We start from the raw sequence: 144,179 nt of genomic DNA, 5'->3' as shown, positions 1-144,179 counted from the left end.
AGACACCTCGGTGGGATCTAATACTAAGAGTCTGCCCTCCAAAGCAGCCGTTATCTCCAGGGGAACAGATCTCTGTAGTCTGGAGATCAGTCGTAATTCCAGAACTCAAGACCCCTGTCCCCCAAACTGGCAACTATATCAGGCACTATTAACCAGTTAAACAGGCCTGTTTACTAGGTAAGAGTGCTTCTCTTAAAAGAAAAAGGAAAAGTGCCAGTACTCATACAAAAGGTTATACTGATTTCCACACAATAATAATAACCTTCGATTTCTGTATCGCTCTTCTTGAAAACTTAATGCCCACTCAGAGTGGTTTACAAAGTATGTTATTATTATACTCATGGCAATTACCCTGTGAGATGGGTGGGGCTGAGAGAGCTCTGAGAGAGCTGGGATTGACCTGAGGTCACCCAGCTGGCTTCAAGCAGAGGACTGCGGATTCAAACCTGGTTCTCCAAATTAGTGTCCTGCCGCTCTTAACCACTACACCAAACTGGCTCTCTTCCTTCAGGGCTTTGGAGAGGTTCCCCCAAAGGTTCCAGTACTCATTACCGCTGAGTAACATCATAAAAAAACCCCTGCTAAGTTCATATGCCAAAGAAACACATTTCCATGCATAAAAGGAGGAGGTTGAGTATTTCACCATTACTGTAATAATATTAATAATAATAAAAACATTCAATTTATATACCGCCCTTCAGGATGACTTAACACCCACTCAGAGTGGTTTACAAAGTTTCTTTGTACACAACAAAATACCCTGTGTGGTGGATGGGGCTGAGAGAGCTAGAAGCTGTGACTGACCCAAGGTCACCCAGCTGGCTTCGAGGGGGGAGTGAGGAATCCAACCCGGTTCTCCCGATTAGAGTCCTGCGCTCTTAACCACTACACCAAACTGGCTCTCTAACTAGAGTTAGATGAGGCATACAACCTTAACCATAAGAAGTTAACAGTTTTTTTTATCTTCTAGGACCACTTAGAAACGGTAAAACAAAACAGTTGTCCTGTGCTACAGCACCTTAGTCTAACACTATTGATTCACTGCAAATTTATGCAATAGAACAGCAAAACTCTTATGTAGCATAAAGACAGACTGGAGGTGAATGTGAGGTGGCATGCCGTGTTATGGTGCACCAGTAAGAAAGTGGCTGAAATAGCAGGGAGGAGGTTTGCGTCTGTGATGGGGAGACCTCTGCCTTGAAGGGGGGGGGGGTTGGGGCTGGAGAAAGGTTGCCACTATAGAGAGGGCACCCTTGCAAGCCCAACTTTGTCTTCTCCAAAACTGGTACGTCAGAGAGTTCCACCGACACAGCCGGAACCCGTAAAAGTGGTTCTCTATCCCACGTCTCATCCACTGGTCCGAGGAGTGCTGGAGTGACAAACGGAATCTCGTAATGAGGAACTCTTTGGTTCTTCCCTAATACAAATCTTGATCAACACAAATGTCTCTCAGTCTTGGGGGGGGGGGGGGCTTGTTCTGAGACCAACTGGTTAAAGGTATGCTCTGAAACGTTTTGTATGCCTAGTATGAGGCAAGAATGTACAGATATGTACGGACAATACAACAGCCATGCATGAGTTAGACAGGGGAGGACAGCTTCCCTCTCTCGCTCTCACTAGCATGGGAGTGGGCTATGACCACAGTGGGACAGTCTCTCCGCCGTCCACATAGCAGGCAAGGATGATGTTCTGGCAGCTGCCCTGAGTCGGTCAGTAACACAGAATTACAAATGGTCTATACACAAGACGTCCCCCCCACCCAATCTCCCCCCACCCAATTTGAACATAGACCTCTTTGCCACATACCTCAACAAGAAGTGGGCACGATATTGCTTGAGGTCATGGAAAGAGAAGGCCTCTCACAGAGACGCTTTGTCAGATTTCTTGGTCAGGCACCTTCCTGTAGGCATTTCCTCCTCCGCCCCTTGTGACCCCCACACTCAGCAAGATGACGAGGGAAGGTTCCTCGGCAATCACAACAGCCCCTCACTGGCCGAGGCAGGCCTGCTTTGCCATTCTGTGTCAAACGGCACAAGGCAGACGCCACCATTTCCCCCTAACCCCAGACCTGCTTCAGGGCAGTGTGATTCTCCGCCACAACCTGATTACTCTGAAATTCACAGCCTGGTCCGTGTCTCCTCTGCATTAGTTTTTTACTCCCCAGTCCCAAAGGACCTGTTGGAAGCCAGGAAATCATATCTAGCCAAACAGGGAAGATTTTCTCTTGGGCATGAAGACCTGAACCCAACTCGTTGCCTTCGGTTCTACACTGTTTGGTCCAGTTCAAGGTCCAGGGTTTGGCTAATTCCTCCATTACGGCCCATTTCTGCCTATCGGTGGCAACATAAATGGGAAATCCCTCTTTGCCCTGTTGGAATGCAAGTCCTTCCTTAGAGGCCGAGCAAACTTACAAGACCCGGCAACTTGGTTTCTTCCCCAGTGGAGTCTCTCCTTGGTGCTCCTTTCAACCGTGCACAACCCCATCAAGCCCCTAGCTACCTGCCCCCTCAAATGCTGCCAGCTAAGACAGCTTTTCTGGTGGTCCACTCCTAACCTCAGCTAGGAGGGTGAGTGAAGTGCAAGCCCCTTGAGCCGACCCCCCCTTTCATTCAGATGTTCTCCGATAAGGTTGGCCTCCATCCAAGCCTCCTGTCATGTCTGCACCCCTACATCCATGCCATTGTTCTATATGTTCTAGGTGTGGAACCATTGCTAATGCTGTACTTTGATTTCACTTTGCAAATGCTAATCCATAACTTTCGTTTCTCCCTCTAGCAGCCTGAGAACGCAGCTGTCTCATCTTTTCTTTCTTTGAAGCTCACAGCAGTGACCTTGCACTGTCTGAAATGTTACAGTTTACTCTCATGCATTCCCAGGCTCTTCCCGTGCAAACCTTTGGTCTAGCTGGGAGGGGGGAAATGAGTGGGTATTTAGAGTTGTACTTTCCTCAAGTCTCTATTCCTATCGAGGAATCGTGTACTGCTGAGATGCTTTCTTGCCTCTGAGTAACTCTTTGGAAATACATATGGAAAAGATTGGATTTCTGAATAAAACCATTTAACCAAGAGTTTGGACTTCTTGTTGCAATGGCACAGGGACTTGACTTCCATATCCTGTCACCCATAGCCTGCCAAAGATCATCTCTGCTTTTCCCATGAACCAGGACATTGTCTCCCCTGTCGTCTTTCCGACATCTCAGGACGACACAGAGAGCCCTTGCACTCTTGGGAAGTTAAAGGTGCCTTGGGTGTCTATCTAGGCAGGAGTGCTCCTTTTTGGAATCTCATTGTGTCTTATAAAAGGAGCAAAAAGGGCCAGAAAGTCTCTGCACAGGATATTTCAAAATGGACTTGTTACAACCAGCGTTAGCAGATGCGCCCGTTCCATATAAGGGTTCGTTTCACTAGAGCTCAATCCGCCTCGGCAGCCTTCAAATCGGGCATCCCACTCGTCGATTTGTGCAAGGCGGCCACCTGGTCATTGCCGCCTTCATCCCTCAAACATGATGTCATTGTTGTGGACTGCAGAAGGGAGGCGGATGTTTGCAAGGCACTTCTGAAGACTCTTGTCCACCAAAGAGCTCCACACCCTCCTCCTGGGGAAGTTCGCTCGATCATCTCCCCTGTGGAACTGCACAGGAGACACGCTAGATGATGCAAACAGGCCTGCGCTGACCTGTCCTTGGGGTTCTTGGAGTGGTCTTCTGTGCAGGCACATACCCCTCCCTCCTGCCCTGCTGCACGCTCCTTTTTGTACCTTCCTTCTGCACCTGAGGCTTGCCCGGCCATTGATAGCCACTCCTCGGGGCAAAGCTCGTGGGAAGGCTAAGCGGGCAACTCGTGTTTCTAGGAGCTCTAGAAAGGCCGCGGCCGACCTGCGCCTACGCAGACCCCACCTGTGCCTGCACAGACCACGGGATGAACAGCAGTCAGAGGGAGGGCGACCCTGTTTTCAACAGGGCCTCTTTAAGCCCAGCAAGTGAGACTGTGTGAAAGACAGCAGGAAAAGAAGGCCTGTTTTTTGCAAATCGTTTCTGAAAGATAGAAAAGATTCCCCACCATATTCTGGGGGAGTGGGGAATTAACTTTCAGGGACAGAAACAACTTGAATAAATTCTGGGTGGTTATTCTAGTCAATCATTTTCTAGTCTCAAAACAAATTTACGAACAAAATTATGAATTTATTTATCTCAACAAACAGAATAACTAATATAAGAACCGCAATAATTAAAACACAACTCTAGTACTAATAATAATTATAATAATAATGGAACTAATAATCAATCATACTACAATAATAAAAATACAATAATACTACTAATATCAATAATAATAACTAATAATCAATAATAATACAATAATAATACTAACGAACATCAGATCTTATAAACAACAGGAACTTCCATACATTAATAACAATAATAACCCAACAATAATGTATTCAGCTCTGGACACTGGGCATCCCTGATGCTGCCGGGGCCCTGCTCTCCAGTCCGCTTGGTCTTGGTTTGGTGGGGAGCCTCTGTTGCTGGTCCTTCCTCCGCTGTTGATGGTGGCAGCCGGCCGGCCTGGGGGAGCTCCGTGGCCTGGACTGTGACTGCTGCAGGTGTGGCAGGATGGGACTGAGTGGGCGTCCCTGGTGACCCTGGCCTGGGTGCCGCCTCCAGTCAGCTTGCTCTCGTTGCTGGGGAGAGTCGCTGGACAGGCCTTGCTGGGGACAGGGGAGGACTTTATCTGGCACCCATACCTCCTCCTCCTCTTAGCTCTCCAGGCCCCCTCTTGTATTGCTGGGAAATACAAACTGGCCCCTCCTCCTGGGCCAAGTTCTTACTGGAAAAGGCAGATCTGCTGGTGAGCCTCAGTGAGGCCTCCCGTGGGCCACGAGTGGTGCGGCGGCACCTTGCACGAGACGAGCAAAGAGGTTGAGAAAGCAAAAACCCTTTGTGTATGGTATCTCAAGGTATCTGATCCTGGAGGGCTGGAAGCGGCTAGCCGGCTTCACCTGCTGGGTCAGAGCTGCTTCTGGCTCAGCTTCTGGCTGTAGGTCCCGGCATGCCTCTGCCTCCTTCTCCTGCGGGTCGGCTCCTGTTGAGAAGCTGACCTGCTGACACTACCGGATTGATGACTGGACCCCAGCCTGAACAACCCGACCGTGGAACCTCCCCTGGCCTTGCTATTCTGAGTCAATGGAAGAGACGCTGCCACCTGATACCAGAGCCCGGCAGCCAGTATGGATTGTGTGTGTCCACCACACACTTAGCAGCAGTATGGAAAAGGGCAGGTGCACTCCTGGCAGACCTGGCTGCCCAGAACCAGGCCCTCCATGGCCAGGCACACAACTGATGAATGCTGGGGCTCTGCCACAACAACCAGGGGATGTACTGCCCAGGGGGCTGCTTCTTCTGCTGCCACTCCTGCTGCCACCCGCCACCCCCCCGGGAAATGCCCAGTGAGACCCCCGGAGAAGTTGGAGGGGTGTCAGAAGTGTTTCCTGCATTCCTGGCACTTGCAAGCTGTGCATTGAGCTTCGGGAAAGGGATTTTCCTATTGATAAGACCAAGGCCGGCTTCATTCAGAGCCTCTTAAAGGGGAAGGCGGCCAAGTGGGCCACTCCGTGGCTTCTAGCTCACTCTCCATTGTGGACAAGCTTTCCAGACCTTCTTCAGCACATGGGTGCGGCCCCTGCTGACCCTCAGATGGCTGAGAGGGCTAATCATCTGCAACAGGGAAGAGGCTCAGTGGCAGACGAGACCACGGGATTCCAGCTCCCGGCCCAAGACTTGGGTGCAAGGAGGCCGCCCTGATTGACCAGTACCTGGAGGGGCTGGACAAAGTGGCTGGGGTGGACCGCCCCACAACTCTTGCTACTTTGATCCAGCTCCGCATGAGAATTGATGGGCGCCTGGAGGACGGGAGACAGGCCCGCCTCAGAACTCGCCCTAGACTTTGGGGGCAGACACTTCCCTCCGCCCCGCTACCAGCCTCAGCCGCCAGAGCGGATATGGAGGGGGCAGGAGAACTCATGCAGCTGGGGGCTGCTCCACCACGACTGTCAAGGGAGGAGGAGGAGGAGAGACACTCTTCCTTGAATCTGTGCCTGTGTTGCGGAGGGGCATCTCCCTATGCAAGCTGCTGCCCTGAGAATAAGAAGCTCCAGCAGTGAGCATTAAACTCCACGCCCCAAGTCAGCACGGGCCCTGCTACTTGGGGTGAGCGGCAGACTCCGGAGGGCCCCCGGGAAATGGCCCACAACACCTCCTGGTCCCAGTAAGGCTCCAGCTCCATGGGATAATGGCTCTGCTGGACGTGGGGGCATCACGCTCCTGTATCGGTGCCAATTTTGCCGAACAGCGCCAGGTCCCATTGCATTGCAAAGAGACTCCACGCAAGTCCAGGCCATCGATGGGCGGCTTCTGCCATCTGGCCCATCACATGCAGACGCCTACCCTTATGCATGTGCCTGCAGCATCGCCAGGAGCACACCTGCCTTGACATCACCTGCATGCCACGGTTCCCCCCAGGGTTAGGGATGTCTTGGCTGGAAATGCCAATAACTCAGCAATTGACTGGGGCAGGCAAAAGATGTCATCCAGTCCACCTGTGGAAACAGACTTCCTAAATCCAGAGGAAAACAATGAACCTCGACGGAATACAGAGAAGTGACTGGAAAACTGCTATGCATAAGAACAGTGACCTGACCTGACATTGCAGCAGCAGTGGGGACACTATGCCAGAAAAGCACATCACCGAGCAGGAAAGACTGGAACGCAGCCCAAAGACTTACAAGATACCTCAGAGGCACGGCACAGCTGAAGCGCCAGTCGCCAGGAAGCCACAATCCCAGGCTAGCGGGATACATGGATGCTGATCGGGCAGAAGACGCTACAGAGAGGAAGCCCGCCCGGGGGCAGGTGTTCTTCTACGGTGGAGGAGCAGCCAGCTGGGCTAGCAGGAAACAAGAACTTGTGGGGACATCATCTCCTGAAGCTGCATACATATCAGCAGTGAAAGCGTGCCCAGAAATCAAGCGGATGCTACAACTGAGCAAAGGTTTTGGAATAGATGGAGAAAACCCCATACAAAAAGATAATCAAGGATGCATCAAGCTTGCAAAGACTGATAGAATCACATCAAGAAATAAGCCCATAGACGTATGCAAATATATAAAATATCTCTTAGTTTCATAGAGTATCTGATGTACTTGGTAAGAATTTCCTCTCTTTACTAGATCAACTATTATTCCTTATACTGTAATAAGCATAACTTAGTATAATTACTACTCATTATTAACATAGACTTCTTGTGAGTTATAAATTTTTGTATATTTAATTGTTACTTATTACTTGCTTTGACTTTATGCATGTTTTAAAATTTTGTGTGCTTATTATTTAATAGTTTATAGTTGTGTTTTACAGTTTTAATAAAATTGTATTAAAAAAAAGAAAAGAAAAAGAAATAAGCCCATAGACATAACGTGTCAGATAGAAGGAACAAGAAGGTCTTCGTGAGTTACAGTATTGTCCTAGAGAAGAAATGACTGCAGATGACCTCTCCGTGTCAAAATAAAAAACTCAAAGTAACCGGAAACTCACTGGCACATGTGTACGGGCTGCTGTGCCCTTTAACAGGAGGTGAGTCAGCAGTTTTTTCTGACAGGTTCACACCTGATCATTTAGCTGGGTTGCAGCTAGATTGCATCAGCCTTGTGATGATTGGCTGACTCTTCCTCTCCCTATAGGCTGGTAGACGGTTAAAGGTCCAGCCACAGGTCTGCATTTGGCTGATCTGCTCAGCTTGGTGCCTGGTGCAAACCTTTGTCACTCTACACGAGAAAACTTGGATACTTGTGGACTTGACCTAAGGACTGGACTCTGGATTCGCTCTCTCATTCTGTCAGGCTGTGACTCTGCTAGATGCTGCAGTCTGCTGTTTGTATGCTGAGCACATTTTTGCACTTGTAAATATGGACTTGTAAATACACCATCTGCACTACTTCTTACAATGTCTTGGCTCCAGTGTTTTTTGTTGTTGGGCTAAGCGGGGCGCTTGAGAGCACTAATTACAGACAACTTTCCGTCACTCCAAGCCACTTGCCAAAGAGAATTTGAAAGCCTAAGTGAAAAGATGGATTTTGTGGACTTTATACACTAGACCTTGAGAAGGAGTGTTGGGCGTAGCAATGTCTGGAGTGCAAAGACGATGAGATGAAGACCCTACCCTAGAGGGCAGCATGGATTAGTCAGATAGGAATTCGAGGACAGCACCTCTCTTTTCTGTTACGGGTCACTTCCTTGTCTTGTCTGCAGATGGGCTTTATTGGGGGATAAAATCCTTCTTCTTCTCCGCAAGAAGAACTCTCTCTCCTAAGCAGCTAGAAAGCTCGGCGCTGTCTCGGTCTCTCCTCTCCACTATCAACCATGTAGTTCCTGAATCAACTCTTTCTCACTCTTTAAACAGTACTGCGTGGCTACTGCTGTATTTTTTAGCACTCAGTCGACAGAAATAAGTTGTGGGAAGCCTAGCAAATGTGGCGGAGTCTCCCGTGAACCTGTCCAGAGCCAGAAGTCCTGGGTCAGTGTGCAGATGCCAGCCCTGTGATGGCAGACACAAACACAGCCAATCGCAGTGAAGGGACAGCCCCCTGCCTAAGGAGGAAGGGCCCGTCTCTGCGAGAGTACCTGGCCAGAGAGAGGGGGGCTGGGTGCCAGACAATGGCCTTCACTCCCCGTACGAAAGGTGTTCCTCCCAGCGTTGTTGGGACCCTCTCTGGAGGCGGCCGATGTCCAGGGGGAGAGCCACACTCAGTCCACCTGCTTCAAGCAGTCACAGCAGAACAGCCAGGACAAAAATGTTTTTCTTTTTGGGAGCTCTGCAGGAAAAAGAAGGGAAGGATGATAACTACACAGTACAGAACCCTTCTTCTTCCCCCTTCAGTTCTCCCGGCAGGATCCCTTTGGTTCCAATGGGAACGAGAACATATTTTAAAACCAATGAAGAGGAAATGCTAATGGGAGATCCTCTTCTTTTAGCAATACGAATGGAGGAATGAGAGGTCTCACTGACACAAGAACTCTCAGCCTACCCTACCCTACATCGCAAGGTTGTTGTGAGGAATATGAAAGCGGTGGGTGGGAACCAAGCATTCTGCCATGAGCTCTTTGGGGGGAGTGCAGGATAAAAATAGAGAAAGAGGACATTAGATTACCATTTTCCATCTTCACAGGCATTGGCATTTCAGAACTAAGCTAGAAGTGACGAATTACTCTTGAATGGCAAGTGAGCAGACTCACATGTATTCCTCCCTGTTCACTTGTGCTCCACTTGCTCTCCACTCGATCACTAGGATTCAAGTGTAATTTGTCACTTCTAGCTTGGCCCTCACAGCCTCCTCAGGCCTCCAGTGAAGGAAGGTAAAGAAAGGAAAAAAGAAAAGACATGGAAAGAAAAAAGGAGGAAGAGAGGGAGGGAAGGAAAGAAAGAATGAAGCAAGGAAAGAAAGGGAAAAAAGAGAAAGGGAAGGAGGGAGGGAGGAAGGGAAAGTCCAGGGAAGAGGCAGAGGAAGCATGTGGCCCAGGAGGAGCTCCAGCCCGGGAGGCAGCCATGGGTCTTTGGGCGCCAGAGGCAGGGCCACCAGTCACGTGATCTTTATTCAGAGGTGCCGGATCTCAGATCGTGGGAGAGCCCTCTGAAAAAAGCCCTGCTTAAAAGATTCCACAGCCCTGCTTAAAAGATTCAGTTCAACTTTGGTAAAGAGGTACCAAAACAAACAGTATGGGATGCGTACAAAGCGGTGATCAGGGGTAACCTGATTATGCTAAACAGTAAAAAGAAAATTAGACAAGAGAAATTTCAAGAAATTCAAGAGAAAATAGCCAAGAAAGAACAAGAGTTAAAGAAAAGACCAGGAAAAAAGAAACTATACGGGAAATTAAAATTCTGCAAGAACAATTGAGTGGTTTTGCAAACAAGGAATTAGAATGGAATTTTAAAAAAATGCAGCAAAAATCCTTTGAAGGGGCTAACAAGCCAGGGAAATTTTTAGCCTGGCAATTGAAGAAAGAAAGAGAGAGAGAAATAATTGGCAGAATTTGGGAGGATGGGAAAGAAGTTATAGACCAACAAGGGATAAAAAGAGTTTTCTATAAGTACTATGCTAAACTATTGCAGAAAAAGTTGATTGACAAAGAAGATATTCTTATTTGGATAAGGTTAAGTTACCTAAGATTTCAGATTACATGAAGACAGTTTTGAACACTTCAATTACAGAGGAGGGAATTTTAAATTCTATATTGACTCAATGAAATTGGGCAAGGCTCCAGGCCCAGACGGGATTTCAGCTAAATTCTACAAAGTTTTGAAAAAAAGACTTGGTGCCGATTTTACAAGAAGATTTTACATGAAGAAAATGGAAATACCAAATTCATGGAACGAAGCTAATATTTCGTTGATTCCTAAGGAGGTACAAGATTTACCTGATGTTAAAAATTATAGACCCATTTCTCTCTTAAACAATGATTATCAAATTTTTGCAAGAGGCTTAGCTGAAAGACTGAAGATATTTTTAAGGGAATTTATTGAGGAAGAACAAGTAGGCTTTTTGCCTAGCAGACAAATAAAGGGCAACTTGAGAGTTGTAATTGATGTAATAGAATATTACGATAAACATCCTGAGAAAGAGGTGGGTTTTTTCTTTGCGGATGCAGAGAAAGCCTTTGACAACCTGCTGCTGATTTTATGTTTCTAATAATGGAAATAATGAATTTTGGGGAAGGATTTATAAAAGCTATGAAGGCAATATACCCAGACCAGCAAGCGGCATTGTGTGGGAACAATGACTCGACCGACAAATTTAAAGTCAGAAAAGTTACAAGGCAAAGATGTCCACTCTCCCCCTTGTTGTTTATTTTGGTTTTGGAAATTTTGCTAAGGCAGATAAGAGAAGATCAAAGTATCAAGGGTTTAAAACTTAAAGGTTTTTCCTATAAGTTTAGAGCATTTGCGGGTGATGTGATGTTTATTTTGGAAGATCCAGTTCAGACACTTCCGCTGTTGTTGAATAAGATTCAGGATTTTTGGAGATTTGGCAGGATTCTATATTAATAAATCAAAATCAAAAGTCTTACGTAAGAATATGACTAAAGTAAAGCAGGATGAGTTAATGAGACTTACTGAGTGTGAAGTGGTCAAAAAAACAAAATACTTGGGAATTGAGTTAACAATGAATTAACCTATACAACAATAATTATGCAAAATTGTGGGCACAATTCGAGAAAGATATGATAAAATGGAACAAATTGAACTTGTCTTTGATGGGTCGCATATCTGTGGTGAAAATGAATGTATTGGCAAGGGTCATGTTTTTATTACAAACAATCCCAATTGATAAAAAGGTGAAACAATTTGATAAATGAGAAAGGAAATTGTTAAACTTTGTTTGGGCGGGCAAGAAACCAAGGGTTAAGATGAAAGTACTGTGTGATGCAAAAGAAAGAGGTGGTTTGCAAATGCCAAATCTGAGACTATATCATGAAGCGGTTTGTTTGACATGGTTAAGAGATTGGGTAAACTTATCGAATCGTAAGTTGTTAACTCTGGAAGGCCAAAACAATATTTTTGGTTGGCATGCTTATTTATAGTATGATAAATATAAAATGGATGGTATGTTCTTACATCATGATATAAGAAAAATCTTTTTTCTGTATGGTTGAAGTATAAGAAATATTTGCAAGAAAGAAGCCCTTTATGGATTGTTCCTGCAGAAGTTATAAGACCCCATTCAGAATATCGAGGGAAAGAAGGGCGAACTTGCCAAGACTTGTTGTTCATGTATGGAGACACAGTGAAAAGGAAGGAAGAAGAGGACTTGGCTTTTACATGTGGAGGGCTACAATATCGACCAACCAAAGACTTATATGAGTCCGATAAAAAGAAATGTGGTTTTAGAAGGAAAAACTCAGAAATGGAAGAACTTTTATTAGGAGATGATACAAAGATGATTTCTCAGTTTTATAAACTATTACTGGAATGGTATACAGAAGATGAAGTGGTTAAGGTTCGAATGGTGAAATGGGCATTGCATTTTAATAAAGAGATTACAATGGAATCATGGGAGTTCTTATGGGAAAATGCTTTGAGAATATCTACGTGTACTAATTGGAAAGAGAATTGCTATCAAATGATGTATAGATGGTATCTAACGCCGAAAAAATTAGCGGATATGAATAATGTTATGTCAAATGCGTGCTGGAAATGTCAGGAACATGAAGGTTCCTTTTACCATATGTGGTGGACTTGCGATGAGGCACAATAATTTTCATCTTCTATTTCTGTTGAAATATTGAAAGTTTTGAAGTTTTGCAGAAAGATCCTGAAATGTTTTTGTTAGGACTTAATATGGAAACTGTAAATATGAGGGACAGAACATTATTATGGTATATGATTATAGCTGCAAGAGTGTTGTATGCGCAATATTGGAAGCAAGATAAGATACCAGAAGATGATGAATGTATACAAGAACGTTTGTATATGGTGGAAATGGATAAATTAACTAGAGAGTTAAAAGAACAAAGTTCAAATGATTTTTTGACGGACTGGAGAAAATTTAAAGATTATTTGGAAAAGAACTGGGATGTAAAAGACCAATTGTCTTAAAAAGAAATATTAAAAAAATAAAATAAAATAAAAAAGATCCCACAGACGAACACCTGGGAGACCCATCTTCAAATCCCCATTCAAGCATGAATCTCACATACTGATCAAGCACCAGTCGTTGCCTCTCAACCTACTCTACATCGCAAGGTTGTTGTGAGGAATGGGAAAGAGGTGGGAGGAATGGGAGGAAACCATACATTCTGCCTCGAGCTCCATGGAGGGAGGGCAGGAGAAAAATAGATAAAGAGAACATAAGCTTACCATTTTCGGCCTTCATGGATGAGCTCTCGCTGTTTTCACTGGAGGAGATGCAGGGCAGCGATCGTACTTCCTGAGAGAGAAAGGCCGTCTGTTAGCTGCAACAACTGATGCTCCAGCAAGCGGCTTTCTCTACAGGGAGGCCCTGAAGCCCCGTCTCTTCTGCTTTCACGGGCAGCTGCTTGCCAGAGTCCGGGAAGGGCCTTCCCCCACCCCGGGATCCTTCCATTCAATATTCCCCGATACAGAGCTGGTGGGCAACATGATTTCTGCTGACACTTCCCGGGAGCTCTCCACATTTGCTGGGGAAAGGGATGGAGTCAGTGCTTGGCAGGCCTTGTACTCCTTGCCAATTCCAAAAACACAACAGCCTTTGGGGACTTCAACAGAGGTTGCTGCCAGTGGCCAATCAGGGGGATGGGTCAGCATCTAGGGTGCCCCACACTCTTGGCCTTTCCACTGGACACCCATCTCCCTTGCCTGGCCTGTTCCTGGGTTGGGAAGCTTCACAGGACAGCTGCTATCTCCTGAGGGGCAGGGAGATCCAAGTGGATGATTCACTCCCTTGGCTAGCTTTTCTGCTCACCATCCAGGTTGGTATCACGTCTTGCCTGAAGATTGCCTCTTCCTCCTCCTCCTCCTCCTCCTCCTCCTCTTCTTCTTTCACTGACCCTGAGGTTTCAGAAGGCAAGTTCACATCAGTTGCTGCCCAGGCCACCCCTGCATTTGTGCTTCTCCTGCCTAGGAGGAAGATGGGCTGCAAGCTCCTCTGAAGCCCCACTACCTTGGAATAAGGCGGGACAGCAAACAGAGGGAGCTTCAGGTGACCCAAGACATTCTGGCAGCCCTGGCCATGCTCCTACATTCCCACCCAGACCAGCTCCTGTCTTGGGCATTCTCGTGGCAGCATCGCTTTGGTTCCATTGTGGAGCTATAATGTATCCCAGTAGTATGGAAGAGGCCACACTAAGGGGAGCTTCTCTTCTCTGCCACAGGGAGTGTCCTAACTCTGGGGACAGATGCTGGAGCCTCAGCATGGGGACGGGGACAGGGGGCTACACGGGACCGGAGTCCAATGACTCTTGCTTGGAAACAGGTGCTGAAAAGATTCAGTGCATGAGGCCCTGGGAGACCCAGCTCAAATTCCCACTCAGCCATGAATCTCACAGGGCGAGCAAGCACCATCGGTCTCATTCAGCCTACTCTACATCGCAAGGTTGTTGTGAGGAATGTGAAAGAGATGGGCTGGACCAAGCATTCTGCCGTCAGCTCCTTGGAGGGAGGGCAGGAGAAAAATAGAGAAGGAGAACATTCGGTTGCCATTTTCCGTCAGCTGGGGAGATGCCATACCTGCAGACGAGCTCTCCCAGATGCTGGAGGTGACGGACACCAGCTCCTGAGAGAGAAAGGCCCCCTGTTAGATGCAACGACTGATGCTCCAGGAAGCTGCTCTCTCTACAAGTTGGCTACTGTAGCTCCATCTAGCCTGCTTTCATGGGCAGCTGCTTGCCAGAGTCCGAGAAGGGCCTGCCCCTCCCCTGGGATCCTTCCATTCCATATTCCCCATATGGAGCTGGTGGGCTTCATGGTTCCTGCTGACACTTCCCGGGAGCTCTCCCCATTTGCTGGGGGGAGGGACGGGGTCAGTGCCTGGCAGGCCTTCTGCTGCTTGCCCATTCCCACCTCCGTTCTCAAGACACAAAAGCCTTTGGGGGCTTCTACAGAGGTTGCTGTCAGTGGCTACACAGGAGGATGGGTCAGCATCTAGGGTACCCCACGCTCTTGGCCTTTCCACTGGACACCCCTCTCCCTTGCCCGGACAGTTCCTGGGTTGGGAAACTTGGCAGGAGGGCTGCTATTTCCTGTGGAGCAGGGAGATCCAAGTGGATGATTTGCTCCCTTGGCTTGCCTTTCTGCTCACCATATGTTCATCTCTGGGTTCCTTTGCTCTTTTCTCGTCGTCCTCCTCCACCTCCACCGACCCTGAGGTTTCAGAAGGCAAGTTCACATCAGTTGCTGCCCAGGCCACCCCTGCATCTGTGCTCCTCCTGCCTAGGAGGAAGATGGGCTGCAAGCACCTCTGAAGCCCCACTACCTTGGAACACAGCGGGGACAGCAAACAGAGGGAGCTTCAGGTGGCCCAAGACATTCGGGTGGCCCTGGCCATGCTCCTACAGTCCCACCCAGAACAGCTCCTGTCTTGGGCATTCTTGTGGCAGCATCGCTTTGGTTCCATTGTGGAGCTATAATATATCCCAGTACTATGGAAGAGGCCACACTAAGGGGAACTTCTCTTCTCTGCCACAGGGAGTGTCCTAACTCTGGGGACAGATGCAGGAGCATAAGCATGGGGACGGGGACAGGGGGCTACACGGGACTGGAGTCCAATGACTCTTGCTTGGAAACAGGTGCTTAAAAGATTCAGCACATGAGGCCCTGGAAGACCCAGCTTCAAATTCCCATTCGGCCATGAATCTCCCAGGGTGAGCAAGCACCATCGGTCTCATTCAGCCTACTCTACATCGCAAGGTTGTGGTGAGGAATGTCAAAGAGATGGGCTGCACCAAGCATTCTGCTGTGAGCTCCTTGGAGGGAGGGCAGGAGAAAAATAGAGAAGGAGAACATTAGGTTACCATATTCTGCCTCCATGGAAGATGTGTTGCTTCTCTCACCGGAAGAGGAGATGGAGGGCAGTGATCTTACTTCCTGAGAGAGAAAGGACATGTTTTAGCTGCAACAACTGAGGCTCCGGAAAGTGGCTTTCTCTACAGGGAGGCCATAAGGCCCGTCTCTTCTGCTTTCACAGGCAGCTGCTTGCCAGAGTCCGGGAAGGGCCTCCCCCCACCCTTCCTTTCCATTTTCCCCAATAAAGAGCTGGTGGGCAACATGATTTCTGCTGACACTTCCCGGGAGCTCTCCACATTTGCTGGGGAAAGGGATGGAGTCAGTGCTTGGCAGGCCTTGTACTCGGTGCCAATTCCAAAAACACAACAACCTTTGGAGGCTTCAAAAGAGGTTGCTGCCAGTGGCCAATCAGGGGGATGGGTCAGCATCTAGGGTGCCCCACACTCTTGGCCTTTCCACTGGACACCCATCTCCCTTGCCTGGCCTGTTCCTGGGTTGGGAAGCTTCGCAGGAGAGCTGCTATCTCCTGAGGGGCAGGGAGATCCAAGTGGAGAATTCACTCCCTTGGCTAGCTTTTCTGCTCACCATCCAGGCTGTCCTCACGGCTTTTCTGAAGAATGCCTCTTCCTTCTCTTCCTCCTCCTCCTCCTCCTCCTCCTCCTCCTCCTCCTCTTCCTCTTCCTTCACTGACCCTGAGATTTCAGAAGGCAAGTTCACATCAGTTGCTGCCCAGGCCACCCCTGCATTTGTGCTCCTCCTGCCTAGGAGCAAGATGGGCTGCAAACACCTCTGAAGCCCCACTACCTTGGAACACAGCGGGGACAGCAAACAGAGGGAGCTTCAGGTGACCCAAGACATTCTGGCAGCCCTGGGCATGCCGATACGTTCCCATGCAGACCAGCTCCTGTCTTGGGCGTTCTCGTGGCAGCATCGCTTTGGTTCCCATGTGGAGCTATAATATATCCCAGTACTATGGAAGAGGCAACACTAAGGGGAGTTTCTCTTCTCTGTCACAAGGAATGTCCTAACTCTGGGGACAGATGCTGGAGCCTCAGCATGGGGACGGGGACAGGGGGCTACATGGGACTGGAGTCCAATGAACTCTTGCTTGGAAACAGGTGCTGAAAAGATTCAGCGCATGAGGCCCTGGGAGACCCAGCTTCAAATCCCCATTCGGCCATGAATCTCACAAGGTGATCAAGCACCATCAGTCTCATTCAGCCTACTCTACATCACAAGATTGTTGTGAGGAATGTGAAAGAGATGGGCTGGACCAAGCATTCTGCCGTCAGCTCCTTGGAGGGAGGGCAGGAGAAAAATAGAGAAAGAGAACATTTGGTTACCATTTTCCATCAGCTGGGGAGAGGCCATACCTGCAGGTGTTCCTGGCAGGGAGCTGTCCCAGATGCTTGATGATATTGACACCAACTCCTGAGAGAGAAAGGCCCCCTGTTAGATGCAATGACTGCTGCTCCAGGAAGCTGCTCTCTCTACAAGGCGGCTACTGTAGCTCCATCTAGCCTGCTTTCATGGGCAGCTGCTTGCCAGAGTCCGAGAAGGGTCTGCCCCTCCCCTGGGATCCTTCCATTCCATATCCCCCATATGGAGTGGTGGGCTTCATGGTTCCTGCTGACACTTTCCAGGAGCTGTCCCCATTTGCTGGGGGAAGGGATGGGGTCAGTGCCTGGCAGGCCTTTGGGAGCTTCAACAGAGGTTGCTGCCACTGGCTACATAGGAGGATGGGTCAGGTTCTAGGGTACCCCACGCTCTCGGCCTTTCCGCTCGACACCCCTCTCCCTTGCCCGCACAGTTCCTGGGTTGGGAAACTTGGCAGGAGGGCTGCTATCTCCTGAGGGCCAGGGAGATCCCAGTGGATGATTTGCTCCCTTGGCTTGCTTTTCTGCTCCCAACAGAGTACTCTTGGAACCCAAAGACCACACTACAGGGTGTACAAATTAATGTAAGTATCTGATACTTGTTTCATTACAGTATACATGTTGGCTGAGTGTAACCATTGGCTGTGAAGAAGAAATTGCCAATTTCCCGATGATCTCCAGCCTCTTTTTGCCATTGTGCTTTGAAATAATTTGGGTCAGTTGGGAACAGTTGGGATACAGCTACCTTCTGACTGTTGCCACGTCTACCATCAACCATTGAGGTGTCGGAAACCTATCAGGATTTGATTATGGATTTGAACATGAGTCATGACATTATGGACTGAAATGTTATGGACTTAATGTGATTTACGAGAAGGTCTGATGTAATTGGATGTAATTGGACATATTTGTATATTATTCACTAGAGAGATTGATAGTATTGTTCATAATTACATTAATTTGTACACCCTGAAGTGTGGTCTTTGGGTTCCAAGAGTACTCTGTTTGGATTTTTGGATTCACGGAACCTTCCCCCCTCTTCGTTGTTAGAATTTGCTTTTCTGCTCACCATATCTCTGGGATCCCTTGCTATTTCCTCCTCCTCCTCCTCCAACTCCATCTCTTTCTCCGCCGACTCTGAGATTTCAGAAGGCAAGTTCACATCAGTTGCTGCCCACCAATATTCCCTCTAAGCTTTGCAGTGTTGTGAGCTAAAAATCTACTATGTGAGCCGAAACAACAACTTAAAGTTTTCAGTGCACCTCCTTTTAAAACAAAATTGAAATCAAATTGTTTTGGTTACAATCAAAACCGTGTCACAATAAAAGCCATTAGGTGAAAGGGCCACAAAAACCAGAGTATACTTCTGTATAAAAATGGCTATGTCCATGCTCATTACAAGGGTGGAGTTGTATTAGTCTGTTGCTACAAAATAAAGCAGACACACAATGGCCCCTTAAAGACTAGCACATCTATTTCAAGATGAGCTTTTGTGAGTCAATGCTTACTTCTGCAGCCTCCTTCTGCACCAAGGCCAAGTTAAATGGGGCCTTCACCATGGTGGTGGCTGAGGTGCTACCTCCTCTCCCCCGCTGTCTGGGGCTGAGGGGATCCTAGCGATTTCAGGCTGCACGGGTCAGGCCAGACCCGATCACTCAGCTCTGCTCCGTTCCCCAGCTAGAGAGCCAGCAGTGGCTGGAGGCGCTCTCTGGCACCACCCTGGGGGCCAAACCAGCCACGGCCAGGAAGGGAGGAGAGAAGTGGGATGAGGCTCCATCCCTGCTCCATCCCTATCGGGCCCACCTGCAGATGCTGGCTGAGTGGGAGGGTGGGGCCGCCTGAGGGTTAGTATCTGTGAGCCACCTCTGAGAAGCTGTGAGCGGAGGAGTCCAAATCTGTGAGCGATTGCTCACGTGCTCACCTTAGCGGGAACACTGCTGCCCAGGCCACCCCGGCATTGGTGCTTCTCCTGCCTAGGAGGAAGATGGGCTGCAAGCAGCTCTGAAGCCCCACTACCTTGGAACCAAGTGGGGACAGCAAGCAGAGGGAGCTTCAGGTGACCAAAGACATTCTGGTCACCCTATTAAAATGGTTCTAAAAAGTATCACGTTATGAATTTAAGTTGAAACTAACGAGAGCCTAGCTAGAATCTCATTTTTAGACATGTCTTCCTGAATGTCGTCTCTGGGCATTCAGGTTCAATAGTGTCGGTCACAATGAGCATTCAGCATTTCAACATTCAGCATCACGAACTGAAGCGAGCCAGTTTGGTGTAGAGGTTAAGAGCGCGGGACTCTAATCTGGAGAGCCGGGTTTGATTCCCCACTCCTCCCCTTGAAGCGACCTGGGTGACCTTGGGCTAGTCACGGCTCTCTGGAGCTCTCTCAGCCCCACCCACCTCACAGGGTGTTTTGTTGTGGGGATAATAATGACATAATAATGACAAACTGCTCTGAGCGGGCATTAAGTTGTTATTATTATTGAAACTAATCTTGAACTAACAATAGCAAAACCTCACTAACTATAACTGGTCCACAAGAAATCCATATCCTAGATGAGAATCATCCCCTAGAGTTGTGCAAACTTATCCACTCTTCAAATCTCAAAGAAATGACCAATCTCATTTTTCTAGCAGCAACACAGGTTTCCGATTTTAAGAAAGTTGGCAAAGTTCTCATGTGATTAACAGCAATTGAAAAACGTTCCCCGAAAGTGATTTCTTGCAGCTGGGGAAAACTCATATAATCATTTAAAGTACCAGAATATTCTTTTAATAAGACTGGCAACTGAAGCTCTACTAGAGTTCAAGTTGCATGTGGGGGAATCTAAAAGTGGTGCCAAACAAAAAGAAGCCAGGGAAGGAGCAAGCCAGAGGCTGAAGCCGTGTTTCCTAAAACCACCCAGATGTATGCTGGGATCTGAGTTCCCAGATGGGATCCTGGACAATGTTTTGTCTGGGGAAAGTGCATTTAGCCAAGGCAGCAGAAATCTGGCTTTCGTCCCGAATCGTGGCTCCGAGGAGCACCCCACCCCCCTAAGGAGCGGCCATCCCTCCACTCCCAACTCTTGAAAAGGTTTTCAGTTTGTTTATGGAGTCAAGCTCTAGCACTGCTGGCTGACCGGGGAAAGAACAGGGCTGCCGGACGGGGGGCTTTTGAGGGCCAGGCTCCATGTCCAGACCAGCAGGGAGGCGCGGCAGGGCGGCAGAAAGCGTGGGAGCCAGTGGGGCGGGAGGGGGGCCTGTGGGGGCCGCTCGTGCCTTTTCCCATGCCACTTGCTTCTGCTGGCATGGCAGAGCGTCATTTTTGTGCCCACGTTAGGAGGCAGAGTGGAGAGCGACGAAGCCTCCATTGCAAGTCCACCTCAGCCCCCTGATAAACATCACCCATCTTCAGTGCGAGGGCACAAGTACGTTGCCTTGTTGATGGAGTTGGTGCATTTTTCTGCTGCCCTTCCCCCAAGGTCCTCAGGGGACACTCGGGGTTCTTCCCTCTGCCGTTTTGTCCCTACAACAGGCCTGTAAGGTGGGCTGGGAATGACGGGCCCAAGGTCACCTGATGAGCTTCAAGGGACAAATTTAATCTTCTAATTTTTCCTCTGTTTCTACATGTGTACTGCTTGTAACATGGATTTTATTATAATTTTATACAGTTAAGGAAGCTCAAAAGCCGTTCGTCTATCTTGAGCAGCAAATTCTAACAGAAGCAGAACGAACATATTCTGGTATCACTGTTTATCTTCACTGTTGCGAACAATCTTGTGTTTTTTATTGATGGAAAGTTTAAAAAATGCATTTTTCATTAACCAAAACAAGACACACAAAATGTACAATACTCCAACCCCCATAAAATTCCTCCAACAACATGGGCTAGCAGTTTCAAATATTGGTTTAAGCTTAGATGGAGTCAAATACCATTTGAAAACATTTTATAATGTTGGTATTTAAGACACAAAATTCTCGATGTATTTGGAGGCAAAGCCCAAATTTTCTCCCAGTCTGGTGCGGTTAGCTCTTTTACTCCGTCCTTTTGCCAACTTGTGACGTAACTTGGTAAGGGGGAATAGAATATTTCTCAAAAATGTTAATTTTTGAGAAATATTCACTCAAAAAATATTCACTCACTCAAAAATGTTAATTGTCTTTTAAAACGACCCTTTCTTTGCAATGAACAAATTAAATTACTTATTTGGAGATACTGAATCCATTCAATGTTGTTTTCCAATGCCTTAAACTTCATGATATTATGAAAAGTTTTGATTCATCAGTTAAGAGGAGGAAAATAGCAGAGACATTTAGAATTAAACGGAACATGAACGCCATCAGGGATCTTGGGATCTACATTCAACAGCATCAGTACTTAGTTGCTTAAATCAACCCGCAGAAAGTGAAAGGCTCTGAGGGCACGCTGAAGGCACTGCCGGGCAGGTCCAAAACACATACCTGACACCACTTTGTTCTTTTTCTGTTTTAGCCACGTTCTGAACCTCCTCCACCACGCCATCTTCCACTTACCACCCTGTAGGGTGACAGATCAAAGACTCAGCATGACTTTCAGAATGGCTCAGCACAGCTGTCAGGCACTGGGACAAGTAGGATGCAACGGAGGTGCCCCATGACGGGCACATGTCCCCCATGCCTGCAGCATTTTGGCTTGGCACAGGAGAGGCCGTCCCTCAACAGCACTGGAGGTGGCCTTTTTATTCCTAGCCACCCTGTCCCACCCCCATGAAAATGCCCCGCCTCTTCCTTGTATTCTAGTTCGCCCTGAGCTTCCCCAGGGCCCCCCTGCAGCTCAGGGCGCATCCCAGCATTTTGTTCTGAGAGCCACATTTGGAAATGGTGGGGTGGGCTGAGCCAGGATGGGCCAGGTCTGCCCCACGTTCTCTCCACAGCTGCCCCAAATCGATCAGGGTCCACCGATTTGGAAGAGAGGAGCCAATGAAAGGAGGCTCCTTGTGGGGTGTGGGAGACACATGCTTAAAGTCCAGGCCGAGGCCAAAACCCAGGCAGGAGGGGGAATGAGGCTGGGGGTGGGGTCTGGGGAATAGCAGCAGCAGAGCCAAGTGAAAAGGGGGCTGCTGGCGGCCCCCAGAGCATCCTTCTTATGCCCCTGCTGTATGTCCATCCTTTCCTCCCTCCCCCAACCTCAGCCTACAGCACTGGGGGTGGCCTTTTTATTCCTAGCCACCCTGTCCCGCCCCCATGAAAATGCCCCGCCTCTTCCTTGTATTCTAGTTCGCCCTGAGCTTCCCCGGGGCCCCTGCAGCTCAGGGCGCATCCCAGCATTTTGTTCTGAGAGCCACATTTGGAAATGATGGGCTGAGCCAGGATGGGCCAGGTCTGCCCCATGTTCTCTCCACAGCTGCCCCAAATTGAGCAGGGTTCACCCATTTGGAAGAGGGGAGCCAGTGAAAGGAGGCTCCTTGTGGGGTGTGGGAGACACATGCTTGAAGTCCAGGCTGAGGCCAAAACCCAGGCAGGAGGGGGAATGAGGCTGGGGGGGGGGCTCTGGGGAATGGCAGCAGCAGAGCCAAGTGAAAAGGGGGCTGCTGGCGGCCCCCAGAGCATCCTTCTTATGCCCCTGCTGTATGTCCATCCTTTCCTCCCTCCCCCAACCTCAGCCTACCCCACCCCCCAAGCCCAGTCCTCGGGGGAGCGAGAGCCGGGGATCGGTACCTCCTCCATCACTGAAAACTCCACTGGCAAAGAGGCCGACTTCAACTGCCGCCCCAGTCCTGATGTCACCGCAGAACCTTCCTGGTTTGTGACTCACCTCAAGCGTTCCAGGCAGAGATTCCACTGGGGCAGAGTGCGGGGGGTGGGGCTCCGTCAGACCAAGCCCAGGAAGGATCTGGAAGGATCAAGTAAAGGGAGGGGGACTTGAAGACAGGTCCGCATGGATCTGCATGGGCCCTTTTGAAAAAAGAGAGAGAACACCCCCAAATGCAGCATGTAAAACTCCCTACAATCCAAGCGGATCCACTCAGTTGTTGTTGTTGCTGTGGCAGTGCCACAAATTGCCACAAAATGCATTATTTTTCTGGTGTAGTTTGTAGATATGGACATGATCTGTGATTTCTTGGTACATTTTGCACCATCCCCTCTAAAAATCCTGACAATCTCTAAAGATCGACACCTTAGATCCATGACTTTGTGCCACGGCAGATCTGGGGTATTTTGTGATGCTTCCTGCTGGCCACAATATCCGCTACAGAATCATGCCGGTTTGGTTTGGTTTCAGTGAAAGACTCAAATGAGTTCATGAGGATCCATGCACGGGATCAAAGTGTTGCAAGTACTGCAGTGCCATGTTTCTCTGGTTCAGTCTGAGGACCTGGCCGTGAGATGGGATTTTATGTTGGGTTTCAGGACGTTCTGTTAAAAAGAAATATCAGAGGATCCATCACTATCCGTTTAGATCTCTCTTTTCCCACACTCTGTATGTACTCAGAGTTTCTCTGTGCAAGACTTTTGACACTGGAGCTAGGAAGGGTAGTTTTAAAAGGCAGAGCTGGCATAGATCGCTTCACAGGGGACGGATTCTCTCACAGCCCTCCGGCACCTCTGGTGTGCCGCACTGTCTCACCTTCCAGAGCCTTTGCCCTGCCTTGAATACCTGCACAGGAGACAAACATCCAACTGGTGAAGCTTCCTACCACAAGCAAGGGTGTCTTTCTAGAAAAACAGTCAAGGGATGTTTTATTTTCATTCAAATTTGGGGTCATTTCTGAAGTGTCACCACCTGCCGCGGCCCCAGGGGGGTAGCCAGGGTGGAGCCTCTAGATTTCTTTCGTTCTTTGCTCTGTCAAGTGCCCGTTTGCTCTCAGCTTCTGTGGCTGCGACGGCCTTGACAGGGTCCCCCTCCACACTGACATTGCCGGCCTCGGCCAGAGGAGAGCCACAGGGGGCTCTGGGACCACCATGATCACCCCTCACCAGGCCCCCCTGAAGGAGCTGGGATTGGAGCAGCAGCTGGTGGTAAGTCTGGAGGCACCAAACCCGCCAGGAAACCTCGGCTGGATTTACAAAGCGAGGCGATGCCGGTAGAGACGCAGTAGCGCTCTGCCGCTGTCTGTCTTCCCTGCCTTTATTCCCAAGTAGACCAGGCTGGGTGTCAGGAATTGCCTGGCAGGTTCACCAGGGTGTGTCTGTCTGGTTCCTCCTTCCACCTGCAGGAATTTCCTCTAACCATCCCCCCATAACACACTCACGTTCACTCTCTGAAAAATCGAAACACCTCAAGAAGAGTTTTTTAATCCAGTTCCTTATCAAGTAAAAAAAGGAGGTTTATTTCTACCTACTTTCCTCCCAAAACATTTCTTTTTATCTATTTATGTACATTGTTGATAGCAGCTCACGTCATTCTCCTCTCCTCCATTTTATCCACACAGCCACCCCATGAGAGAAGTGAGGCTGAGAAGGGGGGCCTCAGGGTGGCTTTGGCAGGCAGTGGAGCCCACTGAGGCCCTCCCCTCCCCGAATTGTGCCCACCCCAGGCTCCACCCCCAGATCTCCAGGATTTCCCCAACCCAGAGTGAGCAACCCTTGTGGTAGGGTCGAAGGTCACCCAGTGAGATTGCTTGACACAGTGGAGATTTGAACCCAGATCTCCTGACACTCTAACCTCTACACCAGCTTGGTTTTCTTCATGCACAGGAACATTCATTTAGTGGGTTTTTACTCTTTGCCCTCCAAATAAAGCAAGACACAGAGAGAGCACAAATGTGTGACTGGCCCAAAGCCACCCGATGAGGTCCGTGCTTCTCCTGTTCTCATTTTATCCTCACAACAGTCCTGCAAGGTAGGCTGAGAGAGTGTGACTAGCTCGAGGTCACCCATCAGATTTTGTGGTGAGTGAGGATTTTGAACAAACGTCAATCCACAGATACAGACCTACATGCCACCCCCCTTCCTACTCTTTAATTTTTTTATTAAACAAATAGTTTACAAATTTCCCTTCCTACTCTTAGAAAAGAGAAAGCATCCTGTAGCACCTACAAGACTAAAAGAATTAGTGGTAGGATGCTCATATGAACAGGTAGACCCAGTTCAGATGAGCGAAGCTGCCGTGGAGGGACACAGGGAGGGAGGCGGTCCCATAGGTATGCTGGACAAAGTCCATGAGGAGCTTTGAATGTAATAACCAAGACCTTGAACTGAGCACAGTAGCTGATAGGTAGCCAATAGAGATGGGCACAAAACTAAATACGACCCAAAAAACCCCACGAAACAGGCCATGGACCTTCCACGAACTGTATGCTGGTTTGTTGGGTCTTATTTACAGGGGCTGTTTAAATGGCCATTTCCCCATTGAAATGGCCATTTAAACTTCCCCACTCAGGGCCCTGCTGCAGCAGGTCCGTTTAAACTATCAGCTGGCAGGCGGCAGGGGGAATCCTCCCCACCGCCTGCCAGCTGATAGTTTAAACAGACCTGCTGCTTGCAAGGCAGGAAAGGGCCCTTTAAACTGTTAAATGCCCTTTCCCTGCCATTGTTAAAGCCAGAAAGGGGCATATAGACCCCACGAACCATGAACCGCGAACTGGTTCGTAACTGGTCCCGTTCCGGGGTTTGTGTTTCATGAAACCCACGAATCACGAACCTGCTGTTTCGGGGTGGGGGGTTGTGTTCCTTGCCCCTGTCTAGTAGCCAATGGAGAGACTGTAGAACGAGATATTTAAAGATTCATGGAGGAGAAATCCATCAATGGCTACTAGTCACGGGGACTGAAAAGAGCCAGTGTGGTGTAATAGTTAGAATAGGGTTCCCAGGTGCCTGATGGTGGCAGGCAAACTCCCAGGGGTTTGCCACCTCGCCTGCCAACCCACCAGTGTTCAGCGGAAGGTTGCAAGCTCCCAGAAGTTGCCCGCCACCAGCAGGCACCTCAGGAACGCATGCCGCTCGCACACTCCCAACAGGCACAGTTACATCCCTTCCTGCTCTTGGTTTGCGGTCGATTTGGGCCCCAATCCAGCTGAATCGGGCCCACATGGAGCGCGGGAGCACTCCCTGGGCTGGCGCGATGATGTCACTTCCTGAAGACTTTGTCATGGGCACACGGTAAGTGCCTGGTCCCTCCCCTCCGCTGGGAGGGTATAGGGACCTGGCAACTCGACTTCCTTCACATTTGCTTCCTTAAATGAAACAGCCTGTAAAATCTCCATTTCATTTGAATCCATAAATACAAATATTTCTGTTATGTAAATAAAGAAGACTATTGCAAGCTAGAGCAACCATTAAAAAGGCAGGGATGTGAGTTCAACCCCCGTCTATTTCAGATCAAATATGATTTATTCCTCAGCCATGCTGGATCTAGGGTTGAAGGTTGGGGCTTGAAGGTTGGGGAGGCAGTATTCGAGGAGGGGAGACACCTCAGTGGGATCTAATACTACGAGTCTGCCCTCCAAAGCAGCCGTTATCTCCAGGGGAACAGATCTCTGTAGTCTGGAGATCAGTCGTAATTCCAGAACTCAAGACCCCTGTCCCCCAAACTGGCAACTATATCAGGCACTATTAACCAGTTAAACAGGCCTGTTTACTAGGTAAGAGTGCTTCTCTTAAAAGAAAAAGGAAAAGTGCCAGTACTCATACAAAAGGTTATACTGATTTCCACACAATAATAATAACCTTCGATTTCTGTATCGCTCTTCTTGAAAACTTAATGCCCACTCAGAGTGGTTTACAAAGTATGTTATTATTATACTCATGGCAATTACCCTGTGAGATGGGTGGGGCTGAGAGAGCTCTGAGAGAGCTGGGATTGGCCTAAGGTCACCCAGCTGGCTTCAAGCAGAGGACTGCGGATTCAAACCTGGTTCTCCAAATTAGTGTCCTGCCGCTCTTAACCACTACACCAAACTGGCTCTCTTCCTTCAGGGCTTTGGAGAGGTTCCCCCAAAGGTTCCAGTACTCATTACTGCTGAGTAACATCATAAAAAAACCCCTGCTAAGTTCATATGCCAAAGAAACACATTTCCATGCATAAAAGGAGGAGGTTGAGTATTTCACCATTACTGTAATAATATTAATAATAATAAAAACATTCAATTTATATACCGCCCTTCAGGATGACTTAACACCCACTCAGAGTGGTTTACAAAGTTTCTTTGTACACAACAAAATACCCTGTGTGGTGGATGGGGCTGAGAGAGCTAGAAGCTGTGACTGACCCAAGGTCACCCAGCTGGCTTCGAGGGGGGAGTGAGGAATCCAACCCGGTTCTCCCGATTAGAGTCCTGCGCTCTTAACCACTACACCAAACTGGCTCTCTAACTAGAGTTAGATGAGGCATACAACCTTAACCATAAGAAGTTAACAGTTTTTTTTATCTTCTAGGACCACTTAGAAATGGTAAAATAAAACAGTTGTCCTGTGCTACAGCACCTTATTCTAACACTATTGATTCACTGCAAATTTATGCAATAGAACAGCAAAACTCTTATGTAGCATAAAGACAGACTGGAGGTGAATGTGAGGTGGCATGCCGTGTTATGGTGCACCAGTAAGAAAGTGGCTGAAATAGCAGGGAGGAGGTTTGCGTCTGTGATGGGGAGACCTCTGCCTTGAAGGGGGGGGGTTGGGGCTGGAGAAAGGTTGCCACTATAGAGAGGGCACCCTTGCAAGCCCAACTTTGTCTTCTCCAAAACTGGTACGTCAGAGAGTTCCACCGACACAGCCGGAACCCGTAAAAGTGGTTCTCTATCCCACGTCTCATCCACTGGTCCGAGGAGTGCTGGAGTGACAAACGGAATCTCGTAATGAGGAACTCTTTGGTTCTTCCCTAATACAAATCTTGATCAACACAAATGTCTCTCAGTCTTGGGGGGGGGGGGCTTGTTCTGAGACCAACTGGTTAAAGGTATGCTCTGAAACGTTTTGTATGCCTAGTATGAGGCAAGAATGTACAGATATGTACGGACAATACAACAGCCATGCATGAGTTAGACAGGGGAGGACAGCTTCCCTCTCTCGCTCTCACTAGCATGGGAGTGGGCTATGACCACAGTGGGTCAGTCTCTCCGCCGTCCACATAGCAGGCAAGGATGATGTTCTGGCAGCTGCCCTGAGTCGGTCAGTAACACAGAATTACAAATGGTCTATACACAAGACGTCCCCCCCACCCAGTCTTCCCCTCCCAATTTGACCATAGGCCTCTTTGCCACATACCTCAACAAGAAGTGGGCATGGTATTTCTTGAGGTCATGGAAAGAGAAGGCCTCTCACAGAGATGCTTTGTCAGATTTCTTGGTCAGGCACCTTCCTGTAGGCATTTCCTCCTCCGCCCCTTGTGACTCCCACACTCAGCAAGATGACGAGGGAAGGTTCCTCGGCAATCACAACAGCCCCTCACTGCCCGAGGCAGGCCTGCTTTGCCATTCTGTGTCAAACGGCACAGGGCAGACGCCACCATTTCCCCCTAACCCCAGACCTGCTTCAGGGCAGTGTGATTCTCCGCCACAACCTGATTACTCTGAAATTCACAGCCTGGTCCGTGTCTCCTCTGAATTAGTTTTTTACTCCCCAGTCCCAAAGGACCTGTTGGAAGCCAGGAAATCATATCTAGCCAAACAGGGGAATTTTTCTTTTGGGCATGAAGAACTGAACCCTCCTCGTTGCCTTCCGTTGTACACTGTTTGGTCCAGTTCAAGGTCCAGGGTTTGGCTAATTCCTCCATTACGGCCCATTTCTGCCTATCGGTGGCAACATAAATGGGAAATCCCTCTTTGCCCCGTCGGAATGCAAATCCTTCCTTAGAGGCCGAGCAAACTTACAAGACTCAGCAACTTGGTTTCTTCCCCAGTGGAATCTCTCCTTGGTGCTCCTTTCAACCGTGCACAACCCCATCAAGCCCCTAGCTACCTGCCCCCTCAAATGCTGCCAGCTAAGACAGCTTTTCTGGTGGTCCACTCCTAACCTCAGCTAGGAGGGTGAGTGAAGTGCAAGCCCCTTGAGCCGACCCCCCCCCCTTTCATTCAGATGTTCTCCGATAAGGTTGGCCTCCATCCAAGCCTCCTGTCATGTCTGCACCCCTACATCCATGCCATTGTTCTATATGTTCTAGGTGTGGAACCATTGCTAATGCTGTACTTTGATTTCACTTTGCAAATGCTAATCCATAACTTTCGTTTCTCCCTCTAGCAGCCTGAGAACGCAGTTGTCTCATCTTTTCTTTCTTTGAAGCTCACAGCAGTGACCTTGCACTGTCTGAAATGTTACAGTTTACTCTCATGCATTCCCAGGCTCTTCCCGTGCAAACCTTTGGTCTAGCTGAGAGGGGGGAAATGAGTGGGTATTTAGAGTTGTACTTTCCTCAAGTCTCTATTCCTATCGAGGAATCGTGTACTGCTGAGATGCTTTCTTGCCTCTGAGTAACTCTTTGGAAATACATATGGAAAAGATTGGATTTCTGAATAAAACCATTTAACCAAGAGCTTGGACTTCTTGTTGCAATGGCACAGGGACTTGACTTCCATATCCTGTCACCCATAGCCTGCCAAAGATCATCTCTGCTTTTCCCATGAACCAGGACATTGTCTCCCCTGTCGTCTTTCCGACATCTCAGGACGACACAGAGAGCCCTTGCACTCTTGGGAAGTTAAAGGTGCCTTGGGTGTCTATCTAGGCAGGAGTGCTCCTTTTTGGAATCTCATTGTGTCTTATAAAAGGAGCAAAAAGGGCCAGAAAGTCTCTGCACAGGATATTTCAAAATGGACTTGTTACAACCAGCGTTAGCAGATGCGCCCGTTCCATATAAGGGTTCTTTCCACTAGGGCTCAATCCGCCTCGGCAGCCTTCAAATCGGGCATCCCACTCGTCGATTTGTGCAAGGCGGCCACCTGGCCAATGCCGCCTTCATCCCTCAAACGTGATGTCATTGTTGTGGACTGCAGAAGGGAGGCGGCAGTTTGCAAGGCACTTCTGAAGACTCTTGTCCACCAAAGAGCTTCACACCCTCCTCCTGGGGAAGTTAGCTCGATCGTCTCCCCTGTGGAACTGCACAGGAGACACGCTAGATGATGCAAACAGGCCTGCGCTGACCTGTCCTTGGGGTTCTTGGAGTGGCCTTCTGTGCAGGCACATACCCCTCCCTCCTGCCCTGCTGCACGCTCCTTTTTGTATCTTCCTTCTGCACCTGAGGCTTGCCCGGCCATTGATAGCCACTCCTCGGGGCAAAGCTCGTGGGAAGGCTAAGCGGGCAACTCGTGTTTCTAGGAGCTCTAGAAAGGCCGCGGCCGCCCTGCATCTACGCAGACCCCACCTGTGCCTGCACAGACCACGGGATGAACAGCAGTCAGAGGGAGGGCGACCCTGTTTTCAACAGGGCCTCTTTAAGCCCAGCAAGTGAGACTGTGTGAAAGACAGCAGGAAAAGAAGTCCAGTTTGTTGCAAATCGTTTCTGAAAGATAGAAAAGATTCCCCACCATATTCTGGGGGAGTGGGGAATTAACTTTCAGGGACAGAAACAACTTGAATAAATTCTGGGTGGTTATTCTAGTCAATCATTTTCTAGTCTCAAAACAAATTTACGAACAAAATTATGAATTTATTTATCTCAACAAACAGAATAACTAATATAAGAACCGCAATAATTAAAACACAACTCTAGTACTAATAATAATTATAATAATAATGGAACTAATAATCAATCATACTACAATAATAAAAATACAATAATACTACTATCAATAATAATAACTAATAATCAATAATAATACAATAATAATACTAACGAACATCAGATCTTATAAACAACAGGAACTTCCATACATTAATAACAATAATAACCCAACAATAATGTATTCAGCTCTGGACACTGGGCATCCCTGATGCTGCCGGGGCCCTGCTCTCCAGTCCGCTTGGTCTTGGTTTGGTGGGGAGCCTCTGTTGCTGGTCCTTCCTCCGCTGTTGATGGTGGCAGCCGGCCGGCCTGGGGGAGCTCCGTGGCCTGGACTGTGACTGCTGCAGGTGTGGCAGGATGGGACTGAGTGGGCGTCCCTGGTGACCCTGGCCTGGGTGCCGCCTCCAGTCAGCTTGCTCTCGTTGCTGGGGAGAGTCGCTGGACAGGCCTTGCTGGGGACAGGGGAGGACTTTATCTGGCACCCATACCTCCTCCTCCTCTTAGCTCTCCAGGCCCCCTCTTGTATTGCTGGGAAATACAAACTGGCCCCTCCTCCTGGGCCAAGTTCTTACTGGAAAAGGCAGATCTGCTGGTGAGCCTCAGTGAGGCCTCCCGTGGGCCACGAGTGGTGCGGCACCTTGCACGAGACGAGCAAAGAGGTTGAGAAAGCAAAAACCCTTTGTGTATGGTATCTCAAGGTATCTGATCCTGGAGGGCTGGAAGCGGCTAGCCGGCTTCACCTGCTGGGTCAGAGCTGCTTCTGGCTCAGCTTCTGGCTGTAGGTCCCGGCATGCCTCTGCCTCCTTCTCCTGCGGGTCGGCTCCTGTTGAGAAGCTGACCTGCTGACACTACCGGATTGATGACTGGACCCCAGCCTGAACAACCCGACCGTGGAACCTCCCCTGGCCTTGCTATTCTGAGTCAATGGAAGAGACGCTGCCACCTGATACCAGAGCCCGGCAGCCAGTATGGATTGTGTGTGTCCACCACACACTTAGCAGCAGTATGGAAAAGGGCAGGTGCACTCCTGGCAGACCTGGCTGCCCAGAACCAGGCCCTCCATGGCCAGGCAGACCACTGATGAATGCTGGGGCTCTGCCACAACAACCAGGGGATGTACTGCCCAGGGGGCTGCTTCTTCTGCTGCCACTCCTGCTGCCACCCGCCACCCCCCCGGGAAATGCCCAGTGAGACCCCCGGAGAAGTTGGAGGGGTGTCAGAAGTGTTTCCTGCATTCCTGGCACTTGCAAGCTGTGCATTGAGCTTCGGGAAAGGGATTTTCCTATTGATAAGACCAAGGCCGGCTTCATTCAGAGCCTCTTAAAGGGGAAGGCGGCCAAGTGGGCCACTCCGTGGCTTCTAGCTCACTCTCCATTGTGGACAAGCTTTCCAGACCTTCTTCAGCACATGGGTGCGGCCCCTGCTGACCCTCAGATGGCTGAGAGGGCTAATCGTCTGCAACAGGGAAGAGGCTCAGTGGCAGACGAGACCACGGGATTCCAGCTCCCGGCCCAAGACTTGGGTGCAAGGAGGCCGCCCTGATTGACCAGTACCTGGAGGGGCTGGACAAAGTGGCTGGGGTGGACCGCCCCACAACTCTTGCTACTTTGATCCAGCTCCGCATGAGAATTGATGGGCGCCTGGAGGACGGGAGACAGGCCCGCCTCAGAACTCGCCCTAGACTTTGGGGGCAGACACTTCCCTCCGCCCCGCTACCAGCCTCAGCCGCCAGAGCGGATATGGAGGGGGCAGGAGAACTCATGCAGCTGGGGGCTGCTCCACCACGACTGTCAAGGGAGGAGGAGGAGGAGAGACACTCTTCCTTGAATCTGTGCCTGTGTTGCGGAGGGGCATCTCCCTATGCAAGCTGCTGCCCTGAGAATAAGAAGCTCCAGCAGTGAGCATTAAACTCCACGCCCCAAGTCAGCACGGGCCCTGCTACTTGGGGTGAGCGGCAGACTCCGGAGGGCCCCCGGGAAATGGCCCACAACACCTCCTGGTCCCAGTAAGGCTCCAGCTCCATGGGATAATGGCTCTGCTGGACGTGGGGGCATCACGCTCCTGTATCGGTGCCAATTTTGCCGAACAGCGCCAGGTCCCATTGCATTGCAAAAAGACTCCACGCAAGTCCAGGCCATCGATGGGCGGCTTCTGCCATCTGGCCCATCACATGCAGACGCCTACCCTTAGGGATGTCTTGGCTGGAAATGCCAATAACTCAGCAATTGACTGGGGCAGGCAAAAGATGTCATCCAGTCCACCTGTGGAAACAGACTTCCTAAATCCAGAGGAAAACAATGAACCTCGACGGAATATCACAAGATACAGAGAAGTGACTGGAAAACTGCTATGCATAAGAACAGTGACCTGACCTGACATTGTAGCAGCAGTGGGGACACTATGCCAGAAAAGCACATCACCGAGCAGGAAAGACTGGAACGCAGCCCAAAGACTTACAAGATACCTCAGAGGCACGGCACAGCTGAAGCGCCAGTCGCCAGGAAGCCACAATCCCAGGCTAGCGGGATACATGGATGCTGATCGGGCAGAAGACGCTACAGAGAGGAAGCCCGCCCGGGGGCAGGTGTTCTTCTACGGTGGAGGAGCAGCCAGCTGGGCTAGCAGGAAACAAGAACTTGTGGGGACATCATCTCCTGAAGCTGCATACATATCAGCAGTGAAAGCGTGCCCAGAAATCAAGCGGATGCTACAACTGAGCAAAGGTTTTGGGATAGATGGAGAAAACCCCATACAAAAAGATAATCAAGGATGCATCAAGCTTGCAAAGACTGATAGAATCACATCAAGAAATAAGCCCATAGACGTATGCAAATATATAAAATATCTCTTAGTTTCATAGAGTATCTGATGTACTTGGTAAGAATTTCCTCTCTTTACTAGATCAACTATTATTCCTTATACTGTAATAAGCATAACTTAGTATAATTACTACTCATTATTAACATAGACTTCTTGTGAGTTATAAATTTTTGTATATTTAATTGTTACTTATTACTTGCTTTGACTTTATGCATGTTTTAAAATTTTGTGTGCTTATTATTTAATAGTTTATAGTTGTGTTTTACAGTTTTAATAAAATTGTATTAAAAAAAAGAAAAGAAAAAGAAATAAGCCCATAGACATAACGTGTCAGATAGAAGGAACAAGAAGGTCTTCGTGAGTTACAGTATTGTCCTAGAGAAGAAATGACTGCAGATGACCTCTCCGTGTCAAAATAAAAAACTCAAAGTAACCGGAAACTCACTGGCACATGTGTACGGGCTGCTGTGCCCTTTAACAGGAGGTGAGTCAGCAGTTTTTTCTGACAGGTTCACACCTGATCATTTAGCTGGGTTGCAGCTAGATTGCATCAGCCTTGTGATGATTGGCTGACTCTTCCTCTCCCTATAGGCTGGTAGACGGTTAAAGGTCCAGCCACAGGTCTGCATTTGGCTGATCTGCTCAGCTTGGTGCCTGGTGCAAACCTTTGTCACTCTACACGAGAAAACTTGGATACTTGTGGACTTGACCTAAGGACTGGACTCTGGATTCGCTCTCTCATTCTGTCAGGCTGTGACTCTGCTAGATGCTGCAGTCTGCTGTTTGTATGCTGAGCACATTTTTGCACTTGTAAATATGGACTTGTAAATACACCATCTGCACTACTTCTTACAATGTCTTGGCTCCAGTGTTTTTTGTTGTTGGGCTAAGCGGGGCGCTTGAGAGCACTAATTACAGACAACTTTCCGTCACTCCAAGCCACTTGCCAAAGAGAATTTGAAAGCCTAAGTGAAAAGATGGATTTTGTGGACTTTATACACTAGACCTTGAGAAGGAGTGTTGGGCGTAGCAATGTCTGGAGTGCAAAGACGATGAGATGAAGACCCTACCCTAGAGGGCAGCATGGATTAGCCAGATAGGAATTCGAGGACAGCACCTCTCTTTTCTGTTACGGGTCACTTCCTTGTCTTGCCTGCAGATGGGCTTTATTGGGGGATAAACTCCTTCTCCTTCTCCGCAAGAAGAACTCTCTCTCCTAAGCAGCTAGAAAGCTCGGCGCTGTCTCGGTCTCTCCTCTCCACTATCAACCATGTAGTTCCTGAATCAACTCTTTCTCACTCTCTAAACAGTACTGCGTGGCTACTGCTGTATTTTTTAGCACTCAGTCGACAGAAATAAGTTGTGGGAAGCCTAGCAAATGTGGCGGAGTCTCCCGTGAACCTGTCCAGAGCCAGAAGTCCTGGGTCAGTGTGCAGATGCCAGCCCTGTGATGGCAGACACAAACACAGCCAATCGCAGTGAAGGGACAGCCCCCTGCCTAAGGAGGAAGGGCCCGTCTCTGCGAGAGTACCTGGCCAGAGAGAGGGGGGCTGGGTGCCAGACAATGGCCTTCACTCCCCGTACGGAAGGTGTTCCTCCCAGCGTTGTTGGGACCCTCTCTGGAGGCGGCCGATGTCCAGGGGGAGAGCCACACTCAGTCCACCTGCTTCAGGCAGTCACAGAAGAACAGCCAGGACAAGAATGTTTTTCTTTTTGGGAGCTCTGCAGGAAAAAGAAGGGAAGGATGATAACTACACAGTACAGAACCCTTCTTCTTCCCCCTTCAGTTCTCCCGGCAGGATCCCTTTGGTTCCAATGGGAACGAGAACATATTTTAAAACCAATGAAGAGGAAATGCTAATGGGAGATCCTCTTCTTTTAGCAATACGAATGGAGGAATGAGAGGTCTCACTGACACAAGAACTCTCAGCCTACCCTACCCTACATCGCAAGGTTGTTGTGAGGAATATGAAAGCGGTGGGTGGGAACCAAGCATTCTGCCATGAGCTCTTTGGGGGGAGTGCAGGATAAAAATAGAGAAAGAGGACATTAGATTACCATTTTCCATCTTCACAGGCATTGGCATTTCAGAACTAAGCTAGAAGTGACGAATTACTCTTGAATGGCAAGTGAGCAGACTCACATGTATTCCTCCCTGTTCACTTGTGCTCCACTTGCTCTCCACTCGATCACTAGGATTCAAGTGTAATTTGTCACTTCTAGCTTGGCCCTCACAGCCTCCTCAGGCCTCCAGTGAAGGAAGGTAAAGAAAGGAAAAAAGAAAAGACACGGAAAGAAAAAAGGAGGAAGAGAGGGAGGGAAGGAAAGAAAGAATGAAGCAAGGAAAGAAAGGGAAAAAAGAGAAAGGGAAGGAGGGAGGGAGGGAGGGAAAGTCCAGGGAAGAGGCAGAGGAAGCATGTGGCCCAGGAGGAGCTCCAGCCCGGGAGGCAGCCATGGGTCTTTGGGCGCCAGAGGCAGGGCCACCAGTCACGTGATCTTTATTCAGAGGTGCCGGATCTCAGATCGTGGGAGAGCCCTCTGAAAAAAGCCCTGCTTAAAAGATTCCACAGCTCTGCTTAAAAGATTCAGTTCAACTTTGGTAAAGAGGTACCAAAACAAACAGTATGGGATGCGTACAAAGCGGTGATCAGGGGTAACCTGATTATGCTAAACAGTAAAAAGAAAATTAGACAAGAGAAATTTCAAGAAATTCAAGAGAAAATAGCCAAGAAAGAACAAGAGTTAAAGAAAAGACCAGGAAAAAAGAAACTATACGGGAAATTAAAACTCTGCAAGAACAATTGAGTGGTTTTGCAAACAAGGAATTAGAATGGAATTTTAAAAAAATGCAGCAAAAATCCTTTGAAGGGGCTAACAAGCCAGGGAAATTTTTAGCCTGGCAATTGAAGAAAGAAAGAGAGAGAGAAATAATTGGCAGAATTTGGGAGGATGGGAAAGAAGTTATAGACCAACAAGGGATAAAAAGAGTTTTCTATAAGTACTATGCTAAACTATTGCAGAAAAAGTTGATTGACAAAGAAGATATTCTTATTTGGATAAGGTTAAGTTACCTAAGATTTCAGATTACATGAAGACAGTTTTGAACACTTCAATTACAGAGGAGGGAATTTTAAATTCTATATTGACTCAATGAAATTGGGCAAGGCTCCAGGCCCAGACGGGATTTCAGCTAAATTCTACAAAGTTTTGAAAAAAAGACTTGGTGCCGATTTTACAAGAAGATTTTACATGAAGAAAATGGAAATACCAAATTCATGGAACGAAGCTAATATTTCGTTGATTCCTAAGGAGGTACAAGATTTAACTGATGTTAAAAATTATAGACCCATTTCTCTCTTAAACAATGATTATCAAATTTTTGCAAGAGGCTTAGCTGAAAGACTGAAGATATTTTTAAGGGAATTTATTGAGGAAGAACAAGTAGGCTTTTTGCCTAGCAGACAAATAAAGGGCAACTTGAGAGTTGTAATTGATGTAATAGAATATTACGATAAACATCCTGAGAAAGAGGTGGGTTTTTTCTTTGCGGATGCAGAGAAAGCCTTTGACAACCTGAATTGGGATTTTATGTTTCTAATAATGGAAATAATGAATTTTGGGGAAGGATTTATAAAAGCTTTAAAGGCAATATACCCAGACCAGCAAGCGGCATTGTGTGGGAACAATGACTTGACCGACAAATTTAAAGTCAGAGAAGTTACAAGGCAAAGATGTCCACTCTCCCCCTTGTTGTTTATTTTGGTTTTGGAAATTTTGCTAAGGCAGATAAGAGAAGATCAAAGTATCAAGGGTTTAAAACTTAAAGGTTTTTCCTATAAGTTTAGAGCATTTGCGGGTGATGTGATGTTTATTTTGGAAGATCCAGTTCAGACACTTCCGCTGTTGTTGAATAAGATTCAGGATTTTTGGAGATTTGGCAGGATTCTATATTAATAAATCAAAATCAAAAGTCTTACGTAAGAATATGACTAAAGTAAAGCAGGATGAGTTAATGAGACTTACTGAGTGTGAAGTGGTCAAAAAAACAAAATACTTGGGAATTGAGTTAACAATGAATTAACCTATACAACAATAATTATGCAAAATTGTGGGCACAATTCGAGAAAGATATGATAAAATGGAACAAATTGAACTTGTCTTTGATGGGTCGCATATCTGTGGTGAAAATGAATGTATTGGCAAGGGTCATGTTTTTATTACAAACAATCCCAATTGATAAAAAGGTGAAACAATTTGATAAATGAGAAAGGAAATTGTTAAACTTTGTTTGGGCGGGCAAGAAACCAAGGGTTAAGATGAAAGTACTGTGTGATGCAAAAGAAAGAGGTGGTTTGCAAATGCCAAATCTGAGACTATATCATGAAGCGGTTTGTTTGACATGGTTAAGAGATTGGGTAAACTTATCGAATCGTAAGTTGTTAGCTCTGGAAGGCCAAAACAATATTTTTGGTTGGCATGCTTCTTTATAGTATGATAAATATAAAATGGATGGTATGTTCTTACATCATGATATAAGAAAAATCTTTTTTCTGTATGGTTGAAGTATAAGAAATATTTGCAAGAAAGAAGCCCTTTATGGATTGTTCCTGCAGAAGTTATAAGACCCCATTCAGAATATCGAGGGAAAGAAGGGCGAACTTACCAAGACTTGTTGTTCATGTATGGAGACACAGTGAAAAGGAAGGAAGAAGAGGACTTGGCTTTTACATGTGGAGGGCTACAATATCGACCAACCAAAGACTTATATGAGTCCGATAAAAAGAAATGTGGTTTTAGAAGGAAAAATTCAGAAATGGAAGAACTTTTATTAGGAGATGATACAAAGATGATTTCTCAGTTTTATAAACTATTACTGGAATGGTATACAGAAGATGAAGTGGTTAAGGTTCGAATGGTGAAATGGGCATTGCATTTTAATAAAGAGATTACAATGGAATCATGGGAGTTCTTATGGGAAAATGCTTTGAGAATATCTACGTGTACTAATTGGAAAGAGAATTGCTATCAAATGATGTATAGATGGTATCTAACGCCGAAAAAATTAGCGGATATGAATAATGTTATGTCAAATGCGTGCTGGAAATGTCAGGAACATGAAGGTTCCTTTTACCATATGTGGTGGACTTGCGATGAGGCAAAATAATTTTCATCTTCTATTTCTGTTGAAATATTGAAAGTTTTGAAGTTTTGCAGAAAGATCCTGAAATGTTTTTGTTAGGACTTAATATGGAAACTGTAAATATGAGGGACAGAACATTATTATGGTATATGATTATAGCTGCAAGAGTGTTGTATGCGCAATATTGGAAGCAAGATAAGATACCAGAAGATGATGAATGTATACAAGAACGTTTGTATATGGTGGAAATGGATAAATTAACTAGAGAGTTAAAAGAACAAAGTTCAAATGATTTTTTGACGGACTGGAGAAAATTTAAAGATTATTTGGAAAAGAACTGGGATGTAAAAGACCAATTGTCTTAAAAAGAAATATTAAAAAAATAAAATAAAATAAAAAAGATCCCACAGACGAACACCTGGGAGACCCATCTTCAAATCCCCATTCAAGCATGAATCTCACATACTGATCAAGCACCAGTCGTTGCCTCTCAACCTACTCTACATCGCAAGGTTGTTGTGAGGAATGGGAAAGAGGTGGGAGGAATGGGAGGAAACCATACATTCTGCCTCGAGCTCCATGGAGGGAGGGCAGGAGAAAAATAGATAAAGAGAACATAAGCTTACCATTTTCGGCCTTCATGGATGAGCTCTCGCTGTTTTCACTGGAGGAGATGCAGGGCAGCGATCGTACTTCCTGAGAGAGAAAGGCCGTCTGTTAGCTGCAACAACTGATGCTCCAGCAAGCGGCTTTCTCTACAGGGAGGCCCTGAAGCCCCGTCTCTTCTGCTTTCACGGGCAGCTGCTTGCCAGAGTCCGGGAAGGGCCTTCCCCCACCCCGGGATCCTTCCATTCAATATTCCCCGATACAGAGCTGGTGGGCAACATGATTTCTGCTGACACTTCCCGGGAGCTCTCCACATTTGCTGGGGAAAGGGATGGAGTCAGTGCTTGGCAGGCCTTGTACTCCTTGCCAATTCCAAAAACACAACAGCCTTTGGGGACTTCAACAGAGGTTGCTGCCAGTGGCCAATCAGGGGGATGGGTCAGCATCTAGGGTGCCCCACACTCTTGGCCTTTCCACTGGACACCCATCTCCCTTGCCTGGCCTGTTCCTGGGTTGGGAAGCTTCGCAGGACAGCTGCTATCTCCTGAGGGGCAGGGAGATCCAAGTGGATGATTCACTCCCTTGGCTAGCTTTTCTGCTCACCATCCATGTTGGTATCACGTCCTGCCTGAAGATTGCCTCTTCCTCCTCCTCCTCCTCCTCCTCCTCCTCTTCTTTCACTGACCCTGAGGTTTCAGAAGGCAAGTTCACATCAGTTGCTGCCCAGGCCACCCCTGCATTTGTGCTTCTCCTGCCTAGGAGGAAGATGGGCTGCAAGCTCCTCTGAAGCCCCACTACCTTGGAATAAGGCGGGACAGCAAACAGAGGGAGCTTCAGGTGACCCAAGACATTCTGGCAGCCCTGGACATGCTCCTACATTCCCACCCAGACCAGCTCCTGTCTTGGGCGTTCTCGTGGCAGCATCGCTTTGGTTCCATTGTGGAGCTATAATGTATCCCAGTAGTATGGAAGAGGCCACACTAAGGGGAGCTTCTCTTCTCTGCCACAGGGAGTGTCCTAACTCTGGGGACAGATGCTGGAGCCTCAGCATGGGGACGGGGACAGGGGGCTACACGGGACCGGAGTCCAATGACTCTTGCTTGGAAACAGGTGCTTGAAATGTTCACCACATGCGGACCTGGAAGACCCAGCTTCAAATCCCCATTCGGCCATGAATCTCACAGGGCGAGCAAGCACCATCGGTCTCATTCAGCCTACTCTACATCGCAAGGTTGTTGTGAGGAATGTGAAAGAGATGGGCTGGACCAAGCATTCTGCCGTCAGCTCCTTGGAGGGAGGGCAGGAGAAAAATAGAGAAGGAGAACATTCGGTTGCCATTTTCCGTCAGCTGGGGAGATGCCATACCTGCAGACGAGCTCTCCCAGATGCTGGAGGTGACGGACACCAGCTCCTGAGAGAGAAAGGCCCCCTGTTAGATGCAACGACTGATGCTCCAGGAAGCTGCTCTCTCTACAAGTTGGCTACTGTAGCTCCATCTAGCCTGCTTTCATGGGCAGCTGCTTGCCAGAGTCCGAGAAGGGCCTGCCCCTCCCCTGGGATCCTTCCATTCCATATTCCCCATATGGAGCTGGTGGGCTTCATGGTTCCTGCTGACACTTTCCGGGAGCTCTCCCCATTTGCTAGGGGAAGGGACGGGGTCAGTGCCTGGCAGGCCTTCTGCTGCTTGCCCATTCCCACCTCCATTCTCAAGACACAAAAGCCTTTGGGGGCTTCTACAGAGGTTGCTGTCAGTGGCTACACAGGAGGATGGGTCAGCATCTAGGGTACCCCACGCTCTTGGCCTTTCCACTGGACACCCCTCTCCCTTGCCCGGACAGTTCCTGGGTTGGGAAACTTGGCAGGAGGGCTGCTATTTCCTGTGGAGCAGGGAGATCCAAGTGGATGATTTGCTCCCTTGGCTTGCCTTTCTGCTCACCATATGTTCATCTCTGGGTTCCTTTGCTCTTTTCTCGTCGTCCTCCTCCACCTCCACCGACCCTGAGGTTTCAGAAGGCAAGTTCACATCAGTTGCTGCCCAGGCCACCCCTGCATCTGTGCTCCTCCTGCCTAGGAGGAAGATGGGCTGCAAGCACCTCTGAAGCCCCACTACCTTGGAACACAGCGGGGACAGCAAACAGAGGGAGCTTCAGGTGACCCAAGACATTCGGGTGGCCCTGGGCATGCCTATACGTTCCCACCCAGAACAGCTCCTGTCTTGGGCATTCTTGTGGCAGCATCGCTTTGGTTCCATTGTGGAGCTATAATATATCCCAGTACTATGGAAGAGGCCACACTAAGGGGAACTTCTCTTCTCTGCCACAGGGAGTGTCCTAACTCTGGGGACAGATGCAGGAGCATAAGCATGGGGACGGGGACAGGGGGCTACACGGGACTGGAGTCCAATGACTCTTGCTTGGAAACAGGTGCTTAAAAGATTCAGCACATGAGGCCCTGGAAGACCCAGCTTCAAATTCCCATTCGGCCATGAATCTCCCAGGGTGAGCAAGCACCATCGGTCTCATTCAGCCTACTCTACATCGCAAGGTTGTTGTGAGGAATGTCAAAGAGATGGGCTGCACCAAGCATTCTGCTGTGAGCTCCTTGGAGGGAGGGCAGGAGAAAAATAGAGAAGGAGAACATTAGGTTACCATATTCTGCCTCCATGGAAGATGTGTTGCTTCTCTCACCGGAAGAGGAGATGGAGGGCAGTGATCTTACTTCCTGAGAGAGAAAGGACATGTTTTAGCTGCAACAACTGAGGCTCCGGAAAGTGGCTTTCTCTACAGGGAGGCCATAAGGCCCGTCTCTTCTGCTTTCACAGGCAGCTGCTTGCCAGAGTCCGGGAAGGGCCTCCCCCCACCCTTCCTTTCCATTTTCCCCAATAAAGAGCTGGTGGGCAACATGATTTCTGCTGACACTTCCCGGGAGCTCTCCACATTTGCTGGGGAAAGGGATGGAGTCAGTGCTTGGCAGGCCTTGTACTCGGTGCCAATTCCAAAAACACAACAACCTTTGGAGGCTTCAAAAGAGGTTGCTGCCAGTGGCCAATCAGGGGGATGGGTCAGCATCTAGGGTGCCCCACACTCTTGGCCTTTCCACTGGACACCCATCTCCCTTGCCTGGCCTGTTCCTGGGTTGGGAAGCTTCGCAGGAGAGCTGCTATCTCCTGAGGGGCAGGGAGATCCAAGTGGAGAATTCACTCCCTTGGCTAGCTTTTCTGCTCACCATCCAGGCTGTCCTCACGGCTTTTCTGAAGAATGCCTCTTCCTTCTCTTCCTCCTCCTCCTCCTCCTCCTCCTCCTCTTCCTCTTCCTTCACTGACCCTGAGATTTCAGAAGGCAAGTTCACATCAGTTGCTGCCCAGGCCACCCCTGCATTTGTGCTTCTCCTGCCTAGGAGCAAGATGGGCTGCAAACACCTCTGAAGCCCCACTACCTTGGAACACAGCGGGGACAGCAAACAGAGGGAGCTTCAGGTGACCCAAGACATTCTGGCAGCCCTGGGCATGCCGATACGTTCCCATGCAGACCAGCTCCTGTCTTGGGCGTTCTCGTGGCAGCATCGCTTTGGTTCCCATGTGGAGCTATAATATATCCCAGTACTATGGAAGAGGCAACACTAAGGGGAGTTTCTCTTCTCTGTCACAAGGAATGTCCTAACTCTGGGGACAGATGCTGGAGCCTCAGCATGGGGACGGGGACAGGGGGCTACATGGGACTGGAGTCCAATGAACTCTTGCTTGGAAACAGGTGCTGAAAAGATTCAGCGCATGAGGCCCTGGGAGACCCAGCTTCAAATCCCCATTCGGCCATGAATCTCACAAGGTGATCAAGCACCATCAGTCTCATTCAGCCTACTCTACATCACAAGATTGTTGTGAGGAATGTGAAAGAGATGGGCTGGACCAAGCATTCTGCCGTCAGCTCCTTGGAGGGAGGGCAGGAGAAAAATAGAGAAAGAGAACATTTGGTTACCATTTTCCATCAGCTGGGGAGAGGCCATACCTGCAGGTGTTCCTGGCAGGGAGCTGTCCCAGATGCTTGATGATATTGACACCAACTCCTGAGAGAGAAAGGCCCCCTGTTAGATGCAATGACTGCTGCTCCAGGAAGCTGCTCTCTCTACAAGGCGGCTACTGTAGCTCCATCTAGCCTGCTTTCATGGGCAGCTGCTTGCCAGAGTCCGAGAAGGGTCTGCCCCTCCCCTGGGATCCTTCCATTCCATATCCCCCATATGGAGTGGTGGGCTTCATGGTTCCTGCTGACACTTTCCAGGAGCTGTCCCCATTTGCTGGGGGAAGGGATGGGGTCAGTGCCTGGCAGGCCTTTGGGAGCTTCAACAGAGGTTGCTGCCACTGGCTACATAGGAGGATGGGTCAGGTTCTAGGGTACCCCACGCTCTCGGCCTTTCCGCTCGACACCCCTCTCCCTTGCCCGCACAGTTCCTGGGTTGGGAAACTTGGCAGGAGGGCTGCTATCTCCTGAGGGCCAGGGAGATCCCAGTGGATGATTTGCTCCCTTGGCTTGCTTTTCTGCTCCCAACAGAGTACTCTTGGAACCCAAAGACCACACTACAGGGTGTACAAATTAATGTAAGTATCTGATACTTGTTTCATTACAGTATACATGTTGGCTGAGTGTAACCATTGGCTGTGAAGAAGAAATTGCCAATTTCCCGATGATCTCCAGCCTCTTTTTGCCATTGTGCTTTGAAATAATTTGGGTCAGTTGGGAACAGTTGGGATACAGCTACCTTCTGACTGTTGCCACGTCTACCATCAACCATTGAGGTGTCGGAAACCTATCAGGATTTGATTATGGATTTGAACATGAGTCATGACATTATGGACTGAAATGTTATGGACTTAATGTGATTTACGAGAAGGTCTGATGTAATTGGATGTAATTGGACATATTTGTATATTATTCACTAGAGAGATTGATAGTATTGTTCATAATTACATTAATTTGTACACCCTGAAGTGTGGTCTTTGGGTTCCAAGAGTACTCCGTTTGGATTTTTGGATTCACGGAACCTTCCCCCCTCTTCGTTGTTAGAATTTGCTTTTCTGCTCACCATATCTCTGGGATCCCTTGCTATTTCCTCCTCCTCCTCCTCCAACTCCATCTCTTTCTCCGCCGACTCTGAGATTTCAGGAGGCAAGTTCACATCAGTTGCTGCCCACCAATATTCCCTCTAAGCTTTGCAGTGTTGTGAGCTAAAAATCTACTATGTGAGCCGAAACAACAACTTAAAGTTTTCAGTGCACCTCCTTTTAAAACAAAATTGAAATCAAATTGTTTTGGTTACAATCAAAACCGTGTCACAATAAAAGCCATTAGGTGAAAGGGCCACAAAAACCAGAGTATACTTCTGTATAAAAATGGCTATGTCCATGCTCATTACAAGGGTGGAGTTGTATTAGTCTGTTGCTACAAAATAAAGCAGACACACAATGGCCCCTTAAAGACTAGCACATCTATTTCAAGATGAGCTTTTGTGAGTCAATGCTTACTTCTGCAGCCTCCTTCTGCACCAAGGCCAAGTTAAATGGGGCCTTCACCATGGTGGTGGCTGAGGTGCTACCTCCTCTCCCCCGCTGTCTGGGGCTGAGGGGATCCTAGCGATTTCAGGCTGCACGGGTCAGGCCAGACCCGATCACTCAGCTCTGCTCCGTTCCCCAGCTAGAGAGCCAGCAGTGGCTGGAGGCGCTCTCTGGCACCACCCTGGGGGCCAAACCAGCCACGGCCAGGAAGGGAGGAGAGAAGTGGGATGAGGCTCCATCCCTGCTCCATCCCTATCGGGCCCACCTGCAGATGCTGGCTGAGTGGGAGGGTGGGGCCGCCTGAGGGTTAGTATCTGTGAGCCACCTCTGAGAAGCTGTGAGCGGAGGAGTCCGAATCTGTGAGCGATTGCTCACGTGCTCACCTTAGCGGGAACACTGCTGCCCAGGCCACCCCGGCATTGGTGCTTCTCCTGCCTAGGAGGAAGATGGGCTGCAAGCAGCTCTGAAGCCCCACTACCTTGGAACCAAGTGGGGACAGCAAGCAGAGGGAGCTTCAGGTGACCAAAGACATTCTGGTCACCCTATTAAAATGGTTCTAAAAAGTATCACGTTATGAATTTAAGTTGAAACTAACGAGAGCCTAGCTAGAATCTCATTTTTAGACATGTCTTCCTGAATGTCGTCTCTGGGCATTCAGGTTCAATAGTGTCGGTCACAATGAGCATTCAGCATTTCAACATTCAGCATCACGAACTGAAGCGAGCCAGTTTGGTGTAGAGGTTAAGAGCGCGGGACTCTAATCTGGAGAGCCGGGTTTGATTCCCCACTCCTCCCCTTGAAGCGACCTGGGTGACCTTGGGCTAGTCACGGCTCTCTGGAGCTCTCTCAGCCCCACCCACCTCACAGGGTGTTTTGTTGTGGGGATAATAATGACATAATAATGACAAACTGCTCTGAGCGGGCATTAAGTTGTTATTATTATTGAAACTAATCTTGAACTAACAATAGCAAAACCTCACTAACTATAACTGGTCCACAAGAAATCCATATCCTAGATGAGAATCATCCCCTAGAGTTGTGCAAACTTATCCACTCTTCAAATCTCAAAGAAATGACCAATCTCATTTTTCTAGCAGCAACACAGGTTTCCGATTTTAAGAAAGTTGGCAAAGTTCTCATGTGATTAACAGCAATTGAAAAACGTTCCCCGAAAGTGATTTCTTGCAGCTGGGGAAAACTCATATAATCATTTAAAGTACCAGAATATTCTTTTAATAAGACTGGCAACTGAAGCTCTACTAGAGATCAAGTTGCATGTGGGGGAATCTAAAAGTGGTGCCAAACAAAAAGTGTGTCTCCTCTCCTGCCCCAGCAACGAGCAATACAAAATTCTCTATTTTTACAAACATCCAGTAGTTGTCTTAATAATAAGGGAGAGACGAAACATTCTGGAGAATGGTTGTGTTATAATTTGAATGTGGTGTATGAAAGCTATAGAGTTTTTCTATTGTATCCTACTACAAAAAAGAGTAAGCGTGTTCTAGACAACTCTTCCTACCTTGGTGTACCACCAGAGGGTGCTGCCACAGAGGGAAGCCCAGGCGAGGCAGCCTGTCCAGCCTGAGAGCTTGCTGGGATCAGGAGCGGAGCAGGTGGCAATGCCCACCCCCCTTCATCGGTTTGGGGTCAGGAGCATGGCAGGTGGCAATGCCCGCCCCTTGCCTTCACACGGTCGGGATCAGGAGTGGAGTGGGTGTTAATTCTCACCCCCAGCCTTTACCCACTTGGAATCAGGAGCAGATGCCTGTCCCCCTTAACTCTTGTCCAAATCTTGTCCAAACAGAGAAGTCCACCCAAACCAAACTGAGGCCAGGGACATTCTTGCAACCCAGCCCGACTGGACCAGTGTCACTCACAGAAGCCAGGCAGACGAGGACACATCCTGCACGGACGGGCCATTCAGGTCCCCTCCTTCCTCCCCCTCCCCTCTCGGAAAGAAGCCAGGGAAGGAGCAAGCCAGAGGCTGAAGCCGTGTTTCCTAAAACCACCCAGATGTATGCTGGGATCTGAGTTCCCAGATGGGATCCTGGACAATGTTTTGTCTGGGGAAAGTGCATTTAGCCAGGTCAGCAGAAATCTGGCTTTCGTCCCGAATCGTGGCTCCGAGGAGCACCCCACCCCCCAAGGAGCGGCCATCCCTCCACTCCCAACTCTTGGAAAGGTTTTCAGTCTGTTTACGGAGCCAAGCTCTAGCACTGCTGGGCGACCGGGGGGGGGGAGAGCAGGGCTGCCTGACGGGGAGGGGGGCTTTTGAGGGCCAGGCTCCGTGCCCAGAGCAGCAGGGAGACGTGGCAGGGCGGCAGGAAGCGTGGGAGCCAGTGGGGCGGGCGGGAGTCTGTGGGGGCCGCTCGTGCCTTTTCCCATGCCACTTGCTTCTGCTGACATGGCAGAGCGTCATTTTTGTGCCCACGTTAGGAGGCAGAGCGGAGAGCGACAAAGCCTCCATTGCCAGTCACCCTCAGCCCTCTGATAAACATCACCCATCTTCAGTTCGAGGGCACAAGTACGTTGCCTTGTTGATGGAGTTGGTGCATTTTTCTGCTGCCCTTCCCCCAAGGTCCTCAGGGGACACTCGGGGTTCTTCCCTCTTCCGTTTTGTCCCTACAACAGGCCTGTAAGGTGGGCTGGGAATGACGGGCCCAAGGTCACCTGATGAGCTTCAAGGGACAAATTTAATCTTATAATTTTTTCTCTGTTTCTACATGTGTACTGTTTGTAACATGGATTTTATTATAATTTTATTCAGTTAAGGAAGCTCAAAAGCCGTTCATTTGTTTTGAGCAGCAAATCCTAACAGAAGCAGAATGAACATATTCTGGTACGACTGTTTATCTTCAATGTTGTGAACAATCTTGTGTTTTTTATTGATGGAAAGTTTAAAAAATGCATTTTTCATTAACCAAAACAGGACACACAAAATGTACAATACTCCAACCCCCATAATATTCCTCCAACAATATGGGCTAGCAGTTTCAAATATTGATTTAAGCTTAGATGGAGTCAAATACCAATTTGAAAACATTTTATAATGTTGGTATTTAAGACACAAAATTCTCGATGTATTTGGAGGCAAAGCCCAAATTTTCTCCCAGTCTGGTGCGGTTAGCTCTTTTACTCCGTCCTTTTGCCAACTTGTGACGTAACTTGGTAAGGGGGAATAGAATATTTCTACCAAATCTTTATATAGCTTCGATAACCAACCTTTAACAATACTCTCTGAATCCTTGACCACTCACTCAAAAATGTTAATTGTCTTTTAAAACGACCCTTTCTTTGCAAAGAACAAATTAAATTACTTATTTGGAGATACTGAAATCATTCAATGCTGTTTTCCAATGCCTTAAACTTCACGATATTATGAAAAGTTTTGATTCATCAGTTAAGGGGAGGAAAATAGCAGAGACATTTGGAATTAAATGGAACATGAACGCCATCAGGGATCTTGGGATCTACATTCAACAGCATCAGTACTTAGTTGCTTAAATCAACCCGCAGAAAGTGAAAGGCTCTGAGGGCACGCTGAAGGCACTGCCGGGCAGGTCCAAAACACATACCTGACACCACTATGTTTTTCTTTTTCCATACATGCCACTTTCTAAACCGCCTCCACCACGCCATCTTCCACTTACCACCCTGCAGGGTGACAGATCAAAGACTCAGCATGACTTTCAGAATGGCTCAGCACAGCCGTCAGGCACTGGGACAAGTAGGATGCAACGGAGGTGCCCCATGACGGGCACATGCCCCCCATGCCTGCAGCATTTTGGCTTGGCACAGGAGAGGCCGTCCCTCAACAGCACTGGGGGTGGCCTTTTTATTCCTAGCCACCCTGTCCCGCCCCCATGAAAATGCCCCGCTTCTTCCTTGTATTCTAGTTCGCCCTGAGCTTCCCCGGGGCCCCCCCTGCAGCTCAGGGCGCATCCCAGCATTTTGTTCTGAGAGCCACATTTGGAAATGATGGGCTGAGCCAGGATGGGCCAGGTCTGCCCCACGTTCTCTCCACAGCTGCCCCAAATCGAGCAGGGTTCACCCATTTGGAAGAGGGGAGCCAGTGAAAGGAGGCTCCTTGTGGGGTGTGGGAGACACATGCTTAAAGTCCAGGCCGAGGCCAAAACCCAGGCAGGAGGGGGAATGAGGCTGGGGGGCTCTGGGGAATGGCAGCAGCAGAGCCAAGTGAAAAGGGGGCTGCTGGCGGCCCCCAGAGCGTCCTTCTTACCCCCCTGCTTTACGTCCATCCTTTCCTCCCTCCCCCAACCTCAGCCTACCCCACCCGCCCAAGCCCAGTCCTCGGGGGAGCGAGAGCCGGGGATCGGTACCTCCTCCATCACTGAAAACTCCACTGGCAAAGAGGCCGACTTCAACTGCCGCCCCAGTCCTGATGTCACCGCAGAACCTTCCTGGTTTGTGACTCACCTCAAGCATTCCAGGCAGAGATTCCACTGGGGCAGAGTGCGGGGGGTGGGGCTCAGTCAGACCAAGCCCAGGACGGATCTGGAAGGATCAAGTAAAGGGAGGGGGACTTAAAGACAGGTCCGCATGGATCTGCATGGGCCCTTTTGAAGAAAGAGAGAGAATACCCCCCAATGCAGCATGTAAAACTCCCTACAATCCAAGAGGATCCACTCAGTTGTTGTTGCTGCTGTGGCAGTGCCACAAATTGCCACAAAATGCATTATTTTTCTGGTGTAGTTTGTAGATATGGACATGATCTGTGATTTCTTGGTACATTTTGCACCATCCCCTCTAAAAATCCTGACAATCTCTAAAGATCGACACCTTAGATCCATGACTTTGTGCCACGGCAGATCTGGGGTATTTTGTGATGCTTCCTGCTGGCCACAATATCCGCTCCAGAATCATGCCGGTTTGGTTTGGTTTCAGTGAAAGACTCAAATGAGTTCATGAGGATCCATGCACGGGATCAAAGTGTTGCAACTACTGCAGTGCCATGTTTTTTATGGTTCAGTCTGAGGACCTGGCCGTGAGATGGGATTTTATGTTGGGTTTCAGGACGTTCTGTTAAAAAAAAATATCAGAGGATCCATCACTATCCGTTTAGATCTCTCTTTTCCCACACTCTGTATGTACTCAGAGTTTCTCTGTGCAAGACTTTTGACACTGGAGCTAGGAAGGGTAGTTTTAAAAGGCAGAGCTGGCATAGATCGCTTCACAGGGGACGGATTCTCTCACAGCCCTCCGGCACCTCTGGTGTGCCGCACTGTCTCACCTTCCAGAGCCTTTGCCCTGCCTTGAATACCTGCACAGGAGACAAACATCCAACTGGTGAAGCTTCCTACCACAAGCAAAGGTGTCTTTCTAGAAAAAACGTCAAGGGATGTTTTATTTTCATTCAAATTTGGGGTCATTTCTGAAGTGTCACCACCTGCCGCGGCCCCAGGGGGGTAGCCAGGGTGGAGCCTCTAGATTTCTTTCGTTCTTTGCTCTGTCAAGTGCCCGTTTGCTCTCAGCTTCTGTGGCTGCGACGGCCTTGACAGGGTCCCCCTCCACACTGACATTGCCGGCCTTGGCCAGAGGAGAGCCACAGGGGGCTCTGGGACCACCACGATCACCCCTCACCAGGCCACCTTGAAGGAGCTGGGATTGGAGCAGCAGCTGGTGGTAAGTCTGGAGGCACCAAACCCGCCAGGAAACCCCGGCTGGATTTACAAAGCGAGGCGATGCCGGCAGAGACGCAGGAGCGCTCTGCCGCTGTCTGTCTTCCCTGCCTTTATTCCCAAGTAGACCAGGCTGGGTGTCAGGAATTGCCTGGCAGGTTCACCAGGGTGTGTCTGTCTGGTTCCTCCTTCCACCTGCAGGAATTTCCTCTAACCATCCCCCCATAACACACTCACGTTCACTCTCTGAAAAATCGAAACACCTCAAAAAGAGTTTTTTAATCCAGTTCCTTATCAAGTAAAAAAAGGAGGTTTATTTCTACCTACTTTCCTCCCCAAACATTTCTTTTTATCTATTTATGTACATTGTTGATAGCAGCTCACGTCATTCTCCTCTCCTCCATTTTATCCACACAACCACCCCATGAGAGAAGTGAGGCTGAGAAGGGGGGCCTCAGGGTGGCTTTGGCAGGCAGTGGAGCCCACTGAGGCCCTCCCCTCGCCGAATTGTGCCCACCCCAGGCTCCACCCCCAGATCTCCAGGATTTCCCCAACCCAGAGTGAGCAACCCTTGTGGTAGGGCCGAAGGTCACCCAGTGAGATTGCTTGACACAGTGGAGATTTGAACCCAGATCTCCTGACACTCTAACCTCTACACCAGCTTGGTTTTCTTCATGCACAGGAACATTCATTTAGTGGGTTTTTACTCTTTGCCCTCCAAATAAAGCAAGACACAGAGAGAGCACAAATGTGTGACTGGCCCAAAGCCACCCGATGAGGTCCCTGCTTCTCCTGTTCTCATTTTATCCTCACAACAGTCCTGCGAGGTAGGCTGAGAGAGTGTGACTAGCTCGAGGTCACCCATCAGATTTTGTGGTGAGTGAGGATTTTGAACAAACGTCAATCCACAGATACAGACCTACATGCCACCCCCCTTCCTATTCTTTAATTTTTTTATTAAACAAATAGTTTACAAATTTCCCTTCCTACTCTTAGAAAAGAGAAAGCATCCTGTAGCACCTACAAGACTAAAAGAATTAGTGGTAGGATGCTCATATGAACAGGTAGACCCAGTTCAGATGAGCGAAGCTGCCGTGGAGGGACACAGGGAGGGAGGCGGTCCCATAGGTATGCTGGACAAAGTCCATGAGGAGCTTTGAATGTAATAACCAAGACCTTGAACTGAGCACAGTAGCTGATAGGTAGCCAATAGAGATGGGCACAAAACTAAATACGACCCAAAAAACCCCACGAAACAGGCCATGGACCTTCCACGAACTGTATGCTGGTTTGTTGGGTCTTATTTACAGGGGCTGTTTAAATGGCCATTTCCCCATTGAAATGGCCATTTAAACTTCCCCACTCAGGGCCCTGCTGCAGCAGGTCCGTTTAAACTATCAGCTGGCAGGCGGCAGGGGGAATCCTCCCCACCGCCTGCCAGCTGATAGTTTAAACAGACCTGCTGCTTGCAAGGCAGGAAAGGGCCCTTTAAACTGTTAAATGCCCCTTTCCCTGCCATTGTTAAAGCCAGAAAGGAGCATATAGACCCCACGAACCATGAAACGCGAACTGGTTCGTAACTGGTCCAGTTCCGGGGTTTGTGTTTCATGAAACCCACGAAGCACGAACCTGCTGTTTCGGGGCGGGGAGTTGTGTTCCTTGCCCCTGTCTAGTAGCCAATGGAGAGACTGTAGAACAAGATATTTAAAGATTCATGGAGGAGAAATCCATCAACGGCTACTAGTCACGGGGACTGAAAAGAGCCAGTGTGGTGTAATAGTTAGTATAGGGTTCCCAGGTGCCTGATGGTGGCAGGCAAACTCCCAGGGATTTGCCACCTCGCCTGCCAACCCACCAGTGTTCAGCGGAAGGTTGCAAGCTCCCAGAAGTTGCCCGCCACCAGCAGGCACCTCAGGAACGCATGCCGCTCGCACACTCCCAACAGGCACAGTTACATCCCTTCCTGCTCTTGGTTTGCGGTCGATTTGGGCCCCAATCCAGCTGAATCGGGCCCACATGGAGCGCGGGAGCACTCCCTGGGCTGGCGTGATGATGTCACTTCCTGAAGACTTTGTCATGGGCACACGGTAAGTGCCTGGTCCCTCCCCTCCGCTGGGAGGGTATAGGGACATGGCAACTCGACTTCCTTCACATTTGCTTCCTTAAATGAAACAGCCTGTAAAATCTCCATTTCATTTGAATCCATAAATACAAATATTTCTGTTATGTAAATAAAGAAGACAATTGCAAGCTAGAGCAACCATTAAAAAGGCAGGGATGTGAGTTCAACCCCCATCTATTTCAGATCAAATATGATTTATTCCTCAGCCATGCTGGATCTAGGGTTGAAGGTTGGGGCTTGAAGGTTGGGGAGGCAGTATTCGAGGAGGGGAGACACCTCGGTGGGATCTAATACTAAGAGTCTGCCCTCCAAAGCAGCCGTTATCTCCAGGGGAACAGATCTCTGTAGTCTGGAGATCAGTCGTAATTCCAGAACTCAAGACCCCTGTCCCCCAAACTGGCAACTATATCAGGCACTATTAACCAGTTAAACAGGCCTGTTTACTAGGTAAGAGTGCTTCTCTTAAAAGAAAAAGGAAAAGTGCCAGTACTCATACAAAAGGTTATACTGATTTCCACACAATAATAATAACCTTCGATTTCTGTACCGCTCTTCTTGAAAACTTAATGCCCACTCAGAGTGGTTTACAAAGTATGTTATTATTATACTCATGGCAATTACCCTGTGAGATGGGTGGGGCTGAGAGAGCTCTGAGAGAGCTGGGATTGGCCTAAGGTCACCCAGCTGGCTTCAAGCAGAGGACTGCGGATTCAAACCTGGTTCTCCAAATTAGTGTCCTGCCGCTCTTAACCACTACACCAAACTGGCTCTCTTCCTTCAGGGCTTTGGAGAGGTTCCCCCAAAGGTTCCAGTACTCATTACTGCTGAGTAACATCATAAAAAAACCCCTGCTAAGTTCATATGCCAAAGAAACACATTTCCATGCATAAAAGGAGGAGGTTGAGTATTTCACCATTACTGTAATAATATTAATAATAATAAAAACATTCAATTTATATACCGCCCTTCAGGATGACTTAACACCCACTCAGAGTGGTTTACAAAGTTTCTTTGTACACAACAAAATACCCTGTGTGGTGGATGGGGCTGAGAGAGCTAGAAGCTGTGACTGACCCAAGGTCACCCAGCTGGCTTCGAGGGGGGAGTGAGGAATCCAACCCGGTTCTCCCGATTAGAGTCCTGCGCTCTTAACCACTACACCAAACTGGCTCTCTAACTAGAGTTAGATGAGGCATACAACCTTAACCATAAGAAGTTAACAGTTTTTTTTATCTTCTAGGACCACTTAGAAACGGTAAAACAAAACAGTTGTCCTGTGCTACAGCACCTTAGTCTAACACTATCGATTCACTGCAAATTTATGCAATAGAACAGCAAAACTCTTATGTAGCATAAAGACAGACTGGAGGTGAATGTGAGGTGGCATGCCGTGTTATGGTGCACCAGTAAGAAAGTGGCTGAAATAGCAGGGAGGAGGTTTGCGTCTGTGATGGGGAGACCTCTGCCTTGAAGGGTTGGGGCTGGAGAAAGGTTGCCACTATAGAGAGGGCACCCTTGCAAGCCCAACTTTGTCTTCTCCAAAACTGGTACGTCAGAGAGTTCCACCGACACAGCCGGAACCCGTAAAAGTGGTTCTCTATCCCACGTCTCATCCACTGGTCCGAGGAGTGCTGGAGTGACAAACGGAATCTCGTAATGAGGAACTCTTTGGTTCTTCCCTAATACAAATCTTGATCAACACAAATGTCTCTCAGTCTTGGGGGGGGGGGGCTTGTTCTGAGACCAACTGGTTAAAGGTATGCTCTGAAATGTTTTGTATGCCTAGTATGAGGCAAGAATGTACAGATATGTACGGACAATACAACAGCCATGCATGAGTTAGACAGGGGAGGACAGCTTCCCTCTCTCGCTCTCACTAGCATGGGAGTGGGCTATGACCACAGTGGGTCAGTCTCTCCGCCGTCCACATAGCAGGCAAGGATGATGTTCTGGCAGCTGCCCTGAGTCGGTCAGTAACACAGAATTACAAATGGTCTATACACAAGACGTCCCCCCCACCCAGTCTTCCCCACCCAATTTGACCATAGGCCTCTTTGCCACATACCTCAACAAGAAGTGGGCACAGTATTGCTTGAGGTCATGGAAAGAGAAGGCCTCTCACAGAGACGCTTTGTCAGATTTCTTGGTCAGGCACCTTCCTGTAGGCATTTCCTCCTCCGCCCCTTGTGACTCCCACACTCAGCAAGGTGACGAGGGAAGGTTCCTCGGCAATCACAACAGCCCCTCACTGCCCGAGGCAGGCCTGCTTTGCCGTTCTGGGTCAAACGGCAAAGGGCAGACGCCACCATTTCCCCCTAACCCCAGACCTGCTTCAGGGCAGTGTGATTCTCCGCCACAACCTGATTACTCTGAAATTCACAGCCTGGTCCGTGTCTCCTCTGCATTAGTTTTTTACTCCCCAGTCCCAAAGGACCTGTTGGAAGCCAGGAAATCATATCTAGCCAAACAGGGAAGATTTTCTTTTGGGCATGAAGACCTGAACCCTCCTCGTTGCCTTCGGTTCTACACTGTTTGGTCCAGTTCAAGGTCCAGGGTTTGGCTAATTCCTCCATTACGGCCCATTTCTGCCTATCGGTGGCAACATAAATGGGAAATCCCTCTTTGCCCCGTCGGAATGCAAATCCTTCCTTAGAGGCCGAGCAAACTTACAAGACTCAGCAACTTGGCTTCTTCCCCAGTGGAGTCTCTCCTTGGTGCTCCTTTCAACCGTGCACAACCCCATCAAGCCCCTAGCTACCTGCCCCCTCAAATGCTGCCAGCTAAGACAGCTTTTCTGGTGGTCCACTCCTAACCTCAGCTAGGAGGGTGAGTGAAGTGCAAGCCCCTTGAGCCGACCCCCCCCCCTTTCATTCAGATGTTCTCCGATAAGGTCGGCCTCCATCCAAGCCTCCTGTCATGTCTGCACCCCTACATCCATGCCATTGTTCTATATGTTCTAGGTGTGGAACCATTGCTAATGCTGTACTTTGATTTCACTTTGCAAATGCTAATCCATAACTTTCGTTTCTCCCTCTAGCAGCCTGAGAACGCAGTTGTCTCATCTTTTCTTTCTTTGAAGCTCACAGCAGTGACCTTGCACTGTCTGAAATGTTACAGTTTACTCTCATGCATTCCCAGGCTCTTCCCATGCAAACCTTTGGTCTAGCTGGGAGGGGGGAAATGAGTGGCTATTTAGAGTTGTACTTTCCTCAAGTCTCTATTCCTATCGAGGAATCGTGTACTGCTGAGACGCTTTCCTGCCTCTGAGTAACTCTTTGGAAATACATATGGAAAAGATTGGATTTCTGAATAAAACCATTTAACCAAGAGTTTGGACTTCTTGTTGCAATGGCACAGGGACTTGACTTCCATATCCTGTCACCCATAGCCTGCCAAAGATCATCTCTGCTTTTCCCATGAACCAGGACATTGTCTCCCCTGTCGTCTTTCCGACATCTCAGGACGACACAGAGAGCCCTTGCACTCTTGGGAAGTTAAAGGTGCCTTGGGTGTCTATCTAGGCAGGAGTGCTCCTATTTGGAATCTCATTGTGTCTTATAAAAGGAGCAAAAAGGGCCAGAAAGTCTCTGCACAGGATATTTCAAAATGGACTTGTTACAACCAGCGTTAGCAGATGCGCCCGTTCCATATAAGGGTTCGTTTCACTAGGGCTCAATCCGCCTCGGCAGCCTTCAAATCGGGCATCCCACTCGTCGATTTGTGCAAGGCGGCCACCTGGTCATTGCCGCCTTCATCCCTCAAACATGATGTCATTGTTGTGGACTGCAGAAGGGAGGCGCATGTTTGCAAGGCACTTCTGAAGACTCTTGTCCACCAAAGAGCTTCACACCCTCCTCCTGGGGAAGTTAGCTCGATCATCTCCCCTGTGGAACTGCACAGGAGACACGCTAGATGATGCAAACAGGCCTGCGCTGACCTGTCCTTGGGGTTCTTGGAGTGGTCTTCTGTGCAGGCACATACCCCTCCCTCCTGCCCTGCTGCACGCTCCTTTTTGTACCTTCCTTCTGCACCTGAGGCTTGCCCGGCCATTGATAGCCACTCCTCGGGGCAAAGCTCGTGGGAAGGCTAAGCGGGCAACTCGTGTTTCTAGGAGCTCTAGAAAGGCCGCGGCCGACCTGCACCTACGCAGACCCCACCTGTGCCTGCACAGACCACGGGATGAACAGCAGTCAGAGGGAGGGCGACCCTGTTTTCAACAGGGCCTCTTTAAGCCCAGCAAGCGAGACTGTGTGAAAGACAGCAGGAAAAGAAGGCCTGTTTGTTGCAAATCGTTTCTGAAAGATAGAAAAGATTCCCCACCATATTCTGGGGGAGTGGGGAATTAACTTTCAGGGACAGAAACAACTTGAATAAATTCTGGGTGGTTATTCTAGTCAATCATTTTCTAGTCTCAAAACAAATTTACGAACAAAATTATGAATTTATTTATCTCAACAAACAGAATAACTAATATAAGAACCGCAATAATTAAAACACAACTCTAGTACTAATAATAATTATAATAATAATGGAACTAATAATCAATCATACTACAATAATAAAAATACAATAATACTACTAATATCAATAATAATAACTAATAATCAATAATAATACAATAATAATACTAACGAACATCAGATCTTATAAACAACAGGAACTTCCATACATTAATAACAATAATAACCCAACAATAATGTATTCAGCTCTGGACACTGGGCATCCCTGATGCTGCCGGGGCCCTGCTCTCCAGTCCGCTTGGTCTTGGTTTGGTGGGGAGCCTCTGTTGCTGGTCCTTCCTCCGCTGTTGATGGTGGCAGCCGGCCGGCCTGGGGGAGCTCCGTGGCCTGGACTGTGACTGCTGCAGGTGTGGCAGGATGGGACTGAGTGGGCGTCCCTGGTGACCCTGGCCTGGGTGCCGCCTCCAGTCAGCTTGCTCTCGTTGCTGGGGAGAGTCGCTGGACAGGCCTTGCTGGGGACAGGGGAGGACTTTATCTGGCACCCATACCTCCTCCTCCTCTTAGCTCTCCAGGCCCCCTCTTGTATTGCTGGGAAATACAAACTGGCCCCTCCTCCTGGGCTAAGTTCTTACTGGAAAAGGCAGATCTGCTGGTGAGCCTCAGTGAGGCCTCCCGTGGGCCACGAGTGGTGCGGCACCTTGCACGAGACGAGCAAAGAGGTTGAGAAAGCAAAAACCCTTTGTGTATGGTATCTCAAGGTATCTGATCCTGGAGGGCTGGAAGCGGCTAGCCGGCTTCACCTGCTGGGTCAGAGCTGCTTCTGGCTCAGCTTCTGGCTGTAGGTCCCGGCATGCCTCTGCCTCCTTCTCCTGCGGGTCGGCTCCTGTTGAGAAGCTGACCTGCTGACACTACCGGATTGATGACTGGACCCCAGCCTGAACAACCCGACCGTGGAACCTCCCCTGGCCTTGCTATTCTGAGTCAATGGAAGAGACACTGCCACCTGATACCAGAGCCCGGCAGCCAGTATGGATTGTGTGTGTCCACCACACACTTAGCAGCAGTATGGAAAAGGGCAGGTGCACTCCTGGCAGACCTGGCTGCCCAGAACCAGGCCCTCCATGGCCAGGCACACAACTGATGAATGCTGGGGCTCTGCCACAACAACCAGGGGATGTACTGCCCAGGGGGCTGCTTCTTCTGCTGCCACTCCTGCTGCCACCCGCCACCCCCCCCCCGGGAAATGCCCAGTGAGACCCCCGGAGAAGTTGGAGGGGTGTCAGAAGTGTTTCCTGCATTCCTGGCACTTGCAAGCTGTGCATTGAGCTTCGGGAAAGGGATTTTCCTATTGATAAGACCAAGGCCGGCTTCATTCAGAGCCTCTTAAAGGGGAAGGCGGCCAAGTGGGCCACTCCGTGGCTTCTAGCTCACTCTCCATTGTGGACAAGCTTTCCAGACCTTCTTCAGCACATGGGTGCGGCCCCTGCTGACCCTCAGATGGCTGAGAGGGCTCATCATCTGCAACAGGGAAGAGGCTCAGTGGCAGACGAGACCACGGGATTCCAGCTCCCGGCCCAAGACTTGGGTGCAAGGAGGCCGCCCTGATTGACCCGTACCTGGAGGGGCTGGACAAAGTGGCTGGGGTGGACCGCCCCACAACTCTTGCTACTTTGATCCAGCTCCGCATGAGAATTGATGGGCGCCTGGAGGACGGGAGACAGGCCCGCCTCAGAACTCGCCCTAGACTTTGGGGGCAGACACTTCCCTCCGCCCCGCTACCAGCCTCAGCCGCCAGAGCGGATATGGAGGGGGCAGGAGAACTCATGCAGCTGGGGGCTGCTCCACCACGACTGTCAAGGGAGGAGGAGGAGGAGAGACACTCTTCCTTGAATCTGTGCCTGTGTTGCGGAGGGGCATCTCCCTATGCAAGCTGCTGCCCTGAGAATAAGAAGCTCCAGCAGTGAGCATTAAACTCCACGCCCCAAGTCAGCACGGGCCCTGCTACTTGGGGTGAGCGGCAGACTCCGGAGGGCCCCCGGGAAATGGCCCACAACACCTCCTGGTCCCAGTAAGGCTCCAGCTCCATGGGATAATGGCTCTGCTGGACGTGGGGGCATCACGCTCCTGTATCGGTGCCAATTTTGCCAAACAGCGCCAGGTCCCATTGCATTGCAAAGAGACTCCACGCAAGTCCAGGCCATGGATGGGCGGCTTCTGCCATCTGGCCCATCACATGCAGACGCCTACCCTTATGCATGTGCCTGCAGCATCGCCAGGAGCACACCTGCCTTGACATCACCTGCATGCCACGGTTCCCCCCAGGGTTAGGGATGTCTTGGCTGGAAATGCCAATAACTCAGCAATTGACTGGGGCAGGCAAAAGATGTCATCCAGTCCACCTGTGGAAACAGACTTCCTAAATCCAGAGGAAAACAATGAACCTCGACGGAATATCACCAGATACAGAGAAGTGACTGGAAAACTGCTATGCATAAGAACAGTGACCTGACCTGACATTGCAGCAGCAGTGGGGACACTATGCCAGAAAAGCACATCACCGAGCAGGAAAGACTGGAACGCAGCCCAAAGACTTACAAGATACCTCAGAGGCACGGCACAGCTGAAGCGCCAGTCGCCAGGAAGCCACAATCCCAGGCTAGCGGGATACATGGATGCTGATCGGGCAGAAGACGCTACAGAGAGGAAGCCCGCCCGGGGGCAGGTGTTCTTCTACGGTGGAGGAGCAGCCAGCTGGGCTAGCAGGAAACAAGAACTTGTGGGGACATCATCTCCTGAAGCTGCATACATATCAGCAGTGAAAGCGTGCCCAGAAATCAAGCGGATGCTACAACTGAGCAAAGGTTTTGGGATAGATGGAGAAAACCCCATACAAAAAGATAATCAAGGATGCATCAAGCTTGCAAAGACTGATAGAATCACATCAAGAAATAAGCCCATAGACGTATGCAAATATATAAAATATCTCTTAGTTTCATAGAGTATCTGATGTACTTGGTAAGAATTTCCTCTCTTTACTAGATCAACTATTATTCCTTATACTGTAATAAGCATAACTTAGTATAATTACTACTCATTATTAACATAGACTTCTTGTGAGTTATAAATTTTTGTATATTTAATTGTTACTTATTACTTGCTTTGACTTTATGCATGTTTTAAAATTTTGTGTGCTTATTATTTAATAGTTTATAGTTGTGTTTTACAGTTTTAATAAAATTGTATTAAAAAAAAGAAAAGAAAAAGAAATAAGCCCATAGACATAACGTGTCAGATAGAAGGAACAAGAAGGTCTTCGTGAGTTACAGTATTGTCCTAGAGAAGAAATGACTGCAGATGACCTCTCCGTGTCAAAATAAAAAACTCAAAGTAACCGGAAACTCACTGGCACATGTGTACGGGCTGCTGTGCCCTTTAACAGGAGGTGAGTCAGCAGTTTTTTCTGACAGGTTCACACCTGATCATTTAGCTGGGTTGCAGCTAGATTGCATCAGCCTTGTGATGATTGGCTGACTCTTCCTCTCCCTATAGGCTGGTAGACGGTTAAAGGTCCAGCCACAGGTCTGCATTTGGCTGATCTGCTCAGCTTGGTGCCTGGTGCAAACCTTTGTCACTCTACACGAGAAAACTTGGATACTTGTGGACTTGACCTAAGGACTGGACTCTGGATTCGCTCTCTCATTCTGTCAGGCTGTGACTCTGCTAGATGCTGCAGTCTGCTGTTTGTATGCTGAGCACATTTTTGCACTTGTAAATATGGACTTGTAAATACACCATCTGCACTACTTCTTACAATGTCTTGGCTCCAGTGTTTTTTGTTGTTGGGCTAAGCGGGGCGCTTGAGAGCACTAATTACAGACAACTTTCCGTCACTCCAAGCCACTTGCCAAAGAGAATTTGAAAGCCTAAGTGAAAAGATGGATTTTGTGGACTTTATACACTAGACCTTGAGAAGGAGTGTTGGGCGTAGCAATGTCTGGAGTGCAAAGACGATGAGATGAAGACCCTACCCTAGAGGGCAGCATGGATTAGTCAGATAGGAATTCGAGGACAGCACCTCTCTTTTCTGTTACGGGTCACTTCCTTGTCTTGCCTGCAGATGGGCTTTATTGGGGGATAAAATCCTTCTTCTTCTCCGCAAGAAGAACTCTCTCTCCTAAGCAGCTAGAAAGCTCGGCGCTGTCTCGGTCTCTCCTCTCCACTATCAACCATGTAGTTCCTGAATCAACTCTTTCTCACTCTTTAAACAGTACTGCGTGGCTACTGCTGTATTTTTTAGCACTCAGTCGACAGAAATAAGTTGTGGGAAGCCTAGCAAATGTGGCGGAGTCTCCCGTGAACCTGTCCAGAGCCAGAAGTCCTGGGTCAGTGTGCAGATGCCAGCCCTGTGATGGCAGACACAAACACAGCCAATCGCAGTGATCGCTGTCCAGCCCCCTGCCTAAGGAGGAAGGGCCCGTCTCTGCGAGAGTACCTGGCCAGAGAGAGGGGGGCTGGGTGCCAGACAATGGCCTTCACTCCCCGTACGTAAGGTGTTCCTCCCAGCGTTGTTGGGACCCTCTCTGGAGGCGGCCGATGTCCAGGGGGAGAGCCACACTCAGTCCACCTGCTTCAAGCAGTCACAGCAGAACAGCCAGGACAAAAATGTTTTTCTTTTTGGGAGCTCTGCAGGAAAAAGAAGGGAAGGATGATAACTACACAGTACAGAACCCTCCTTCTTCCCCCTTCAGTTCTCCCGGCAGGATCCCTTTGGTTCCAATGGGAACGAGAACATATTTTAAAACCAATGAAGAGGAAATGCTAATGGGAGATCCTCTTCTTTTAGCAATACGAATGGAGGAATGAGAGGTCTCACTGACACAAGAACTCTCAGCCTACCCTACCCTACATCGCAAGGTTGTTGTGAGGAATATGAAAGCGGTGGGTGGGAACCAAGCATTCTGCCATGAGCTCTTTGGGGGGAGTGCAGGATAAAAATAGAGAAAGAGGACATTAGATTACCATTTTCCATCTTCACAGGCATTGGCATTTCAGAACTAAGCTAGAAGTGACGAATTACTCTTGAATGGCAAGTGAGCAGACTCACATGTATTCCTCCCTGTTCACTTGTGCTCCACTTGCTCTCCACTCGATCACTAGGATTCAAGTGTAATTTGTCACTTCTAGCTTGGCCCTCACAGCCTCCTCAGGCCTCCAGTGAAGGAAGGTAAAGAAAGGAAAAAAGAAAAGACACGGAAAGAAAAAAGGAGGAAGAGAGGGAGGGAAGGAAAGAAAGAATGAAGCAAGGAAAGAAAGGGAAAAAAGAGAAAGGGAAGGAGGGAGGGAGGAAGGGAAAGTCCAGGGAAGAGGCAGAGGAAGCATGTGGCCCAGGAGGAGCTCCAGCCCGGGAGGCAGCCATGGGTCTTTGGGCGCCAGAGGCAGGGCCACCAGTCACGTGATCTTTATTCAGAGGTGCCGGATCTCAGATCGTGGGAGAGCCCTCTGAAAAAAGCCCTGCTTAAAAGATTCAGTTCAACTTTGGTAAAGAGGTACCAAAACAAACAGTATGGGATGCGTACAAAGCGGTGATCAGGGGTAACCTGATTATGCTAAACAGTAAAAAGAAAATTAGACAAGAGAAATTTCAAGAAATTCAAGAGAAAATAGCCAAGAAAGAACAAGAGTTAAAGAAAAGACCAGGAAAAAAGAAACTATACGGGAAATTAAAATTCTGCAAGAACAATTGAGTGGTTTTGCAAACAAGGAATTAGAATGGAATTTTAAAAAAATGCAGCAAAAATCCTTTGAAGGGGCTAACAAGCCAGGGAAATTTTTAGCCTGGCAATTGAAGAAAAAAAGAGAGAGAGAAATAATTGGCAGAATTTGGGAGGATGGGAAAGAAGTTATAGACCAACAAGGGATAAAAAGAGTTTTTTATAAGTACTATGCTAAACTATTGCAGAAAAAGTTGATTGACAAAGAAGATATTCTTATTTGGATAAGGTTAAGTTACCTAAGATTTCAGATTACATGAAGACAGTTTTGAACACTTCAATTACAGAGGAGGGAATTTTAAATTCTATATTGACTCAATGAAATTGGGCAAGGCTCCAGGCCCAGACGGGATTTCAGCTAAATTCTACAAAGTTTTGAAAAAAAGACTTGGTGCCGATTTTACAAGAAGATTTTACATGAAGAAAATGGAAATACCAAATTCATGGAACGAAGCTAATATTTCGTTGATTCCTAAGGAGGTACAAGATTTACCTGATGTTAAAAATTATAGACCTATTTCTCTCTTAAACAATGATTATCAAATTTTTGCAAGAGGCTTAGCTGAAAGACTGAAGATATTTTTAAGGGAATTTATTGAGGAAGAACAAGTAGGCTTTTTGCCTAGCAGACAAATAAAGGGCAACTTGAGAGTTGTAATTGATGTAATAGAATATTACGATAAACATCCTGAGAAAGAGGTGGGTTTTTTCTTTGCGGATGCAGAGAAAGCCTTTGACAACCTGCTGCTGATTTTATGTTTCTAATAATGGAAATAATGAATTTTGGGGAAGGATTTATAAAAGCTATGAAGGCAATATACCCAGACCAGCAAGCGGCATTGTGTGGGAACAATGACTCGACCGACAAATTTAAAGTCAGAAAAGTTACAAGGCAAAGATGTCCACTCTCCCCCTTGTTGTTTATTTTGGTTTTGGAAATTTTGCTAAGGCAGATAAGAGAAGATCAAAGTATCAAGGGTTTAAAACTTAAAGGTTTTTCCTATAAGTTTAGAGGATTTGCGGGTGATGTGATGTTTATTTTGGAAGATCCAGTTCAGACACTTCCGCTGTTGTTGAATAAGATTCAGGATTTTTGGAGATTTGGCAGGATTCTATATTAATAAATCAAAATCAAAAGTCTTACGTAAGAATATGACTAAAGTAAAGCAGGATGAGTTAATGAGACTTACTGAGTGTGAAGTGGTCAAAAAAACAAAATACTTGGGAATTGAGTTAACAATGAATTAACCTATACAACAATAATTATGCAAAATTGTGGGCACAATTCGAGAAAGATATGATAAAATGGAACAAATTGAACTTGTCTTTGATGGGTCGCATATCTGTGGTGAAAATGAATGTATTGGCAAGGGTCATGTTTTTATTACAAACAATCCCAATTGATAAAAAGGTGAAACAATTTGATAAATGAGAAAGGAAATTGTTAAACTTTGTTTGGGCGGGCAAGAAACCAAGGGTTAAGATGAAAGTACTGTGTGATGCAAAAGAAAGAGGTGGTTTGCAAATGCCAAATCTGAGACTATATCATGAAGCGGTTTGTTTGACATGGTTAAGAGATTGGGTAAACTTATCGAATCGTAAGTTGTTAACTCTGGAAGGCCAAAACAATATTTTTGGTTGGCATGCTTATTTATAGTATGATAAATATAAAATGGATGGTATGTTCTTACATCATGATATAAGAAAAATCTTTTTTCTGTATGGTTGAAGTATAAGAAATATTTGCAAGAAAGAAGCCCTTTATGGATTGTTCCTGCAGAAGTTATAAGACCCCATTCAGAATATCGAGGGAAAGAAGGGCGAACTTGCCAAGACTTGTTGTTCATGTATGGAGACACAGTGAAAAGGAAGGAAGAAGAGGACTTGGCTTTTACATGTGGAGGGCTACAATATCGACCAACCAAAGACTTATATGAGTCCGATAAAAAGAAATGTGGTTTTAGAAGGAAAAACTCAGAAATGGAAGAACTTTTATTAGGAGATGATACAAAGATGATTTCTCAGTTTTATAAACTATTACTGGAATGGTATACAGAAGATGAAGTGGTTAAGGTTCGAATGGTGAAATGGGCATTGCATTTTAATAAAGAGATTACAATGGAATCATGGGAGTTCTTATGGGAAAATGCTTTGAGAATATCTACGTGTACTAATTGGAAAGAGAATTGCTATCAAATGATGTATAGATGGTATCTAACGCCGAAAAAATTAGCGGATATGAATAATGTTATGTCAAATGCGTGCTGGAAATGTCAGGAACATGAAGGTTCCTTTTACCATATGTGGTGGACTTGCGATGAGGCACAATAATTTTCATCTTCTATTTCTGTTGAAATATTGAAAGTTTTGAAGTTTTGCAGAAAGATCCTGAAATGTTTTTGTTAGGACTTAATATGGAAACTGTAAATATGAGGGACAGAACATTATTATGGTATATGATTATAGCTGCAAGAGTGTTGTATGCGCAATATTGGAAGCAAGATAAGATACCAGAAGATGATGAATGTATACAAGAACGTTTGTATATGGTGGAAATGGATAAATTAACTAGAGAGTTAAAAGAACAAAGTTCAAATGATTTTTTGACGGACTGGAGAAAATTTAAAGATTATTTGGAAAAGAACTGGGATGTAAAAGACCAATTGTCTTAAAAAGAAATATTAAAAAAATAAAATAAAATAAAAAAGATCCCACAGACGAACACCTGGGAGACCCATCTTCAAATCCCCATTCAAGCATGAATCTCACATACTGATCAAGCACCAGTCGTTGCCTCTCAACCTACTCTACATCGCAAGGTTGTTGTGAGGAATGGGAAAGAGGTGGGAGGAATGGGAGGAAACCATACATTCTGCCTCGAGCTCCATGGAGGGAGGGCAGGAGAAAAATAGATAAAGAGAACATAAGCTTACCATTTTCGGCCTTCATGGATGAGCTCTCGCTGTTTTCACTGGAGGAGATGCAGGGCAGCGATCGTACTTCCTGAGAGAGAAAGGCCGTCTGTTAGCTGCAACAACTGATGCTCCAGCAAGCGGCTTTCTCTACAGGGAGGCCCTGAAGCCCCGTCTCTTCTGCTTTCACGGGCAGCTGCTTGCCAGAGTCCGGGAAGGGCCTTCCCCCACCCCGGGATCCTTCCATTCAATATTCCCCGATACAGAGCTGGTGGGCAACATGATTTCTGCTGACACTTCCCGGGAGCTCTCCACATTTGCTGGGGAAAGGGATGGAGTCAGTGCTTGGCAGGCCTTGTACTCCTTGCCAATTCCAAAAACACAACAGCCTTTGGGGACTTCAACAGAGGTTGCTGCCAGTGGCCAATCAGGGGGATGGGTCAGCATCTAGGGTGCCCCACACTCTTGGCCTTTCCACTGGACACCCATCTCCCTTGCCTGGCCTGTTCCTGGGTTGGGAAGCTTCACAGGACAGCTGCTATCTCCTGAGGGGCAGGGAGATCCAAGTGGATGATTCACTCCCTTGGCTAGCTTTTCTGCTCACCATCCAGGTTGGTATCATGTCTTGCCTGAAGATTGCCTCTTCCTCTTCCTCCTCCTCCTCCTCCTCCTCTTCTTCTTTCACTGACCCTGAGGTTTCAGAAGGCAAGTTCACATCAGTTGCTGCCCAGGCCACCCCTGCATTTGTGCTTCTCCTGCCTAGGAGGAAGATGGGCTGCAAGCTCCTCTGAAGCCCCACTACCTTGGAATAAGGCGGGACAGCAAACAGAGGGAGCTTCAGGTGACCCAAGTCATTCTGGCAGCCCTGGCCATGCTCCTACATTCCCACCCAGACCAGCTCCTGTCTTGGGCGTTCTCGTGGCAGCATCGCTTTGGTTCCATTGTGGAGCTATAATGTATCCCAGTAGTATGGAAGAGGCCACACTAAGGGGAGCTTCTCTTCTCTGTCACAGGGAGTGTCCTAACTCTGGGGACAGATGCTGGAGCCTCAGCATGGGGACGGGGACAGGGGGCTACACGGGACCGGAGTCCAATGACTCTTGCTTGGAAACAGGTGCTTGAAATGTTCACCACATGCGGACCTGGAAGACCCAGCTTCAAATCCCCATTCGGCCATGAATCTCACAGGGCGAGCAAGCACCATCGGTCTCATTCAGCCTACTCTACATTGCAAGGTTGTTGTGAGAAATGTGAAAGAGATGGGCTGGACCAAGCATTCTGCCGTCAGCTCCTTGGAGGGAGGGCAGGAGAAAAATAGAGAAGGAGAACATTCGGTTGCCGTTTTCCGTCAGCTGGGGAGATGCCATACCTGCAGACGAGCTCTCCCAGGTGCTGGAGGTGACGGACACCAGCTCCTGAGAGAGAAAGGCCCCCTGTTAGATGCAACGACTGATGCTCCAGGAAGCTGCTCTCTCTACAAGTTGGCTACTGTAGCTCCATCTAGCCTGCTTTCATGGGCAGCTGCTTGCCAGAGTCCGAGAAGGGCCTCCCCCCACCCCTGGGATCCTTCCATTCCATATTCCCCATATGGAGCTGGTGGGCTTCATGGTTCCTGCTGACACTTCCCGGGAGCTCTCCCCATTTGCTGGGGGGAGGGACGGGGTCAGTGCCTGGCAGGCCTTCTGCTGCTTGCCCATTCCCACCTCCATTCTCAAGACACAAAAGCCTTTGGGGGCTTCTACAGAGGTTGCTGTCAGTGGCTACACAGGAGGATGGGTCAGCATCTAGGGTACCCCACACTCTTGGCCTTTCCACTGGACACCCCTCTCCCTTGCCCGGACAGTTCCTGGGTTGGGAAACTTGGCAGGAGGGCTGCTATCTCCTGAGGGGCAGGGAGATCCAAGTGGATGATTCACTCCCTTGGCTAGCTTTTCTGCTCACCATCCAGGTTGGTATCACGTCTTGCCTGAAGATTGCCTCTTCCTCCTCCTCCTCCTCCTCCTCCTCCTCCTCCTCCTCTTCTTTCACTGACCCTGAGGTTTCAGAAGGCAAGTTCACATCAGTTGCTGCCCAGGCCACCCCTGCATTTGTGCTTCTCCTGCCTAGGAGGAAGATGGGCTGCAAGCTCCTCTGAAGCCCCACTACCTTGGAATAAGGCGGGACAGCAAGGGGAGGGAGCTTCAGGTGACCCAAGACATTCTGGCAGCCCTGGCCATGCTCCTACATTCCCACCCAGACCAGCTCCTGTCTTGGGCGTTCTCGTGGCAGCATCGCTTTGGTTCCATTGTGGAGCTATAATGTATCCCAGTAGTATGGAAGAGGCCACACTAAGGGGAGCTTCTCTTCTCTGCCACAGGGAGTGTCCTAACTCTGGGGACAGATGCTGGAGCCTCAGCATGGGGACGGGGACAGGGGGCTACACGGGACCGGAGTCCAATGACTCTTGCTTGGAAACAGGTGCTTGAAATGTTCACCACATGCGGACCTGGAAGACCCAGCTTCAAATCCCCATTCGGCCATGAATCTCACAGGGCGAGCAAGCACCATCGGGCTCATTCAGCCTACTCTACATTGCAAGGTTGTTGTGAGGAATGTGAAAGAGATGGGCTGGACCAAGCATTCTGCCGTCAGCTCCTTGGAGGGAGGGCAGGAGAAAAATAGAGAAGGAGAACATTCGGTTGCCATTTTCCGTCAGCTGGGGAGATGCCATACCTGCAGACGAGCTCTCCCAGGTGCTGGAGGTGACGGACACCAGCTCCTGAGAGAGAAAGGCCCCCTGTTAGATGCAACGACTGATGCTCCAGGAAGCTGCTCTCTCTACAAGTTGGCTACTGTAGCTCCATCTAGCCTGCTTTCATGGGCAGCTGCTTGCCAGAGTCCGAGAAGGGCCTGCCCCTCCCCTGGGATCCTTCCATTCCATATTCCCCATATGGAGCTGGTGGGCTTCATGGTTCCTGCTGACACTTCCCGGGAGCTCTCCCCATTTGCTGGGGGGAGGGACGGGGTCAGTGCCTGGCAGGCCTTCTGCTGCTTGCCCATTCCCACCTCCATTCTCAAGACACAAAAGCCTTTGGGGGCTTCAACAGAGGTTGCTGTCAGTGGCTACACAGGAGGATGGGTCAGCATCTAGTGTACCCCACGCTCTTGGCCTTTCCACTGGACACCCCTCTCCCTTGCCCGGACAGTTCCTGGGTTGGGAAACTTGGCAGGAGGGCTGCTATTTCCTGTGGAGCAGGGAGATCCAAGTGGATGATTTGCTCCCTTGGCTTGCTTTTCTGCTCACCATATGTTCATCTCTGGGTTCCTTTGCTCTTTTCTCGTCGTCCTCCTCCACCTCCACCGACCCTGAGGTTTCAGAAGGCAAGTTCACATCAGTTGCTGCCCAGGCCACCCCTGCATCTGTGCTCCTCCTGCCTAGGAGGAAGATGGGCTGCAAGCACCTCTGAAGCCCCACTACCTTGGAACACAGCGGGGACAGCAAACAGAGGGAGCTTCAGGTGGCCCAAGACATTCGGGTGGCCCTGGCCATGCTCCTACAGTCCCACCCAGAACAGCTCCTGTCTTGGGCATTCTTGTGGCAGCATCGCTTTGGTTCCATTGTGGAGCTATAATATATCCCAGTACTATGGAAGAGGCCACACTAAGGGGAACTTCTCTTCTCTGCCACAGGGAGTGTCCTAACTCTGGGGACAGATGCAGGAGCATAAGCATGGGGACGGGGACAGGGGGCTACACGGGACTGGAGTCCAATGACTCTTGCTTGGAAACAGGTGTTTAAAAGATTCAGCACATGAGGCCCTGGAAGACCCAGCTTCAAATTCCCATTCGGCCATGAATCTCCCAGGGTGAGCAAGCACCATCGGTCTCATTCAGCCTACTCTACATCGCAAGGTTGTGGTGAGGAATGTCAAAGAGATGGGCTGCACCAAGCATTCTGCTGTGAGCTCCTTGGAGGGAGGGCAGGAGAAAAATAGAGAAGGAGAACATTAGGTTACCATATTCTGCCTCCATGGAAGATGTGTTGCTTCTCTCACCGGAAGAGGAGATGGAGGGCAGTGATCTTACTTCCTGAGAGAGAAAGGACATGTTTTAGCTGCAACAACTGAGGCTCCGGAAAGTGGCTTTCTCTACAGGGAGGCCATAAGGCCCGTCTCTTCTGCTTTCACAGGCAGCTGCTTGCCAGAGTCCGGGAAGGGCCTCCCCCCACCCTTCCTTTCCATTTTCCCCAATAAAGAGCTGGTGGGCAACATGATTTCTGCTGACACTTCCCGGGAGCTCTCCACATTTGCTGGGGAAAGGGATGGAGTCAGTGCTTGGCAGGCCTTGTACTCGGTGCCAATTCCAAAAACACAACAACCTTTGGAGGCTTCAAAAGAGGTTGCTGCCAGTGGCCAATCAGGGGGATGGGTCAGCATCTAGGGTGCCCCACACTCTTGGCCTTTCCACTGGACACCCATCTCCCTTGCCTGGCCTGTTCCTGGGTTGGGAAGCTTCGCAGGAGAGCTGCTATCTCCTGAGGGGCAGGGAGATCCAAGTGGAGAATTCACTCCCTTGGCTAGCTTTTCTGCTCACCATCCAGGCTTTCCTCGCGGCTTTTCTGAAGAATGCCTCTTCCTTCTCTTCCTCCTCCTCCTCCTCCTCCTCCTCTTCCTCTTCCTTCACTGACCCTGAGATTTCAGAAGGCAAGTTCACATCAGTTGCTGCCCAGGCCACCCCTGCATTTGTGCTCCTCCTGCCTAGGAGCAAGATGGGCTGCAAACACCTCTGAAGCCCCACTACCTTGGAACACAGCGGGGACAGCAAACAGAGGGAGCTTCAGGTGACCCAAGACATTCTGGCAGCCCTGGGCATGCCGATACGTTCCCATGCAGACCAGCTCCTGTCTTGGGCGTTCTCGTGGCAGCATCGCTTTGGTTCCCATGTGGAGCTATAATATATCCCAGTACTATGGAAGAGGCAACACTAAGGGGAGTTTCTCTTCTCTGTCACAAGGAGTGTCCTAACTCTGGGGACAGATGCTGGAGCCTCAGCATGGGGACGGGGACAGGGGGCTACATGGGACTGGAGTCCAATGAACTCTTGCTTGGAAACAGGTGCTGAAAAGATTCAGCGCATGAGGCCCTGGGAGACCCAGCTTCAAATCCCCATTCGGCCATGAATCTCACAAGGTGATCAAGCACCATCAGTCTCATTCAGCCTACCCTACATCACAAGATTGTTGTGAGGAATGTGAAAGAGATGGGCTGGACCAAGCATTCTGCCGTCAGCTCCTTGGAGGGAGGGCAGGAGAAAAATAGAGAAAGAGAACATTTGGTTGCCATTTTCCATCAGCTGGGGAGAGGCCATACCTGCAGGTGTTCCTGGCAGGGAGCTGTCCCAGATGCTTGATGATATTGACACCAACTCCTGAGAGAGAAAGGCCCCCTGTTAGATGCAATGACTGCTGCTCCAGGAAGCTGCTCTCTCTACAAGGCGGCTACTGTAGCTCCATCTAGCCTGCTTTCATGGGCAGCTGCTTGCCAGAGTCCGAGAAGGGACTGCCCCTCCCCTGGGATCCTTCCATTCCATATCCCCCATATGGAGTGGTGGGCTTCATGGTTCCTGCTGACACTTTCCAGGAGCTCTCCCCATTTGCTAGGGGAAGGGACGGGGTCAGTGCCTGGCAGGCCTTTGGGAGCTTCAACAGAGGTTGCTGCCACTGGCTACATAGGAGAATGGGTCATGTTCTAGGGTACCCCACGCTCTCGGCCTTTCCGCTCGACACCCCTCTCCCTTGCCCGCACAGTTCCTGGGTTGGGAAACTTGGCAGGAGGGCTGCTATCTCCTGAGGGCCAGGGAGATCCCAGTGGATGATTTGCTCCCTTGGCTTGCTTTTCTGCTCCCAACAGAGTACTCTTGGAACCCAAAGACCACACTACAGGGTGTACAAATTAATGTAAGTATCTGATACTTGTTTCATTACAGTATACATGTTGGCTGAGTGTAACCATTGGCTGTGAAGAAGAAATTGCCAATTTCCCGATGATCTTCAGCCTCTTTTTGCCATTGTGCTTTGAAATAATTTGGGTCAGTTGGGAACAGTTGGGATACAGCTACCTTCTGACTGTTGCCACGTCTACCATCAACCACTGAGGTGTCGGAAACCTATCAGGATTTGATTATGGATTTGAACATGAGTCATGACATTATGGACTGAAATGTTATGGACTTAATGTGATTTACGAGAAGGTCTGATGTAATTGGATGTAATTGGACATATTTGTATATTATTCACTAGAGAGATTGATAGTATTGTTCATAATTACATTAATTTGTACACCCTGAAGTGTGGTCTTTGGGTTCCAAGAGTACTCTGTTTGGATTTTTGGATTCACGGAACCTTCCCCCCTCTTCGTTGTTAGAATTTGCTTTTCTGCTCACCATATCTCTGGGATCCCTTGCTATTTCCTCCTCCTCCTCCTCCAACTCCATCTCTTTCTCCGCCGACTCTGAGATTTCAGGAGGCAAGTTCACATCAGTTGCTGCCCACCAATATTCCCTCTAAGCTTTGCAGTGTTGTGAGCTAAAAATCTACTATGTGAGCCGAAACAACAAAAACCGTGTCACAATAAAAGCCATTAGGTGAAAGGGCCACAAAAACCAGAGTATACTTCTGTATAAAAATGGCTATGTCCATGCTCATTACAAGGGTGGAGTTGTATTAGTCTGTTGCTACAAAATAAAGCAGACACACAATGGCCCCTTAAAGACTAGCACATCTATTTCAAGATGAGCTTTTGTGAGTCAATGCTTACTTCTGCAGCCTCCTTCTGCACCAAGGCCAAGTTAAATGGGGCCTTCACCATGGTGGTGGCTGAGGTGCTACCTCCTCTCCCCCGCTGTCTGGGGCTGAGGGGATCCTAGCGATTTCAGGCTGCACGGGTCAGGCCAGACCCGATCACTCAGCTCTGCTCCGTTCCCCAGCTAGAGAGCCAGCAGTGGCTGGAGGCGCTCTCTGGCACCACCCTGGGGGCCAAACCAGCCACGGCCAGGAAGGGAGGAGAGAAGTGGGATGAGGCTCCATCCCTGCTCCATCCCTATCGGGCCCACCTGCAGATGCTGGCTGAGTGGGAGGGCGGGGCCGCCTGAGGGTTAGTATCTGTGAGCCACCTCTGAGAAGCTGTGAGCGGAGGAGTCCGAATCTGTGAGCGATTGCTCACGTGCTCACCTTAGCGGGAACACTGCTGCCCAGGCCACCCCGGCATTGGTGCTTCTCCTGCCTAGGAGGAAGATGGGCTGCAAGCAGCTCTGAAGCCCCACTACCTTGGAATCAAGTGGGGACAGCAAGCAGAGGGAGCTTCAGGTGACCAAAGACATTCTGGTCACCCTATTAAAATGGTTCTAAAAAGTATCACGTTATGAACTTAAGTTGAAACTAACGAGAGCCTAGCTAGAATCTCATTTTTAGACATGTCTTCCTGAAGGTCGTCCCTGGGCATTCAGGTTCAATGGTGTCAGTCACAATGAGCATTCAGCATTTCAACATTCAGCATCACGAACTGAAGCGAGCCAGTTTGGTGTAGAGGTTAAGAGCGTGGGACTCTAATCTGGAGAGCCGGGTTTGATTCCCCACTCCTCCCCTTGAAGCGACCTGGGTGACCTTGGGCTAGTCACGGCTCTCTGGAGCTCTCTCAGCCCCACCCACCTCACAGGGTGTTTTGTTGTGGGGATAATAATGACATAACAATGACAAACTGCTCTGAGCGGGCATTAAGTTGTTATTATTATTGAAACTAATCTTGAACTAACAATAGCAAAACCTCACTAACTATAACTGGTCCACAAGAAATCCATATCCTAGATGAGAATCATCCCCTAGAGTTGTGCAAACTTATCCACTCTTCAAATCTCAAAGAAATGACCAATCTCATTTTTCTAGCAGCAACACAGGTTTCCGATTTTAAGAAAGTTGGCAAAGTTCTCATGTGATTAACAGCAATTGAAAAACGTTCCCTGAAAGTGATTTCTTGCAGCTGGGGAAAACTCATATAATCATTTAAAGTACCAGAATATTCTTTTAATAAGACTGGCAACTGAAGCTCTACTAGAGTTCAAGTTGCATGTGGGGGAATCTAAAAGTGGTGCCAAACAAAAAGAAGCCAGGGAAGGAGCAAGCCAGAGGCTGAAGCCGTGTTTCCTAAAACCACCCAGATGTATGCTGGGATCTGAGTTCCCAGATGGGATCCTGGACAATGTTTTGTCTGGGGAAAGTGCATTTAGCCAGGTCAGCAGAAATCTGGCTTTCGTCCCGAATCGTGGCTCCGAGGAGCACCCCACCCCCCAAGGAGCGGCCATCCCTCCACTCCCAACTCTTGGAAAGGTTTTCAGTCTGTTTACGGAGCCAAGCTCTAGCACTGCTGGGCGACTGGGGGGGGGAGAGCAGGGCTGCCAAACGGGGGGCTTTTGAGGGCCAGGCTCCGTGCCCAGACCAGCAGGGAGGCGCGGCAGGGCGGCAGGAAGCGTGGGGGCCAGTGGAGCGGGAGGGGGTCTGTGGGGGCTGCTTGTGCCTTTTCCCATGCCACTTGCTTCTGCTGGCATGGCAGAGCGTCATTTTTGTACCCACATTAGGAGGCAGAGCGGAGAGCGACGAAGCCTCCATTGCAAGTCCACCTCAGCCCCCTGATAAACATCACCCATCTTCAGTGCGAGGGCACAAGTACGTTGCCTTGTTGATGGAGTTGGTGCATTTTTCTGCTGCCCTTCCCCCAAGGTCCTCAGGGGACACTCGGGGTTCTTCCCTCTTCCGTTTTGTCCCTACAACAGGCCTGTAAGGTGGGCTGGGAATGACGGGCCCAAGGTCACCTGATGAGCTTCAAGGGACAAATTTAATTTTCTAATTTTTCCTCTGTTTCTACATGTGTACTGTTTGTAACATGGATTTTATTATAATTTTATACAGTTAAGGAAGCTCAAAAGCCGTTCGTCTATCTTGAGCAGCAAATTCTAACAGAAGCAGAACGAACATATTCTGGTATCACTGTTTATCTTCACTGTTGTGAACAATCTTGTGTTTTTTATTGATGGAAAGTTTAAAAAATGCATTTTTCATTAACCAAAACAAGACACACAAAATGTACAATACTCCAATCCCCATAAAATTCCTCCAACAACATGGGCTAGCAGTTTCAAATATTGGTTTAAGCTTAGATGGAGTCAAATCACAATTTGAAAACATTTTATAATGTTGGTATTTAAGACACAAAATTCTCGATGTATTTGGAGGCAAAGCCCAAATTTTCTCCCAGTCTGGTGCGGTTAGCTCTTTTACTCCGTCCTTTTGCCAACTTGTGACGTAACTTGGTAAGGGGGAATAGAATATTTCTACCAAATGTTTATATAGCTTCGATAACCAACCTTTAACAATACTCTCTGAATCCTTGACCACTCACTCAAAAATGTTAATTGTCTTTTAAAACGACCCTTTCTTTGCAATGAACAAATTAAATTACTTATTTGGAGATACTGAAACCATTCAATGTTGTTTTCCAATGCCTTAAACTTCATGATATTATGAAAAGTTTTGATTCATCAGTTAAGGGAAGGAAAATAGCAGAGACATTTGGAATTAAACGGAACATGAACGCCATCAGGGATCTTGGGATCTACATTCAACAGCATCAGTACTTAGTTGCTTAAATCAACCCGCAGAAAGTGAAAGGCTCTGAGGGCACGCTGAAGGCACTGCCGGGCAGGTCCAAAACACATACCTGACACCACTTTGTTCTTTTTCTGTTTTAGCCACGTTCTGAACCGCCTCCACCACGCCATCTTCCACTTACCACCCTGTAGGGTGACAGATCAAAGACTCAGCATGACTTTCAGAATGGCTCAGCACAGCCGTCAGGCACTGGGACAAGTAGGATGCAACGGAGGTGCCCCATGACGGGCACATGCCCCCCATGCCTGCAGCATTTTGGCTTGGCACAGGAGAGGCCGTCCCTCAACAGCACTGGGGGTGGCCTTTTTATTCCTAGCCACCCTGTCCCGCCCCCATGAAAATGCCCCGCCTCTTCCTTGTATTCTAGTTCGCCCTGAGCTTCCCCAGGGCCCCCCTGCAGCTCAGGGCGCATCCCAGCATTTTGTTCTGAGAGCCACATTTGGAAATGATGGGCTGAGCCAGGATGGGCCAGGTCTGCCCCATGTTCTCTCCACAGCTGCCCCAAATTGAGCAGGGTTCACCCATTTGGAAGAGGGGAGCCAGTGAAAGGAGGCTCCTTGTGGGGTGTGGGAGACACATGCTTAAAGTCCAGGCCGAGGCCAAAATCCAGGCAGGAGGGGGAATGAGGCTGGGGGTGGGGTCTGGGGAATGGCAGCAGCAGAGCCAAGTGAAAAGGGGGCTGCTGGCGGCCCCCAGAGCGTCCTTCTTACCCCCCTGCTTTACGTCCATCCTTTCCTCCCACCCCCAACCTCAGCCTACCCCACCCCCCCAAGCCCAGTCCTCGGGGGAGCGAGAGCCGGGGATCGGTACCTCCTCCATCACTGAAAACTCCACTGGCAAAGAGGCCGACTTCAACTGCCGCCCCAGTCCTGATGTCACCGCAGAACCTTCCTGGTTTGTGACTCACCTCAAGCATTCCAGGCAGAGATTCCACTGGGGCAGAGTGCGGGGGGTGGGGCTCAGTCAGACCAAGCCCAGGACGGATCTGGAAGGATCAAGTAAAGGGAGGGGGACTTAAAGACAGGTCCGCATGGATCTGCATGGGCCCTTTTGAAAAAAGAGAGAGAATACCCCCCAATGCAGCATGTAAAACTCCCTACAATCCAAGAGGATCCACTCAGTTGTTGTTGTTGCTGTGGCAGTGCCACAAATTGCCACAAAATGCATTATTTTTCTGGTGTAGTTTGTAGATATGGACATGATCTGTGATTTCTTGGTACATTTTGCACGATCCCCTCTAAAAATCCTGACAATCTCTAAAGATCGACACCTTAGATCCATGACTTTGTGCCACGGCAGATCTGGGGTATTTTGTGATGCTTCCTGCTGGCCACAATATCCGCTCCAGAATCATGCCGGTTTGGTTTGGTTTCAGTGAAAGACTCAAATGAGTTCATGAGGATCCATGCACGGGATCAAAGTGTTGCAAGTACTGCAGTGCCATGTTTCTCTGGTTCAGTCTGAGGACCTGGCCGTGAGATGGGATTTTATGTTGGGTTTCAGGACGTTCTGTTAAAAAAAAATATCAGAGGATCCATCACTATCCGTTTAGATCTCTCTTTTCCCACACTCTGTATGTACTCAGAGTTTCTCTGTGCAAGACTTTTGACACTGGAGCTAGGAAGGGTAGTTTTAAAAGGCAGAGCTGGCATAGATCGCTTCACAGGGGACGGATTCTCTCACAGCCCTCCGGCACCTCTGGTGTGCCGCACTGTCTCACCTTCCAGAGCCTTTGCCCTGCCTTGAATACCTGCACAGGAGACAAACATCCAACTGGTGAAGCTTCCTACCACAAGCAAAGGTGTCTTTCTAGAAAAAACGTCAAGGGATGTTTTATTTTCATTCAAATTTGGGGTCATTTCTGAAGTGTCACCACCTGCCGCGGCCCCAGGGGGGTAGCCAGGGTGGGGCCTCTAGATTTCTTTCGTTCTTTGCTCTGTCAAGTGCCCGTTTGCTCTCACCTTCTGTGGCTGCGACGGCCTTGACAGGGTCCCCCTCCACACTGACATTGCCGGCCTCGGCCAGAGGAGAGCCACAGGGGGCTCTGGGACCACCACGATCACCCCTCACCAGGCCACCTTGAAGGAGCTGGGATTGGAGCAGCAGCTGGTGGTAAGTCTGGAGGCACCAAACCCGCCAGGAAACCCCGGCTGGATTTACAAAGCGAGGCGATGCCGGCAGAGACGCAGGAGCGCTCTGCCGCTGTCTGTCTTCCCTGCCTTTATTCCCAAGTAGACCAGGCTGGGTGTCAGGAATTGCCTGGCAGGTTCACCAGGGTGTGTCTGTCTGGTTCCTCCTTCCACCTGCAGGAATTTCCTCTAACCATCCCCCCATAACACACTCACATTCACTCTCTGAAAAATCGAAACACCTCAAAAAGAGTTTTTTAATCCAGTTCCTTATCAAGTAAAAAAAGGAGGTTTATTTCTACCTACTTTCCTCCCCAAACATTTCTTTTTAACTATTTATGTACATTGTTGATAGCAGCTCACGTCATTCTCCTCTCCTCCATTTTATCCACACAACCACCCCGTGAGGGAAGTGAGGCTGAGAAGGGGGGCCTCAGGGTGGCTTTGGCAGGCAGTGGAGCCCACTGAGGCCCTCCCCTCCCCGAATTGTGCCCACCCCAGGCTCCACCCCCAGATCTCCAGGATTTCCCCAACCCAGAGTGAGCAACCCTTGTGGTAGGGCCGAAGGTCACCCAGTGAGATTGCTTGGCACAGTGGAGATTTGAACCCAGATCTCCTGACACTCTAACCTCTACACCAGCTTGGTTTTCTTCATGCACAGGAACATTCATTTGGTGGATTTTTACTCTTTGCCCTCCAAATAAAGCAAGACACAGAGAGAGCACAAATGTGTGACTGGCCCAAAGCCACCCGATGAGGTCCCTGCTTCTCCTGTTCTCATTTTATCCTCACAACAGTCCTGCGAGGTAGGCTGAGAGAGTGTGACTAGCTCGAGGTCACCCATCAGATTTTGTGGTGAGTGAGGATTTTGAACAAACGTCAATCCACAGATACAGACCTACATGCCACCCCCTTCCTATTCTTTAATTTTTTTATTAAACAAATAGTTTACAAATTTCCCTTCCTACTCTTAGAAAAGAGAAAGCATCCTGTAGCACCTACAAGACTAAAAGAATTAGTGGTAGGATGCTCATATGAACAGGTAGACCCAGTTCAGATGAGCGAAGCTGCCGTGGAGGGACACAGGGAGGGAGGCGGTCCCATAGGTATGCTGGACAAAGTCCATGAGGAGCTTTGAATGTAATAACCAAGACCTTGAACTGAGCACAGTAGCTGATAGGTAGCCAATAGAGATGGGCACAAAACTAAATACGACCCAAGAAACCCCACGAAACAGGCCATGGACCTTCCACGAACTGTATGCTGGTTTGTTGGGTCTTATTTACAGGGGCTGTTTAAATGGCCATTTCCCCATTGAAATGGCCATTTAAACTTCCCCACTCAGGGCCCTGCTGCAGCAGGTCCGTTTAAACTATCAGCTGGCAGGCGGCAGGGGGAATCCTCCCCACCGCCTGCCAGCTGATAGTTTAAACAGACCTGCTGCTTGCAAGGCAGGAAAGGGCCCTTTAAACTGTTAAATGCCCTTCCCCTGCCATTGTTAAAGCCAGAAAGGGGCATATAGACCCCACGAACCATGAAACGCGAACTGGTTCGTAACTGGTCCCGTTCCGGGGTTTGTGTTTCATGAAACCCACGAATCACGAACCTGCTGTTTCGGGGCGGGGGGTTGGGTTCCTTGCCCCTGTCTAGTAGCCAATGGAGAGACTGTAGAACGAGATATTTAAAGATTCATGGAGGAGAAATTCATCAATGGCTACTAGTCACGGGGACTGAAAAGAGCCAGTGTGGTGTAATAGTTAGAATAGGGTTCGCAGGTGCCTGATGATGGCAGGCAAACTCCCAGGGGTTTGCCACCTCGCCTGCCAACCCACCAGTGTTCAGCGGAAGGTTGCAAGCTCCCAGAAGTTGCCCGCCACCAGCAGGCACCTCAGGAACGCATGCCGCTCGCTCACTCCCAACAGGCACAGTTACATCCCTTCCTGCTCTTGGTTTGCGGTTCAGCTGGCTTCAAGCAGAGGACTGCGGATTCAAACCTGGTTCTCCAAATTAGTGTCCTGCCGCTCTTAACCACTACACCAAACTGGCTCTCTTCCTTCAGGGCTTTGGAGAGGTTCCCCCAAAGGTTCCAGTACTCATTACTGCTGAGTAACATCATAAAAAAACCCCTGCTAAGTTCATATGCCAAAGAAACACATTTCCATGCATAAAAGGAGGAGGTTGAGTATTTCACCATTACTGTAATAATATTAATAATAATAAAAACATTCAATTTATATACCGCCCTTCAGGATGACTTAACACCCACTCAGAGTGGTTTACAAAGTTTCTTTGTACACAACAAAATACCCTGTGTGGTGGATGGGGCTGAGAGAGCTAGAAGCTGTGACTGACCCAAGGTCACCCAGCTGGCTTCGAGGGGGGAGTGAGGAATCCAACCCGGTTCTCCCGATTAGAGTCCTGCGCTCTTAACCACTACACCAAACTGGCTCTCTAACTAGAGTTAGATGAGGCATACAACCTTAACCATAAGAAGTTAACAGTTTTTTTATCTTCTAGGACCACTTAGAAACGGTAAAACAAAACAGTTGTCCTGTGCTACAGCACCTTAGTCTAACACTATTGATTCACTGCAAATTTATGCAATAGAACAGCAAAACTCTTATGTAGCATAAAGACAGACTGGAGGTGAAAATAAGTTGGCATGCAGTGTTATGGTGCACCAGTAAGAAAGTGGCTGAAATAGCAGGGAGGAGGTTTGCGTCTGTGATGGGGAGACCTCTGCCTTGAAGGGGGGGGGGTTGGGGCTGGAGAAAGGTTGCCACTATAGAGAGGGCACCCTTGCAAGCCCAACTTTGTCTTCTCCAAAACTGGTACGTCAGAGAGTTCCACCGACACAGCCGGAACCCGTAAAAGTGGTTCTCTATCCCACGTCTCATCCACTGGTCCGAGGAGTGCTGGAGTGACAAACGGAATCTCGTAATGAGGAACTCTTTGGTTCTTCCCTAATACAAATCTTGATCAACACAAATGTCTCTCAGTCTTGGGGGGGGGGCTTGTTCTGAGACCAACTGGTTAAAGGTATGCTCTGAAACGTTTTGTATGCCTAGTATGAGGCAAGAATGTACAGATATGTACGGACAATACAACAACCATGCATGAGTTAGACAGGGGAGGACAGCTTCCCTCTCTCGCTCTCACTAGCATGGGAGTGGGCTATGACCACAGTGGGTCAGTCTCTCCGCCGTCCACATAGCAGGCAAGGATGATGTTCTGGCAGCTGCCCTGAGTCGGTCAGTAACACAGAATTACAAATGGTCTATACACAAGATGTCCCCCCCACCCAGTCTTCCCCACCCAATTTGACCATAGGCCTCTTTGCCACATACCTCAACAAGAAGTGGGCACGGTATTTCTTGAGGTCATGGAAAGAGAAGGCCTCTCACAGAGACGCTTTGTCAGATTTCTTGGTCAGGCACCTTCCTGTAGGCATTTCCTCCTCCGCCCCTTGTGACTCCCACACTCAGCAAGATGACGAGGGAAGGTTCCTCGGCAATCACAACAGCCCCTCACTGCCCGAGGCAGGCCTGCTTTGCCGTTCTGTGTCAAACGGCACAGGGCAGACGCCACCATTTCCCCCTAACCCCAGACCTGCTTCAGGGCAGTGTGATTCTCCGCCACAACCTGATTACTCTGAAATTCACAGCCTGGTCCGTGTCTCCTCTGAATTAGTTTTTTACTCCCCAGTCCCAAAGGACCTGTTGGAAGCCAGGAAATCATATCTAGCCAAACAGGGAAGATTTTCTCTTGGGCATGAAGAACTGAACCCTCCTCGTTGCCTTCCGTTGTACACTGTTTGGTCCAGTTCAAGGTCCAGGGTTTGGCTAATTCCTCCATTACGGCCCATTTCTGCCTATCGGTGGCAACATAAATGGGAAATCCCTCTTTGCCCTGTCGGAATGCAAGTCCTTCCTTAGAGGCCGAGCAAACTTACAAGACTCAGCAACTTGGTTTCTTCCCCAGTGGAATCTCTCCTTGGTGCTCCTTTCAACCGTGCACAACCCCATCAAGCCCCTAGCTACCTGCCCCCTCAAATGCTGCCAGCTAAGACAGCTTTTCTGGTGGTCCACTCCTAACCTCAGCTAGGAGGGTGAGTGAAGTGCAAGCCCCTTGAGCCGACCCCCCCCCTTTCATTCAGATGTTCTCCGATAAGGTTGGCCTCCATCCAAGCCTCCTGTCATGTCTGCACCCCTACATCCATGCCATTGTTCTATATGTTCTAGGTGTGGAACCATTGCGAATGCTGTACTTTGCTTTCACTTTGCAAATGCTAATCCATAACTTTCGTTTCTCCCTCTAGCAGCCTGAGAACGCAGTTGTCTCATCTTTTCTTTCTTTGAAGCTCACAGCAGTGACCTTGCACTGTCTGAAATGTTACAATTTACTCTCATGCATTCCCAGGCTCTTCCCGTGCAAACCTTTGGTCTAGCTGGGAGGGGGGAAATGAGTGGGTATTTAGAGTTGTACTTTCCTCAAGTCTCTATTCCTATCGAGGAATCGTGTACTGCTGAGATGCTTTCTTGCCTCTGAGTAACTCTTTGGAAATACATATGGAAAAGATTGGATTTCTGAATAAAATCATTTAACCAAGAGTTTGGACTTCTTGTTGCAATGGCACAGGGACTTGACTTCCATATCCTGTCACCCATAGCCTGCCAAAGATCATCTCTGCTCTTCCCATGAACCAGGACATTGTCTTCCCTGTCGTCTTTCCGACATCTCAGGATGACACAGAGAGCCCTTGCACTCTTGGGAAGTTAAAGGTGCCTTGGGTGTCTATCTAGGCAGGAGTGCTCCTTTTTGGAATCTCATTGTGTCTTATAAAAGGAGCAAAAAGGGCCAGAAAGTCTCTGCACAGGATATTTCAAAATGGACTTGTTACAACCAGCGTTAGCAGATGCGCCCGTTCCATATAAGGGTTCTTTCCACTAGGGCTCAATCCGCCTCGGCAGCCTTCAAATCGGGCATCCCACTCGTCGATTTGTGCAAGGCGGCCACCTGGCCAATGCCGCCTTCATCCCTCAAACGTGATGTCATTGTTGTGGACTGCAGAAGGGAGGCGGCAGTTTGCAAGGCACTTCTGAAGACTCTTGTCCACCAAAGAGCTCCACACCCTCCTCCTGGGGAAGTTAGCTCGATCATCTCCCCTGTGGAACTGCACAGGAGACACGCTAGATGATGCAAACAGGCCTGCGCTGACCTGTCCTTGGGGTTCTTGGAGTGGTCTTCTGTGCAGGCACATACCCCTCCCTCCTGCCCTGCTGCACGCTCCTTTTTGTACCTTCCTTCTGCACCTGAGGCTTGCCCGGCCATTGATAGCCACTCCTCGGGGCAAAGCTCGTGGGAAGGCTAAGCGGGCAACTCGTGTTTCTAGGAGCTCTAGAAAGGCCGCGGCCGACCTGCACCTACGCAGACCCCACCTGTGCCTGCACAGACCACGGGATGAACAGCAGTCAGAGGGAGGGCGACCCTGTTTTCAACAGGGCCTCTTTAAGCCCAGCAAGTGAGACTGTGTGAAAGACAGCAGGAAAAGAAGGCCTGTTTGTTGCAAATCGTTTCTGAAAGATAGAAAAGATTCCCCACCATATTCTGGGGGAGTGGGGAATTAACTTTCAGGGACAGAAACAACTTGAATAAATTCTGGGTGGTTATTCTAGTCAATCATTTTCTAGTCTCAAAACAAATTTACGAACAAAATTATGAATTTATTTATCTCAACAAACAGAATAACTAATATAAGAACCGCAATAATTAAAACACAACTCTAGTACTAATAATAATTATAATAATAATGGAACTAATAATCAATCATACTACAATAATAAAAATACAATAATACTACTAATATCAATAATAATAACTAATAATCAATAATAATACAATAATAATACTAACGAACATCAGATCTTATAAACAACAGGAACTTCCATACATTAATAACAATAATAACCCAACAATAATGTATTCAGCTCTGGACACTGGGCATCCCTGATGCTGCCGGGGCCCTGCTCTCCAGTCCGCTTGGTCTTGGTTTGGTGGGGAGCCTCTGTTGCTGGTCCTTCCTCCGCTGTTGATGGTGGCAGCCGGCCGGCCTGGGGGAGCTCCGTGGCCTGGACTGTGACTGCTGCAGGTGTGGCAGGATGGGACTGAGTGGGCGTCCCTGGTGACCCTGGCCTGGGTGCCGCCTCCAGTCAGCTTGCTCTCGTTGCTGGGGAGAGTCGCTGGACAGGCCTTGCTGGGGACAGGGGAGGACTTTATCTGGCACCCATACCTCCTCCTCCTCTTAGCTCTCCAGGCCCCCTCTTGTATTGCTGGGAAATACAAACTGGCCCCTCCTCCTGGGCCAAGTTCTTACTGGAAAAGGCAGATCTGCTGGTGAGCTAAACATTGCCTCAGTGAGGCCTCCCGTGGGCCACGAGTGGTGCGGCGGCACCTTGCACGAGACGAGCAAAGAGGTTGAGAAAGCAAAAACCCTTTGTGTATGGTATCTCAAGGTATCTGATCCTAGAGGGCTGGAAGCGGCTAGCCGGCTTCACCTGCTGGGTCAGAGCTGCTTCTGGCTCAGCTTCTGGCTGTAGGTCCCGGCATGCCTCTGCCTCCTTCTCCTGCGGGTCGGCTCCTGTTGAGAAGCTGACCTGCTGACACTACCGGATTGATGACTGGACCCCAGCCTGAACGACCCGACTGTGGAACCTCCCCTGGCCTTGCTATTCTGAGTCACTGGAAGAGACGCTGTCACCTGATACCAGAGCCCGGCAGCCAGTATGGATTGTGGGTGTCCACCACACACTTAGCAGCAGTATGGAAAAGGGCAGGTGCACTCCTGGCAGACCTGGCTGCCCAGAACCAGGCCCTCCATGGCCAGGCACACAACTGATGAATGCTGGGGCTCTGCCACAACAACCAGGGGATGTACTGCCCAGGGGGCTGCTTCTTCTGCTGCCACTCCTGCTGCCACCCGCCCCCCCCCCCGGGAAATGCCCAGTGAGACCCCCGGAGAAGTTGGAGGGGTGTCAGAAGTGTTTCCTGCATTCCTGGCACTTGCAAGCTGTGCATTGAGCTTCGGGAAAGGGATTTTCCTATTGATAAGACCAAGGCCGGCTTCATTCAGAGCCTCTTAAAGGGGAAGGCGGCCAAGTGGGCCACTCCGTGGCTTCTAGCTCACTCTCCATTGTGGACAAGCTTTCCAGACCTTCTTCAGCACATGGGTGCGGCCCCTGCTGACCCTCAGATGGCTGAGAGGGCTAATCATCTGCAACAGGGAAGAGGCTCAGTGGCAGACGAGACCACGGGATTCCAGCTCCCGGCCCAAGACTTGGGTGCAAGGAGGCCGCCCTGATTGACCCGTACCTGGAGGGGCTGGACAAAGTGGCTGGGGTGCCCCACAACTCTTGCTACTTTGATCCAGCTCCGCATGAGAATTGATGGGCGCCTGGAGGACGGGAGACAGGCCCGCCTCAGAACTCGCCCTAGACTTTGGGGGCAGACACTTCCCTCCGCCCCGCTACCAGCCTCAGCCGCCAGAGCGGATATGGAGGGGGCAGGAGAACTCATGCAGCTGGGGGCTGCTCCACCACGACTGTCAAGGGAGGAGGAGGAGGAGAGACACTCTTCCTTGAATCTGTGCCTGTGTTGCGGAGGGGCATCTCCCTATGCAAGCTGCTGCCCTGAGAATAAGAAGCTCCGGCAGTGAGCATTAAACTCCATGCCCCAAGTCAGCACGGGCCCTGCTACTTGGGGTGAGCGGCAGACTCTGGAGGGCCCCCGGGAAATGGCCCACAACACCTCCTGGTCCCAGTAAGGCTCCAGCTCCATGGGATAATGGCTCTGCTGGACGTGGGGGCATCACGCTCCTGTATCGGTGCCAATTTTGCCGAACAGCGCCAGGTCCCATTGCACTGCAAAGAGACTCCATGCAAGTCAAGGCCATCGATGGGCGGCTTCTGCCCTCTGGCCCATCACATGCAGACGCCTACCCTTATGCATGTGCCTGCAGCATCGCCAGGAGCACACCTGCCTTGACATCACCTGCATGCCACGGTTCCCCCCAGGGTTAGGGATGTCTTGGCTGGAAATGCCAATAACTCAGCAATTGACTGGGGCAGGCAAAAGATGTCATCCAGTCCACCTGTGGAAACAGACTTCCTAAATCCAGAGGAAAACAATGAACCTCGACGGAATATCACCAGATACAGAGAAGTGACTGGAAAACTGCTATGCATAAGAACAGTGACCTGACCTGACATTGCAGCAGCAGTGGGGACACTATGCCAGAAAAGCACATCACCGAGCAGGAAAGACTGGAACGCAGCCCAAAGACTTACAAGATACCTCAGAGGCACAGCTGAAGCGCACGTTGCCAGGAAGCCACAATCCCAGGCTAGTGGGATACATGGATGCTGATCGGGCAGAAGACGCTTCAGAGAAAAAGCCTGCCCGGGGGCAGGTGTTCTTCTACGGTGGAGGAGCAGCCAGCTGGGCTAGCAGGAAACAAGAACTTGTGGGGACATCATCTCCTGAAGCTGCATACATATCAGCAGTGAAAGCGTGCCCAGAAATCAAGCGGATGCTACAACTGAGCAAGGTTTTGGGATAGATGGAGAAAACCCCGTACAAAAAGATAATCAAGGATGCATCAAGCTTGCAAAGACTGGTAGGATCACATCAAGAAATAAGCCCATAGACGTATGCAAATATATAAAATATCTCTTCGTTTCATAGAGTATCTGGTGTACTTGGTAAGAATTTCCTCTCTTTACTAGATCAACTATTATTCCTTATACTTACTTAGTATAATTACTACTCATTATTAACATAGACTTCTTGTGAGTTATAAATTTTTGTATATTTAGTTGTTACTTATTACTTGCTTTGACTTTATGCATGTTTTAAAATTTTGTGTGCTTATTGTTTAACAGTTTATAGTTGTGTTTTACAGTTTTCATAAAATTGTATTTAAAGAAAAGAAAAGAAAAAGAAATAAGCCCATAGACATAACGTGTCAGATAGAAGGAACAAGAAGGTCTTCGTGAGTTACAGTATTGTCCTAGAGAAGAAATGACTGCAGATGACCTCTCCGTGTCAAAATAAAAAACTCAAAGTAACCGGAAACTCACTGGCACATGTGTACGGGCTGCTGTGCCCTTTAACAGGAGGTGAGTCAGCAGTTTTTTCTGACAGGTTCACACCTGATCATTTAGCTGGGTTGCAGCTAGATTGCATCAGCCTTGTGATGATTGGCTGACTCTTCCTCTCCCTATAGGCTGGTAGACGGTTAAAGGTCCAGCCACAGGTCTGCACTTCGCTGATCTGCTCAGCTTGGTGCCTGGTGCAAACCTTTGTCACTCTACACGAGAAAACTTGGATACTTGTGGACTTGACCTAAGGACTGGACTCTGGATTCGCTCTCATTCTGTCAGGCTGTGACTCTGCTAGATGCTGCAGTCTGCTGTTTGTATGCTGAGCACATTTTTGCACTTGTAAATATGGACTTGTAAATACACCATCTGCACTACTTCTTACAATGTCTTGGCTCCAGTGTTTTTTGTTGTTGGGCTAAGCGGGGCGCTTGGAAGCACTAATTACAGACAACTTTCCGTCACTCCAAGCCACTTGCCAAAGAGAAGTTTGAAAGCCTAAGTGAAAAGATGGATTTTGTGGGCTTTGTACACTAGACCTTGAGAAGGAGTGTTGGGCGTAGCAATGTCTGGAGTGCAAAGACGATGAGATGAAGACCCTACCCTAGAGGGCAGCATGGATTAGCCAGATAGGAATTCGAGGACAGCACCTCTCTTTTCTGTTACGGGTCACTTCCTTGTCTTGCCTGCAGATGGGCTTTATTGGGGGATAAAATCCTTCTTCTTCTCCGCAAGAAGAACTCTCTCTCCTAAGCAGCTAGAAAGCTCGGCGCTGTCTCGGTCTCTCCTCTCCACTATCAACCATGTAGTTCCTGAATCAACTCTTTCTCACTCTCTAAACAGTACTGCGTGGCTACTGCTGTATTTTTTAGCACTCAGTCGACAGAAATAAGTTGTGGGAAGCCTAGCAAATGTGGCGGAGTCTCCCGTGAACCTGTCCAGAGCCAGAAGTCCTGGGTCAGTGTGCAGATGCCAGCCCTGTGATGGCAGACACAAACACAGCCAATCGCAGTGAAGGGACAGCCCCCTGCCTAAGGAGGAAGGGCCTGTCTCTGCGAGAGTACCTGGCCAGAGAGAGGGGGGCTGGGTGCCAGACAATGGCCTTCACTCCCCGTACGGAAGGTGTTCCTCCCAGCGTTGTTGGGACCCTCTCTGGAGGCGGCCGATGTCCAGGGGGAGAGCCACACTCAGTCCACCTGCTTCAAGCAGTCACAGCAGAACAGCCAGGACAAAAATGTTTTTCTTTTTGGGAGCTCTGCAGGAAAAAGAAGCGAAGGATGATAACTACACAGTACAGAACCCTCCTTCTTCCCCCTTCAGTTCTCCCGGCAGGATCCCTTTGGTTCCAATGGGAACGAGAACATATTTTAAAACCAATGAAGAGGAAATGCTAATGGGAGATCCTCTTCTTTTAGCAATACGAATGGAGGAATGAGAGGTCTCACTGACACACGAACTCTCAGCCTACCCTACCCTACATCGCAAGGTTGTTGTGAGGAATATGAAAGCGGTGGGTGGGAACCAAGCATTCTGCCATGAGCTCTTTGGGGGGAGTGCAGGATAAAAATAGAGAAAGAGGACATTAGATTACCATTTTCCATCTTCACAGGCATTGGCATTTCAGAACTAAGCTAGAAGTGACGAATTACTCTTGAATGGCAAGTGAGCAGACTCACATGTATTCCTCCCTGTTCACTTGTGCTCCACTTGCTCTCCACTCGATCACTAGGATTCAAGTGTAATTTGTCACTTCTAGCTTGGCCCTCACAGCCTCCTCAGGCCTCCAGTGAAGGAAGGTAAAGAAAGGAAAAAAGAAAAGACACGGAAAGAAAAAAGGAGGAAGAGAGGGAGGGAAGGAAAGAAAGAATGAAGCAAGGAAAGAAAGGGAAAAAAGAGAAAGGGAAGGAGGGAGGGAGGGAGGGAAAGTCCAGGGAAGAGGCAGAGGAAGCATGTGGCCCAGGAGGAGCTCCAGCCCGGGAGGCAGCCATGGGTCTTTGGGCGCCAGAGGCAGGGCCACCAGTCACGTGATCTTTATTCAGAGGTGCCGGATCTCAGATCGTGGGAGAGCCCTCTGAAAAAAGCCCTGCTTAAAAGATTCCACAGCCCTGCTTAAAAGATTCAGTTCAACTTTGGTAAAGAGGTACCAAAACAAACAGTATGGGATGCGTACAAAGCGGTGATCAGGGGTAACCTGATTATGCTAAACAGTAAAAAGAAAATTAGACAAGAGAAATTTCAAGAAATTCAAGAGAAAATAGCCAAGAAAGAACAAGAGTTAAAGAAAAGACCAGGAAAAAAGAAACTATACGGGAAATTAAAACTCTGCAAGAACAATTGAGTGGTTTTGCAAACAAGGAATTAGAATGGAATTTTAAAAAAATGCAGCAAAAATCCTTTGAAGGGGCTAACAAGCCAGGGAAATTTTTAGCCTGGCAATTGAAGAAAGAAAGAGAGAGAGAAATAATTGGCAGAATTTGGGAGGATGGGAAAGAAGTTATAGACCAACAAGGGATAAAAAGAGTTTTCTATAAGTACTATGCTAAACTATTGCAGAAAAAGTTGATTGACAAAGAAGATATTCTTATTTGGATAAGGTTAAGTTACCTAAGATTTCAGATTACATGAAGACAGTTTTGAACACTTCAATTACAGAGGAGGGAATTTTAAATTCTATATTGACTCAATGAAATTGGGCAAGGCTCCAGGCCCAGACGGGATTTCAGCTAAATTCTACAAAGTTTTGAAAAAAAGACTTGGTGCCGATTTTACAAGAAGATTTCACATGAAGAAAATGGAAATACCAAATTCATGGAACGAAGCTAATATTTCGTTGATTCCTAAGGAGGTACAAGATTTACCTGATGTTAAAAATTATAGACCCATTTCTCTCTTAAACAATGATTATAAAATTTTTGCAAGAGGCTTAGCTGAAAGACTGAAGATATTTTTAAGGGAATTTATTGAGGAAAAACAAGTAGGCTTTTTGCCTAGCAGACAAATAAAGGGCAACTTGAGAGTTGTAATTGATGTAATAGAATATTACGATAAACATCCTGAGAAAGAGGTGGGTTTTTTCTTTGCGGATGCAGAGAAAGCCTTTGACAACCTGAATTGGGATTTTATGTTTCTAATAATGGAAATAATGAATTTTGGGGAAGGATTTATAAAAGCTTTAAAGGCAATATACCCAGACCAGCAAGCGGCATTGTGTGGGAACAATGACTTGACCGACAAATTTAAAGTCAGAAAAGTTACAAGGCAAAGATGTCCACTCTCCCCCTTGTTGTTTATTTTGGTTTTGGAAATTTTGCTAAGGCAGATAAGAGAAGATCAAAGTATCAAGGGTTTAAAACTTAAAGGTTTTTCCTATAAGTTTAGAGCATTTGCGGGTGATGTGATGTTTATTTTGGAAGATCCAGTTCAGACACTTCCGCTGTTGTTGAATAAGATTCAGGATTTTTGGAGATTTGGCAGGATTCTATATTAATAAATCAAAATCAAAAGTCTTACGTAAGAATATGACTAAAGTAAAGCAGGATGAGTTAATGAGACTTACTGAGTGTGAAGTGGTCAAAAAAACAAAATACTTGGGAATTGAGTTAACAATGAATTAACCTATACAACAATAATTATGCAAAATTGTGGGCACAATTCGAGAAAGATATGATAAAATGGAACAAATTGAACTTGTCTTTGATGGGTCGCATATCTGTGGTGAAAATGAATGTATTGGCAAGGGTCATGTTTTTATTACAAACAATCCCAATTGATAAAAAGGTGAAACAATTTGATAAATGAGAAAGGAAATTGTTAAACTTTGTTTGGGCGGGCAAGAAACCAAGGGTTAAGATGAAAGTACTGTGTGATGCAAAAGAAAGAGGTGGTTTGCAAATGCCAAATCTGAGACTATATCATGAAGCGGTTTGTTTGACATGGTTAAGAGATTGGGTAAACTTATCGAATCGTAAGTTGTTAACTCTGGAAGGCCAAAACAATATTTTTGGTTGTCATGCTTATTTATAGTATGATAAATATAAAATGGATGGTATGTTCTTACATCATGATATAAGAAAAATCTTTTTTCTGTATGGTTGAAGTATAAGAAATATTTGCAAGAAAGAAGCCCTTTATGGATTGTTCCTGCAGAAGTTATAAGACCCCATTCAGAATATCGAGGGAAAGAAGGGCGAACTTGCCAAGACTTGTTGTTCATGTATGGAGACACAGTGAAAAGGAAGGAAGAAGAGGACTTGGCTTTTACATGTGGAGGGCTACAATATCGACCAACCAAAGACTTATATGAGTCCGATAAAAAGAAATGTGGTTTTAGAAGGAAAAACTCAGAAATGGAAGAACTTTTATTAGGAGATGATACAAAAATGATTTCTCAGTTTTATAAACTATTACTGGAATGGTATACAGAAGATGAAGTGGTTAAGGTTCGAATGGTGAAATGGGCATTGCATTTTAATAAAGAGATTACAATGGAATCATGGGAGTTCTTATGGGAAAATGCTTTGAGAATATCTACGTGTACTAATTGGAAAGAGAATTGCTATCAAATGATGTATAGATGGTATCTAACGCCGAAAAAATTAGCGGATATGAATAATGTTATGTCAAATGCGTGCTGGAAATGTCAGGAACATGAAGGTTCCTTTTACCATATGTGGTGGACTTGCGATGAGGCACAATAATTTTCATCTTCTATTTATGTTGAAATATTGAAAGTTTTGAAGTTTTGCAGAAAGATCCTGAAATGTTTTTGTTAGGACTTAATATGGAAACTGTAAATATGAGGGACAGAACATTATTATGGTATATGATTATAGCTGCAAGAGTGTTGTATGCGCAATATTGGAAGCAAGATAAGATACCAGAAGATGATGAATGTATACAAGAACGTTTGTATATGGTGGAAATGGATAAATTAACTAGAGAGTTAAAAGAACAAAGTTCAAATGATTTTTTGACGGACTGGAGAAAATTTAAAGATTATTTGGAAAAGAACTGGGATGTAAAAGACCAATTGTCTTAAAAAGAAATATTAAAAAAATAAAATAAAAAAGATCCCACAGACGAACACCTGGGAGACCCATCTTCAAATCCCCATTCAAGCATGAATCTCACATACTGATCAAGCACCAGTCGTTGCCTCTCAACCTACTCTACATCGCAAGGTTGTTGTGAGGAATGGGAAAGAGGTGGGAGGAATGGGAGGAAACCATACATTCTGCCTCGAGCTCCATGGAGGGAGGGCAGGAGAAAAATAGATAAAGAGAACATAAGCTTACCATTTTCGGCCTTCATGGATGAGCTCTCGCTGTTTTCACTGGAGGAGATGCAGGGCAGCGATCGTACTTCCTGAGAGAGAAAGGCCGTCTGTTAGCTGCAACAACTGATGCTCCAGCAAGCGGCTTTCTCTACAGGGAGGCCCTGAAGCCCCGTCTCTTCTGCTTTCACGGGCAGCTGCTTGCCAGAGTCCGGGAAGGGCCTTCCCCCACCCCGGGATCCTTCCATTCAATATTCCCCGATACAGAGCTGGTGGGCAACATGATTTCTGCTGACACTTCCCGGGAGCTCTCCACATTTGCTGGGGAAAGGGATGGAGTCAGTGCTTGGCAGGCCTTGTACTCCTTGCCAATTCCAAAAACACAACAGCCTTTGGGGACTTCAACAGAGGTTGCTGCCAGTGGCCAATCAGGGGGATGGGTCAGCATCTAGGGTGCCCCACACTCTTGGCCTTTCCACTGGACACCCATCTCCCTTGCCTGGCCTGTTCCTGGGTTGGGAAGCTTCACAGGACAGCTGCTATCTCCTGAGGGGCAGGGAGATCCAAGTGGATGATTCACTCCCTTGGCTAGCTTTTCTGCTCACCATCCAGGTTGGTATCACGTCTTGCCTGAAGATTGCCTCTTCCTCCTCCTCCTCCTCCTCCTCCTCCTCTTCTTCTTTCACTGACCCTGAGGTTTCAGAAGGCAAGTTCACATCAGTTGCTGCCCAGGCCACCCCTGCATTTGTGCTTCTCCTGCCTAGGAGGAAGATGGGCTGCAAGCTCCTCTGAAGCCCCACTACCTTGGAATAAGGCGGGACAGCAAACAGAGGGAGCTTCAGGTGACCCAAGACATTCTGGCAGCCCTGGCCATGCTCCTACATTCCCACCCAGAACAGCTCCTGTCTTGGGCATTCTCGTGGCAGCATCGCTTTGGTTCCATTGTGGAGCTATAATGTATCCCAGTAGTATGGAAGAGGCCACACTAAGGGGAGCTTCTCTTCTCTGCCACAGGGAGTGTCCTAACTCTGGGGACAGATGCTGGAGCCTCAGCATGGGGACGGGGACAGGGGGCTACACGGGACCGGAGTCCAATGACTCTTGCTTGGAAACAGGTGCTGAAAAGATTCAGTGCATGAGGCCCTGGGAGACCCAGCTCAAATTCCCACTCAGCCATGAATCTCACAGGGCGAGCAAGCACCATCGGTCTCATTCAGCCTACTCTACATCGCAAGGTTGTTGTGAGGAATGTGAAAGAGATGGGCTGGACCAAGCATTCTGCCGTCAGCTCCTTGGAGGGAGGGCAGGAGAAAAATAGAGAAGGAGAACATTCGGTTGCCATTTTCCGTCAGCTGGGGAGATGCCATACCTGCAGACGAGCTCTCCCAGATGCTGGAGGTGACGGACACCAGCTCCTGAGAGAGAAAGGCCCCCTGTTAGATGCAACGACTGATGCTCCAGGAAGCTGCTCTCTCTACAAGTTGGCTACTGTAGCTCCATCTAGCCTGCTTTCATGGGCAGCTGCTTGCCAGAGTCCGAGAAGGGCCTGCCCCTCCCCTGGGATCCTTCCATTCCATATTCCCCATATGGAGCTGGTGGGCTTCATGGTTCCTGCTGACACTTCCCGGGAGCTCTCCCCATTTGCTGGGGGGAGGGACGGGGTCAGTGCCTGGCAGGCCTTCTGCTGCTTGCCCATTCCCACCTCCGTTCTCAAGACACAAAAGCCTTTGGGGGCTTCTACAGAGGTTGCTGTCAGTGGCTACACAGGAGGATGGGTCAGCATCTAGGGTACCCCACGCTCTTGGCCTTTCCACTGGACACCCCTCTCCCTTGCCCGGACAGTTCCTGGGTTGGGAAACTTGGCAGGAGGGCTGCTATTTCCTGTGGAGCAGGGAGATCCAAGTGGATGATTTGCTCCCTTGGCTTGCCTTTCTGCTCACCATATGTTCATCTCTGGGTTCCTTTGCTCTTTTCTCGTCGTCCTCCTCCACCTCCACCGACCCTGAGGTTTCAGAAGGCAAGTTCACATCAGTTGCTGCCCAGGCCACCCCTGCATCTGTGCTCCTCCTGCCTAGGAGGAAGATGGGCTGCAAGCACCTCTGAAGCCCCACTACCTTGGAACACAGCGGGGACAGCAAACAGAGGGAGCTTCAGGTGGCCCAAGACATTCGGGTGGCCCTGGCCATGCTCCTACAGTCCCACCCAGAACAGCTCCTGTCTTGGGCATTCTTGTGGCAGCATCGCTTTGGTTCCATTGTGGAGCTATAATATATCCCAGTACTATGGAAGAGGCCACACTAAGGGGAACTTCTCTTCTCTGCCACAGGGAGTGTCCTAACTCTGGGGACAGATGCAGGAGCATAAGCATGGGGACGGGGACAGGGGGCTACACGGGACTGGAGTCCAATGACTCTTGCTTGGAAACAGGTGCTTAAAAGATTCAGCACATGAGGCCCTGGAAGACCCAGCTTCAAATTCCCATTCGGCCATGAATCTCCCAGGGTGAGCAAGCACCATCGGTCTCATTCAGCCTACTCTACATCGCAAGGTTGTTGTGAGGAATGTCAAAGAGATGGGCTGCACCAAGCATTCTGCTGTGAGCTCCTTGGAGGGAGGGCAGGAGAAAAATAGAGAAGGAGAACATTAGGTTACCATATTCTGCCTCCATGGAAGATGTGTTGCTTCTCTCACCGGAAGAGGAGATGGAGGGCAGTGATCTTACTTCCTGAGAGAGAAAGGACATGTTTTAGCTGCAACAACTGAGGCTCCGGAAAGTGGCTTTCTCTACAGGGAGGCCATAAGGCCCGTCTCTTCTGCTTTCACAGGCAGCTGCTTGCCAGAGTCCGGGAAGGGCCTCCCCCCACCCTTCCTTTCCATTTTCCCCAATAAAGAGCTGGTGGGCAACATGATTTCTGCTGACACTTCCCGGGAGCTCTCCACATTTGCTGGGGAAAGGGATGGAGTCAGTGCTTGGCAGGCCTTGTACTCGGTGCCAATTCCAAAAACACAACAACCTTTGGAGGCTTCAAAAGAGGTTGCTGCCAGTGGCCAATCAGGGGGATGGGTCAGCATCTAGGGTGCCCCACACTCTTGGCCTTTCCACTGGACACCCATCTCCCTTGCCTGGCCTGTTCCTGGGTTGGGAAGCTTCGCAGGAGAGCTGCTATCTCCTGAGGGGCAGGGAGATCCAAGTGGAGAATTCACTCCCTTGGCTAGCTTTTCTGCTCACCATCCAGGCTGTCCTCACGGCTTTTCTGAAGAATGCCTCTTCCTTCTCTTCCTCCTCCTCCTCCTCCTCCTCCTCCTCCTCTTCCTCTTCCTTCACTGACCCTGAGATTTCAGAAGGCAAGTTCACATCAGTTGCTGCCCAGGCCACCCCTGCATTTGTGCTCCTCCTGCCTAGGAGCAAGATGGGCTGCAAACACCTCTGAAGCCCCACTACCTTGGAACACAGCGGGGACAGCAAACAGAGGGAGCTTCAGGTGACCCAAGACATTCTGGCAGCCCTGGGCATGCCGATACGTTCCCATGCAGACCAGCTCCTGTCTTGGGCGTTCTCGTGGCAGCATCGCTTTGGTTCCCATGTGGAGCTATAATATATCCCAGTACTATGGAAGAGGCAACACTAAGGGGAGTTTCTCTTCTCTGTCACAAGGAATGTCCTAACTCTGGGGACAGATGCTGGAGCCTCAGCATGGGGACGGGGACAGGGGGCTACATGGGACTGGAGTCCAATGAACTCTTGCTTGGAAACAGGTGCTGAAAAGATTCAGCGCATGAGGCCCTGGGAGACCCAGCTTCAAATCCCCATTCGGCCATGAATCTCACAAGGTGATCAAGCACCATCAGTCTCATTCAGCCTACTCTACATCACAAGATTGTTGTGAGGAATGTGAAAGAGATGGGCTGGACCAAGCATTCTGCCGTCAGCTCCTTGGAGGGAGGGCAGGCGAAAAATAGAGAAAGAGAACATTTGGTTACCATTTTCCATCAGCTGGGGAGAGGCCATACCTGCAGGTGTTCCTGGCAGGGAGCTGTCCCAGATGCTTGATGATATTGACACCAACTCCTGAGAGAGAAAGGCCCCCTGTTAGATGCAATGACTGCTGCTCCAGGAAGCTGCTCTCTCTACAAGGCGGCTACTGTAGCTCCATCTAGCCTGCTTTCATGGGCAGCTGCTTGCCAGAGTCCGAGAAGGGTCTGCCCCTCCCCTGGGATCCTTCCATTCCATATCCCCCATATGGAGTGGTGGGCTTCATGGTTCCTGCTGACACTTTCCAGGAGCTGTCCCCATTTGCTGGGGGAAGGGATGGGGTCAGTGCCTGGCAGGCCTTTGGGAGCTTCAACAGAGGTTGCTGCCACTGGCTACATAGGAGGATGGGTCAGGTTCTAGGGTACCCCACGCTCTCGGCCTTTCCGCTCGACACCCCTCTCCCTTGCCCGCACAGTTCCTGGGTTGGGAAACTTGGCAGGAGGGCTGCTATCTCCTGAGGGCCAGGGAGATCCCAGTGGATGATTTGCTCCCTTGGCTTGCTTTTCTGCTCCCAACAGAGTACTCTTGGAACCCAAAGACCACACTACAGGGTGTACAAATTAATGTAAGTATCTGATACTTGTTTCATTACAGTATACATGTTGGCTGAGTGTAACCATTGGCTGTGAAGAAGAAATTGCCAATTTCCCGATGATCTCCAGCCTCTTTTTGCCATTGTGCTTTGAAATAATTTGGGTCAGTTGGGAACAGTTGGGATACAGCTACCTTCTGACTGTTGCCACGTCTACCATCAACCATTGAGGTGTCGGAAACCTATCAGGATTTGATTATGGATTTGAACATGAGTCATGACATTATGGACTGAAATGTTATGGACTTAATGTGATTTACGAGAAGGTCTGATGTAATTGGATGTAATTGGACATATTTGTATATTATTCACTAGAGAGATTGATAGTATTGTTCATAATTACATTAATTTGTACACCCTGAAGTGTGGTCTTTGGGTTCCAAGAGTACTCTGTTTGGATTTTTGGATTCACGGAACCTTCCCCCCTCTTCGTTGTTAGAATTTGCTTTTCTGCTCACCATATCTCTGGGATCCCTTGCTATTTCCTCATCCTCCTCCTCCAACTCCATCTCTTTCTCCGCCGACTCTGAGATTTCAGAAGGCAAGTTCAAATCAGTTGCTGCCCACCAATATTCCCTCTAAGCTTTGCAGTGTTGTGAGCTAAAAATCTACTATGTGAGCCGAAACAACAACTTAAAGTTTTCAGTGCACCTCCTTTTAAAACAAAATTGAAATCAAATTGTTTTGGTTACAATCAAAACCGTGTCACAATAAAAGCCATTAGGTGAAAGGGCCACAAAAACCAGAGTATACTTCTGTATAAAAATGGCTATGTCCATGCTCATTACAAGGGTGGAGTTGTATTAGTCTGTTGCTACAAAATAAAGCAGACACACAATGGCCCCTTAAAGACTAGCACATCTATTTCAAGATGAGCTTTTGTGAGTCAATGCTTACTTCTGCAGCCTCCTTCTGCACCAAGGCCAAGTTAAATGGGGCCTTCACCATGGTGGTGGCTGAGGTGCTACCTCCTCTCCCCCGCTGTCTGGGGCTGAGGGGATCCTAGCGATTTCAGGCTGCACGGGTCAGGCCAGACCCGATCACTCAGCTCTGCTCCGTTCCCCAGCTAGAGAGCCAGCAGTGGCTGGAGGCGCTCTCTGGCACCACCCTGGGGGCCAAACCAGCCACGGCCAGGAAGGGAGGAGAGAAGTGGGATGAGGCTCCATCCCTGCTCCATCCCTATCGGGCCCACCTGCAGATGCTGGCTGAGTGGGAGGGTGGGGCCGCCTGAGGGTTAGTATCTGTGAGCCACCTCTGAGAAGCTGTGAGCGGAGGAGTCCGAATCTGTGAGCGATTGCTCACGTGCTCACCTTAGCGGGAACACTGCTGCCCAGGCCACCCCGGCATTGGTGCTTCTCCTGCCTAGGAGGAAGATGGGCTGCAAGCAGCTCTGAAGCCCCACTACCTTGGAACCAAGTGGGGACAGCAAGCAGAGGGAGCTTCAGGTGACCAAAGACATTCTGGTCACCCTATTAAAATGGTTCTAAAAAGTATCACGTTATGAATTTAAGTTGAAACTAACGAGAGCCTAGCTAGAATCTCATTTTTAGACATGTCTTCCTGAATGTCGTCTCTGGGCATTCAGGTTCAATAGTGTCGGTCACAATGAGCATTCAGCATTTCAACATTCAGCATCACGAACTGAAGCGAGCCAGTTTGGTGTAGAGGTTAAGAGCGCGGGACTCTAATCTGGAGAGCCGGGTTTGATTCCCCACTCCTCCCCTTGAAGCGACCTGGGTGACCTTGGGCTAGTCACGGCTCTCTGGAGCTCTCTCAGCCCCACCCACCTCACAGGGTGTTTTGTTGTGGGGATAATAATGACATAATAATGACAAACTGCTCTGAGCGGGCATTAAGTTGTTATTATTATTGAAACTAATCTTGAACTAACAATAGCAAAACCTCACTAACTATAACTGGTCCACAAGAAATCCATATCCTAGATGAGAATCATCCCCTAGAGTTGTGCAAACTTATCCACTCTTCAAATCTCAAAGAAATGACCAATCTCATTTTTCTAGCAGCAACACAGGTTTCCGATTTTAAGAAAGTTGGCAAAGTTCTCATGTGATTAACAGCAATTGAAAAACATTCCCCGAAAGTGATTTCTTGCAGCTGGGGAAAACTCATATAATCATTTAAAGTACCAGAATATTCTTTTAATAAGACTGGCAACTGAAGCTCTACTAGAGATCAAGTTGCATGTGGGGGAATCTAAAAGTGGTGCCAAACAAAAAGTGTGTCTCCTCTCCTGCCCCAGCAACGAGCAATACAAAATTCTCTATTTTTACAAACATCCAGTAGTTGTCTTAATAATAAGGGAGAGACGAAACATTCTGGAGAATGGTTGTGTTATAATTTGAATGTGGTGTATGAAAGCTATAGAGTTTTTCTATTGTATCCTACTACAAAAAAGAGTAAGCGTGTTCTAGACAACTCTTCCTACCTTGGTGTACCACCAGAGGGTGCTGCCACAGAGGGAAGCCCAGGCGAGGCAGCCTGTCCAGCCTGAGAGCTTGCTGGGATCAGGAGCGGAGCAGGTGGCAATGCCCACCCCCCTTCATCGGTTTGGGGTCAGGAGCATGGCAGGTGGCAATGCCCGCCCCTTGCCTTCACACGGTCGGGATCAGGAGTGGAGTGGGTGTTAATTCTCACCCCCAGCCTTTACCCACTTGGAATCAGGAGCAGATGCCTGTCCCCCTTAACTCTTGTCCAAATCTTGTCCAAACAGAGAAGTCCACCCAAACCAAACTGAGGCCAGGGACATTCTTGCAACCCAGCCCGACTGGACCAGTGTCACTCACAGAAGCCAGGCAGACGAGGACACATCCTGCACGGACGGGCCATTCAGGTCCCCTCCTTCCTCCCCCTCCCCTCTCGGAAAGAAGCCAGGGAAGGAGCAAGCCAGAGGCTGAAGCCGTGTTTCCTAAAACCACCCAGATGTATGCTGGGATCTGAGTTCCCAGATGGGATCCTGGACAATGTTTTGTCTGGGGAAAGTGCATTTAGCCAGGTCAGCAGAAATCTGGCTTTCGTCCCGAATCGTGGCTCCGAGGAGCACCCCACCCCCCAAGGAGCGGCCATCCCTCCACTCCCAACTCTTGGAAAGGTTTTCAGTCTGTTTACGGAGCCAAGCTCTAGCACTGCTGGGCGACCGGGGGGGGGGGGAGAGCAGGGCTGCCAGACGGGGAGGGGGGCTTTTGAGGGCCAGGCTCCGTGCCCAGACCAGCAGGGAGGCGTGGCAGGGCGGCAGGAAGCGTGGGAGCCAGTGGGGCGGGCGGGAGTCTGTGGGGGCCGCTCGTGCCTTTTCCCATGCCACTTGCTTCTGCTGGCATGGCAGAGCGTCATTTTTGTGCCCACGTTAGGAGGCAGAGCGGAGAGCGACAAAGCCTCCATTGCCAGTCACCCTCAGCCCCCTGATAAACATCACCCATCTTCAGTTCGAGGGCACAAGTACGTTGCCTTGTTGATGGAGTTGGTGCATTTTTCTGCTGCCCTTCCCCCAAGGTCCTCAGGGGACACTCGGGGTTCTTCCCTCTTCCGTTTTGTCCCTACAACAGGCCTGTAAGGTGGGCTGGGAATGACGGGCCCAAGGTCACCTGATGAGCTTCAAGGGACAAATTTAATCTTATAATTTTTTCTCTGTTTCTACATGTGTACTGTTTGTAACATGGATTTTATTATAATTTTATTCAGTTAAGGAAGCTCAAAAGCCGTTCATTTGTTTTGAGCAGCAAATCCTAACAGAAGCAGAATGAACATATTCTGGTACGACTGTTTATCTTCAATGTTGTGAACAATCTTGTGTTTTTTATTGATGGAAAGTTTAAAAAATGCATTTTTCATTAACCAAAACAGGACACACAAAATGTACAATACTCCAACCCCCATAATATTCCTCCAACAATATGGGCTAGCAGTTTCAAATATTGATTTAAGCTTAGATGGAGTCAAATACCAATTTGAAAACATTTTATAATGTTGGTATTTAAGACACAAAATTCTCGATGTATTTGGAGGCAAAGCCCAAATTTTCTCCCAGTCTGGTGCGGTTAGCTCTTTTACTCCGTCCTTTTGCCAACTTGTGACGTAACTTGGTAAGGGGGAATAGAATATTTCTACCAAATCTTTATATAGCTTCGATAACCAACCTTTAACAATACTCTCTGAATCCTTGACCACTCACTCAAAAATGTTAATTGTCTTTTAAAACGACCCTTTCTTTGCAAAGAACAAATTAAATTACTTATTTGGAGATACTGAAATCATTCAATGCTGTTTTCCAATGCCTTAAACTTCACGATATTATGAAAAGTTTTGATTCATCAGTTAAGGGGAGGAAAATAGCAGAGACATTTGGAATTAAATGGAACATGAACGCCATCAGGGATCTTGGGATCTACATTCAACAGCATCAGTACTTAGTTGCTTAAATCAACCCGCAGAAAGTGAAAGGCTCTGAGGGCACGCTGAAGGCACTGCCGGGCAGGTCCAAAACACATACCTGACACCACTTTGTTCTTTTTCTGTTTTAGCCACGTTCTGAACCGCCTCCACCACGCCATCTTCCACTTACCACCCTGCAGGGTGACAGATCAAAGACTCAGCATGACTTTCAGAATGGCTCAGCACAGCCGTCAGGCACTGGGACAAGTAGGATGCAACGGAGGTGCCCCATGACTGGCACATGCCCCCCATGCCTGCAGCATTTTGGCTTGGCACAGGAGAGGCCGTCCCTCAACAGCACTGGGGGTGGCCTTTTTATTCCTAGCCACCCTGTCCCACCCCCATGAAAATGCCCCGCCTCTTCCTTGTATTCTAGTTCGCCCTGAGCTTCCCCAGGGCCCCCCTGCAGCTCAGGGCGCATCCCAGCATTTTGTTCTGAGAGCCACATTTGGAAATGGTGGGGTGGGCTGAGCCAGGATGGGCCAGGTCTGCCCCACGTTCTCTCCACAGCTGCCCCAAATTGAGCAGGGTTCACCCATTTGGAAGAGGGGAGCCAGTGAAAGGAGGCTCCTTGTGGGGTGTGGGAGACACATGCTTAAAGTCCAGGCTGAGGCCAAAACCCAGGCAGGAGGGGGAATGAGGCTGGGGGGGGGGTCTGGGGAATGGCAGCAGCAGAGCCAAGTGAAAAGGGGGCTGCTGGCGGCCCCCAGAGCGTCCTTCTTATGCCCCTGCTGTATGTCCATCCTTTCCTCCCTCCCCCAACCTCAGCCTACAGCACTGGGGGTGGCCTTTTTATTCCTAGCCACCCTGTCCCGCCCCCATGAAAATGCCCTGCCTCTTCCTTGTATTCTAGTTCGCCCTGAGCTTCCCCAGGGCCCCCCTGCAGCTCAGGGCGCATCCCAGCATTTTGTTCTGAGAGCCACATTTGGAAATGATGGGCTGAGCCAGGATGGGCCAGGTCTGCCCCATGTTCTCTCCACAGCTGCCCCAAATCGAGCAGGGTCCACCCATTTGGAAGAGGGGAGCCAGTGAAAGGAGGCTCCTTGTGGGGTGTGGGAGACACATGCTTAAAGTCCAGGCCGAGGCCAAAACCCGGGCAGGAGGGGGAATGAGGCTGGGGGGGGGGGTCTGGGGAATGGCAGCAGCAGAGCCAAGTGAAAAGGGGGCTGCTGGCGGCCCCCAGAGCGTCCTTCTTACCCCCCTGCTTTACGTCCATCCTTTCCTCCCACCCCCAACCTCAGCCTACCCCACCCGCCCAAGCCCAGTCCTCGGGGGAGCGAGAGCCGGGGATCGGTACCTCCTCCATCACTGAAAACTCCACTGGCAAAGAGGCCGACTTCAACTGCCGCCCCAGTCCTGATGTCACCGCAGAACCTTCCTGGTTTGTGACTCACCTCAAGCATTCCAGGCAGAGATTCCACTGGGGCAGAGTGCGGGGGGTGGGGCTCAGTCAGACCAAGCCCAGGACGGATCTGGAAGGATCTGGAAGGATCAAGTAAAGGGAGGGGGGCTTAAAGACAGGTCCGCATGGATCTGCATGGGCCCTTTTGAAGAAAGAGAGAGAATACCCCCAAATGCAGCATGTAAAACTCCCTACAATCCAAGAGGATCCACTCAGTTGTTGTTGTTGCTGTGGCAGTGCCACAAATTGCCACAAAATGCATTATTTTTCTGGTGTAGTTTGTAGATATGGACATGATATGTGATTAGATCCATGATTTTGTGCAATGGCAGATCTGTGCTATTTTGTGATGCTTCCTGCTGGCCACAATATCCGCTCCAGAATCATGCCGGTTTGGTTTGGTTTCAGTGAAAGACTCAAATGAGTTCATGAGGATCCATGCACGGGATCAAAGTGTTGCAACTACTGCAGTGCCATGTTTCTATGGTTCAGTCTGAGGACCTGGCTGCGAGATGGGATTTTATGTTGGGTTTCAGGACGTTCTGTTAAAAAAAAATAACAGAGGATCCATCACTATCAGTTTAGATCTGTCTTTTCCCACACTCTGTACGTACTCAGAGTTTCTCTGTGCAAGACTTTTGACACTGGAGCTAGGAAGGGTAGTTTTAAAAGACAGAGCTGGCATAGATCGCTTCACAGGGGACGGATTTTCTCACAGCCCTCCGCCACCTCTGGTGTGCCGCACTGTCTCACCTTCCTGAGCCTTTGCCCTGCCTTGAATACCTGCACAGGAGACAAACATCCAACTGGTGAAGCTTCCTACCACAAGCAAAGGTGTCTTTCTAGAAAAAACGTCAAGGGATGTTTTATTTTCATTCAAATTTGGGGTCATTTCTGAAGTGTCACCACCTGCCGCGGCCCCAGGGGGTAGCCAGGGTGGGGCCTCTAGATTTCTTTCGTTCTTTGCTCTGTCAAGTGCCCGTTTGCTCTCACCTTCTGTGGCTGCGACGGCCTTGACAGGGTCCCCCTCCACACTGACATTGCCGGCCACAGCCAGAGGAGAGCCACAGGGGGCTTTGGGACCACCATGATCACCCCTCACCAGGCCCCCCTGAAGGAGCTGGGATTGGAGCAGCAGCTGGTGGTAAGTCTGGAGGCACCAAACCCGCCAGGAAACCCCGGCTGGATTTATAAAGCGAGGCGATGCCGGGAGAGACGCAGGAGCGCTCTGCCGCTGTCTGTCTTCCCTGCCTTTATTCCCAAGTAGACCAGGCTGGGTGTCAGGAATTGCCTGGCAGGTTCACCAGGGTGTGTCTGTCTGGTTCCTCCTTCCAACTGCAGGAATTTCCTCTAACCATCCCCCCATAACACACTCACGTTCACTCTCTGAAAAATCGAAACACCTCAAAAAGAGTTTTTTAATCCAGTATCTTATCAAGTAAAAAAAGGAGGTTTATTTCTACCTACTTTCCTCCCAAAACGTCTCTTTTTATCTATTTATGTACATAGTTTATAGCAGCTCACGTCATTCTCCTCTCCTCCATTTTATCCACACAACCACCTCGTGAGGGAATTTCGGCTGAGAAGTGGGGCCTCAGGGTGGCTTTGGCAGCCAGTGGAGCCCACTGAGGCCCTCCCCTCCCCGAATTGTGCCCACCCCAGGCTCCACCCCCAGATCTCTAGGAATTCCCCAACCCAGAGTTAGCAACCCTTGTGGTAGGGCCGAAGGTCACCCAGCGAGATTGTTTGGCACAGTGGAGATTTGAACCCAGATCTCCTGACACTCTAACCTCTACACCAGCTTGGTTTTCTTCATGCACAGGAACATTCATTTAGTGGGTTTTTACTCTTTGCCCTCCAAATAAAGCAAGACACAGAGAGAGCACAAATGTGTGACTGGCCCAAAGCCACCCGATGAGGTTCCTGCTTCTCCTGTTCTCATTTTATCCTCACAACAGTCCTGCGAGGTAGGCTGAGAGAGTGTGACTAGCTCGAGGTCACCCATCAGATTTTGTGGTGAGTGAGGATTTTGAACAAAGGTCAATCCACAGATACAGACCTACATGCCATTCCCTGCCCCCCGCTTCCTACTCATTTATTTTTACGTTTTGATTAAATAAATGGTTTACAAATTTCCCTTCCTACTCTGAGAAAAGAAAAGCATCCTGTAGCACCTATAATTAGGGGTGTGCAAAGGCACACTGTTTTGGGATTCTCGTTTCGGATATATAATGTGCAACAGAACAGTTAGGAAGAAATCTGGAGTCATTATGTGGCACTCAGAGGGATCCTAGCATGGAGAAAAGACTACAGACTTTGGTTTCCTCTTTGGCGGTCCTTATGTCTGAAGCTAGTATATTCTTTTCACCTCTCCAGGGGTCTACTGGTGTTTATGTTTGTGTATTTTTTACATGAATAAATTAAAATAAATGAACAAAAAAAGCACACTACAAGGTGGCTTCTGCTGTATTTTTTGGCACTCCGCCAACAGGTTTTAGGGGCTCCTGAGCATGCATCCTGATTTAAAGGTAGAAAACCACGGGAGGCTTTCTTGAGTGCCAGCAGGGCTAGCCAGCATGGGAGAGAACAAAGCAACCAAGAGGGCGACCCCCTGGGTGCACAGCATGGCTTCTGGAGAGAGAGGAACTGCAGACTCAACAATAATTATATTGAAATGGCTGGCAGAGGAGTTAAGGCTGGAAGGGGGAGTAGCCCCCGTCATTGTGAAAGCCTTTCGAGTAGCCCCTCTGGCCCCAGCTGACCTTAACCGCCCACACAATGTCCTGGTTCCATTTTTCGGCCTAAGAACCAGAGAGAGAATTTTAAAGGAGGAAAGACTCAAAGGAACCCTGACCTATGCGGGGGGGGGGGAGTTCTAACGCTTATAGATCTTCCTCCAGATGCGCAGGCATTTCTGTGGAAATCAAGAACTACTGAGATAGAAATTCAGATTGGGGTGTCACCCAAGACCAAGTTGGGGATGCATTCAAAGTGGTAATCAGGGGTAAACAGATCTCCATAGAGTGGGGCCAGAAAAATCGATGAGGCAAAAATTGATATTGAACTTAAAAGCTAAAATAAAACTATTAGAAAAAAGATACATGAAAAACAGAGGTGAGAAAAACCTACAAAAGGTAAATAGAGAAAGGAAACCACTGGAACTGTTGGCATGTTCTAAAATACAAAAAATAAAAATATCTAAAACAAAAGACATTAATGAAAACCCCATCTTCAAGGGGAAGGCGGCCAAGTGGGCCACTCCGCGGCTTCTAGCTCACTCTCCATTGTGGACAAGCTTTCCAGACCTTCTTCAGCACATGGGTGCGGCCCCTGCTGACCCTCAGATGGCTGAGAGGGCTCATCGTCTGCAACAGGGAAGAGGCTCAGTGGCAGACGAGACCACGGGATTCCAGCTCCCGGCCCAAGACTTGGGTGCAAGGAGGCCGCCCTGATTGACCCGTACCTGGAGGGGCTGGACAAAGTGGCTGGGGTGGACCGCCCCACAACTCTTGCTACTTTGATCCAGCTCCGCATGAGAATTGATGGGCGCCTGGAGGACGGGAGACAGGCCCGCCTCAGAACTCGCCCTAGACTTGGGGGGCGGACACTTCCCTCCGCCCCGCTACCAGCCTCAGCCACCAAGCTTGTAAAGACCACATCACATAAGATCACATCAAGAAATAAGCCCATAGACATAATGTGTCAGATAGAAGGAACAAGGTCTTTGTGAGTCTGTCCTAGAGAAGAAATGACTGCAGATGACCTCTCCAAGCCACTTGCCAAAGAGAAGTTTGAAAGTCTAAGTGAAAAGATGGATTTTGTGGGCTTTGTACACTAGACCTTGAGAAGGAGTGTTGGGCGTAGCAATGTCTGGAGTGCAAAGACGATGAGATGAAGACCCTACCCTAGAGGGCAGCATGGATTAGCCAGATAGGAATTCGAGGACAGCACCTCTCTTTTCTGTTACGGGTCACTTCCTTGTCTTGTCTGCAGATGGGCTTTATTGGGGGATAAAATCCTTCTCCTTCTCCGCAAGAAGAACTCTCTCTCCTAAGCAGCTAGAAAGCTCGGCGCTGTCTCGGTCTCTCCTCTCCACTATCAACCATGTAGTTCCTGAATCAACTCTTTCTCACTCTTTAAACAGTACTGTGTGGCTACTGCTGGATTTTTTAGCACTCAGTCGACAGAAATAAGTTGTGGGAAGCCTAGCAAATGTGGCGGAGTCTCCCGTGAACCTGTCCAGAGCCAGAAGTCCTGGGTCAGTGTGCAGATGCCAGTCCTGTGATGGCGGACACAAACACAGCCAATCGCAGCTGCGAGTGAAGGGACAGCCCCCTGATGTCAAGGAGTTTCTGCTCACCAGTGAAGTGTCAGAACGCAGGCAGGAAACAAAGAACACCAGTTTACTTGCAGGAAGACTGATGGGGTGACTGCAGCTGAGGATGCAGAGCTTGAGTCAGCCAGGGGAGAGCATTCAGCCCCCTTGCATGGACACCCCGATTGCTCCCCAAGGAAAGGCAGCCCTGGGGCAAGCAGGGGACGTGAATTCGATTCCCAAGAAAGGGCATGTTGGCCAAATGGCAAAGCTTCGTTTGTGCCCAGAAGCAAGCTGCCAAGGAGCAGAAACAGGGGAGGAAGAGGAGAAACTAAAACCCACACCTCAGACACCAGAGAATGGATTTATTTGTACTTGTTTACATGATTTCTACCCCGCCTTTCCACCCCCATAGCGCCACCAAGGCAGCTAACCAATTCAACTGAAACCTCATCTTCAAGACCGTTACAATCAGCACACAACGACATCATTACAAGAATTCAAAACTGGAGCTTAAAATGAATAGGAAAAATAAAAACAACAGCGAAAACTTGAGCAAAGGACCACTGAGGCAATGCCAAGTTAAACAAAGAAGTCTTCACCTACTGGTGGAATATGGCCACAGTAGGGGCAGATCAATCTCCCGGGGAAGAGAGTTCCAGAGTCTTGGGGCCACTCCCGAGAAGGCCCTGTCCTGGGTGGCCACCCAGCTAGCCTCAGAGGTTGAGGGATTCCAACGGAGGTCCTTCAAAGATAACTGCAGCGGTGGTTAGGTCTATTCACAGTTATGTGTGGATGACCAATCTGTTCCATATCATGAGTGGCAGTGGGTCATTTTCAGGAAACATTATTTTCTCTACTGTATCTATTTTGAATTTATTGCAGCACTTTCATTTAAAGGAAAAGAAGGTTTTTTCCAGGCCCCAAATCAAATTATTAAATTAAATAGCAGTGTAATCCAAAGCAACACCTTTCCAAGTCCCTGAAGTCAATGGGTTTAGAAGGTTGTAACACTCCTTAGAAATACACTCTCTCACACACATACACACAGGGAATTAACCTTGTAACTTTAAACACCTGAAAATTGAACATTGAGCCAAAAGATTCTATGCTCAGTAATTGGGTAGGAAGATTCATCTGCCCAACTATAAACCCATTTAACGTGAAACACTAACTCAAAGCCACATGCAGTCTTCTCCTCACAGTTTCTTCCATTTTCTCAGTGCTGCCACCGCCGAACACTGCGGCCAGCTGCCTGCGGCCTCCTCTGGCCTCCAGTGAAGGAAGGTAAAGAGAGGGAAAAAGAAAAGACATGGAAAGAAAAAAGGGGGAAGAGACAGAGGGAAGGAAAGAAAGAAAGAAGCAAGGAAAAAAAGAGAAAGGGTGGGAGGGAGGGAAGAAGGGAAAGTCCGGGGAAGAGGCAGAGGAAGCACGTGGCCCAGGAGAAGCTCCAGCCGGGGGGGGGGGCAGCCATGGGTCTTTGGGCACCGGAGACAAGGGCCACCAGTCACGTGATCTTTTTTCAGAGGTGCCAGATCTCAGATCCTGGGCGAGCTCGCTGAAAAAAGCCCTGCTTAAAAGATTCCACAGACGAACCCCTGGGAGACCCATCTTCCAATCCCCGTTCAACCATGAATCTCACAGACTGCTCAAGCACCAGTCGTTGCCTCTCAACCTACTCTACATCGCAAGGTTGTTGTGAGGAATGGGAAAGAGATGGGAGGAAACCATACATTCTGCCTCAAGCTCCTTGGAGAGAGAGTAGGAGAGAAACAGAGAAAGAGGACATTAGATTGCCATTTCCCGTCAGCTGGGGAGAGGCCATACCTTCAGGTGCTGCTGCACGGGAGACGTCTCAGACGCTGGAGGTGACCGACTCCAGCTCCGGAGAGAGAAAGGCCCCCTGTTAGATGCAAGGACTGATGCTCCAGGAAGCTGCTCTCTCTACAAGTTGGCTACTGTAGCCCCGTCTTTTCTCCTCTCACGGGCAGCTGCTTGCCAGAGTCCGGGAAGGGCCTCCCCCCACCCCCGGGATCCTTCCATTCCATATTCCCCATATGGAGCTGGTGGGCTTCATGGTTCCTGCTGACACTTCCCGGGAGCTCTCCCCATTTGCTGGGGGGAGGGACGGGGCCAGTGCCTGGCAGGCCTTGTGCTGCTTGCCCATTCCCACCCCCTTTCTCAAGACACAAAAACCTTTGGGGGCTTCTACAGAGGTTGCTGCCACTGGCTACATAGGAGGATGGGTCACTATCTAGGGTGCCCCTCGCTCTTGGCCTTTCCGCTCGACACCCATCTGTTTGCTCTGTCTCCTTTCTCCAGCTCACAGTTCATTCTCTTCTGTGGATGCCCAGGATGGTGACCTTGATGCCACAGTGGATGGCCTGGTTGTCAAGGGTGAGTGTTGAACAATGAATGGAAAAAACAATAGACTGTGCTTGGGAGGTTTTCACCATTGCATGGGGCCAAAGACAACGATGTACGGTGTCATTTTAGCCTGACAATGTTGGTGTCACTGCCGTGTGGAGGAAACAATTGATTTGCTTGCAACACCTGTGGTGGCTGTGGAAGGCTAAAGACGTGGCATGTCCCCACCAATGCTTTGTGGGCTGCCAACCCACCTCTTTGAAACAAACAGAAAAGGAACACTTCTTCTTGTCATCTCCACATGAGAATCACTCATTGGTGATGCAAACTTGCAACAGTGGTGGCAAGGACATCCTAAGATGCAATAATATGTGGGTGTTCAGTGATGGTCTTTCTTTTCCCCAACAGAAAATGAGGACCCCTGCCATGATGCCCAGGAGGACCAGATAATGGAGGAGAATGAGCAGTCATCGCCACTGGGGATCAGGCAAGGTCATCATTCCCCACTGCTCTGGTCCCGGACACCTCTCACACAGTTCCCTGTGGGTGTTTGTGATTTTAATGGGGATAAGTGGCAGGCCCTTAGAGAATCCCGTTCCCACACATGACCCCAGTAGGAGTGATCACAAAGCAACATGTGTTTGCCAATGTCATCCTGCTTGTGAAATTGGCATTGCTAAATGTCTGTGATGGTGCCTTTGGACAGATTGGGCCTGAAAGAGTTACAACGGTTGCAGGAGAATTTGTGGCCTGATAACAATGCTCCCTCAAGTACACTGAATAGGCAAATTAGAGTTGCGACTAATGGCAGTTACGGAACGGTGACATGTTTGTTAGCGGTTGACCTTGTTGGGGTTGACTCTGGAAAGAATTTTGACATTGCTTTGCGATAGAGTAACACTTCTGAAACGACACATAACTAATTTACATGGCATGTTAAGTAATGTGGAAACTCCCTAGTGGTGCCCACACTCATCAGCACTGCAGTCAGTACCCAGTAGCATAGCATATAGTTCCTGTTCCTACCAAAGCATTTTCCTGACCAATTTTTCATGACAGGCCCATAATCTAAAGAAAGCCTTCCTGAATACTTAAATTTTGCATACTTTGCAAAAATCCAGGAGAATAGGAGCATTCCTAACCTCCTCAGGCAGGCCATTCGTTATGGTAGGGTCCACTGCAGAGAAAGCATGTATGCGGTTAGCTGTTGATTTTGCCCAGCTGCAGGGTGGTATCTGCAGAAGGCCGTATCCAGATGAGCAAAGAGGCTGTGCTGGAACATATGGGGAGAGGTAGCCACACAGATATGAGGTCTCAATGCCATGAAGGGCTTTGAATGTGATAGTCATCATGACTTTTAATCGAGTCTGATAACTCATGAGAAGCCAATGGAGTGACTGCAAAATGGGACAGAGATGCACATTCTGTCTAGTCCCTGAGACTAACTGAGCTCCAGCATTCTACAGCAACTGGATTCTCCCAGTTGACTTTGAGTGGAGACCTATGTAGGGGACATTACAATAGCCAAGTCTTGATGTTACTGTGGATGAATACAGGTGGCCACATCGGCCATATCAAGGTAAGAGGCCATCTTTCATGGTGGCCAGAGTTGGGAAAAGGCGTTTTCTGCAGTTGCATTTACGTGCTTCTCTAGCAGCAGCTGCGAGTCTAGAGTAAATCCAAGGTTCTTCTTAGCCAGCCAGGGTCAGCTGAACCCCATCAAAGGTCTATGGCATTACCAGGGGGTTTAGATAACAAAGTATTATGTGCATATTCATGACATCCAATTCCATGGCTACAAAAGAGTTCTCCTAAAGGCTTTACATGAATTACCTGGGGGATGAGATTGCACCTTATGGAACCACACAAGACAATTCCCACCTGTGCAGACAACTGAAAGCCTCATTTGGATTTGTGTTCTCTGCTCCCTGTTGCGCAGGTGCACTAAATAGGGACGTTGTGGAGCTGTCCCCGGGGACACGCCTATCAAACATCAAACACAGAAAGTGGAGAAATGCGGTAGTGTTCGGGGTAAAGAACAGAATGATGGGACAATCGAGGGAAGAACACCATGCACAGCTGACAGAGTGGAGAGCTGATCGGGCGGAGATGAGCAGATGGCCGGAGGAGGAGAAGAGACTGCAAATGGAGTTTCTGGCTGAGACACGAAAAGAGCGCAACGACTTCAGACAGGCTTGGAGGGAAAATTTGAATGTCATGAAAGCGGCCGTTAACACGTTGCAAACCCTGGGGGAGATTCTTGTTCGCCAAACGCAGTCAGGCGCTCAAGCAGCCCAGAACATCACTGCACCGGACTCCCAAGCCCTTGCTCAAAGAACAGGGAATGCTAAACGTGCGTGTGTTGGGAGGGCTCGAGATAGGTTGACCCTGTAGTTCAAGTTGCTGTGTTTGTCTTTGCGGGGTGGGGTGGGGGTTCCAAAGAAAGAGTGTGTTTTGGAAAGGTTGTTCTGACTTTGAGCGAATATCACGTTATGTTGGCCTCCTTGAGTGACCACAGCATTCTGTTTTCCACGACGTTCTATCCCTTGATTCCTGCACTTTTGGAAAAAGAAATTGCACATAAACCGAGATTGTTAGTTCATGTTTCATCTTTATATAACATTAAAAAACTTTGAAATCTAGGAAACAGTGCAGCTGATGTTTGGATCCTTGACAAACTGTGAATTGTACAGAGACATAACATCGCCCTGAATCGGAAACCATAATAAAATATTTACAGCAATAATCATGTTGGTCAACAACAAACAGCTTAACCACACACACAAATAAATGAACTATTTACATGGGATGACGGCCTTCCTGAGAACGACCCACAGCCGAAGAATGCTCCCGCTGGCACTCCCTCCTTTCAAGGGAGGCGAGACAGTGGCCAAGCCGCGTTAGCCTCCCCTCCACTTTTGCCATTCTCTCTTGCATTGAGGTCACTGTGGGGAGGAAAGGCAGGCCAATGATTGGTTTTCTGTGGATTCTTATACGCATTTCATTAAAACAAAAAAAAACATTATGAGCCATGTCCAGAGCTAGAAAATGCACACCCAAAGCAACGAGTGATGGCGTGGTGCTTTCTTTGAGAGGTCGGTAGAGACATATGAAAGGGAACCTACTTGCACAGCCAAGCCTCCTCTCCACTCCCTCCACCAGACGGAACAGGTCGTCCAGCGTTCGTTTGGAACATGCCACCCAGCAAGTGTCTGGTCTGCTGCTTGGGGAGGGCGCAGGCCCCTGGCTTGCCTCCTGCTCTCCCTCTCCAACTTGCTCCTCTGCTGCAATACAGGAAAAAGTACAAAAACGTGTCAGTAGGTGTGATTGATGAGAAGAAACTAAGAATGCCAGGCTCCTTTCATCGCATTGATCCTGTCAGACTGTGGCTTGCCAAAAGTTGCAACTTCAACAACCTCTTGCAATAAGACAAAAGTCCATTGATTTCAAAAGGCTTTACTGAAGATTTTCAACCAAGGAGTACACATTCCAAGATACAAGGATCTTAGCTGACCCAAAGCATTGTTACGAATGACAAGCAAAAGAGTGGGTACACACAGTAAGCAGATTCCCTCAGGCCCCAGCTCCCCCCTGATTCTCAAAACAATCGGCCCGTTGCTGAGAAAAGGAAAGTTCCCAAGGATGTCAGGAAGGCATAGATGGCATGCAGACGTAAACAATCTCTCGCTCCCTCCTCCGTGCTTCACACCTGCATAGAGCACACTTAATATACTGACAAGTTTAAAATGGAGTCTCTGTGGTTCAGACAAGATCATAACCTGACAGATCCAGAGGAGTTAGCCATGTTGGTATGTGGCTGCTAAGCAGGAAAAAGGCCAGTAGCACCTTAAAGAATAACTGAGCCTATTGAGGCGTAAGCTTTCAATAACATCAGCTCTCTTCATCAGATGGATATGAAAAGCAGAGCTGTGGTTCTCAAAAGTACACACCTCAATCGACTCGGTTGATCTTAAAGGTGCTACTGGAGCTTCGACTGTTTTCCAAACAAGTACTAACATGGCAAACTACTCTGGATGATCGCATGAGGATCTGTTTTGCCCAGAGAACTTTGGTTCGCCCAGTCTTTGACAGCACATTTCCGTCCCACACAGAGAATCGTTTAACATTGTGTGTGTTTCTTTAAAGGGTGATTTGGAGACCGGATCATATCCCATATTGGGGCAATGCTGATGAATGCCATATTCGGACATCAGATTTTTGATTTCGCTGGGGCGGATTGTGTGGAGGATGGGGTCGCCAACTTCGTAGGTGGCTGTGCTCCTGTGCTCAGAAGAGCAACTTCAGCATGTCACGACCCAATTTCTGTTAAGTGGACCTTGTCGCAGGAATAGGAACAGGATGAGTGGGGGTTCCTGGGCAGGAATCAGCTCTTGTTTGGGAGGGGCTCCAGCCCAGCTGCTCAACATTGGCCGTTCCTACAGAGACCCTCAAGTTCAACCCTTTTCCGCTTTCTGTTGTGAATGTTCCCACATAGATAAATTCTTTGTTGAGATTCATGCAAAAGCAGTGACTGAACTTTCAGATTCTAATGAGTGAAAGAACAGTGCATTTGGCGTGTCTTCAAAACTACCCACTCCAGCATAGACATGGCGCAGTTGTGTCAGTTGTTTACATTCCTTTTTTCCCCTTTGATAGACAGCAGTTGGGCAATGTGAGGATAATCTGGCATTTTGAGGAGTTTTGCTACATGACAAACCTTTCTCCCCTTCAACCTCACGCCAGCGTGGTCACCGAGGTTGTTAGAGACGTCAGTTTGAAGACTGGCGATGCTTGCTCTTCTTTCACAAGTGCTCACCTATGCCAGAGGCCTGGAGTTCAACAGCGGCACTCGCTCCAGAGGGCGCCTCCTCTTCATTGGGTGTTTCACGCTCTTCCTGTGGCTCCAACTGGCCCCCCTGGGAGGATGGCTGATTGTCCCTTCCGTGCAGAACAGCTTAAAAGGACAAAAGGAAATGCCAGTGACACACCTTAAATGACAAGCATTGTTGACCTGCTTCATTTGCTTCCTCGGGTTTAGAGACGACCATTCAAAAAATACATAAGCAGACAAATGCTCCTCCTATGACTGCCCCTTTAAGTATGTGCACATTACAAAACCAATTAAAAGAGATCAGTCAAGCTCGAGGGGAAAGAAGAAGGAACACAGTTAGTCTTAGTTCATACAGCAGTATCAAAACAGGGATGAGAAATTGTGTGGGATGACAGGATATGCTTCGCCATATGTGTTTAACAATGCAGAAACATCACGGCAAACCATAAACTAACTGCACACCAGAGAATCACTGACAAGGTGCCTTGTTTGCTTAATTTCAGGAACCTTGCAATAGGAAATTCCTGTGGGAGGTGATATTTCCTCAATTAAGTTGTTTCCCAGGCTGTAGATGAAGCAGGATGACCTAGAGACATGGAAATGGATCTAAGGACATGTGCCTGTTCAACTCATTCCACTCAATGGATTTAATAACTTGTATCTCATTAGGGCGTGTAGTGTTGACTGCAAAATTAGAATCAAAGCAGAAAACACCACAAAAATGGGTGAAGGGGAAAAAAGGGTCTGGAAGCCTTAAAATCATATTTACCAATCTGAAGGACAGGAAAGAAAGATCATTGGCGACTTTCATTGGGGTGAGCAGGAATAGGCTTTGCTGAAGCCTGTTTTTTGGGATTTGGAAGCAAAAAAAAATATTTGGGAAGGGCACAGCAATCGACCCAGTCACCCCCCTCCTCGGTTTTTTAAAAATCTGTTATGCCATTACAACGCAGGCTCATTCAGTAACACTATCACGTATATGGCACACACAAGAGAACAGTGGTGGTTTTGCTATTGATGGACGGCAAAGGGGAAAAGCACCAAAGGGGATCTGATCGTCATGATTTGTCAAAGTTAGAGACGTTGTTTGGGAAAAGGACTTACATGCATACTGTCGATTCTGTCAACTAGGGCGCCCCACTTGCTCCCACATCCTCTGCAGGGATGTGAAATAAGTGGGTTTTCCACTCTGCCTTGGAATGCCTTGCCAGGCTTCCAAGGCATCATAGAAAGACCCCTTTATCCGCTTAAATTTTGAGCGGCGTTGTTCGGGGGTGCGCATAAAGCCACGAGCACACATCTGCCTGGCCACCTTGTGAAAGATGAGCCATGTAGGCAGGTGTGTGCTCTTCATGAGTCGTTCGACCTTTCTGCTGTGTGACAGGAGGCCGAGGAGCGTCTCAACCTCGATCCAGAAGACTCCCTTGCCACTCCTTTCCACCTTTTCACCAGTTGGGTATAACGAAAACGTGCTTTCTCGGTGCTGCGCATGCGCGGGACTTTTTTTTAAAAAACGTGCGAAATGAAAGATCGCTCCCAGAAATAACAGACAGGGAGGACTTTAGGCAGGGAGGCAGTTGTTCGGATCAGTCCCTCTCTCAACGGGGCTACCCACACATGGCCATGACAGCGGCAAAGAAGCGAGCAGACACCTCCCTCCCTCCCCGTTGGTACTTGCTTGCAACCAAGTGCCGAGCAAACGACAAGAGAATAAAATGGGCTTTCGATATTTCAACTTTTGCAACTTCAGTTGCCGGGATAACATGGAAGCACTGGCAGTTTGCAAATGATATTGTGTGCTGTGAAGATCCCCCGGTTCTTGGAGCCTTTATTGCATAAGCACCATCCTGCCAAAGATGGTACAGTTTCATTTTTATGCGTTTTGTAAATGGGTATACAAACGAACTGTGCAAAGAGATTCTTGCAGTTAAAGAAACAGGGGATACACAGGCTTTTCCCCCACGTTGGGCTATGAAGTCTGTGGGCCACCCTTTCCTGAACTGAGTCTCAAGAAAGTGTCAGCTATTATCCATGCATTAACTATGTGGGAGCAAACTGAGTTCCAAATCCCATGGAGTCACAGCCTGCATAGACCGCTACTCTTTGAAAAACCACTGCGTGTTGGTGGATTGGGACTGTTTTTCTGTGAGAACCAGTTGCAATGCATGGTTGGTTCCCATAGGACATGCTAAAGCTTTGATGTGCCGCAGTCATGCAACTCTCCCTGAGAACCTTGCCTGCTCTCAACCATCCAAAAGAGATGCCAATGAAATGGAAGGGTGCCCTGTGCCCCAAATGTGATGTATCCCTTTCCTCACTCCTTCCCATGCAATGTTCCACTCATCAACAGTTCTATGGACTATGCCCACTTGGAATAAACACTTTGTTGTCCAGAAACTTCCCGTAATGGTTGCAAGAGTGGTCCCTGGGGATGCCTGCTGAGGTATGGGGGCAGAGAACTGAAAGCGACTACCAAATCTCCATGGCTGGGGGGGGGGGCGGTGGTTCTAGCCTTCTAGGTTGGATTATTTTGATGGGCACAATTTTCAGCACTGAAACCGCTGACCAAAGGTGGGGCACAGCATGTATGGAACATCTTAGCAGATTCCGACATGGTTTCACACTCCAGACACACGCCAAAAGAAAAAGGTAGTGCTCATTAGGACTTACTGTGGGTGCCTTAGTGGCGCTCTCACAGCATTGTGAGTCATTTTGAATTTCCAAAGCAAACTGTATATGTGTGGGGCAACACATCATTACATGCACAAGTTAGCATGTCCAGCATCTTAGACTGGAGACAGTGGGAAATAGTGGTTGGTGTGTCGTGCATGGATCTTTGAAACCAGGTCTGTGTACCATTTCTCTGACATGTGAGCTTGCTAAGCTAACAATAATCATCACCACACGCTCAACCCCAATCATATGCCACATCTAGTTTTCATATGTGACATATGGTTGCCGCAACAACATAGAAGAGTACCATTGCTTACTCCATTAATGGCATCTGCCAAGAGATTTCAGAATAGCACATGGACCTCATTCTGAACATTCAACACAACCCCTCATCCCAAAGTCTTTGAACCAATGCCAAAAAGACAAATGCTGTGTGACCTATGGGCTGCAGTGATCCAGTCACAGTGACATTCAGTGAAATTCTCAGGTGAACGACAAAATTTTTAATGGATTGACATTACAAGTTCGTTGTGGAAAACAATATACTGTGTTCAACCCGCAAACATATTCACACAATTTTCCCCCAAAAATATATGCCACTTGTGGCTTCCAGTTCAAGGCCTTGAAAAAGAATTCAAGTCATGCTGACAACCATGAGCCATAAATCTTGCCACAGCTTCACGCACAACCTTTCCAGCCTCAAGATGACCATTGTCAGTTGCCTGGTCATCATTCTCCGATCTTGAAATGAGCACTGGTTCCGCCATGCTGCATTCTCCAAGAATCTCGCGTCCCTTTTGTTTGCAAAGATTGTGGAGCACCACACAGGCTGTCACAATGGCTATGACATTCTGCTCCCTGGCCTGCAAGCGGTGGGAGATGCACCTCCAACGAGATTTCAGCCTCCCGAAGCACATTCACCTTGTTCCTATCCCGTGACAGGCATCTGTCAAATTGGCAGTGGGCATCAGTTGACGCCTGTTTTCCAAACAGCTTTGTAATGATTTCAAGTAAATGTGTGCATGTGTCTTTAAATGCTTGGTGTGAGATAGGTGAAGAGTGGGAGTGAAAGAGGGGGATGAGTGAGTGATATGATTGGTTGATGACTGAGAGGGTGGGCGGAGTGAATGCAGTTTGAGACTGACAGGGCAGAGAGAAAAGTTTGCAGTCCGAAGAAAGCAGGCTAGCCGAGTGCTGCCTGAGAATGTGGAAGTGTTTATGAGAGAAACATAACCTGTGTGGAACCTGAACTGAGCATGTTTGTGAAAGGACACTCAGTCAGGGAAAGAGAGGCCAGCTGTGTGCTGCCCGAGCAGGTTTCATATTTCTGTGAATGAGAGCCAGAGAAAGAGAGGCCAGCTGTGTGCTGCCTGAGGAGTTTTAAGCATTTCTGTGAGAGAAATATTGAGTTAGAGAAAGAGGCTAACGGTGTGTGAAGCCTTAGAAGAGATCTGTGTGAATGAGTTTAAATGAAGTAACTTTAAGAACCAAGAACTACGTTTTTGAAACCAATACACTTCTTGACTAAATAAAAGTTTGTTTTGTTTTGTTATATCCCAGAGTAGCTGTCATTGCTATATCCCATTCCTATCCTCAGGTCCACATAGAACCACAAAGGTGCCTGATGCTTAGGAACGTTACCAAAGGGAAAACTTAAATAAAATATATTGGAATATAATATTCCTGGTGGCAGAAAACTACCCAGAGGGTGTTAAGGGAAAGATTAAAAGAAAAACCCACCCTAAAGAAAGTGAAGGTCATAACAAGTGGAGGCATAGCGGTGGGATCTCAGACATCCTGAGGAGAAGAAAATATTTTAAGTGGGAGGAGGGAACATTCTGAGAGAAAGGCATTCTGAAGGGACAGAAAGCCCAAGAGACAGAGTGTTCAGTTAAACCCTATGAGAAATATAGAACTGTTATAAAGGAAAGACACAGAAGAACTAGTAGGATTTATAAGAGAGAACATAATCTGGTGAAGTTTAGTAAAATTGTAGAAGGACATACAAGCAAAAAAGAAAAATGGCAGAGTTTATGGGGATGAAAAAGGAGGCTCTGATTCAGAAGTGCAATGAGTTAAATTTACCTCATGAGGGGGAAAGTGTAGAAGAACTGAGAGTTATACTGATACAAAGCAGTGTGGAGCCAAGTAGAACTGCAGAGGAGAGAAACCCTGAGGGAATGTACAACCCTAGTCCAGAATATTTAGAGTTTCTGAGGGAAAAGTGGAATGAACAAAAGCAGCTTGAAAGGGAAAAATTGAAAGCTGAAGCTGAACAAAAGCAGTTTGAAAGGGAAAAGTGGAGAGTTGAAATAGAACTTATAACTCAAGAGATGGAAAAACAAACTAGTTTGGAAGCGGAAAGATTACAATTAGAAAGAGAGAGACTTAAGATTGAGGACCAAAAGGCGGGAAACTCTGAACCCAGAACTGATTTACCTCGAGTTACCCCAAAAGATTTCATGGTGTATGTGTCAGGAGAAGATTCACAAATTTTCCTATCCACTTTTGAAAGATCTGCTCAGAATTGGGGAATACCAGAGACACAATATATGAAGTATTTACCCAGCTTAATTAGAGGGGATTTGGCTGAGATCTACAACACATTTCCCTCAGATAAGCCTGTTGTTTATGCTGAATACAAAGAGGCAGTATATGACAGATTTAGGCTAGGTGCTGATTACTTCAGAAAGAAGTTCAGAAGCCTAGTGCCTCAGAAAGAGAAGTCATTTAAGTCTTTTAGTGCCAAACTGACAGACTATTTTGATAAGTGGATTTCGTCTGCCAAAGCTAACTCTAAAGAGGGAATAAGGGATCTAATGATTTTGGATCAGTTTTTATTTCAACTTCCTTCAGAGATCAGACATTTGGTTAAAGATAAACTTCCAGAGAATGTCAACCAAGCATCAGAGTGGGCAGATAGATTAACACTTAATAGAGGAGGTTGGGATCGCCGTGAAAAGAAAGACTATTCCTATAAACTAGAGTTTAAATCAAGTAAAGGAACATATGAGAGAGCTGAGATTATAAAAAGTCAGGATAAAAATATAGAGAGAAACCAAAATGGATACTGGAATGATAGAAGATGTTTTATATGTGGTCTGAAAGGGCATTTAAGTAAAGAAAGTACAGAAAATACCAGTAATACTGGGAAGAGATGTAATAGGAGCAAAGGCAAGAATTCAAATATGCACTGACTCCAATGATTTTCCACAGGTTGAAGCCAGGGGAGCAGAAGACAAGCCCCTAGGTATCCTAGCAACAGACACAATTGATACATTGCAGGAGAGACAAAAGAGAGAGACACAAACTCTTGTCAGTAGTATTACTGCTGAAACGTCCCAAGAAATAGGAGGAGGCATAAATAAAAACTCTGAGGAGTTTAAAAGAGAAATTATGACAGATTGTGAGTTAAAAGACGTAAGAGAGAAAGCCAGGCAGAATGAGATGAACACAGAAAGAGACATTTTTGTATGGGAAAATGAGCTAATTTACAGGATCTGGAAACCAAAGGGGACCAAGTCAAATTGGGAACCTGAAAAACAGCTGGTTATTCCCAAAATAATGGCATTTAGGTCATTTAGGAATTAGCAAAACCAAGAAGAGGTTAAGGAAAGAATATTACTGGCCTAGAATTTCACAAGATGTGAAAGAGTACTGCCAAAGTTATGAGATTTGCCAAAAGGTAGGGAAACACGGGCATAAAGCAAAAGCTCCTCTCAATCCCTTACCCATCATTGGAGAAGCCTTCTATAGAGTGGGAATTGACATAGTGGGACCACTCCCTAAACCCACCAGAAAGGGACACAGATATATTCTAACCTTGATAGACTTTGCAACTAAATACCCAGAAACAGAGGCACTATCTTCTGTGGATGTAAAATCAGTTGCAGAAGCACTTTTAAAGATTTTTCTGAGATTAGGATTCCCTGCAGAAATACTATCTGATCAAGGTACAGTGTTTCTGTCTGAAATTATGTAAGCTATATGGGAATGCTGTGGCATAAAGCATTTGAAGACTACTGCATTTCATCCTCAGACCAATGGTCTTGTGGAGAAGTTCAATGGCAGTTTAAAAAGCATGATTAAGGTGTACATGGCAGAAATGGACAAAATGACAAGAAAGCTGAGAGAACAGAATCCAGAGGAATTCTTTAATGATTGGGGGAAACTAAAACAGTATTTGGAAAAGAAGTGGGACGTAAAGGGAGAAATGTGGGCGCTAGATAACTATTAATTTGGCAGAAGGGATGAGAGGGCGATCATTACAAGAGGAGAAGAGATAAGTTAGAAACATGTTGTAATTGTTAATTTGATATTAGGTTGCTGGCAGGGAGATCTCCCATATGCTGGAGGTGACTGACACCAACTCCTGAGAGAGAAAGGCCCCCTGTTAGATGCAACGACTGATGCTCCAGGAAGCTGCTCTCTCAACAAGGAGGCCCTGAAGCCCCATCTCGCCTGCTTTCACGGGCAGCTGCTTGCCAGAGTCCGAGAAGGGTCTGCCCCCACTCCTGGGATCCTTTCATTCAATATTCCTCAATACAGCGCCGGTGGGCATCATGATTTCTGCTGACATTTCTCCCGAGCTCTCCACATTGGCTGAGGAAATAGATCGGGTCAGTTCTCGGCAGACCTTGTACTGCTTGCCAATTCCCACCTCCATTCTCAAAACACAAAAGACTTTTGGGGATTCAACAGGGGTTGTTGCCAGTGGCCAATCAGGGGGATGGGTCAGCATCTAGGGTACCCCACGCTCTTGGCCTTTCCACTGGACACCCCTCTCCCTTGCCCGGACTGCTCCTGGGTTGGGAAGCTTGGCAGGAGGGCTCCTATCTCCTGGGGGCAGGGAGATCCAAGTGGATGATTCGCTCCCTTGGATAACTTTTCGGCTCACCATAAATGGAGATGTTCATACATGGCAGGGCCGTCGCTGTTCCTCCTCCTCCTTCGTAACTGACCCTGAGATTTCAGAAGGCAAGTTCACATCAGTTGCTGCCCAGGCCACCCCTGCATTTGTGCTCCTCCTGCCTAGCAGCAAGATGGGCTGCAAACACCTCTGAAGCCCCACTACCTTGGAACACAGCGGGGACAGCAAACAGAGGGAGCTTCAGGTGACCCAAGACATTCTGGCAGCCCTGGGCATGCCGATACGTTCCCATGCAGACCAGCTCCTGTCTTGGGCGTGTCCTAACTCTGGGGACAGATGCTGGAGCCTCAGCATGGGGACGGGGACAGGGGGCTACATGGGACTGGAGTCCAATGAACTCTTGCTTGGAAACAGGTGCTGAAAAGATTCAGCGCATGAGGCCCTGGGAGACCCAGCTTCAAATCCCCATTCGGCCATGAATCTCACAAGGTGATCAAGCACCATCAGTCTCATTCAGCCTACCCTACATCACAAGATTGTTGTGAGGAAACAATGTGAAAGAGATGGGCTGGACCAAGCATTCTGCCGTCAGCTCCTTGGAGGGAGGGCAGGAGAAAAATAGAGAAACAGAACATTTGGTTGCCATTTTCCGTCAGCTGGGGAGAGGCCATACCTGCAGGTGTTCCTGGCAGGGAGCTGTCCCAGATGCTCGATGATATTGACACCAACTCCTGAGAGAGAAAGGCCCCCTGTTAGATGCAATGACTGCTGCTCCAGGAAGCTGCTCTCTCTACAAGGCGGCTACTGTAGCTCCATCTAGCCTGCTTTCATGGGCAGCTGCTTGCCAGAGTCCGAGAAGGGACTGCCCCTCCCCTGGGATCCTTCCATTCCATATCCCCCATATGGAGCTGGTGGGCAACATGATTTCTGCTGACACTTCCCGGGAGCTCTCCACATTTGCTGGGGAAAGGGACGGGGTCAGTGCTTGGCAGGCCTTGTACTCCTTGCCAATTCCAAAAACACAACAGCCTTTGGGGGCTTCAACAGAGGTTGCTGCCAGTGGCCAGTCAGGAGGATGGGTCAGCATCTAGGATGCCCCACGCTCTTGGCCTTTCCGCTGGACACCCATCTCCCTTGCCCGGACTGTTCCTGGGTTGGGAAGCTTCACAGGAGAGCTGCTATCTTCTGAGGGGCACGGAGATCCAAGTGGATGATTCACTCCCTTGGCTAGCTTTTCTGCTCACCATCCAGGCTGTTCTCACGGCTTGCCTGAAGAACGCCTCTTCCTTCTCCTCATCCTCCTCCACCTCGACCTCTTCCTCCACTGACCCTGAGGTTTCAGAAGGCAAGTTCACATCAGTTGCTGCCCAGGCCACCCCTGCATTTGTGCTTCTCCTGCCTAGGAGGAATATGGGCTGCAAGCACCTCTGAAGCTCCACTATCTTGGAATAAGGCGGGGACAGCAAACAGAGGGAGCTTCAGGTGACCCAAGACATTCGGGTGGCCCTGGCCATGCTCCTACATTCCAATCCAGAACAACTCTTGTCTCGGGCATTCTTCTGGCAGCATCGTTTTGGTTCCAATGTGCAGCTATAATATATTCCAGTCCTATGGAAGAGGCAACACTAAGGGGAACTTCTCTTCTCTGTCACAAGGAGTGTCCTAACTCTGGGGACAGATGCTGGAGCATAAGCATGGGGACGGGGACGGGGGGCTACACGGGACCGGAGTCCAATGACTCTTGCTTGGAAACAGGTGCTTAAAAGATTCAGCGCATGAGGTCCTGGGAGACCCAGCTCAAATCCCCACTCAGCCATGAATCTCAAAGGGAGATCAAGCACCAGTCAGTCTCATTCAGCCTACCCTACATCACAAGATTGTTGTAAGGAAAGTGAAAGGGGTGGGAGGAAACCATACATTCTGCCTCGAGCTCCATGGAGGGAGAGCAGGAGAAAAATACAGAAAGAGAACATTAGGTTGCCATTTTCCATCAGCTGGGGAGATGCCATACCTGCAGATGAGCTCTCCCAGATGCTGGAGGTGACCGACACCAACTCCTGAGAGAGAAAGGCCCCCTGTTAGATGCAACGACTGATGCTCCAGGAAGCTGCTCTCTCGACAAGGAGGCCCTGAAGCCCCATCTTTTCTCCTCTCACTGGCAGCTGCTTGCCAGAGTCAGAGAAGGGCCTCCCCCCACCACTGGGATCCTTCCATTCCATATTCCCCATATGGAGCCAGTGGGCTTCATGGTTCCTGCTGACACTTTCCAGGAGCTCTCCCCATTTGCTGGGGAAGGGACGGGGTCAGTGCCTGGCAGGCCTTGTGCTGCTTGCCAATTCCCACCTCCGTTCTCAAGACACAAAAGCCTTTGGGGGCTTCTACAGAGGTTGCTGCCACTGGCTACATAGGAGGATGGGTCAGCATCTAGGGTACCCCACGCTCTTGGCCTTTCCACTAGACACCCATTTCCCTTGCTTGGCCTGTTCCTGGGTTGGTAAACTTGGCAGGAGGGCTGCTATTTCCTGTGGAGCAGGGAGATCCATGTGGATGATTTGCTCCCTTGGCTTGCTTTTCTGCTCACCATAAGTTTATTTCTTCTTGCATCTCTTTGATCCTCGTCCTCATCCTCCATAACTGACCCTGAGGTTTCAGAAGGCAAGTTCACATCAGTTGCTACCCAGGCCACACCGGCCTTTGTGCTTTTCCTGCCTAGGAGGAAAGTGGGTTGCAAGCACCTCTGAAGCCCCACTACCTTGGAATAAGGTGGGGACAGCAAGAGGAGGGAGCTTCAGGTAACCCAAGACATTCGGGTGGCCCTGGCCATGCTCCTACATTCCCACCCAGAACAGCTCCTGTCTTGAGCATTCTCGTGGCAGCATCGCTTTGGTTCCCATGTGGAGCTATAATATATCCCAGTACTAGGGAAGAGGCCACACTAAGGAGAGCTTCTCTTCTCTGTCACAAGGAGTGTCCTAACTCTGGGGACAGATGCAGGAGCATCAGTATGGGGACGGGGACAGGGGGCTACACGGGACTGGAGTCTAATGAGGGCCTCCCCCCACCCTGGGATCCTTCCATTCCATACTCCCCAATACAGAGCTGGTGGGCAACATGATTTCTGCTGACACGTCCCGGGAGCTCTCCACATTTGCTGGGGAAAGGGACGGGGTCAGTGCTTGGCAGGCCTTGTACTCCTTACCAATTCCAAAGACAGAACAGCCTTCGGGGGCTTCAAAAGAGGTTGCTGCCTGTGGCCAATCAGGGGGATGGGTCAGCATCTAGGGTGCCCCACGCTCTTGGCCTTTCTGCTGGACACCCATCTCCCTTGCCCGGACTGTTCCTGGGTTGGGAAGCTTGGCAGGAGAGCTGCTATCTCCTGAGGGGCAGGGAGATCCAAGTGGATGATTCAGTCCCTTGGCTAGCTTTTCTGCTCACCATCCAGGTTGGTATCACGGCATGCCTGAAGACCGCCTCTTCCTTCTCCTCACCTTCCTCCACCTCGGCCTCTTCCTCCACTGACCCTGAGATTTCAGAAGGCAAGTTCACATCAGTTGCTGCCCAGGCCACCCCTGCATTTGTGCTTCTCCTGCCTAGGAGGAAGATGGGCTGCAAGCTCCTCTGAAGCCCCACTACCTTGGAATAAGGCGGGGACAGCAAGAGGAGGGAGCTTCAGGTGACCCAAGACATTCAGGTGGCCCTGGCCATGCTCCTACATTCCCACCCAGAACAGCTCTTGTCTCGGGCTTTCGCGTGGCAGCATCGCTTTGGATCCAATGGGGAGCTATAATAGAATCTAATACTATGGAAGAGGCAAGGCTATTGGGAGCTTCTCCTCTTTTAGGAGGATGGATTGAGCAATGGGGGTTCTCACTCTTGTGACTGGTTTCGGAGCATAAACACAGGGATGAGAGGGGGGCTACATGGGACCGGAGTCCAATGAGACTTGCTTGGCAACAGGTGCGATTCCACAGATGAGGGCCTGGGAGTAAGATGATCACCCAGGGGTAGGGCTGTGTCCCCAAATGGAAGGGCCCAATATAGAACCAAGCCATAAGGGGTCATTGCAAAAGTGGGGCACCAAGAGGGAGCGTAACTGGACGAAGCTGAGGATGGGCTGGGCAGCGTTTGACCATCAAAACCCTGCCAACTAGACATGCCCATTTGCGCCAGTGCACCTGGGTCAGCAATAGTAAACTGACCACCGCATGACTGATGACTCCAAGCTGGCACCGCCCCATAAATGGTTTGACTTGGCATGGTGCTTTGCTGCATGCCTGATGATTGAGTCAGAGATGAGGACGCTGGGACAGAAGCCTGACTCCAGGGTCCTCATGGCCATCCACTACCCCGCTGCATAAGAGAAGACTTACCATCAACCACTGGGTCCATGGCTACCGCCACAGGTTCAGTATCAGCCATCCAGCCTGGATCAACTCCTGAGGGCTCAATGCCGCCCGCTGTGCCTTCTGTGTTTTGGTTGTCAGCCTTCTCAGCGCCTGTTGAAGTAGAAGGCCCCTCAAGGGCAGAAAGTCTGCTAAGAACCTCGGCCTGAAAAGCAACTGCAGACGTCAGCCTAGCAGGCCTACTGAACTTTGTCCCACCAGTCTTCCCCCCACCCCGTGACTGCTCCAGCACCGCTATGCGGCTCAAGATGGCCTGGCAACTATGCCTGGAACACAGAGTCCCACTAAAATGGCCAACTACCAGCTATAAAATGGCTGCCCCTGCCTTCTGAGCCGTTTGAAGCCAAACCTATAGCCCTCTATAGGGCAAACCTTATAATAAGTTCAAAATCAACAAGTATTAAGGGCCACAGTAAAGGTAGCCAGATAATTGGCCCCCAATATAAGGCTACAGAGTGGGAGGAGGGAGAGCTGCCTGCAACCAGGCTGCCCCCTTAATAACCACCACCTGAAGTACCCCACCAGCACGCGGTGAGCAAGGCGCAGCTCTGAAGGAGGTGGGTAATACAAATGCAGCCCAGCAAATTAGGCTCGAACTAAAGGGAATGCGAAGCCTGGGGAAAAGAACTTGACACCAAGAAAGCTCTGCTCCCTGTGGTTGCTTCTCGCTGCATCCCTGGACACTGAGAATGCTTCGCTCTATGCAGCTGCTTCTCCTTGCGTCCCTGACACTTTTGCTGCTTCACTCCACACTGCTCCACCTTCCAGCCTCCTAGCTGGTTTTTGGGCACAAAGCAAACACCCCAAAGGCCAAAACATGCTCGGAGAAGGAGACAAATGGTCAACTGCAGCCGATCACGAGGCGACAAGTGCTGATACGGGGGCAGGGCTGTCCTGTCAAAGCACATAGCCCTGCCCCCTTCCCACGTGACCCTGAGAGGCCGGAGGAACGCTGCTGCTTCTCCTCTGTGGCGGCAAATGTGGCCCCTGGCCTCAAGCCTTTGGCTGCTGGCTTAATCACAATACTGCATCTATACCCTATTTTGCTGATTTCCCTTGTCTGCCCATACCACTACCGGGGAAAAAATAAGAATTATGTTTCCTTGAAATGTATTCAGTGTAGCTGTTGGATCTTTCAAGTCCAAATCTGCTCATGAGGTTTAGCAATTCTCTATGAATGCTGAAGTACCACGCTTAAGAAATGGATTATATGAAGCTATATTGGAGTTCTATCTCAGGCATCTGAAATATGTTTGCAATTTTCCAATGCAAATAAAACAAAGTTTATCAGTTTTCAAAACTGCTGTTAGCTGAAGTTTCTTACTGAAGAAATCATTCTCAGAGCTGATGAGGTAATTAGGCCATTGAATATGTGTGAGATAGCGGGGAAGTACAAGTGACCAACATACTCTATTCATGTTTGTTTGAAAGATTTACTTTGGAACTCTTCCAGAATCCAGAGCATCAATGGAGGGGGAAAAACTGCCAGTTCAATACTGTGAAGTAAAGTAATGGGAGGTAACTTCAAGCATGCCTCTTCTTATATTTATTCTTCAGTTTTTATGTTTGTATTGCTTTAGATAATCCCACAGGTTGCACATGGCAAGAATTAATTCCCTAGTTCCTTCCATTAAATATGTAACATGTTTATAGCTATGGAATGTCCTTATGTACTGACAGTTTTGATATTTGTGAACACACTGTAATGATTCAAGATGGCTTTTGAGTCATCCCTTTGAAAGTGTGAAATACATTGATCTTTAACACATAAACAACATGGGAATTAAAATAATCATATCCCAGGGATCATATGCAAAATTTATTGATAATCTGATGTTAGTTTGCTGAATGATGGGGTCTGAGATCAGAAAGCATACAATAGAAAGAATACATAGAATTGAGAGATTCAACATCTTTATGGCATGAAGGTGTTCTTTGTTGTTCTTAAGCAGAGTTTACACCCTTCTAAAGCCCACTGATTTCAATGGACTTAACATTGCACAGTTAGTGTTTTGAATATGCAGTTTATGAGCCAGTCAACACTTTTTTCTAGTTTTACCAAAAATAGAGAAAAAGGAAATAGGGTAAACAATAGCATTGCATAGTGAGTGGGCCAATGTTGGTTAGTTGGCTTTTGAATATGGAGGTGTGAGAACAGGACCTTTTTTTCCTTCATATTAACTCACAGTTTTGAATGACAGTCACCATAAAAGCCTACCAAGTAACTGGCCCTGATATAGTTCTATCATCTTGTGTTCCCAGCTGAATGTATGAAATTACCTTGCACTGAATATTGAGTCATCTTGCCCATTGGGTCTCATAGGCAGAGAACTTTCCCTGCCTTGCAATCTGAGAGTCTCTCTACACAATACTTTTGACACATGTTCTTCATGTGTCAAAAGTATTAGCCAGGAATGTTATCCAGGAAGCAAAGTTTTAAGCAGCAAGGGCAGCAGGGTAAAAACTCCAGAAGGGGAGACAGTCTGGCACGTCAGAGATGGCAGAGGGCTGTAAGAGAAGCTGTCCTCTCCAGAGTGTTCTCCACCAGCTCTGTCTTTCAAAACTACACTTCCTGGCTAACATTGCATCTTCTGACATTTGATGAACACATGGCTCCGGCATCTTGTATACAGAGACTCTGAGACTCATTTAGTTGGAAATGCCACTCATTGATGCAGGGACTGTTATGACCCTTTCTTTCTCTTAGGTATATTTTGCCTTTAATCTTTCTCTTACACCCTCTGGGTAGTTTGCTGCCACCAGGAATATTATATTCCAAGATTTTTTATTTTAATTTTCCCTTTAGTAACATGCCCAAGCATCAGGCTCCTTCGTGGTTCTATGTGGCCCCGAGGATAGTAATGGGATATAGCAATGACAGCTACTCTGGGATATAACAAAAGCAAAGGAAACTTTTATTTTGTCAAGAAGCGTGTCGGTTTCATAAGAGTAGTTCTCAATTCTTAAAGTTACTTCACTTAAACTCATTCACACAGATCTCTTCTAAGGTTTCACACACAGTTTTCCTGCTTTTCCCTGACTGAATGTTCTTTCACAAACATACTCAGATCAGGTTTCCACATCGGTTATATTTCTCTCAGTAATACTTAAACGTGCTCAGGCAGCACACAGCTAGCCTCTCTTTTCCTCAACATTTCTCTCAGAACTGCTTAAATTTACTCAGGCTGTACACAGCTTGCCTGCTTTCTCTTGACTGACTATTTTTCACAGAAATGCTTAAAACTCCCCAGGCAGCACACAGCTAGCCTCTCTTCTCCTGACTGAATGTCCTTTCACAAACATGCTCAGTTCAGGTTTCCACACAGGTTATATTTCTCTCAGTAATACTTAAACATGCTCAGGCAGCAACCAATCATCTCACTCACTCATCCCTCTCCTCCCCCCCCCCCTTCACCTCTAGCACACCAAGCATTTAAAGACGCATGCACACATTTACTTAAAATCATTCCAGGGACTCATTGCTGAGCAGAGTTCTCCTATAAACTGTGGACTCTCTATTAGAATGAATCTCTATCATCCTCAAAAGACACGTTCAGTCATTTCAATGGACCGCTGTGACCACAGGTTTCTATAGGAGGCATGATTCTTTCTTGCAGGATAAGAAGAATTATTCAGAACAAAAATGCTATTCAAATCCTACTTTAAAACACAAGTTAGCACATTTTGCTATCAGCCTGCTCTGAAACGATGACTGAACAATAACGTGAAATTGTTTCTTCAGCCAATGGCATTTGTTAATCTTCTGAATGTGCCATAATCCTGCAACATCTGTAAATACCATATTTACTTAGATTGTTAACTAATTCTTGTGATTGATTCAAGATCTGAAACTCTGTTTTGTGAAGTCGAATTGCCACTATGAAGATAAAAATATAGAATTGAAGTTTATTGAGCCCATTTTTCTAATTAAGCTGTTGACTTTTGGAATGTTGCCTTTAATTAAACACAAGGAAAACCACATTAACCTTTTAATATAAAGTTCAACTGAGTATTCCTCAGGTGGGGTTTGCCCCTATTGGCTTCCACTATCTTTACATGCATATGTGGTAATATTTAACCAAGACATTATATCTAATGGAGCAAAGGGTGATTAGTACTAACTGCTGATTACTGAACTCAAATTATGCATGAATTCATGTGTTGATTCTTAATGAAGTCTAATAAGGCATATATTTTGAAGCATTCGTAGTTCTTGGCTGTAAAAACTTGCACTTGATAGATGCTAATGGAGTAAGTTCTTATTTTTGTTGTCAAACTTTTATAGAAGGTTGACAAGTTCCTGGTTTATGGATCCAGGCATTATTATTTTATTAAGCATTGATTTATATATGAGATACTCTCATTCTGAATTATGGATTTGTGGTATTTTCATTACACTGCATTTCTTGCAATGGTATTTCTAGATTTCTACGGTATCCTTCAGTCTGGATTGTTACTCCAAATGAATCAAATGAGTTCCCACTAGAATACTCCGCTGCAGATTTGATATGGCATATTCTCTAGACACTCTGAGTGCCTGAATATTTGTGGAATGTTTACCCATTATTTGAGAGCTGCATTTATTATTTATTATAGTTCATATTATGGTTTTCAGACTGAGGCCAAATCATGACAGTATTCTATGGCATATTATTTCTGTATTTGATAGCTGGTTAATATTTACCATGTGTGATAGATCATATGCAATGATATTTCAAATGTAACTGTATTTGACACTTGGCATTCAATGGTATTTGGAATTTGAATGTATTGGTATCTGTCATGTAGACTATACTTGGTAATCTTTCTTTCTTTCTTTCTTTCTTTCTTTCTTTCTTTCTTTCTTTCTTTCTTTCTTTCTTTCTTTCTTTCTTTCTTTCTTTCTTTCTTTCTTTCTTTCTTTCTTTCTTTCTTTCTTTCTTTCACCTATAGGTCTTTAGTAGTATTTATCAAACATGAATGGGAATTTGAGGAAGAAAAGAAGAATTCAGCCCAAAGAAGGTCAAAACATAAGCAACAGAAAAGCTGACTTCCCATGACTTGCCTGAATTATCATGGCCTGAACCAGGGCTTTTTTTCAGGGGGAACGCGGGGGAACAGAGTTCCGGAACCTCTTGAAAATGGTCACATGGCTGGTGGCCCCGCCCCCTGATCTCCAGACAGAGGGGAGTTTAGATTGCCCTCCGTGCTGCTCAGCAGCACGGAGGGCAATCTCAACTCCCCTCTGTCTGGAGATCAGGGGGCGGGGCCACCAGCCATGTGACCATTTTCTCTTAGGGCAACCCACTGAGTTCCACCACCTCTTTTCCCAGAAAAAAAGCCCTGGCCTGAACTAAAAATTTAGCTAAACTAAGTAAATTTTCTACTCTTAGACCTGCTAACAATTTAGGAAGTAAAATATCTGCTGTAGACTCTGTCCATTATAATATCAATCCCCTTCTTCCTCACCTTGTTGTACCAAGAACATTCAAATAGAACATCACATAGATTCGATGGCACCTGAGCCACAGCCACAATACCTATCTGAGACAGGTATGCCCAGTATGTGTCCTTCGGAAACTGTGTGCTTGGCAATTAACATGCAATAATATTTATATTTGACTGTATTTGGCAATTGACATACAGTGGAAATAAGTATCTGATAGCAGGTCACTTAGTTGGTTTCAATTATTCCCATTTGCTTAGTGCTTTGATGAAATAAATGTAGAAGGAAATAATAGAATTCACCTTTGTGAAAGGTAGTAACTGGATCCAAACCATGATATTCAGTGTTTAAAAGCTGGTGCATTTTATATATGATATAGTATGATATATTATATAATATAATTAACAGTTTTCCAATCACTTAACAGTGCCACATGCTTTGATCGATTAAAGGACATCCAAATTTTCTTGGGATGGAGAGTTATACCAGTTCTTCCTTTCCACTGCATTCTTTAATTTGTCCCCTATGCTGATCTTCAGGGGAAAATTTCAGAGGGCTTATTGGGCTGTGATGGAAGAGCATAATGGAAAGAAATAATCACCCCATCCTCAGGAAAATTGAAATCTTCTGAACTGTGTGGCTAAATACAGGCTATCATGGATATAGCTGGAACTTAGGAGAACAGATGCTGAATTTGACAAAGAAAGTCATACAGAAACAGGGCTAGCCAAGCCCCATAACTTGACAAGCTGTAATGGGAGTTTACAGTAGAATAGAGGGGCATTATGAAATGGAGTAACACAATAGTATGGCCATGTGTGGATTAGAAGAGCCTCATATCAATATATACAACATAAGAAGGCCCAGGTGTAAAGAGTGTCTGAGAATGGGAGGAACGTCTTCACAGAAGTCAGAAATAGAATTCAAAGATGGATATATTGGTAGAGGGCCAAAAAATCTTCATGAGAAACTTGTAATTACTAATTTTACATAGCCTTTGGTAAGATAAGAGGAAGCAAGAATGAATTATTTTTATATATTTTATGAAGATATTTCAAATATGTAATATGGATAACCTTGTTTGGTGTTTGCAGTTATAAGATAGCAAGTTAGCAAAGAATGTGACCCCTTTAAAGTGGGACAGAGTCATTAAAAAACACGAATCGTCCATGGACAGAAGCACCTAATGGCATAGGAGCATGCTGAACAGTGCCTCTGGAATGGAAAAGCTACACAAATGAACGCAAGGCTTAACTTTGGGGTTTGCTAGATTTCAATTTTATTTTTTTTTAGAAAAACACCCCATTTAAAAGTCCCGGAGACATTTCTTTTTAGGTAGTTAATGCAATAAAAGGTTTTTTTTAAAAAAAAAAACAGCTATCATGGCATGTGTGTCTACATTTTAAAATAAAGTATTTTTAAATCATCTTAAACTGCTGCAAAGGCAGGAATAATAATTAATGTTTATAATACCAGCCACTTTAGGGACAATTTCACATTTCTTAATCTTGCTGTATGGGCCTGAATTAGGGCTGCCAGACCCCCACCCCCACTCTCCCACCCCCGTCCCCACTTACCTGGCCAGCGGGGGGGGGGGGGCGTGCACCTTCCATGCGCGCCCCCCTGTGGTGCTGCGCACCCCCATGCACAGCAGCCTCAGGATCAGGCCTGTTTTGGCCTGGATCGGGGCCCCTGTGGAGCGCAGGAGCGTTCCTGTGCTCCACAGGGGCCCACAACAGGCCCAATCCAAGCCAAAACGGGCCCAATCCGCGCCCGTTTTGGCACAGATCGGTCCGTTTTGGCACGGATTGGGCCCGTTGTGGAGCCCTGCGGAGTGCAGGAACACTCCCACGCTCCACAGGGGTCCAAAATGGGCCCAATCCGCGTCAAAATGGACCCAATCCGTGCCAAAACGGGTGCGGATTGGGCCCGTTTAGGTGTGGATCGGGCCTGTTGGGGCCCCTGTGGGGAATGGGAGCATTCCTGCGCTCCGCAGGGGCCCACAACAGGCCGGATCAGCACCCAAATGGGGGCTGCGTGATGACATCACTCCCAGAAGTGACGTCATCACACTTGCAGGAGCGCACATGCGCTCTGCGCATGCACACACGAGCTCCTCCAAGGTAAGAGCCAGGCCCCAGTCTCCTGCTGGGAGATTGAGGGGACCTGGCAACCCTAGCCTGAATATCTGTGTTTTGATTTCACATCTTCCATGTGCAACTCAAACTAGTGCATCCTTATTTTCATGGCATTTTACTCATACATGCATTTTTCAACATTTATGTCTGTGTCAATAAATAACATTACACATAGTATATGATGTTGGAAGAAGGGACTGGCGATGTCTCTTGCTCAGGCCTTTAGGAGAAGACCAGAAGGAAGGCAACCAGCAGAGAAGAAGTAAGGCAACAACCAGAGAGTCAGTTAGGTAGATAGGCTGCTATCAGTCTCCTTCCTGCCAGGGGAACTTCCTTCCTTCCCTTCTCTCCTCCTCCTCCTCCTCTCTCTCGTCTTCCCTGCATGCACCAGGAGAGGCAGCATGGTGTCTCCTCTTGAGAGAGATGGCCTACTTTCTATCTCAAGCCATCCTAGCTGGTTAGATCAGTTACTAGTTCTTTCTCTCCACTAAACTTATGTAAATATATTTCTTTAGGTAAATAAACAGTTATTAGTTCTCTAACTTGGATGAGAGTTTTCTGCTTGCAGTTTGTTTAGTTAACGCGTCTTAACTAAAACCCAATATATAATGCAATACAAGTAAACCTACTACCCAACAACAAAAAACAGAGAACTGAAACTGTGGACAAAAATATAAGCAATTAAAAAAAATGAACTAGGGACTATTCACAGTTCTGCCCTAGGCAGTTTAGTCCTAGGTATAATTTTCTGGATTTAAATAGTTTCGAGTATATTATTTTTGCTTGCTAATGTGGCATTTTTAAAGTTGTTGCTGTTAGTTAAACTGCAGGCCATTGAGGAAAGAAAGAGGAGGGCTAGGTGAGTGAGTGGAGTGTAATGTGATAAGACAGGGGGCTAGTCATGTTGGTTTGCAGTAGAACAGGTTTTGAGTCCATTGGCACCTGAGAGACCCACAAGATTTTCAGAGTGTAAGCTTTTGAGAATCAGAGCTCCCTTCTTCAGGCACTGTCAAAGGGAGCGCTGACTCTCAAAAGCTTACACTCGGAAAATCTTGTTGGTCTCTAAGGTGATTGTACCCTAGGGGATGGAGTGAATGACAGTTTTAGTCAGAAAGTGAAAAGTGTTCATTCTGGTCAAAACAGGCAAGTTGTGTGGCGCCTCAGAGTGTCTGTGTGTTTCTGAGAGAAAATACTGATTCTGGACAAAGCAGACAACCTTTGCGTAGCTGCCATGTATGCCAGCATACCTGCCATTAACGTAACCTGCATTTCTAGGGTTATATTCTGTACATTGTACTAGTGTGTAAACAGCTAACATGAAATGTACAAGGGAAGCAGTGGGGGCATATGTTATCTCTTGAAAGCAGAGCTGGATCTATATATTGGGGGGGGGGCAAAAGTAAAAAATTGCTCCCTTATATTTTTCTTTATATATACATATATAATCAGTGTTTTGAATATAGATATATAATAAACAACTCTTTTAAACAACAGAATAAATTGTATTGACTTCTATGAATTGTTAATAATAACACTTTTACCATCATTAGCTAAGCATTCCTCCTAGATTTCCTTTTGTTGTGGGGAGCTAAGGGAGTTAATAGCAGACATGCTTATCGGCCAAAGTCTTTTCAAAAGTCAAGGGAACGGAAAAGCAAATGGTTGGCTTCCAAATAGCAACTCTAGCTGCAGCCAAGGACTCAGAATAATAAAGCTGAAAGGGACCAACCCCCTGCATAACGTAGGAAGTTCAGAGCTACCTGCCCCTTCCTCCACTGATCCCCATTCAGTGCCAGAGGAAGGCAAAAAACCTCCAGAATCTCTGGCCAGTCCAGCCTCGAGGAAAAGTTGGAATTCTGTCAGCCATCTTCAGAAATTGGCCATTTAAACATCAAGCTTCCCCAGTGTAAGATTTTGTGTTTTACACAAAGCAAAGCCAATCTAAGTGTAGAGGAGTTAACCGTGTTAGTCTGTAGTAGCAAAATAGTAGAGTCCAGTAGCACCTTTAAGACTAACCAACTTTATTGTAGCATAAGCTTCCGAGAGCCACAGCTCTCTTCGTCAGATGCATCTGACAGAGAACTGTGGCTCTCGAAATCTTATGCTACAATACAGTTGGTTAGTCTTAAAGGTGCTACTGGACTCTACTATCTTCCAATCTAAGTGGCATCTTGCGCTAAGGAAGCTTCTACGAAAGGACATCAATAGTTTTTTCCTAATGTTTTGAATTTGATTAACTGTTCTCCAATAACCCTTCTAAATCATTCATTGATAGGCAATATGATAGGAATTGTACATTTAAAAATATTTTTTAAAAACACTGAAAAAAGGTATTTCTGGGGCTTGTCCTACAAAATAGAACTCAGTCAAACTACAAGTGACGCCTTACACAGGTTGGACACTTGTCAGCTTCCCTCAAGTTTTGATGGGAAATGTAGGCTTTTACAGCTTGGCTCTCCATTACAGCTGCAAGACCAGGATGCCTACATTTCCCATCAAAACTTGAGGGAAGCCGACTACTGTCCAACCTGTGTAAGACGTCACTTGTAGTTTGGCTCACACAGATTTACACTCCAGGTTCGGTATTAATGAGAATGGCTTGGAGTTACACTGATCTCACCACAAAGCCATTACCTTGAAACAAAATGTAAATCAGTTAAGTGGCTTTCCAAGTTTTGGCAGCATGTAAACACCCTTTGACTACCACTGCTGCATGTGTTATGCGTTTTAAAATGATTTGCTAAATCAAGTGGACCGATTTGACTGGACTTGTTTGCACCCAGGTCACAACGCCATTTGATTTCTATTCAAGCAAACAAGTCTATGTAACTTGGGCTGCAATCCTAGGGCATTTTCCTAGGAGTAAGCCCCATTGAAGAACATGGGGCTTACTTCTGAGTAGACCTGCTTAAGATTACTCTCATAGACTTCCAAGTTTATGCTATTAAGAATGAGGAATCAACTGGAAGTCATCAGCTTTGCTATATTGGCGCTATCCCCTTCCTTCTGGGAAGGCACTAAGCTCTACCTTTCACTTTGAATTCTGGTGGTCATTTACTCAATACACGAAATGTGCAGATGGCCTCCCCACCCCCTTACCTTCCTGCCTCGGTAATCATCAGTGCCCATCTCATGGAAGCACTTTCAGAGCTCTGCGCCTTGCGGGTCCACCTGAAGTACTTGCAGGGCAAGCCCAGTAGAAGCAGCAGGTTCTCTTTGCAGCAGCTGCCTGCAGGACGGAGTGAGAAGAAGAAAGCGCATCACACCATAACCCCCCCCCCCCGGTGCCCAAGCCCAGGCCAGATGAAGGAGGGGGCTTGCAGAGCAATTAGAGGCGCCTGCTGGGGTGGTGGCGGCGGAGTCCTTCCCCTCCCCCTCCACACATACTTACCTTCTGCGCCTTTCCACCTTTTGGTACGCCTTGAGCTCTTCTTGTCCCAGCGTCACCAGAGACAGCAAAAACACAAGCGGGTGAGCCAGACACGCATGTCCCCATCCTTGCCTGCGCAGGCCACCCCCTCCTTAGTGCCTCTTTGGCGCTGCCCTGGTCAAGTGACCACCCTGCCTCTCCCCAAGATCCGGCTCTGCTTGAAAGTATATACTTTGGTTTTTCCAGCAAGTGTCTTTGGGTGCAAAGCTGTGGGCAGCAATGTATCTGTTCTCAGGAACTGAGATGATTTCATTCTGTATGTTGTCTAAACTGAACTAAATTGTTCCAAACTGTTCCCGTGTAACTTCTGGAAATTTTGAACCTGAATGCAATGGCAGGAAGTTTTTCCTTATATTAATCTTTGATCATTTTGAATTGTCACTTCTGCCAATATCTATCTCTCTTTGAACTGAATGGATCTCTAATGAAGTTACTTCAACCAATGCACCTGAGTGCTTGCTGTGAGGGACTTGGAGATTTAACTGCCAAGGACTGACAGTAGCCTGAATTAGCCTGTGGTGTTCTGTCTAAGGCAAACTGTGTGTAGACTTGAAGCAGTGTTTGTATATATGAATGAGAGATCAATCTATCTAGGTCAGGCAAGCTGTGTGGAAAGGTGTGAATGAGTCTATGCCTGTGTGGATGTGAAAACAGTTTATTCTGCTAGTGAAGGCTCGTGTGGAAAAGTACTTTGTGTGACTCTGTGAAATTAACTTTAAGAAGGTGTTACCAGAACTGCTTTTTATTACAAGGGGAAATTAGCTTTAGCAGTCTGTAACTAAAATTAGCGCGGATCTGACCTATATATACCGAGGTCCCGATTCCAGACACTCTAGTGAAAAAGAGGCAGACTACAAATAGGTTCAAACACGTGTATTTTCTAATAGTGTGGCGTAAGCCTGAGCTTGCACATACATACAGGAAAGCATACAAGGTCTAAGAAATACAGAGTCAGAAATATAGAGACTTTCGCATTAGCAGGTTCCCAACGATGGTAGAGGGAATACTCACTTATCCTGAAGCGAAGCAGAGACACAACAGCGAGGTGGCCCAATGCCAGCACTGGGACCACAAACGGACAGCAAGGGATTCTGGATAGGATGGCACGCGCCTGGCTGGGACAGGACGGGAATGGCACGAGCACCATGCGGTCTGAGAGACCGGTTTAAATACCCCAAAACGTACCCTGGGGCTGGTGCTGTACTTGGTGGTTCTCACAGTTTAAAACAAAGGTTCTAATGGGTTACTGAATGGCTTCGATGGGCCACTTTGGTAATCAGATTGTGATAAGTGACACCTCAGGAAGAGGGGACAAAAGAGGGAGGGGGAAATCCGAGTGGGCTGAAAAGATGTTCCAGCGGACAGGGCTTGTCCTGATGTCATCAGCTCTGGAATGCGGAGGTTTCTTTGAGATGCATTCTCTAAGTGCTTGGGATGGTCGGCACTTAGTTCCTTCTCTGGGGCGGCTCCTAAGATATGCAGAGCGGGGCGAGGTACTCTCGCTGCGGACGTGGTGTGCCCGCTTCGCCGAAATGGCTTCCCAAAGCAGTCTTTTCCTCTTGGTCTTCTGGCTGCCTAAGAACATGGATGCCGGCTGGGCATAGCTGGGGCTGGATAGCAGGCTGCCCGGTAGCGAGGGCAAGCTCGGGGACCGGCCCGCGGGAGGCTCCAGGCGGGAACTGACCAGGGAGCGCCTAGCCAGGCTCGCTGGAGGTTTCCCCGGCAGGCGCCCGGCTGCTAGCAGCGGCGTGGGCCCATATGAGGCAGGCTTCCATGGAGGCAGGGGGAACAGCACATAAAACACAGTCCAAAGCGGGGAACAGGCACAGTCCGTGGCAGATGGCAATGCAGGCACGGGGCATACTTGTAACAAAGTCCAAACACACACTGGGAAGTCCAGATACAGGTCAGGGCAGGGCTGCCCAGAAAAAGAGTCCTTTGTGCAGTTAACCAAACATAGAGTCAGTAAACTACACAGTCTATTGCAGCAGCAGGGTAATTAATACGCAGGCAGGAAACTGACATGTGTATTAGAGCACACACGTGCAGGGCAGTCTTTGGTGCAGCAGTAAAACAGCAACGCAGGAAACTTTAACACAGTTCATGGCAGGCTTTAAAGCATGAGAGGGGGCCTACTTGGCAACAAAGGCATAAATCTATCTGAAACTGCTAAGTTTAAAAATTATTCTGAAACCAATAATCTAAATTCTGCAACCATCAAGCTTTTGTATTTACAAATAAATTCTACTTTTTTAAAGAAAAAAAATCACAACCACCCCACAAGCTGATTGTTCTGTCCCACTACAATCTATAAAAAAGCCTTCCTGTAGTACCATTAAGCAGACGCACTCTAAGGTGAGAGTCTTTGGTGGCAGCAAAAACATTTTGAGGAGATATTAATCTATAGGTCACACAAACAAAATAGTGGAGGTGTTTTCAAGGCATAAGCCTGGGTAAAGTAGAGAACTCCTAAACTCTGAGTGGAATTAAAAAGTGTGATGGCTGGGACCAGAACCCCCCTAAAGTATAAGTTTCAGGTAATATAAAGAGGAGCTGAATTTAAGGTTTTAAAAACAAACAAGAAATCATTACAGTATACAGTACAACATACTGGAGCTTAGACTATTTACCAAGATAATTAATTTCCTATGAGGAAAGACTAAGAAGACTTTCAGTTTAGGGGGGGAAAGATGGATAAGGGGGGCATGATAGAGATGTATGGAATTATTCATGGGGTCATGAAATTAGATAGAGTTTTTCTTCCCTTTCCCTTCATACTACATCACAGGGGGATCTAGTGAAGCTGATCAACAATGTGTTCCGGGTGGACAAAAGAAGGTACTTCTTTACTCAAAGGGGCACTAAATTGTAGAATTCACTGCCAGTGGGTGTAGTAATGGCCATGAGCTCTAAGGGCTTTCAAATCGGATTAAATAGATTCATGGAGGAGAGATTCATCAAGGGTTACTAGCCATGGTGACTGAAAGGAGGTAGTAATCCTCTGAATACCAGTACTAGGAGGTGACGCTGTGGAAGGCCTTAGCCTCTATACCTTGTTTGTTGGCTCTGCAGCGCAACTAGTTGGTCACTATTAGAGATGGGTACAAACTGGAAAAAAAGAACCGTGCAGTTCGTGGTTTGTCACATTTCATGAACCACGGACTTTCACGAACCTGCCCTGGTTTGCAAACCGGTTTGTTTGGTTTGTGAAAATGTCACATTCAGGTCAGCAAATCGTCACTTCTGGGGCAGCAGATGGTGACTTCTGGGCCAACAGAAGGCCACTTCCGGGTCAGCAGAAGGTCTGCAGGAAGTCCATCCCCTGTTGCCTAGGAAACTGATTGATCATCTGCAAAGATGAACCAAAAAATGAACCAATGACGAACCAAAAAATGAACCAAATGAACTAGTTCATGGCGGTTTGTCAGAAATGGGCTCTGACGAACCACTGGTTCGCGAACCACGAACTGGCCTGGTTCATCATGAACGTTGGTTCATATTTCGGTTTGTGCCCATCTCTAGTCACTATATGAAACTAAATGGACTACTGGCCTGATTGCATAGGGCTCTTCCTGTGTTGTTATGCCTGGAAGAAGTCTGAATGGGATGGCACTATCACAGTGCCGTCCATTCTATCTCATAGTGTTCAGTAGGGCTTACTGTCATATAAGATTGCAGCGGATCATATAAGATGTGTTTTGGACTGGAATGTGTATTGGAGTACATACATTTACTAGATTTTGTTATATTTAAGAAGTTTGCTACACATTTGGGTTTGCTTGGTTCTTCTTGCATGCTCTTACAATCCCTCAACTAATACGGGATCTTGAAATGCTAGTAATTGTTAGATTCAGTCATTTAGTATTAAACTTCATGATTTACTCTGGAATGTTTATCCCTTACTGTGACTGATGAATCAGTAAGTGATATATTCACAGTGTGAAACTTTGCATCTATATTTTCTTGAGACATTTTTAAAAGTTTCCTTGATTCAACACAGTTTTCATCTAAACAAATCTGCTATTCATTTTAAATAAAAATCCAGAGGATTACTTTAATAACATTAAAGTCAATTTTAGGCTTTTTCCTTTGTATCTCTGCTCATGCAGTGCAATATCTTAGCTGAATCCTCTATTTCATCTATTTCTGTGGTATGAATATATTGCCAAGAAGAGGCAAAAAAAAATGTAAACAGCTTAATGAATCAAATCAATGGAGGAGAAATCCCTGACAAAAAATACATTCTCAGTGTGGGATTGTGGCCCCCGTGGTGATTCTATATTTAAGAGATGAGGTTTCTAGGTGAGAATTTGTCACAGGATAATGGTCTCCTGCTGCTGCGGTACGTACAGTACCCAATATGTAACTCCATGCGGTTGAGATATTCTTGGAAAACTAGCTACCTCTGGAGATGGTTCTACTGGTCTGGGAGTAATAGTATTATGGAAAACTGCTCGTATAAATGACAAGATGCGAGTGGAATGTGACACACACCAAATAGACTTAGAGATATATTTTCTGTGAGACCTGAAATCCAGTCCAGGAGCCACATAAATTGCCAGCATGTAGTGACTAATAGAGCCCCATATTTCAGAATTATAGCTTTTTTTTCTAACTGAGTTTTGAAATTTTAGGTATCAGGTAAGACTGCAGATAAGGTGCAGTGTCGGCAGGCTCATGCCGAGTAGGTCAGAGACGCAAGAGCTACGGCCACTTCCAGCATTATATGTGATTAGAGTTTGTTGGGCTCAGAAGTGGGAAAGAGTCTCAAGATCTAAAGACATCAAAAAGAATCACGTGGTATGTGAGAAATTGGGAGACCAAGCCAAGTAGAATAATTTCCTGTGACCTCTTCAATTGAATTATATAGCCAACAGGGATAAAGATGGAAACTCACAATAGATGTAATGGTGGCAGGCCCAGTCCAGCTTACCAGCACTGTGCCCAAATGCTGCTGTCTGCACTTCCATGTGCAAAAGTGAGGTGGGTGGTCACAAAACAGTCCCTTTTCAATGGTGAGACTTGGCTTGTGGAATGTTCCAGTTTTACCACCTTAGACTCATATCTGGCACCAACCTTACTGTCCTTTAGGAGCCAGGCAAAATCATTTATTTTTGCCCAGCCTTTTAACGAGTGGGTTCCATCTTTTAAATTTTTTTTTAATGGTCTGTTGTTAGACTATATTATGAATATCAGTTCAGTCTACTGGATGCTTGTTATGTCCCTAACTTGATTTTGTGGCTTGTTTTTATTATTCATGATTTTAATGTTATTTTTATGATTTTATTGTATTGTTTTTACTTTTTGAGCTGCATTCCAGCAGGTGATTGGAATGGTGGCATATAAATATTGGAAAGAAATAGACAAGCTGGAATGTGTCCAGAAGAGGACAACGAAGATGGTGAGGGGTCTGGAGACCAAGTCCTATGAGGAAAGGTTGAAGGATATCGGTATGTTTAGCCTGGAGAGGAGATGACTGAGAGGTGATATGATAACCATCTTCAAGTACTTGAAAGGCTGTCATATAGAGGATGGCGCAGAGTTGTTTTCCGTTGCCCCAGAAGGTTGGACCAGAACCAATCGGCTGAAATTAAATCAAAAGAGCTTTCGTCTAAACACCAGGAAAAACAGTTACAGTAGTCCTTCAGTGGAATAGGCTTCCTCGGGAGGTGGTGGGCTCTCCTTCTTTGGAGGTTTTAAAGCAGAGGCTAGAAGGCCATCTGACAGCAATGCTGATTCTGATAACATAGGCAGATCATGAGGGGGAGGGCAGGAAGGGTTACATAAGTGCTTCATTCTCGTGGCCCCTTCTTACACGTCCAGGGTAATTGCCACCTTGGGGTCAGGAAGCAATTTTCCTCAGGCCAGTTTGGCTACGGATCCTGACAGTGTTTTGCTATCTTCTGGGCATGAAGCAAGGGCCACTGGGTGTGTGTGGGGGAAGGGGAGGTAGCTGTGAATTTCCTGCCTTGTACAAGGGGTTGAACTAGATGACACTGGAGGTCCCTTCAAACCCTATGATTCTATGATTCTCAATGGATTTAAAATGAAGTCTGTCTCACTCATGTATAAAGTAGGAACTGGTGTCTACTTTTTCAAGTAAAGGGGGGGGGGCTTTCCTGAAGTGCCTGTTTTCCTGAAATGCCTCCCACCTACTTTTCCTAAGCTTCTTGCCCAAAATAGTTTTCTCCCAGCTAAACTCACTTTAGGTATTGAAGTTTAGCTAAGAACAAGCACATGGTGGAAACAGACAACAGGGGAGGTAAACCACTGATATGGAGAAGATCAAACTCTTCCCATCAATACACCCCTTTTGCTCTGAAACTCCAGCTCACCTCCCACCTACCCAGCTTTACTTGTGAGTAGGGAAGTTCCATCACATTCATTCTTGAGTCTAATATTGCCAATTTCAGGCTGGGAAATTCCTGGAGATTTTGTTGGTGGAGACGGGGGAGATTGGCATTTGGGGAGGGAAGGGAGCTCAGAATTCATCCTTTGGAGCAGCCATTTTCTTCAGGGGAACTCTGTCATTTGGAAGTCAGTTGTAATTCTGGGAGATCTCCAGTTCCCATCTGTATGTCGACAACCCTATCTGACAGAATAGCATGTGATTTTTTTATGGGTGGTTCCTTAACTGAAGTACATCTCCAGGACTTTTCAGATGCAGACTGAAGATTGGCCTATTCCACCTTAGACTTTACACCCTTCTTTCTTTAGTTGTGAGAATTTAACTTAACATAAATTCTTAAGAGTAAGAAGCCATACTTCTTGGCTTGCTCATTAAATGTACAGTTCTCTTTTGACACGGTGGTATGATTAATATCCCTGAGCTAGAAGTCTGATCATTCTCTTTATTTACAGTCCTTTCTGGATTTACTTTGAAGGTGAAGTTGCTAACTCACTCTTTGGAAATTAAATGTATTTACATGAAAGCCAAACTGTAAACTTCACTTCAGATATTGGCTGGCTTGAGAAACCTTGTTTAAAGTATAGCAACTAAGTTGACTGCTGTACTCAGAGGATGTATATTATGAAGCACAGCAGTGTGTATCCCTAGTGGAGTATTACTATTTAGTATATGCAAAAAAAAAAAAAGCTGAACTTTCAGTATAACTTTTCCATCTGTTTCATCTCCAGCAACTATGCTGTTCTCAGCAGCTGCACTTTTCTAACTATTAAAGATAAACAACTGCATCACAAGATCACTAACAAAGAATTTCGAACCACATTTTTAAGTATCCAGGCTTGTGCTGTTTCCTTTTCTAAACCAATGTGTAGTTCTAAGCTTAAATATATCTATTGAACATTAATCATGTGTGCATGCAGTACTGCCAGAATGGCAGCCATTTTGTTTTTCATTTCTTCAGGTACATTAAGTAGAGGAGTTTTAGTATCCTGGTCACCTTTATACAGACTGTTTTATCGGTAGTGTCTATAGCAGGGATTCCCAGCCTTTTTGAG

The sequence above is a fragment of the Eublepharis macularius genome, chromosome 10 (assembly GCF_028583425.1).
Source record: "Eublepharis macularius isolate TG4126 chromosome 10, MPM_Emac_v1.0, whole genome shotgun sequence".
NCBI lineage: Eukaryota > Metazoa > Chordata > Lepidosauria > Squamata > Eublepharidae > Eublepharis > Eublepharis macularius.
The sequence above is the reverse complement of the archived record's forward strand: the minus strand, read 5'-3'. Positions refer to the sequence as shown.